The 138891-nt window shown below is 44.5% G+C and overlaps 1 protein-coding gene across 2 annotated transcripts; it reads right to left on the bottom strand.

The window, feature by feature from the left end:
• Window positions 1-68743: 68743 nt before the first annotated feature.
• Window positions 68744-136518, bottom strand: KLKB1 (kallikrein B1). 2 transcript variants are annotated; one of them, XM_083169289.1, is made up of 16 exons: window positions 136424-136518; window positions 136217-136275; window positions 132951-133110; window positions 129802-129908; window positions 117880-118039; window positions 116322-116431; window positions 106306-106465; window positions 104070-104179; window positions 103803-103962; window positions 103611-103723; window positions 99533-99713; window positions 84456-84631; window positions 82420-82515; window positions 80577-80719; window positions 79548-79702; window positions 68744-69155 (listed from the first exon to the last, which is right to left on the bottom strand). In XM_083169289.1, the coding sequence occupies exons 2-16, from the start codon at window positions 136272-136274 to the stop codon at window positions 69146-69148; spliced, it is 1899 nt and encodes a 632-aa protein (XP_083025415.1). In that variant the 5' UTR covers window position 136275; window positions 136424-136518; the 3' UTR covers window positions 68744-69145. The 2 variants fall into 2 exon arrangements, with proteins under 2 accessions (XP_083025415.1, XP_083025425.1); XM_083169299.1 differs by having other exon boundaries at window positions 80577-80716.
• Between the last annotated feature and the right edge of the window lie 2373 nt (window positions 136519-138891).

Below are 138891 nucleotides of genomic sequence, written 5' to 3'. Positions count from 1 at the left end.
TCTCTGTCCGGCTTGAGCCCCCATGTCCGGCCCGCTCGCCGCCCGGCTCCGAGCTGATTAGCCTGGCGGCACATTGTGACTGCGCACTCACTGCACAGTCACATCATGCATCCTACAGTCGCCGGGACTCGGCAGCGGCGTAACGTCATGACGTCAACCCAAGAGCAGCGCAGCAGCACAGTCACAAGACTGCTGCATGCTACGTGTCCCGGTGTCCGTGATATGGAGAGAGAGAAGAACTGCCAGACCCAGTCCCCGGCCTTAAGAACAGGTACCAAAAGTTAACTAAAAGTGCCCGGGGTGGGGGGGAATATGCGTGCCCAGTGTGTGTGAGGCAGCACAGGTGGCAGCGGTAACTGAAGGGGGGGGGGGGGGCGGACTAGAAATCTGTCCCGGCCCCGTAATTTCTAGTGGCAGCCCTGAGCTGCAGCTCCAGGCCTCAACATAGAAATAGAAAATAGGCCCAGCACCATCACAGAATGATGAGCACCAGACAGACACCAGCTGCCAGATGGTTGGCGATAAATCGTAAGTATCAAATTGCATTTTTATTTTACACATTTATGCAATTTTTGTACTTTTTTATATTTAGGGAGGCGTCAGGGTGTTTAAGGTTTGGGTTTTAGTACATGCCTATATGGCATTGGCCTCACCTCATCCACTTCTTTTAATAGGCTCTTGAACATTTTTAGCTCCAGGTCCATGAGGCCCTTAATCCGGCCCTGGCTCTGCTCCTGGCATTGAGGGCGCTATAGGAAGCATCCCAAAGGCATGTTGGCCATGTTTTCTGGGTGTGCCAAAGCCAATGGCTGCATGTTTAGATGCAGCATCACTGGCCCATGAAGTGTGATATCAATAGACATTTTCAGTATGTGAATTAATCTGAGATGTCCGATATTCACGAGGATGATCTGATGCTGCATCTTCAGATACAGCAGCAGAACAGAGTAGCAGGTAGGAAGGTTCTATTTACACAAGTCACCTGCATATTGTCACACAGTCAAAGACATGGGAATAGTGCCCACCTCTGAATCAGCCCCACAGGCCGATATTGGATTTGTTACTTGTTCATTTGTTATTCAGAAAATTTGATAAAACAGAAAGAAAAACTGTTGTTGCTTTGTAGTCATACACACATGCATGATCTACTGTGTTTCTCCACAATTACTATTTTGAACTGTACTAGAAAGTTTAATATAGAAAATAATGGGTAGACGGGAAACAGACTGAGGGTTTTATGTGTTTTATTTAGTTTTAAACCTTATAGAAAAAAAATGCTGTCCAAAAAATGGTAACTGACAGCCACTCGGATCAAAAGATGCCACCTAGTTGCCTACCTTCCCGGATCCTGCATGCAGAGCTGTCTTTTCCATTGGGCTCAATGGGCAGTTGCCCAAGGGCCCCAGGATTCCAAGGGCCCATGACCAACACAACTCCTTGGCAGGTTAGTTACCTGCCAGGGAGCACCCGGGGTTGCAGCGGGGCAAGGGGTGTCAGTGCAGGGCTGAAACTGGGGTGTAGGGGGAGGTCATTGCTCCCCAGCTGCACTTCTTTGTGTCTCCCCTTCTCATGCACAGGGGGGAGTGCTCCGCCCGGTCTCTCCCCCCTCCCCAGCTTCTGGCTGCCTGCCGTGGGAGGAGCTGTGCTGGCCGAACAGCGATGTGGGTGCCGGGCGGCATGGGCATGCTGCTGCTGTGCGAGCACCCGGCTGTGTACACGGTGGGGATCCGACAGTCCTCGTACCTGGCGGCAGAGAAGTCCAGGCTCGGTGAGCTGGGAGCGGACTTCCAGTGTGCACTGACCCAGCGGCAGTCTCATCACCTTCCACAGGCTCAGCCAGCTGCTGTGTTACCCGGTGCTGGAGCTTGCGCCATCGATGAGGACATGGGGGAAGGGGGAGGTGTGTAATACTGTATGTACTGCAGCTATGGGAACTTTAAGTCCCAGCAGCATACACTGCTTAACAAGAGATAAATGCAAGGATGATAAGGAGAGATAAACATCCAGCCAATCACCTGCTAACTGCCATGTTACAGGCTGTGTTTGAAAAAAGTCAGTAAGGTTCTGATTGGCTGGACATTTATCTCTCCTTATCATCCTTCCATTTATCTCTTGTTAAGGCTTAATACATCTGCCCCAATGTGTGGGGTCCAGTGAATTGTTTTGCACGGGGGCCTTCTCAGCTGTTGAGAAGGCCCTGCCTGCAAGATAAGTTGTTATCTCCTGTTGCCCTGCATTATAAATCTCTTAGGTTGTTTAATGCATATAGGGCACCACCGAGAAATCTGCAAGGACAGTGATTTGCTGCAGTCACTATGACTGCTGTCTGAGCACAGTAATCGCTGTCAACTCTCAGCAACCTCCTTTTATACCGCTTTTTCCCTGACAAAAAAATTCCGAGTTTTTGCACATGAACACGCACACCAACCCACGATTTGTTTCAGGGAAAACTGCTACAAGTCAAGAATCCCGGGTAAAGTGACCCTTGATTTTTACCCGGGAAACAAGCAGGGTTTTAAGCGGGTAGGCTGATGTGGAAACAGCTTTTACCCGGTTTTTTAGACCCGGGATTTGACAAAATCCGCTGATTTGTCCCTCCTGGACATTGGCTGCGGATGTCATTGCCCAGGTACCAGAGCATATGCTGTAGCGGCTTCTGCTGTTCAGAGACCAGGGAGCTGGCACAGTGGTGATATAGGTGGGCACACACAGGCCGCTGGGCAGAAGCACATTCTGGAGAGGCTGCTTCTCACTGTTTGGAGGGCTGGGAGCTGGCACAGTGGTGGACAGAGCTGAGCACTCACACAGGCCACTGGGTAGAGCACATGCTGTAGAGGTAGAGAGGCTGTCACAACTGTTTGCTGAGCTGGACAGACAGACTACACAGTGACAGAGCACAGAGTGAGAAGTCTGTGAGTGAGTGGCTACCAAGTGGTCTGATGAGGGGGTCCAGGAGCTATTGGACATCCGAGATGAGGAGGAAATAATGCGCCAAATGACAGGTACAGTCATGGATGCAACTGTGTATCATAATATCACAAAGATACTTGCCAGTCCCGGAATTAAAAGGTCCCAGGAACAAGTACTGTAATTAACAAGTTACATGCATACGAGTGGAAGTTTTATGAGGCATGCTCCAACATTTTTGGCAATTCTGCCATAACAATCCTGGGAGTCTGTCATCATCTTTAAGTGCTGAAAGATACGAGGCGTGGAGATGGTGAAAGCCATGTCTACACATTTGGTGGGCCAGCTCTGTGAGATGCAGGCTCATGAGGATGCCCGCCAAGAATGCTTCATAGCCGCAGAAAAGGAAATACAGCAATCCTTTGTCAATCAGATAATGTCTATGCAAGAGCGCCTTACCAGGGAATCTCAAAACCTCCACTTGCATTCCTTGAATGCTTAATAAAGAGAAACACCTCACAACCAGGTTACCAAAGACTAGCGCAGGAGCAGCCTTATCCCCAATATAGTAGAGCCCATAGTTTTTATGACCCTGCTGCCACACCATCTACATCACCGATTTCTCTATCTAGTATGGCAAAAAAAGTTATAGTTTTAATAATTGTATATAAACATATTAACAGTATTTTCATATTAGTGTAGGTCACAAAATACCTCTCTTTTTCAAATGTGCCACTTTTAGTAGTAATACTTTTATAAGGTGCTTTTCATCTTAAAAATTTAGGCTATGGGAAGCCTCTTTTTCAGTTATTATAATTGTGGTGTTCAGCAAGTGGCAGTATCCTGCTTAATATCCTGATTCGTGGGTGTGCTCCTTGTGATATGTGACACGTCAATCTACCACAGGTACTGTAGATAAGTGGTAAAGATTTTAAACAATTTTTTCAATATAACCTCCCCACCTATCAGGATACTCATGCCATTGTATACACTATTATATCTGCACTTATTGTAACCTTGAAGTTACAATCCACTTGTGTGTCAGATATAATGTGAAAAAGTTTGATTGTCTTATACGTACATCTCAGCTAAGGGCAGTAATACCGTACATCTCAGCTAATGGCAGCAATACCGTACATCTCAGCTAATGGCAGCAATACTGTACATCTCAGCTAATGGCTGCAATACCATAAATCTCAGCTAATGGCAGTAATACCATAAATCTCAGCTAATGGCAGTAATACTGTACATATCAGCTAATTGCAGCAATACCATACATCTCAGCTAATGGCAGCAATACCGTACATATCAGCTAATGGCAGTAATACCGTACATCTCAGCTAATTGCGGCAATACCGTACATATCAGCTAATGGCAGTAATACCATACATCTCAGCTAATGGCAGCAATACCGTACATCTCAGCTAATGGCAGTAATACTGTACATCTCAGCTAATGGCAGTAATACCGTACATCACAGCTAATGGCAGCAATACCGTACATCTCAGCTAATTGCAGCAATACCATACATCTCAGCTAATGGCAGTAATACTGTACATATCAGCTAATGGCAGTAATACCGTACATCACAGCTAATGGCAGCAATACTGTATATCTCAGTTAATGGCAGCAATACCAAACATCTCAGCTAAGGGCAGTAATACCGTACATCTCAGCTAATGGCAGTAATACCGTACATCTCAGCTAATGGCAGTAATACCATTCATCTCAGCTAATGGCAGCAATACCGTACATCTCAGCTAATGGCAGTAATACCATACATCTCAGCTAATGGCAGCAATACCGTACATCTCAGCTAATGGCAGCAATACCGTACATCTCAGCTAGTGGCAGCAATACCGTACATCCAGGGCCGGTGCAAGCTCCCCACCCGCCCCAGGCAAAAGCCCCCCCGCACCACCCGTCGCCCGTCGGGGGGGGGGGTGCGGACAGTAATGCTGTAGGGGGGGGGAGGCGATGCGGCGATGCGGCACGGGGGGAGGGTGCGGGGGGCAGCGTTGATTAACGGGAGGGATGGGGGTCGGGGAGAGGGAGGATTACAGACTCACCTGCTCCCCGCTCTCTGCTTTCTGGTACCTCTCTATGGTACCTCGGCGGCTCAGTACCGCCCTCCAGGTGCCGGCGCCCTAGGCAAATGCCTAGTCCTGCCTAATGGTGGCGCCGGCCCTGCGTACATCTCAGTTAATGGCAGCAATACCGTACATCTCAGCTAATGGCAGCAATACCGTACATCTCAGCTAATGGCAGCAATACCATACATTTCAGCTAATGTCAGCAATACCGTACATCTCAGTTAATGGCAGCAATACCATACATCTCAGCTAAGGGCAGTAATACCGTACATCTCAGCTAATGGCAGTAATACCATACATCTCAGCTAATGGCAGCAATACCGTACATCTCAGCTAATGGCAGCAATACCGTACATCTCAGCTAGTGGCAGCAATACCGTACATCTCAGCTAATGGCAGCAATACCGTACATCTCAGCTAGTGGCAGCAATACCGTACATCCAGGGCGGTGCAAGCTCCCCGCTCCCACCCCAGGCAAAAGCCCCCCCGCACCGCCCGTCGCCCGTCGGGGGGGGGGAGTGCGGACGATAATGCTGTAGGGGGGGGGGGGCGTTGGTGCGATGCGGCACGGGGGGGGGGAGGGTGCGGGGGGCAGCGTTGATTAACGGGAGGGATGGGGGTCGGGGAGAGGGAGGATTACAGACTCACCTGCTCCCCGCTCCCTGCTTTCTGGTACCTCTCTATGGTACCTCGGCGGCTCAGTACCGCCCTCCAGGTGCCGGCGCCCTAGGCAAATGCCTAGTCCTGCCTAATGGTGGCGCCGGCCCTGCGTACATCTCAGTTAATGGCAGCAATACCGTACATCTCAGCTAATGGCAGCAATACCGTACATCTCAGCTAATGGCAGCAATACCATACATTTCAGCTAATGTCAGCAATACCGTACATCTCAGTTAATGGCAGCAATACCATACATCTCAGCTAAGGGCAGTAATACCGTACATCTCAGCTAATGGCAGTAATACCATACATCTCAGCTAATGGCAGCAATACCGTACATCTCAGCTAATGGCAGCAATACCGTACATCTCAGCTAGTGGCAGCAATACCGTACATCTCAGCTAATGGCAGCAATACCGTACATCTCAGCTAGTGGCAGCAATACCGTACATCCAGGGCGGTGCAAGCTCCCCGCTCCCACCCCAGGCAAAAGCCCCCCCGCACCGCCCGTCGCCCGTCGGGGGGGGGGGGGGAGTGCGGACGATAATGCTGTAGGGGGGGGCGTTGGTGCGATGCGGCGATGCGGCACGGGGGGGAGGGTGCGGGGGGCAGCGTTGATTAACGGGAGGGATGGGGGTCGGGGAGAGGGAGGATTACAGACTCACCTGCTCCCCGCTCCCTGCTTTCTGGTACCTCTCTATGGTACCTCGGCGGCTCAGTACCGCCCTCCAATGGCCGGTGCCCTAGGCAAATGCCTAGTCCTGCCTAGTGGTGGCGCCGGCCCTGCGTACATCTCAGTTAATGGCAGCAATACCGTACATCTCAGCTAATGGCAGCAATACCGTACATCTCAGCTAATGGCAGCAATACCATACATCTCAGCTAATGTCAGCAATACCGTACACCTCAGTTAATGGCAGCAATACCATACATCTCAGCTAAGGGCAGTAATACCGTACATCTCACCTAATGGCAGTAATACCGTACATCTCAGCTAATGGCAGTAATACCATTCATCTCAGCTAATGGCAGCAATACCGTACATCTCAGCTAATGGCAGCAATACCGTACATCTCAGCTAATGGCAGCAATACCGTACATCTCAGCTAATGGCAGTAATACCGTACATCTCAGCTAATGGCAGTAATACCGTTCATCTCAGCTAATGGCAGTAATACCGTACATCTCAGCTAATGGCAGTAATACCGTACATATCAGCTAATGGCAGTAATACCGTACATATCAGCTAATGGCAGTAATACCGTACATCTCAGCTAATGGCAGTAATACTGTACATCTCAGCCAATGGCAGCAATACTGTACATCTCAGCTAATGGCAGTAATACTGTACATCTCAGCCAATGGCAGTAATACCGTACATCTCAGCTAATGGCAGTAATACCATTCATCTCAGCTAATGGCAGTAATACCGTACATCTCAGCTAATGGCAGTAATACCGTACATATCAGCTAATGGCAGTAATACCATACATCTCAGCTAATGGCAGTAATACCATACATCTCAGCTAATGGCAGTAATACCATACATCTCAGCTAATGGCAGTAATACCGTACATCTCAGCTAATGGCAGTAATACCGTACATCTCAGCTAATGGCAGTAATACCGTACATCTCAGCTAATGGCAGTAATACCATACATCTCAGCTAATGGCAGTAATACCGTACATATCAGCTAATGGCAGTAATACCGTACATCTCAGCTAATGGCAGTAATACCATAAGTCTCAGCTAATGGCAGCAATACCATACATCTCAGCGAATGGCAGTAATACTGTACATCTCAGCTAATGGCAGTAATACCGTACATCTCAGCTAATGACAGTAATACCATACATATCAGCTAATGGCAGTAATACCGTACATCTCAGCTAATGGCAGTAATACCGTACATCTCAGCTAATGGCAGTAATACCGTACATCTCAGCTAATGGCAGTAATACCGTACATCTCAGCTAATGGCAGTAATACCATTCATCTCAGCTAATGGCAGTAATACCGTACATCTCAGCTAATGGCAGTAATACCGTACATATCAGCTAATGGCAGTAATACCGCACATCTCAGCTAATGACAGTAATACCATACATCTCAGCTAATGGCAGTAATACCGTACATCTCAGCTAATGGCAGTAATACCGTACATTTCAGCTAATGGCAGCAATACCGTACATCTCAGCTAAAGGCAGCAATACCGTACATCTCAGCTAATGGCAGCAATACCGTACATCTCAGCTAAAGGCAGCAATACCGTACATCTCAGCTAATGGCAGCTATACCATAAGTCTCAGCTAATGTCAGCAATACCGTACACCTCAGTTAATGGCAGCAATACCATACATCTCAGCTAAGGGCAGTAATACCGTACATCTCAGCTAATGGCAGCAATACCGTACATCTCAGCTAAAGGCAGCAATACCGTACATCTCAGCTAATGGCAGCAATACCGTACATCTCAGCTAAAGGCAGCAATACCGTACATCTCAGCTAATGGCAGCAATACCATACATCTCAGCTAATGTCAGCAATACCGTACACCTCAGTTAATGGCAGCAATACCATACATCTCAGCTAAGGGCAGTAATACCGTACATCTCAGCTAATGGCAGTAATACCGTACATCTCAGCTAATGGCAGTAATACCATTCATCTCAGCTAATGGCAGCAATACCGTACATCTCAGCTAATGGCAGCAATACCGTACATCTCAGCTAATGGCAGCAATACCGTACATCTCAGCTAATGGCAGTAATACCGTACATCTCAGCTAATGGCAGTAATACCATTCATCTCAGCTAATGGCAGTAATACCGTACATCTCAGCTAATGGCAGTAATACCATACATATCAGCTAATGGCAGTAATACCGTACATATCAGCTAATGGCAGTAATACCGTACATCTCAGCTAATGGCAGTAATACCATACATCTCAGCTAATGGCAGCAATACCGTACATCTCAGCTAATGGCAGCAATACCGTACATCTCAGCTAGTGGCAGCAATACCGTACATCTCAGCTAATGGCAGCAATACCGTACATCTCAGCTAGTGGCAGCAATACCGTACATCCAGGGCGGTGCAAGCTCCCCGCTCCCACCCCAGGCAAAAGCCCCCCCGCACCGCCCGTCGCCCGTCGGGGGGGGGGGGGAGTGCGGACGATAATGCTGTAGGGGGGGGCGTTGGTGCGATGCGGCGATGCGGCACGGGGGGGGAGGGTGCGGGGGGCAGCGTTGATTAACGGGAGGGATGGGGGTCGGGGAGAGGGAGGATTACAGACTCACCTGCTCCCCGCTCCCTGCTTTCTGGTACCTCTCTATGGTACCTCGGCGGCTCAGTACCGCCCTCCAATGGCCGGTGCCCTAGGCAAATGCCTAGTCCTGCCTAGTGGTGGCGCCGGCCCTGCGTACATCTCAGTTAATGGCAGCAATACCGTACATCTCAGCTAATGGCAGCAATACCGTACATCTCAGCTAATGGCAGCAATACCATACATCTCAGCTAATGTCAGCAATACCGTACACCTCAGTTAATGGCAGCAATACCATACATCTCAGCTAAGGGCAGTAATACCGTACATCTCACCTAATGGCAGTAATACCGTACATCTCAGCTAATGGCAGTAATACCATTCATCTCAGCTAATGGCAGCAATACCGTACATCTCAGCTAATGGCAGCAATACCGTACATCTCAGCTAATGGCAGCAATACCGTACATCTTAGCTAATGGCAGTAATACCGTACATCTCAGCTAATGGCAGTAATACCGTTCATCTCAGCTAATGGCAGTAATACCGTATATCTCAGCTAATGGCAGTAATACCGTACATATCAGCTAATGGCAGTAATACCGTACATATCAGCTAATGGCAGTAATACCGTACATCTCAGCTAATGGCAGTAATACTGTACATCTCAGCCAATGGCAGCAATACTGTACATCTCAGCTAATGGCAGTAATACTGTACATCTCAGCCAATGGCAGTAATACCGTACATCTCAGCTAATGGCAGTAATACCATTCATCTCAGCTAATGGCAGTAATACCGTACATCTCAGCTAATGGCAGTAATACCGTACATATCAGCTAATGGCAGTAATACCATACATCTCAGCTAATGGCAGTAATACCATACATCTCAGCTAATGGCAGTAATACCATACATCTCAGCTAATGGCAGTAATACCGTACATCTCAGCTAATGGCAGTAATACCGTACATCTCAGCTAATGGCAGTAATACCGTACATCTCAGCTAATGGCAGTAATACCATACATCTCAGCTAATGGCAGTAATACCGTACATATCAGCTAATGGCAGTAATACCGTACATCTCAGCTAATGGCAGTAATACCATAAGTCTCAGCTAATGGCAGCAATACCATACATCTCAGCGAATGGCAGTAATACTGTACATCTCAGCTAATGGCAGTAATACCGTACATCTCAGCTAATGACAGTAATACCATACATATCAGCTAATGGCAGTAATACCGTACATCTCAGCTAATGGCAGTAATACCGTACATCTCAGCTAATGGCAGTAATACCGTACATCTCAGCTAATGGCAGTAATACCGTACATCTCAGCTAATGGCAGTAATACCATTCATCTCAGCTAATGGCAGTAATACCGTACATCTCAGCTAATGGCAGTAATACCGTACATATCAGCTAATGGCAGTAATACCGCACATCTCAGCTAATGACAGTAATACCATACATCTCAGCTAATGGCAGTAATACCGTACATCTCAGCTAATGGCAGTAATACCGTACATTTCAGCTAATGGCAGCAATACCGTACATCTCAGCTAAAGGCAGCAATACCGTACATCTCAGCTAATGGCAGCAATACCGTACATCTCAGCTAAAGGCAGCAATACCGTACATCTCAGCTAATGGCAGCTATACCATAAGTCTCAGCTAATGTCAGCAATACCGTACACCTCAGTTAATGGCAGCAATACCATACATCTCAGCTAAGGGCAGTAATACCGTACATCTCAGCTAATGGCAGCAATACCGTACATCTCAGCTAAAGGCAGCAATACCGTACATCTCAGCTAATGGCAGCAATACCGTACATCTCAGCTAAAGGCAGCAATACCGTACATCTCAGCTAATGGCAGCAATACCATACATCTCAGCTAATGTCAGCAATACCGTACACCTCAGTTAATGGCAGCAATACCATACATCTCAGCTAAGGGCAGTAATACCGTACATCTCAGCTAATGGCAGTAATACCGTACATCTCAGCTAATGGCAGTAATACCATTCATCTCAGCTAATGGCAGCAATACCGTACATCTCAGCTAATGGCAGCAATACCGTACATCTCAGCTAATGGCAGCAATACCGTACATCTCAGCTAATGGCAGTAATACCGTACATCTCAGCTAATGGCAGTAATACCATTCATCTCAGCTAATGGCAGTAATACCGTACATCTCAGCTAATGGCAGTAATACCATACATATCAGCTAATGGCAGTAATACCGTACATATCAGCTAATGGCAGTAATACCGTACATCTCAGCTAATGGCAGTAATACTGTACATCTCAGCCAATGGCAGCAATACTGTACATCTCAGCTAATGGCAGTAATACTGTACATCTCAGCCAATGGCAGTAATACCGTACATCTCAGCTAATGGCAGTAATACCATTTATCTCAGCTAATGGCAGTAATACCGTACATCTCAGCTAATGGCAGTAATACCATACATCTCAGCTAATGGCAGTAATACCATACATCTCAGCTAATGGCAGTAATACTATACATCTCAGCTAATTGCAGTAATACCATACATCTCAGCTAATGGCAGTAATACCGTACATCTCAGCTAATGGCAGTAATACTGTACATCTCAGCTAATGGCAGTAATACCGTACATCTCAGCTAATGGCAGTAATACCGTACATATCAGCTGATGGCAGTAATACCGTACATATCAGCTGATGGCAGTAATACCGTACATCTCAGCTAATGGCAGTAATACCGTACATCTCAGCTAATGGCAGTAATACCGTACATCTCAGCTAATGGCAGTAATACCGTACATCTCAGCTAATGGCAGTAATACCGTACATCTCAGCTAATGGCAGTAATACCATTCATCTCAGCTAATGGCAGTAATACCGTACATCTCAGCTAATGGCAGTAATACCGTACATATCAGCTAATGGCAGTAATACCGTACATCTCAGCTAATGACAGTAATACCATACATCTCAGCTAATGGCAGTAATACTGTACATCTCAGCTAAAGGCAGCAATACCGTACATCTCAGCTAATGGCAGCAATACCGTACATCTCAGCTAAAGGCAGCAATACCGTACATCTCAGCTAATGGCAGTAATACCATACATCTCAGCTAATGGCAGTAATACCGTACATCTCAGCTAATGGCAGTAATACCATACATCTCAGCTAATGGCAGTAATACCGTACATCTCAGCTAATGGCAGTAATACCGTACATCTCAGCTAATGGCAGTAATACCATACATCTCAGCTAATGGCAGTAATACCGTACATATCAGCTAATGGCAGTAATACCGTACATCTCAGCTAATGGCAGTAATACCGTACATCTCAGCTAATGGCAGTAATACCGTACATCTCAGCTAATGGCAGTAATACCATTCATCTCAGCTAATGGCAGTAATACTGTACATCTCAGCTAATGGCAGTAATACCGTACATATCAGCTAATGGCAGTAATACCGTACATCTCAGCTAATGGCAGTAATACCATACATCTCAGCTAATGGCAGTAATACTGTACATCTCAGCTAAAGGCAGCAATACCGTACATCTCAGCTAATGGCAGCAATACCGTACATCTCAGCTAAAGGCAGCAATACCGTACATCTCAGCTAATGGCAGCTATACCATAAGTCTCAGCTAATGGCAGCAATACCGTACATCTCAGCTAAAGGCAGCAATACCGTACATCTCAGCTAATGGCAGCTATACTGTACATCTCAGCTAATGGCAGTAATACCGTACATCTCAGCTAATGGCAGCAATACTGTACATCTCAGCTAATGGCAGTAATACCGTACATCTCAGCTAATGGCAGTAATACCGTACATCTCAGATAATGGCAGTAATAGCATGCACTATCAGATTTATTTATTTATTAAGTTTCTTATATAGCGCAGCATATTCCTTTGTGCTTTACAAAGGAGACAGTGATACAACAAACTGGATATTTACAGACAGTCAAAGGTATGAGGGCCCTGCTCGCAAGCTTACAATCTATAGATGCACTTATTGACCCATTTGTGTGTGTGTGTGTGTGTGTGTGTGTGTGTTAAGGGGCATACACGCGGAGTTATTTTGTACTCTTTTCTAAGCGATCTGAATAGACATACAATAGGTCAACAGTATGAAAAGGTCAACATAGGAAATGTCGACATGGGAGAGTTCAATAGGGTTAAAAGGCCAACATGAAAAAGGTAGATGCATAAAAAGGTCATCGTCATTTGTTGACATGGACCCCCAATAAGTGTAACGCATACCCTTCCATGGCTCGATTCGCTCGCGACACTCAGCACACACATTCTTCCTCTATGCCGACATAGATAAATAAAATCATGTCGACCTTGTCATGTGTCTACCTTTCCCATGTCGATCCTATCGATCTCTTGCATGTCGACCTTTTTCATTTTGACCCTGTCAACCTATTGCATATCGACTTTTTGACTGTTTGTCTAGACACTGTCTATCTAGAGTATCTATCAACCGGTACCAAGTGTTTAGACACCTATGGACACCTATTAAGGGCATGAATTTTTCATTCAGCAGCTGTGATAATAACAATGTCATTCATGTAACTGAAGCTTCCTGGGCCTCAGTACAACACGTGTTATGGGGTCCTTGTAAACGCTTTTATGGCTGCAGAGCGCAGTATAGACATAATGGTGCACTGTATCATTATTCCTGCACAGCCAACCCTAGTTCTAAAAATAAATGTCCATCAACGCACTTGAATAAAGGAATGACAGTAAAAGTTACAAGCTACAGTTCATGTTTTTGCAGACTCACAAATACTGTATCTCTCATATTATTATATAAATTGTAAAGTTAGTATTAAAGAAACAATGCTCCCATGTAAGAATAGAGTATGCAATGAGGCACACTACATAAAATGCAAACTGCTTTATGGGCCTAATTCAGATTTGTATATATAATCCCAGTGGTTTACGTATAAATCCGAAGATTAAGGGTGTCTGTGCAGGTACAAGACCCATTTTGGGATGCGGTCATCTATTAGAATGAACTTAGGTCTACAGTCATTAGATTGACCCCACTAGGTCGACTGGCAGGAAGGTCGACCTGACTTAAGGTCGACACGGGCCAAGGTCGACATGACTTAAGGTCGAATTTGCATAAAGGTCGGCATTAGGAAGGTCGACTGGTCATAAGGTCGACATGGGGTTTTTCACTGTTTTTTGAGCCGACATGTGCCGACAGGTTGTATTTCATGCCCTACCATCCACTAGGGCATGGAGGAGGTTATTAAAGCTGTGGCGAGCGAAGCGAGCCACCGTGCCCGAAGCATTGCGAGCGAAGCAAGCTATGCGAGGGTCCGATTCTCATTGCCAACTGTGTCCATGTCGACTGTGTCGACATTCGGATAAAAAACAGTGAAAAACCCATGTCGACCGTATGACCAGTCGACCTTCCTCATGTCGACCTTTATGCAAATTCGACCTTAAGTCATGTCGACATTGGCCCATGTCGACCTTAAGTCAGGTCGACCTTCCTGCCAGTCGACCTAGTGGGGTTGACCTAATGACTGTAGACCTAAGTTCATTCTGACAGATGTACCGATTCCCCCATTTTACACATACTGTATCTCTTTGAGCCCCGTGTCTGCCACAGCATGACTGACATGCTAAGCTCCTTTTGGGGCTAAGTGTGGGCAGCAACCAGCACTGTTCTATACATCGGGAGAGTGTTGGCCTTGTTTTCTCTGTGCCATTAACCCACAGCCAGTCTATGTATGCTTCAGACTCAACATTGCAACAACCATTGCAACCACCGCTATTTTCAATGAAGTCTCCCACTGGACCACTAGTCAATAGGCGCTTGCAGTCTAGCAGCCAATTAGAAGCAGCATTGGTGGCTGCTGGGCCTATTGGCTAGTGCTCCAGCGGGAGACTTCATTGAAAATAGTGGTGGACAGGGCAGCTCAGCCGGGCACAGCGGGGACTGGGCGGGGGGTGGACTGCATTCCTCCTTAGCAATGAGCTATTTAGTCCCCCTTGGCAACAAGCTATTTAGTCCCCCTTGGCAACATACAGTAGTATGTAATGGGCATCATATGCGGCCTTATGTGTAATTGGCATTAAGGCATGCGGCTTTATGTGTAATGGGTATTACGGTTTGTTATATAGTATGTAATGTGGGCATTATGGTTTGTGATATAGGGACATATTCTCTAAGCTTCAAAAGTGATAAAATGGAGAGTGATAAACAACCAGCCAATCAGCTCCTGTCTGACATTTTTCAAACACAGTCTGTGACATGTCAGGTAGGAACTGATTGGCTGGCTGTTTATCACTCTCCATTTTATTACTTTTGAAGCTTAGAGAATCTAGCCCACTGTATGTAATGGTAATCATGTGTGGCCTTATGTGTAATTGGCATTACGGCATGTGGCTTTATGTGTAATGGGTATTACGAAGTTCGCTAAAATGTGCAATGGGCATTACTGTGTGGTATAATGTTAGGCAGCACCCCCTTTTTGTCGCACAAGAGCCCCACCTACTACAAATTGGTGGGGGGGGGGGGACACGCCCTTGCTCCAGGCACCGTGGCACCTATCTACACCACTGCTAAAAAACGATGCAATCTAGTCTGCTGCACTGACTTTGGATTCTATTCTGGTTGAATTCGCAGCCTTGCGAGTCCACCCAACCCTGCCTGAGGAATTTTTAATCAGGTCTCCTCTTAAAAGCCAATGTTCTTCATAGTCCAGTGACTCGAACCCTTAATCAATTTAGTTGCCCTTCTCTTAACCATTTCAAGTTCTACAATATCTCTTTTAAGGTGTATAACTACTGTAGACATTTAATTCCAGGTGGGGCCTTACTATTGCTTTTTATAGTGGTAATATAATTTTGCAGGCAAGTATCCTCTTTGCCTTGGCTGCTGCCACTTGACAGTGACTACAATTGTACAGCTAAGTTTATTGTCAATTTGTACCCCTAGGTCAGGGGTGGGCAATTATTTTAGCTGAGGACCACTTAACGCTTCCAGTAAATATTAGAGGGCCAGATCTAACTCTCTCTGCACATGTTATATCTGCCCCACCTGCAGTGCACATGGCTTTGTCCATTTGAGAAGGAATTTGCCTCGAAGAGTGAACTAGAATAAGGCCCTATATACCCTTTATATACATTAAGCAATAGTAGACCCACTTATACTTGCCCCTTTCACATTATGCCACACGGAATGAGCCAAAATTCACACAGAAGGAGTCAAAATTCACGTAATGCCACACTGAATGCTCCTAAATTCACATTTTGCCACCCCGATTGAGCCAAAATTGACATTATGCCACACAGTATGAGCTAAAATTCACATATATAAATATAGTCCAGTAATAAAAAAAACAGTGAGGCAAAAAAACAACATCCAGTATCATGCTGTTATCAGTCATATTTGCAACTCCTCTTTCTTTCTGGGCACAAATACAGTACCAGTTCCCCTCCCTACTCTTTCCCCTGGACCAAGATAGCCCAGTTTTAAGCTTTTCTTTCCTCCCCCGGCAGTTTTTACCCCTCTCTGGGCACAGATAGCAGCCTTATCCCCATACAGGGCACCCAAGCAACTTGTCAGGCAGGTCATGCTGGTACCACGCCTGTAGCATTTACCTTTGTTCCTACTGTAGGTGCTATTTAACTTTTTTTAACCAGTTATGCAACACAGCTGAGGAAACCTCGCCCGAGTCACTGGGGCAGACGGCTGGGATTTCCTTTTTTACGTCAGACACCAGGGGTTGCCAAAGCATGAGAGTGAAGTTTAACTGGTGTGCCGCTGTGATCCACTCTCTTGCAGTGGCTCAGCCCCCACACGGCCCAGTATCTGACATCACAAAGGAAATGCCAGCCATCCGCCCCCATGATGGTAAAAAGGTTCCCTTAGTTATACAGTAGTTGTAGTTCCACATGCTGTAGTGCAGTAACAAGGAGCTCAGCCTTTCAGGGACACTTATTATTGCACTCTGGTGGTTGCAGCGGGCCAGATTTTTACCAGCCCTACCCCCTAGGTGCTTACCTGACTCTATACCATTTAGTTTATATGTAGCAAACTGGTTTATGTGCATGACCTTACATTTATCTACATTGAATCTAATTTTCCATTTACCAGCCCAAGTCTATAGCCTGCTTAAGTTCCTCTGTGAAGTGGTGACATCCTGGCCGGATTTTATAACCCTACATAGTTTACTTTAATCTGCAAAACTAGAAATTGTGCACCCCCTCCCCTCCGTACATTATCTATAATAAACCACCAACCAATCAGCTACTACCTGTCATTTTTCAAACACAGATTGTGACATGACAGGTTGGAGCTGATTGGCTGCTGGTTTATCACTCTCCATTTTATCACTTTTCAAGCTTAGTACATCTGGCCCAATGACTCAACAGGCAGACACAACAGAAATATACCAGTCTATATATAACAACATGACACAATTAACAGACAAAACAGGAACATAACAGTTTACCGTTATCTCGATAACACAAAAGACAGACAGTACAGAAACATCCCAGACTTTTTATATCACAGTGACAAAACAGGTAGACAGTACAAAACATACCAGTATTTTAATGTCACAATGATAAAAAACAGGCAGACAGCACAGAAACATAGCAAACTTTCTGATTTTTTTTTCCAGCTTGACAGAGAAGAATTTGTGTACGCTACTGTAGAATTGACAGTAGCGTACACAAATATTTCATGAAAAGCAACTGATATAAAAAACCCTGTTTCCATAATTTGGGGAAATGAATGTTAATAGTAAACAGAAACTGATTGTAATCCTAGCCTGGAAAATTACTTGAGGTTGCAAAGAATTGAATGGATTGAAAATCAAAAAGATACCAACCTTCAATACATTTAAGATGGATTTCATTACACAGGGGAATTACAATAATATCCAAATGTTCTTTGAACGAAATGAAGCCAATTAACAAGCAGAAGAAACAAGGCAGGTTGAACCTGGATATTAAAATTCTTGACTTACAACAAAACTTAGTTAAATCTAAAGATGATATTGCATTTATAGAAGGTGAGAAAAGTCTCAGTGCTGGAGTGGGGAGAACAGAGAAGGAATTTATTGTGAGGAGACAAAAAATTCTAATTTAAGCGATAAGTACGACTTTGATAATAATGACATTTAGTCTGGAAATACTTAGAACTACACGAAAAACACAAAGAGAGCCTCGAAATCCACATTTAAAAATAAGGAAGGATTAATGAATTCATTAGATGCAGAAGCACCTATTTATTTGATCTTCTGTTTTATTGGGAACCGGGGCTAATGTTTACTTTAACATTACCTCTGCATTTGAGGTGTAGCAAGGGATCATCTGCAACACAGCTGGCTGCATGATTCATGCGATGATATAAGCCAGCAGCCACAGATATTACCAAGAGGCCATGAAATCTCCACGCTCCAACAGGGATTTGTTCCTCATTTTTTCCCAGCAATGGCTGACACACCTCCATTTTGGAAAATGGATCCTGTCTCCCCCCAAACAACAGCAAAATGTTTCAAACTTAGAGGTCTTGGACAGAGATAAAATACAAGCCAATCAGCTCCTACCTGCCATGCTACAGACTGCGTTTGAAAATGATCAAGTAGGAGCTGATTGGCTGGAAATTTATCTCCATCGACTTTATCTCCATCTATGTAAATTTACCAACTGTATAAGTCCTCAGTGGATACAGTATGTGATGTGTTGGCTCCTGTTACTCTTCATTGTTTTTATAAATTTATCACAGGATCTGGTTCCTGCTTTCTGCTTTGTACATTTTGCCACAAATTTATCAGGTAATTTAGCTGCAAATGTAGGGTACATTAATGTATCCATTGTAATAATATGTATTAGAAATAATTATTCATTTCTACTTTTCCTGTATCCCAGAGAGGAAGTGGCAAGCTACATTCTGTGGTAGAAGTTCTATGATAGGAGGATTCCAGATAGATAGGGGCAGGGGCGCCGATTTAATTTTTTTCCGGCGTGTGCTCTCTCCCCCTACCCCCCCAGACTCACCTCATCGCGTCGGGGATCATGGCAGCGGCAGCCGTCAGGAGCAGGTTCCCTGTGGAAGATGGGAACTAGCAGCGGTAAAACTCATTGTGTATGATAAATAGTGCTCCAGCCAATCAATTCACAACTGTAAGTTGACAGTTATGTCAGTTAGGGGATGAACACATGATAGAGGTGAAAATACGTATTAAATGGCAAAATGTGGGGTCTAGAAACTGCACACTCTATAAGCATCAATACAGTTAATGCTAATTATGTCACGGAAACATAAACAATAGGCATAAAAGAGAACAAGACAGATTAAACTATATAGCATTTACTACAAACAACCAGAGTTTATAAGTGGTAGATGTCTGCAGGTGCAATCCCATTGTGAAGATTTCTAGTGATGTCCGATGTTATAGAGGACTCTTACTAATTGGAGGTCTCTGAGTCCATTTACCCCCCAAAAAGTATATAGGGGGTCAATATGGTTGACACTCAGCTTTGCATATCATCTGTGCGCCGCCTGCACAAATGAACGACCACCCGCCCCCAGCACGCCGATTTCCCCGTACACATGCAAATAGATGTTTAGCATAAACATCCATTCGCAGCCTTGCATGCGGGGACAAAATCATTCGATGGTTGCCGACCATTAAATGATTTTCTCAATTTGGGAGGTATGGGAACAAAGCGCTGGTGTTATAGATAGGACATACGGTGACGTACAGGGATAGAATGGGGATAAGATGAGAGAGGTAGACGTTAAATAAAATCAAATAAAAAAAGGTATTTAAATAAATATAAGAATAAATAAAAAGAATAAAATGCAATAGAGAAAGAAAAATTAAATGAACAAATGAAAATAATGAATAAGCAAAATAAAAATAAAAATAAAAATAAAAAAATGCAATGAAACGATGTTTACACTCTTTTATGTGTTTTGTTTGAGAACCAAGTCCGGAGCTGTATTGTAATAGAAGTATTTGTCCGTGGTGGGTGCGAGGCACTGGGGGAGCTTGTGACCTAACTATCCCTTACTTGTAAGTGAGGTAGACGGTCTTCTTCTGCCGCAGTATGCACTCGCGGCTCTCCTCTCTCCACGTTATCGGTAACTTCCGGTATTCGGCTTTGCGCTTCCGGTCCTGGCTTCGTACGTATCCAACGCGTTTCGAGCAGGGCTCTTAATCATGGATGCTGGTACTGTCTCCAAGGACCTCCTTTTATCCTTGGTTTGTTAAAAAAACTTTTGAAAAACTTTATTTAAACAGCTAAAAACCGGACGATATTTCCGGAAGTGGGGGCTGATTTTGGCGGTAATCTCGTGGCTTCCATTATTCATGCATTGCAAATGAAAAAATAATAATAAAATAAAATAAAAATATAAATGAAAAAATAATAGATAAACACAAAAATAACTAATAACAAAAGAAAAATGAAATAAAATAAAGATAAAAAATAAATAAATAAAAATAAAAATAAAAAATTTATTAAAATAAAAATAATAATAAAAATAAAATAAAATTAATAAAAAATAAAACAATAGGAAGAAAATAAGGTATAAAGAATGAGGATGTGAATAAAAGAGAGAGAGAAAGGGTGGGATTGGGGAAACATAAATTAACGTATTTCTGACTATGAATAGTGGTTCATGTTTATAGAAAGCTTTTTAGATTGATATCTATATTTAATCCTGAGGGTGACAAGGTTTGTAGTTGGTATATCCACTTTGTTTCAGTCCGTAAAAGGTTCTCGATGTGGTCACCTCCTCTCCAATGTTTTTCTACTTTCTGGATAGCCATATATTTCAATCCTGACGGATCTTTATTGTGGTGGGTTGCAAAATGTTGTGACACACTGTGTGTCTCAAGTCCATGTCTGATATTGTACATATGTTCTCTTATACGTATTTTTAATTTTCTTTTTGTTTGCCCGACATACTGCATGGCACATGGGCATTCGAGGAGATAGATCACACTCTCTGTCTCGCATCCCAAGTGGTTTTTAACTTGATATTGTTTTTTTGTTTGGTTAGAGGAGAATTCTGTTATTGGTTTAGTTATTGTTTTTTTTGTGTCTTTGCATGGCATGCAGTTTAGGCAGTGGAAGAAACCTTTACTGTTTTTTGTTCTTTTTTGTTCTATTGGAATGTAACTGCTCGTGAGTACTTGTTTGAGGTTTTTTGCCTTCTTGTAAATCATTTTTGGTTTAGGGGGAATTATGTCTCTGAGGTTTTCATCCAGCTTCAAGATATGCCAATGTTTGTTTAGGATTTCTGACACTTTATTATGGTTATTGCTGTATTGTGTAATGAAGGCCAGTTGGAAATTTTCTGTATTGTTGTTTTTTGTATTGTATTTGATTAGATCTTCTCTTTTCATTTCTGCTATGTCTTTGATTTGTTGGTCTAGTTCATTTTCTGGGTAGCCCTTTTCTTTGAATTTGTTTTTCATTTCTTTGCTTGCTTCCAGGAAGGATTCTTTCTGTGTGCAGTTCCTTCGCAATCTCCTGAACTGCCCTTTGGGTATGTTTTTTAGCCAAGTGTTGTGGTGGTTGCTTTTTTTGGACAGTGCATTGTTTCCACTTACTGTTTTGGTGTGATTGCGGGTCTCCAGTTCGCCATTTTCTATAAATATTTCAAGGTCCAAGTAAATCACCAGTGATTTGCTGGTAGTTGACGTGAATTCTAGGCCGCAGTCATTGATGTTCATATATTCGAGGAAGGTCTGAAGTTCCTGTTCCGGGCCGTCCCAAATAAAAAACAGATCATCTATGTATCTTTTCCAACATATCAGATGTTCTTTGTGGGGGTTGTTGTTCCATATTTTTTGCTCCTCCCACCAGGCCACGAACAGGTTGGCATAACACGGTGCAAAGGATGTGCCCATTGCCGTCCCCTTTATTTGGTTATAAAATTTGTCTCCATACCAGAAATAGTTATGGGTAAGGATAAAATCTATCCCATCCATTATGAAGTTAATCTGTTCATTCTTTATGTCTGTCATCGTTGATAAAAAATGTCTCGTAGCTTCACAACCCTTATCATGACGAATGCATGTGTACAGAGACTTGATGTCACTTGTACACAGAATCATTGTTTCTTTCCACTTGACTGTTTCAATGTATTGTAAAATGTTCATTGTGTCCTTCACATAGCTCTTCTGTGAGGACACTATTTCTTGCAAGAAGGTATCAATATATTTCGATAAGTTTGTAGTTATTGAATCTATTCCGGAAACTATGGGGCGTCCGGGTGGGTTTTTATCGTCTTTGTGAAGTTTCGTTAGATGATAGAACGTTGGTATTTTGGGGTTTTCGTTTATCAGATACATAAATTCTTTTTCTTTTAAGATTCCCATTTCTCTTCCTTCCTCAAGTATTATGCGTAATTCCTGTTGGTATTTCTCTGTTGGATCTTTCTTCAGGATGATGTATGTTTCTTTGTCTTCGAGGAGTTTTTCTGCTTCTTGTTGGTATTGTTCAATGTCCATTACCACTAGCCCTCCTCCTTTATCAGCTGGTTTTATTATGCGGGTTCTGTCTTCTTTCAGTTGTTTGGCTGCTTCTTTCTCTCCTTTTGTTAGGTTGTAGTGGATTTTTTCTTTGTCTGGTAGGTTTCTGATGTCTTCCTCCACCAGGCATTGAAAGGTCTCTATGTGGGCTCCCTTGATATGTGCTGGGTAGAATATTGATTTAGGTTTGAATTGTGTGTGTTTGAACTCCTCTATTGGTTCTATTTTTTCTTGCTGTGTTGTTATGTTGAAGAATTTCTTTATGCAAAGTTTTCGTACAAATCTTTGTGTATCGATGTACAGATCGAATTTATTGATTTTTGAATGTGGGGCATATTTCAGGCCTTTCTGGAGGAGTGAAATCTGGTCTTTGCTTAGTTCTTTTTTGCTCAGGTTAAAAATGCCGATATCTTTCGGGTCTTCTCTGGTGGTTGGTTTTATGTTCTTTTTGTTCTTTTTTCCACTCCTGACACCCCTTCTCCTGGGCAGGGTTCTGTTCTCGATCTCTTCGTTGGAACTTCTGTCCAGTCTGGGGGTTCGTCTTCTTCCCATAGGTCTTCTAAAAAATCAGTTTCGTATTCATCATTTTCATTGTCAGTTTCCAATGTTCTTTTTCTTATTGGACGTTTTTCTGTTTCCTGCCCATGTTTTTTTCTTTCAATTATCTGCATCAAGTCTGAGTGTTCAGATCTTTCTTCCATGTTGGCTGCTGCCATTCCTTTTCTGAAGGATTCTCGTATGATCTTGTATGGATTATTTTCTCTGTGGATGAAGTTTTTAGAAATATAAGGTTTATATTCTCGTGTTTGTTGGATATATGTCGGATTTTGTTCTATTAATGGTTTTCTCTGGGTTCTTCTCTGCTGGTTTTGTTGTGTGCTTCTTCTTTGGAATTGTGTTTTTTTGTTGGGTTCCCCCTGGCTTAATTTTCTATTTCGATCTGATTTGCTGTGAAAAAGCGTATTACCATTTCTCCTTCTTTCTATTTTGGGTATCGTTTTCTTTTCTTCCAGATCTCTGTGAAATTTTCTCTGTTTTTGTTGTATTATGTCATCCTCTATTTTTTTCATTTTGACATTTGTCATCTCCATTAAGTTCTTATATTCCACCATATGTTGGAGGGGTATGAATTTTTCCTCGAAACTTTTTATGTTTCCATTTATTTTGTGCAATGATGCTTTTCTGTCATCGATGATTAGTTCGATTAATTTCCTGGAACAATTGTCCAGTGTTTCGTTCCATTTTATAAAGAAATCTTTCTGGTGTGGTTCAAAGGTCAGATTTTTGTTTAATCTTAGTCCCCTTGGAATTAGATCTTGTTTCAAATAGGTTTCTAGCGTACTGACCTCCCACCACTTTTTTATTTCTTGTACGTAATTTTTCTCTAATTTTAGGAACTGTTCACAAAAGTGTTCATCTTCCTCTGTTGGTGCTGGTGGTAGTCCATTTATAGAGAAGATGTCACTTAGGTTGTTTCTGCTATTATGGGTAATGTAATTGGTCATGGCGGCAATTTGCAATGTTACAACAATTTAGGCAAAAATAGAAAAAAAGTGCTCGTTGCGCCTGGGTAAGTATATAGCTGCTCTGTAAGAATATATTAATTTGGGAGGTATGGGAACAAAGCGCTGGTGTTATAGATAGGACATACGGTGACGTACAGGGATAGAATGGGGATAAGATGAGAGAGGTAGACGTTAAATAAAATCAAATAAAAAAAGGTATTTAAATAAATATAAGAATAAATAAAAAGAATAAAATGCAATAGAGAAAGAAAAATTAAATGAACAAATGAAAATAATGAATAAGCAAAATAAAAATAAAAATAAAAATAAAAAAATGCAATGCAACGATGTTTACACTCTTTTACGTGTTTTGTTTGAGAACCAAGTCCGGAGCTGTATTGTAATAGAAGTATTTGTCCGTGGTGGGTGCGAGGCACTGGGGGAGCTTGTGACCTAACTATCCCTTACTTGTAAGTGAGGTAGACGGTCTTCTTCTGCCGCAGTATGCACTCGCGGCTCTCCTCTCTCCACGTTATCGGTAACTTCCGGTATTCGGCTTTGCGCTTCCGGTCCTGGCTTCGTACGTATCCAACGCGTTTCGAGCAGGGCTCTTAATCATGGATGCTGGTACTGTCTCCAAGGACCTCCTTTTATCCTTGGTTTGTTAAAAAAACTTTTGAAAAACTTTATTTAAACAGCTAAAAACCGGACGATATTTCCGGAAGTGGGGGCTGATTTTGGCGGTAATCTCGTGGCTTCCATTATTCATGCATTGCAAATGAAAAAATAATAATAAAATAAAATAAAAATATAAATGAAAAAATAATAGATAAACACAAAAATAACTAATAACAAAAGAAAAATGAAATAAAATAAAGATAAAAAATAAATAAATAAAAATAAAAAATTTATTAAAATAAAAATAATAATAAAAATAAAATAAAATTAATAAAAAATAAAACAATAGGAAGAAAATAAGGTATAAAGAATGAGGATGTGAATAAAAGAGAGAGAGAAAGGGTGGGATTGGGGAAACATAAATTAACGTATTTCTGACTATGAATAGTGGTTCATGTTTATAGAAAGCTTTTTAGATTGATATCTATATTTAATCCTGAGGGTGACAAGGTTTGTAGTTGGTATATCCACTTTGTTTCAGTCCGTAAAAGGTTCTCGATGTGGTCACCTCCTCTCCAATGTTTTTCTACTTTCTGGATAGCCATATATTTCAATCCTGACGGATCTTTATTGTGGTGGGTTGCAAAATGTTGTGACACACTGTGTGTCTCAAGTCCATGTCTGATATTGTACATATGTTCTCTTATACGTATTTTTAATTTTCTTTTTGTTTGCCCGACATACTGCATGGCACATGGGCATTCGAGGAGATAGATCACACTCTCTGTCTCGCATCCCAAGTGGTTTTTAACTTGATATTGTTTTTTTGTTTGGTTAGAGGAGAATTCTGTTATTGGTTTAGTTATTGTTTTTTTTGTGTCTTTGCATGGCATGCAGTTTAGGCAGTGGAAGAAACCTTTACTGTTTTTTGTTCTTTTTTGTTCTATTGGAATGTAACTGCTCGTGAGTACTTGTTTGAGGTTTTTTGCCTTCTTGTAAATCATTTTTGGTTTAGGGGGAATTATGTCTCTGAGGTTTTCATCCAGCTTCAAGATATGCCAATGTTTGTTTAGGATTTCTGACACTTTATTATGGTTATTGCTGTATTGTGTAATGAAGGCCAGTTGGAAATTTTCTGTATTGTTGTTTTTTGTATTGTATTTGATTAGATCTTCTCTTTTCATTTCTGCTATGTCTTTGATTTGTTGGTCTAGTTCATTTTCTGGGTAGCCCTTTTCTTTGAATTTGTTTTTCATTTCTTTGCTTGCTTCCAGGAAGGATTCTTTCTGTGTGCAGTTCCTTCGCAATCTCCTGAACTGCCCTTTGGGTATGTTTTTTAGCCAAGTGTTGTGGTGGTTGCTTTTTTTGGACAGTGCATTGTTTCCACTTACTGTTTTGGTGTGATTGCGGGTCTCCAGTTCGCCATTTTCTATAAATATTTCAAGGTCCAAGTAAATCACCAGTGATTTGCTGGTAGTTGATGTGAATTCTAGGCCGCAGTCATTGATGTTCATATATTCGAGGAAGGTCTGAAGTTCCTGTTCCGGGCCGTCCCAAATAAAAAACAGATCATCTATGTATGGCTATCCAGAAGGTAGAAAAACATTGGAGAGGAGGTGACCACATCGAGAACCTTTTACGGACTGAGACAAAGTGGATATACCAACTACAAACCTTGTCACCCTCAGGATTAAATATAGATATCAATCTAAAAAGCTTTCTATAAACATGAACCACTATTCATAGTCAGAAATACGTTAATTTATGTTTCCCCAATCCCACCCTTTCTCTCTCTCTTTTATTCACATCCTCATTCTTTATACCTTATTTTCTTCCTATTGTTTTATTTTTTATTAATTTTATTTTATTTTTATTATTATTTTTATTTTAATAAATTTTTTATTTTTATTTTTATTTATTTATTTTTTATCTTTATTTTATTTCATTTTTCTTTTGTTATTAGTTATTTTTGTGTTTATCTATTATTTTTTCATTTATATTTTTATTTTATTTTATTATTATTTTTTCATTTGCAATGCATGAATAATGGAAGCCACGAGATTACCGCCAAAATCAGCCCCCACTTCCGGAAATATCGTCCGGTTTTTAGCTGTTTAAATAAAGTTTTTCAAAAGTTTTTTTAACAAACCAAGGATAAAAGGAGGTCCTTGGAGACAGTACCAGCATCCATGATTAAGAGCCCTGCTCGAAACGCGTTGGATACGTACGAAGCCAGGACCGGAAGCGCAAAGCCGAATACCGGAAGTTACCGATAACGTGGAGAGAGGAGAGCCGCGAGTGCATACTGCGGCAGAAGAAGACCGTCTACCTCACTTACAAGTAAGGGATAGTTAGGTCACAAGCTCCCCCAGTGCCTCGCACCCACCACGGACAAATACTTCTATTACAATACAGCTCCGGACTTGGTTCTCAAACAAAACACGTAAAAGAGTGTAAACATCGTTGCATTGCATTTTTTTATTTTTATTTTTATTTTTATTTTGCTTATTCATTATTTTCATTTGTTCATTTAATTTTTCTTTCTCTATTGCATTTTATTCTTTTTATTTATTCTTATATTTATTTAAATACCTTTTTTTATTTGATTTTATTTAACGTCTACCTCTCTCATCTTATCCCCATTCTATCCCTGTACGTCACCGTATGTCCTATCTATAACACCAGCGCTTTGTTCCCATACCTCCCAAATTAATATATTCTTACAGAGCAGCTATATACTTACCCAGGCGCAACGAGCACTTTTTTTCTATTTTTGCCTAAATTGTTGTAACATTGCAAATTGCCGCCATGACCAATTACATTACCCATAATAGCAGAAACAACCTAAGTGACATCTTCTCTATAAATGGACTACCACCAGCACCAACAGAGGAAGATGAACACTTTTGTGAACAGTTCCTAAAATTAGAGAAAAATTACGTACAAGAAATAAAAAAGTGGTGGGAGGTCAGTACGCTAGAAACCTATTTGAAACAAGATCTAATTCCAAGGGGACTAAGATTAAACAAAAATCTGACCTTTGAACCACACCAGAAAGATTTCTTTATAAAATGGAACGAAACACTGGACAATTGTTCCAGGAAATTAATCGAACTAATCATCGATGACAGAAAAGCATCATTGCACAAAATAAATGGAAACATAAAAAGTTTCGAGGAAAAATTCATACCCCTCCAACATATGGTGGAATATAAGAACTTAATGGAGATGACAAATGTCAAAATGAAAAAAATAGAGGATGACATAATACAACAAAAACAGAGAAAATTTCACAGAGATCTGGAAGAAAAGAAAACGATACCCAAAATAGAAAGAAGGAGAAATGGTAATACGCTTTTTCACAGCAAATCAGATCGAAATAGAAAATTAAGCCAGGGGGAACCCAACAAAAAAACACAATTCCAAAGAAGAAGCACACAACAAAACCAGCAGAGAAGAACCCAGAGAAAACCATTAATAGAACAAAATCCGACATATATCCAACAAACACGAGAATATAAACCTTATATTTCTAAAAACTTCATCCACAGAGAAAATAATCCATACAAGATCATACGAGAATCCTTCAGAAAAGGAATGGCAGCAGCCAACATGGAAGAAAGATCTGAACACTCAGACTTGATGCAGATAATTGAAAGAAAAAAACATGGGCAGGAAACAGAAAAACGTCCAATAAGAAAAAGAACATTGGAAACTGACAATGAAAATGATGAATACGAAACTGATTTTTTAGAAGACCTATGGGAAGAAGACGAACCCCCAGACTGGACAGAAGTTCCAACGAAGAGATCGAGAACAGAACCCTGCCCAGGAGAAGGGGTGTCAGGAGTGGAAAAAAGAACAAAAAGAACATAAAACCAACCACCAGAGAAGACCCGAAAGATATCGGCATTTTTAACCTGAGCAAAAAAGAACTAAGCAAAGACCAGATTTCACTCCTCCAGAAAGGCCTGAAATATGCCCCACATTCAAAAATCAATAAATTCGATCTGTACATCGATACACAAAGATTTGTACGAAAACTTTGCATAAAGAAATTCTTCAACATAACAACACAGCAAGAAAAAATAGAACCAATAGAGGAGTTCAAACACACACAATTCAAACCTAAATCAATATTCTACCCAGCACATATCAAGGGAGCCCACATAGAGACCTTTCAATGCCTGGTGGAGGAAGACATCAGAAACCTACCAGACAAAGAAAAAATCCACTACAACCTAACAAAAGGAGAGAAAGAAGCAGCCAAACAACTGAAAGAAGACAGAACCCGCATAATAAAACCAGCTGATAAAGGAGGAGGGCTAGTGGTAATGGACATTGAACAATACCAACAAGAAGCAGAAAAACTCCTCGAAGACAAAGAAACATACATCATCCTGAAGAAAGATCCAACAGAGAAATACCAACAGGAATTACGCATAATACTTGAGGAAGGAAGAGAAATGGGAATCTTAAAAGAAAAAGAATTTATGTATCTGATAAACGAAAACCCCAAAATACCAACGTTCTATCATCTAACGAAACTTCACAAAGACGATAAAAACCCACCCGGACGCCCCATAGTTTCCGGAATAGATTCAATAACTACAAACTTATCGAAATATATTGATACCTTCTTGCAAGAAATAGTGTCCTCACAGAAGAGCTATGTGAAGGACACAATGAACATTTTACAATACATTGAAACAGTCAAGTGGAAAGAAACAATGATTCTGTGTACAAGTGACATCAAGTCTCTGTACACATGCATTCGTCATGATAAGGGTTGTGAAGCTACGAGACATTTTTTATCAACGATGACAGACATAAAGAATGAACAGATTAACTTCATAATGGATGGGATAGATTTTATCCTTACCCATAACTATTTCTGGTATGGAGACAAATTTTATAACCAAATAAAGGGGACGGCAATGGGCACATCCTTTGCACCGTGTTATGCCAACCTGTTCGTGGCCTGGTGGGAGGAGCAAAAAATATGGAACAACAACCCCCACAAAGAACATCTGATATGTTGGAAAAGATACATAGATGATCTGTTTTTTATTTGGGACGGCCCGGAACAGGAACTTCAGACCTTCCTCGAATATATGAACATCAATGACTGCGGCCTAGAATTCACGTCAACTACCAGCAAATCACTGGTGATTTACTTGGACCTTGAAATATTTATAGAAAATGGCGAACTGGAGACCCGCAATCACACCAAAACAGTAAGTGGAAACAATGCACTGTCCAAAAAAAGCAACCACCACAACACTTGGCTAAAAAACATACCCAAAGGGCAGTTCAGGAGATTGCGAAGGAACTGCACACAGAAAGAATCCTTCCTGGAAGCAAGCAAAGAAATGAAAAACAAATTCAAAGAAAAGGGCTACCCAGAAAATGAACTAGACCAACAAATCAAAGACATAGCAGAAATGAAAAGAGAAGATCTAATCAAATACAATACAAAAAACAACAATACAGAAAATTTCCAACTGGCCTTCATTACACAATACAGCAATAACCATAATAAAGTGTCAGAAATCCTAAACAAACATTGGCATATCTTGAAGCTGGATGAAAACCTCAGAGACATAATTCCCCCTAAACCAAAAATGATTTACAAGAAGGCAAAAAACCTCAAACAAGTACTCACGAGCAGTTACATTCCAATAGAACAAAAAAGAACAAAAAACAGTAAAGGTTTCTTCCACTGCCTAAACTGCATGCCATGCAAAGACACAAAAAAAACAATAACTAAACCAATAACAGAATTCTCCTCTAACCAAACAAAAAAACAATATCAAGTTAAAAACCACTTGGGATGCGAGACAGAGAGTGTGATCTATCTCCTCGAATGCCCATGTGCCATGCAGTATGTCGGGCAAACAAAAAGAAAATTAAAAATACGTATAAGAGAACATATGTACAATATCAGACATGGACTTGAGACACACAGTGTGTCACAACATTTTGCAACCCACCACAATAAAGATCCGTCAGGATTGAAATATATGGCTATCCAGAAAGTAGAAAAACATTGGAGAGGAGGTGACCACATCGAGAACCTTTTACGGACTGAAACAAAGTGGATATACCAACTACAAACCTTGTCACCCTCAGGATTAAATATAGATATCAATCTAAAAAGCTTTCTATAAACATGAACCACTATTCATAGTCAGAAATACGTTAATTTATGTTTCCCCAATCCCACCCTTTCTCTCTCTCTTTTATTCACATCCTCATTCTTTATACCTTATTTTCTTCCTATTGTTTTATTTTTTATTAATTTTATTTTATTTTTATTATTATTTTTATTTTAATAAATTTTTTATTTTTATTTTTATTTATTTATTTTTTATCTTTATTTTATTTCATTTTTCTTTTGTTATTAGTTATTTTTGTGTTTATCTATTATTTTTTCATTTATATTTTTATTTTATTTTATTATTATTTTTTCATTTGCAATGCATGAATAATGGAAGCCACGAGATTACCGCCAAAATCAGCCCCCACTTCCGGAAATATCGTCCGGTTTTTAGCTGTTTAAATAAAGTTTTTCAAAAGTTTTTTTAACAAACCAAGGATAAAAGGAGGTCCTTGGAGACAGTACCAGCATCCATGATTAAGAGCCCTGCTCGAAACGCGTTGGATACGTACGAAGCCAGGACCGGAAGCGCAAAGCCGAATACCGGAAGTTACCGATAACGTGGAGAGAGGAGAGCCGCGAGTGCATACTGCGGCAGAAGAAGACCGTCTACCTCACTTACAAGTAAGGGATAGTTAGGTCACAAGCTCCCCCAGTGCCTCGCACCCACCACGGACAAATACTTCTATTACAATACAGCTCCGGACTTGGTTCTCAAACAAAACACGTAAAAGAGTGTAAACATCGTTGCATTGCATTTTTTTATTTTTATTTTTATTTTTATTTTGCTTATTCATTATTTTCATTTGTTCATTTAATTTTTCTTTCTCTATTGCATTTTATTCTTTTTATTTATTCTTATATTTATTTAAATACCTTTTTTTATTTGATTTTATTTAACGTCTACCTCTCTCATCTTATCCCCATTCTATCCCTGTACGTCACCGTATGTCCTATCTATAACACCAGCGCTTTGTTCCCATACCTCCCAAATTAATATATTCTTACAGAGCAGCTATATACTTACCCAGGCGCAACGAGCACTTTTTTTCTATTTTTGCCTAAATTGTTGTAACATTGCAAATTGCCGCCATGACCAATTACATTACCCATAATAGCAGAAACAACCTAAGTGACATCTTCTCTATAAATGGACTACCACCAGCACCAACAGAGGAAGATGAACACTTTTGTGAACAGTTCCTAAAATTAGAGAAAAATTACGTACAAGAAATAAAAAAGTGGTGGGAGGTCAGTACGCTAGAAACCTATTTGAAACAAGATCTAATTCCAAGGGGACTAAGATTAAACAAAAATCTGACCTTTGAACCACACCAGAAAGATTTCTTTATAAAATGGAACGAAACACTGGACAATTGTTCCAGGAAATTAATCGAACTAATCATCGATGACAGAAAAGCATCATTGCACAAAATAAATGGAAACATAAAAAGTTTCGAGGAAAAATTCATACCCCTCCAACATATGGTGGAATATAAGAACTTAATGGAGATGACAAATGTCAAAATGAAAAAAATAGAGGATGACATAATACAACAAAAACAGAGAAAATTTCACAGAGATCTGGAAGAAAAGAAAACGATACCCAAAATAGAAAGAAGGAGAAATGGTAATACGCTTTTTCACAGCAAATCAGATCGAAATAGAAAATTAAGCCAGGGGGAACCCAACAAAAAAACACAATTCCAAAGAAGAAGCACACAACAAAACCAGCAGAGAAGAACCCAGAGAAAACCATTAATAGAACAAAATCCGACATATATCCAACAAACACGAGAATATAAACCTTATATTTCTAAAAACTTCATCCACAGAGAAAATAATCCATACAAGATCATACGAGAATCCTTCAGAAAAGGAATGGCAGCAGCCAACATGGAAGAAAGATCTGAACACTCAGACTTGATGCAGATAATTGAAAGAAAAAAACATGGGCAGGAAACAGAAAAACGTCCAATAAGAAAAAGAACATTGGAAACTGACAATGAAAATGATGAATACGAAACTGATTTTTTAGAAGACCTATGGGAAGAAGACGAACCCCCAGACTGGACAGAAGTTCCAACGAAGAGATCGAGAACAGAACCCTGCCCAGGAGAAGGGGTGTCAGGGGTGGAAAAAAGAACAAAAAGAACATAAAACCAACCACCAGAGAAGACCCGAAAGATATCGGCATTTTTAACCTGAGCAAAAAAGAACTAAGCAAAGACCAGATTTCACTCCTCCAGAAAGGCCTGAAATATGCCCCACATTCAAAAATCAATAAATTCGATCTGTACATCGATACACAAAGATTTGTACGAAAACTTTGCATAAAGAAATTCTTCAACATAACAACACAGCAAGAAAAAATAGAACCAATAGAGGAGTTCAAACACACACAATTCAAACCTAAATCAATATTCTACCCAGCACATATCAAGGGAGCCCACATAGAGACCTTTCAATGCCTGGTGGAGGAAGACATCAGAAACCTACCAGACAAAGAAAAAATCCACTACAACCTAACAAAAGGAGAGAAAGAAGCAGCCAAACAACTGAAAGAAGACAGAACCCGCATAATAAAACCAGCTGATAAAGGAGGAGGGCTAGTGGTAATGGACATTGAACAATACCAACAAGAAGCAGAAAAACTCCTCGAAGACAAAGAAACATACATCATCCTGAAGAAAGATCCAACAGAGAAATACCAACAGGAATTACGCATAATACTTGAGGAAGGAAGAGAAATGGGAATCTTAAAAGAAAAAGAATTTATGTATCTGATAAACGAAAACCCCAAAATACCAACGTTCTATCATCTAACGAAACTTCACAAAGACGATAAAAACCCACCCGGACGCCCCATAGTTTCCGGAATAGATTCAATAACTACAAACTTATCGAAATATATTGATACCTTCTTGCAAGAAATAGTGTCCTCACAGAAGAGCTATGTGAAGGACACAATGAACATTTTACAATACATTGAAACAGTCAAGTGGAAAGAAACAATGATTCTGTGTACAAGTGACATCAAGTCTCTGTACACATGCATTCGTCATGATAAGGGTTGTGAAGCTACGAGACATTTTTTATCAACGATGACAGACATAAAGAATGAACAGATTAACTTCATAATGGATGGGATAGATTTTATCCTTACCCATAACTATTTCTGGTATGGAGACAAATTTTATAACCAAATAAAGGGGACGGCAATGGGCACATCCTTTGCACCGTGTTATGCCAACCTGTTCGTGGCCTGGTGGGAGGAGCAAAAAATATGGAACAACAACCCCCACAAAGAACATCTGATATGTTGGAAAAGATACATAGATGATCTGTTTTTTATTTGGGACGGCCCGGAACAGGAACTTCAGACCTTCCTCGAATATATGAACATCAATGACTGCGGCCTAGAATTCACGTCAACTACCAGCAAATCACTGGTGATTTACTTGGACCTTGAAATATTTATAGAAAATGGCGAACTGGAGACCCGCAATCACACCAAAACAGTAAGTGGAAACAATGCACTGTCCAAAAAAAGCAACCACCACAACACTTGGCTAAAAAACATACCCAAAGGGCAGTTCAGGAGATTGCGAAGGAACTGCACACAGAAAGAATCCTTCCTGGAAGCAAGCAAAGAAATGAAAAACAAATTCAAAGAAAAGGGCTACCCAGAAAATGAACTAGACCAACAAATCAAAGACATAGCAGAAATGAAAAGAGAAGATCTAATCAAATACAATACAAAAAACAACAATACAGAAAATTTCCAACTGGCCTTCATTACACAATACAGCAATAACCATAATAAAGTGTCAGAAATCCTAAACAAACATTGGCATATCTTGAAGCTGGATGAAAACCTCAGAGACATAATTCCCCCTAAACCAAAAATGATTTACAAGAAGGCAAAAAACCTCAAACAAGTACTCACGAGCAGTTACATTCCAATAGAACAAAAAAGAACAAAAAACAGTAAAGGTTTCTTCCACTGCCTAAACTGCATGCCATGCAAAGACACAAAAAAAACAATAACTAAACCAATAACAGAATTCTCCTCTAACCAAACAAAAAAACAATATCAAGTTAAAAACCACTTGGGATGCGAGACAGAGAGTGTGATCTATCTCCTCGAATGCCCATGTGCCATGCAGTATGTCGGGCAAACAAAAAGAAAATTAAAAATACGTATAAGAGAACATATGTACAATATCAGACATGGACTTGAGACACACAGTGTGTCACAACATTTTGCAACCCACCACAATAAAGATCCGTCAGGATTGAAATATATGGCTATCCAGAAAGTAGAAAAACATTGGAGAGGAGGTGACCACATCGAGAACCTTTTACGGACTGAAACAAAGTGGATATACCAACTACAAACCTTGTCACCCTCAGGATTAAATATAGATATCAATCTAAAAAGCTTTCTATAAACATGAACCACTATTCATAGTCAGAAATACGTTAATTTATGTTTCCCCAATCCCACCCTTTCTCTCTCTCTTTTATTCACATCCTCATTCTTTATACCTTATTTTCTTACTATTGTTTTATTTTTTATTAATTTTATTTTATTTTTATTATTATTTTTATTTTAATAAATTTTTTATTTTTATTTTTATTTATTTATTTTTTATCTTTATTTTATTTCATTTTTCTTTTGTTATTAGTTATTTTTGTGTTTATCTATTATTTTTTCATTTATATTTTTATTTTATTTTATTATTATTTTTTCATTTGCAATGCATGAATAATGGAAGCCACGAGATTACCGCCAAAATCAGCCCCCACTTCCGGAAATATCGTCCGGTTTTTAGCTGTTTAAATAAAGTTTTTCAAAAGTTTTTTTAACAAACCAAGGATAAAAGGAGGTCCTTGGAGACAGTACCAGCATCCATGATTAAGAGCCCTGCTCGAAACGCGTTGGATACGTACGAAGCCAGGACCGGAAGCGCAAAGCCGAATACCGGAAGTTACCGATAACGTGGAGAGAGGAGAGCCGCGAGTGCATACTGCGGCAGAAGAAGACCGTCTACCTCACTTACAAGTAAGGGATAGTTAGGTCACAAGCTCCCCCAGTGCCTCGCACCCACCACGGACAAATACTTCTATTACAATACAGCTCCGGACTTGGTTCTCAAACAAAACACGTAAAAGAGTGTAAACATCGTTGCATTGCATTTTTTTATTTTTATTTTTATTTTTATTTTGCTTATTCATTATTTTCATTTGTTCATTTAATTTTTCTTTCTCTATTGCATTTTATTCTTTTTATTTATTCTTATATTTATTTAAATACCTTTTTTTATTTGATTTTATTTAACGTCTACCTCTCTCATCTTATCCCCATTCTATCCCTGTACGTCACCGTATGTCCTATCTATAACACCAGCGCTTTGTTCCCATACCTCCCAAATTAATATATTCTTACAGAGCAGCTATATACTTACCCAGGCGCAACGAGCACTTTTTTTCTATTTTTGCCTAAATGATTTTCTCAAGCACTCGCAGATCTAAGACATCTCACTAGTGTCTTAGATCTGGGAGCACCCTGTACAGAAAGCGGGCTGGCAGCCCACCCCCCGCACCAGTGTCACAGGCGACTTTTAATGGGAATTCCCAGCATTTTCATGGGAACGGCCATGAAATACTGTCCATTCACATGGGCGGTGACAACGGCCCCCCGCCCACACTGCTAAGTTTGAATGGGCCGGCGATTAAGCAATTCCCCGCACCCACTCACACCAAGCAACTGCACATGCGCATACATGTGTATGCACAGTCCCAAACCATCGCTCCCCTGTGCGAACGCGCAGGGGAACGTATAGATTAGAATGACCCCATAGTGTACTAAGTTCCAAAATGGATTAATGTCAGGTATAGAATACAGCTTTCGGATCAAGGGAACACTGTATGTGTGTATAACTGGTTTGTCCTGTACTATACGTAGAGTGGTACGTACTGCACTTACACCTATTGGCACAATATCCTCATATAAAGGTATCTTTATATATAATCCACATGATTAAGGCTACAAGTTGAAGAACTGAAAGTATTCAGGTGATTATATTGTGAACATTATCTTTAAATATCGAAACATATAATGCAGATAAATACTGATGAGCATCATCTAACCGTAAATTATTCTTTGAAAAAGCCCTTCTGGAGGGCGAAACACATTAGAATTACCTCCCAGCGATTGGAAATACAATTACCATCAGCCCGACTATTCTGAATGACTGGTTGCACATTTGCAGAAGCCTGTGGATTCAACAGAAACCGGCTCCACCTACAGCTGTGTAGAGCCGCAAAGCTGGAAGTCACACCCTGGAGAACGCCAGCAGGAGTATCCGATACACGCTGGTGAGAGACATGCTGGGATGGGGGAAAGAGCCGACAGCGTAAGTGCGAGACAACCTGACCGCACTCCTTCGTCTAACACCCTGTCAAACTCCACATGGGGGGACACTCCGTAACTCACAGAGAAAAAGGACATTTCCACTTGGAGGTCTAGATGAGACACGCAAATACTATACACCCACCTCCACATTACCTGCATTGATATACATGTGAGGTATTTTGCCATTATAAAAGACTCCCCGCTGTGAAGTGCCATGGCCCGGCATCACTGCGGGTACAGCTTGGCTATCCTATATATATATATATATATATATATATGAACATTATTTCCACTTGGCAATTCATACCTACATCATCCATTTGTGGCATAAATTTGAAGATATATATAAAACAGCTATTATTATTATCAAAGCTCATTCATGTGTATGGTTTTAAATGTATGTGCATTACAATTATCTTTGATTTTATTAGTATAATTGATTTAAAATTGCTTATAGGTGGCCACCTATTAAATAAGAATTTATATATATGTAATAAATATTTTTGATATTTTTCTAAGACAGTCTTCATCTTGTTATTGCATATGTGTGTTCACTCCTGGTGTATTGATTCTTAAAGAGGTACCAACCAATTAGCGCAGCATTTCCAACCCTAGGGTTTCCCTGGCTCTTTCTGTGTGAAGTCCGGACCCGGAAATTCTGGCCCCTGACTTGAACATATAGAAAAGCTGCAGCTTATATACATTTTTTTAAAATTATTTAAATATATGTATCAGTAATTTCATAGACATATTAGCGCCCAATTTGGTCACCGAAATTCGGTGACCAACCATTTGTTTTGATCTAACCATAAATGAATGTCCAGGGGGTAAAAACATACCTGAAACAACACTTACTGTATAAACTACTTCCTCAGTTAGTTATTTTCAGACAATTTAGGAAGTTAAGCCAGGCAACAGAAAATGTGACCTTTTTAAAAAAAATAGAGGACTGGGCGTCTGAATTATACACAGGTCATCTGAAGGCGATCTGATTCAGGGGATGTACATACTGTACATATTGAAAGAATAAATCATTACATTTCCTTGGTTTACAGAACCTCTGATAATCAGGAAACATTCCACTGTCACATTCTGTGAATTGTTTTAGTGCTGCACATGCTAAAAGTCTGAAATAATGTTATTACTTTTAAACATAACATAATTTAGCTATTCCGGTTTGATTGATCTTATCTGTAATGTACAGTGCATCCGGAAAGTATTCACATCACTTTTTCCACATTTTGTTATGTTACAACCTTATTCCAAAATGGAATAAATTAATTTTCTCCCTCAAAATTCTACACACAATAGCCCTTATTCAGACCTGATTGCAATACAAATTTGTTCTCAAAATGTGCAAAACCATGTGCACTGCAGGTGGGCAGGGCCGGATTAAATGGGGGGCACAGGGGGTCAGTACCCCTGGGCCCTCCTCTATTTAGCCTGTGGTTGGCATGTATTTTTGTATTTATATATATATGTATATATATATATATATATATATATTTATTTTTTTAGCTAAAGGTTTTTTGCATGGGAGTGGGGTAGTGCTGCCAGTGTGACAATTATTAATGGCGCTGAGCATCAGGGGCCAGGCACACTGACTGCACAAGCGTGCAGTGCATTAGTGAGAGTTGGCTACGTCCCATGAGACTAGGAGGTCAGAGGCAGAGAGACTTGTGCTGAGTTCTGATTTGTGGAGCATACCACATGCTTCTCAGGCCAATGGAGGACAGCAGCAGCCTCATCATGGGAGGGTTTTTAGCAAGACGTTCGGTTTTTAGGCCAGAGAGGGCACTCTCGACTTGCGGTGATGATAGGATATATGGAGGTAAAGCGCGGCACTGCACAGACTGTTTAAAGTATAAAAATCCTTTATTGAGCCCAACGGCGTTTCGGGGTATATCCCCCCGTCTTCAGGGACTTGCAGATCAAATAACAGACATTGTGCATACATATATATAGACATGGACATAATTAAAAACGTAGCACCTCACCTGTCCGGCGTCACCGCCCGCTCCGGGTACTCACTCATTACTTCCGCCCGGCGTGTGTAATCCACAAGGGACGGTGGCGCCGCACAGTGACGTCACCACACTAACCCAGCTGCGTTGCCAGGAGACATGTATACAATCTGTAAATCAAAACAAACATGCCGCCATTAGTAATCACGCAGCTAAGGGTCACATTAAAAAACATATATAGTGAACATAGAATAAAAAACATGCCCGCAATAGAAATATGTCCACAAGAGGACGCGGCGGGCGCAACAATGGCGGAGGCAAGAGAGGCAGAAAATATCATCAATGAATAAGGCTGATCTGGTCTTCAATTTGTCCACAAAGCAACTGACAACAATGGAAATACAAGTACTCTCCCATGGTCTTTCCTTTGTGCCTACCACCCCAGCGGACCCATTTCAGCACAAGGTGGAAGCCTACAAACTACATAGAACCTTGAAACTCAAGGAATACTTTGGAAAAAAACCCCAACCACCAAGGAGTTTAGGGGAGGAAATACCACCACAGCTGAAAAAGATTTTGCCTAAATCTAAATTTGATCCGCTGAGCAACAATCCGACCATCAAGTCATTTATACGTATTCTGGAGGAACCGACATCCGCCAGACAACCATACAGCCCCAAGATGAACCACACCAACCTAAGTAAGGAAGAACGGGCGGCTCTCAAATCGCTAGCTGACAGGACTGATATAGTAATAAGAGGGGCAGATAAGGGCGGCTCAGTGGTGGTACAGGACATTGCAGATTATCATCAAGAATGCATAAGACAATTATCTGACCGTACCACATACCAGCCCATAACAGCAGACCCCACCAACATCTACAAAAGAGATCTTGATACAGTCCTTAACTCAGCTTGTGAACAGGGGCATATTACCAAAGAACTCTGCACAGCCTTAAAAGTGGACAGTCCCAGGGTGCCGTTGTTTTATACGGTACCTAAAGTCCATAAAACTTTGGACAAACCACCGGGGCGGCCGATAGTGTCGGCTGTGGAGTCATTATATCAGCCAGTATCTGTGTATTTGGACTCAGTACTAAATCCATGCATACAGCAGATACCTTCGTACATCAAGGACTCCACGGCTGTATTGCAGGCCTTGGACAAAATTAGTCCTGTACCTTCTGATACTTTGATGTGCAGTGCGGATGTCACAAGCCTCTACACCTGCATCCCACATGGTGCAGGTGTGGAGGCAGTTCGACGTCTCATTGTTGATAATGTTCACTATGTGGGTCCACCAATATTATTGTTTCTACAGTTGCTTAACATGGTCTTAACCCACAACTACTTCTTATATAACGGCAAGTTTTTCTTACAGGTAGCGGGGTGTGCGATGGGGTCCTCAGTGGCCCCATCGTACGCCAACGCATTCATGTATTCTATTGAGCAGGACCTATTTTATAGGAATGGGCACTTGATCCCAGAGGTGCGTCTATATTTACGCTTTATCGACGACCTCATAATTTTTTGGTTGGGCACAAAGGAAACCTTATGTTCTTTACTAGATGGGCATAACCAAACTGACAGTGTGGTAAAACTGACATATGATGTCAGTAATAACAACATACACTTCTTGGACATTAACATAGACATCAAGGATAACCACATTGCCACGTCTATCTTTGTTAAAACCACCGATAGGAACACAATATTAAAATCTAATAGCTTTCACCCAGTGTCATTCAAAAAGGGACTCCCCTATTCACAATTTCTTAGGGTTCGTAGAATTACATCCGACCCAGAAGAGACCATACAGGCATTGGACCGTATGGTAGAGAAATTTATAGAAAGGGGATATGACCGGGTTGAACTACAAAAGTTAAAAGCTAAGGTCCTCACAATCCCTAGAAACGATACCTTAATTTCTAGGCCCAAAAAAGATATGGGTAAAGTGATCCCGTGGGTCAACAAATATACAGTGGCCACGGATCCAGTGATCAAGAAGGCCAAACGGTGGTGGCCAATGATCACTTCGGATCAAGATTTGCCGACCCTTAAGGATAACCGACTCCTGCCCAGCTATACTAGGGGTGCTAATATACGTGATAGGGTTGTTAAATTAGATATTACCCCCCTTCTTAAAAAACAACATTCTCATTTCCTGACACAAAAGACAGGGTGTTACAGATGTCTGGGGTGCACCACCTGCAACACACTAACCCCAGGAAAGTCATTTAATCACCCTCATACAGGAAAACATATACCTATCACCCAAGCAGTCACCTGCACTAGCACGTACATTGTATACATGTTAACCTGTCCCTGCGGATTGTCATATGTGGGCAAAACACAGAGGCAATTCCGTGAACGTATGGCGCAGCACCGCAGCGCCATCAAACAAGCCTTAAGTAGTGGAACCAGTGAACAGCCTGTAGCCAGGCATTTTGCCATTAAGAAACATTCCATCCCGAGCATGAGGGCCATAATCATAGATCATGTCCCCCCCACATTGAGGGGTGGTGACAGAGCAAAAACCCTCCTGCGTAGGGAGAGCAAATGGATCTTTTCCCTGAACACTATTTCTCCCAGGGGACTTAATGAGGCAATGGGACTACAGTGTTTCCTCTAGAAAAGCGTAATGTGACCGATTTCTGTTTTATTCCTAATCAAGCAGGCCACAATCTGGTTAAAAATTGTCCATATAGTGAGCCTTTACATAATTGTTTATTCATTGATTATAATAGTAGTTTGATTGTAAATAGCTAGGATTTTTTCCTGCTACCCCGTAACATCACCTCAGCAAAGGAGCGGATGTTATAGCACAGAGTCATAGCCAGTTTTTTATTCTATGTTCACTATATATGTTTTTTAATGTGACCCTTAGCTGCATGATTACTAATGGCGGCATGTTTGTTTTGATTTACAGATTGTATACATGTCTCCTGGCAACGCAGCTGGGTTAGTGTGGTGACGTCACTGTGCGGCGCCACCGTCCCTTGTGGATTACACACGCCGGGCGGAAGTAATGAGTGAGTACCCGGAGCGGGCGGTGACGCCGGACAGGTGAGGTGCTACGTTTTTAATTATGTCCATGTCTATATATATGTATGCACAATGTCTGTTATTTGATCTGCAAGTCCCTGAAGATGGGGGGGTATACCCCGAAACGCCGTTGGGCTCAATAAAGGATTTTTATACTTTAAACAGTCTGTGCAGTGCCGCGCTTTACCTCCATATATATATATATATATATATATATATATATATATATATATATATATAATGAAGCCCGCCCCCCCTGCAGTTACCCATTGACCAAGTTTATACTGCCTTTACACTGTGTTTTGACCGTGTTATATTCTCCTATGCAGTTTGCACCCAGTAATGACAAGTGGGAGGGGCCCCCTGTCTAAAGTGCCCTGGGCCACCCAAAGGCTTAATCCAGCACTGCAGGTGGGGCAGATGTAACATGTGCAGAGAGAGTTAGATTTGTGTGAGTTATTTTGTTTCTGTGCAGGATAAATAATGGCTGCATTATTTTTACACTGCAATTTAGATTTCTGTTTCAACACACCCCACCCAAATTTAACTCTCTCAGCACATGATACATCTGCCCCACCTGCAGTGCACATGGTTTTGCCCATTTTGAGAACAAATTTGTGCTGCGATCAGATCTGAATAAGGGCCAATATCCCACAATGAATAAAACACTAAGAAATCACATGTACATAAGTATTCACACCCTTTGCTGAATACTTTGTTGATGCACCTTTAGCAGCAATTGCAGCCTCATTCCTTTTTTTAATATGATGCCACAAGCTTTGCACACCTATCTTTGGGCAGTTTTGCCAATTCCTCTTTGCAGCACATTTCAAGGTCCATCAAACTTGGATGGGAAGCAACGGTGCACAGTCATTTTCAGATCTATCCAGTTCCTGCCCAACCACCCCACCGCCCTGGCAACATGGGGACAGCCGTCCTATGCCCTGATGATCTCAGTCCTCCACTCAGCCACCTGGCCACTCAGCTCCTGCGCAGTCTCTGCTTCCCAGCCACTCAGCTCCCCCACACTGCTGCAGGGCCACTAGCCCAGGCAAACAATTGTTTTATTTTTTTCTCTTTAATACTGATATCATGTCAGTCTGCTTGTGTCCGTTGCCCCACTCCCGATGGGGTGAATCGTAAATGATGCACTTTCATGTAATCGTGTCCATATCCCTGCCCCCTCACCACAGAACCACGAATGCTGATTAAGCACTGAGTGAGCATAAACCCCTGATGGTTCCCCAGGTTACGCTGGAAGGTCAGCTGATATGTTAATAGGATGGGCACAAGGCCTATCAGAGCTGTGGGAGGAGTATAGACAGGGAAGAAAAGGAACATACTCACAGGAAGTTCTTCCTCTGTCTGAAAAAGCTGTAGCTGGATCAGGCAAGCGCTGCTTTGCAGCAATCAAAATTCTGTTTTTCTGTGCAAGCTTTCTTATCTTTACATTCTGCTCTTTCCTCTTCTGTCTCCTCTTCATAGATCTGTCCCTCTATTCTCAACTGTCCCTCTCTGACTGTTGGAACCATGGCCTACCGGCCGCGTAGGACGACCCGCCCGCCCGCCCGCCTTGCTGATGCTGGGGAGGCGGATTGGGAGGCTGCGGGGCCTAGCGGCGCGGTCCCTGGTGGTTCCAGTGGGGACCGGAGGGGATCGCGGCGGGGTCCTGCGGCTCCTGCGCCGCCCGCGCGTCATAGCGCGATGGTCGCGGCGCCGGCCGATGACGCGGCCCGGCGCCGGACCTCGCGTAGTGGAGACGCAGGCCGCGGCACGCGCGGCAGGGGTCGCGGCGGCCAGGGGGGGTCGGGCAGGGGTAGCGCCCGTGCAGCCAATACTCGTGCGAGAGGGCTAGGCCCCCGCACGCCCGGCACATCCATAAGGCCTGGATCGCGGTCTTCTGCCCGATCCAGCGCCAGAGGCGCGGTTGTACAGGCCGCACAGGCCATCCCACAACAAACACAGGGCGCCCATAGGCGCAGACAGGCACAGGTCACCCCTCTGCAGCCACATGGCGCCCATAGGCGCGGACAAGTGACCCGCTCCAGAGGCGCTGTGATGCAGGCTCAGGTCACCCCTCTGCACTCACAGGGCGCCAATAGGCGCAGTCAGGCTACTCGCCCCTCATCCATTCCCATCCTGGCATCTAGATTGCCGCAGATGGGCCTCACATCGGGGGTAACCACCCCCACCCCCAGCAGGTCGGGTAGGGGCCGCGGGAGGGCCAGAGGTGGGGGACAGGGGCCGGCTAGGGCCCAGTTAGTGCCACCAGCCCCCTTGGAGACACCAAGGGGAACGAGGCCAATAGGGATGAGATCCTCACTGCATATAGCAAGGCGGCAGATCCTTAGAAGGGCCAGATTGCTCCCCCTGCGCAGTACTCAGGCCTCTGCGCCTGCCGCACCAGTTACCATTGCAGCCCCCACACCACCTGCGGCCGCAGATGGGGGGATACAGCAGTTCCTGTCCCTACTTTCAGACTTTATGAGGCAGTCACCTGCTCCTGGGGGGGTTGCCCCGGTCCACAGTCAGGACCCTTCAGCACCCTCAGGGACCCCTCCCCCGGCCCTGGCAGCTAGGGCCTCCTCAGCGGCGATGGCGAGACCTACGGCCCCCCTCACTGCGAGGGATATCGTTGCTTCTGGAACCCTACCAGTGGGTTTGGTGGAGGATACCCCACAGATGAGCCTCGTACCAGTGGAGGGTACTTCAGGTGGGTCAGCGCCCAAGCGCAAGCGGCGCAAGCGTAGGGCGGCGCATACCTCCTCTTCCTCCGGCGGAACTGACTCAGGGTCGTCGGAGGAAGATGGGGGCAGAAAATCACGCAGGCGGCGCAGACACAGGCGCAAAAGGCATTCTAGCTCCAGTGGCAGCTCGGGGTCCCCGTTGTTCCCTAGGGGAAAAGTTGTCCAATGTGAGAACACAGCAGTGCTCAGAGGGCTTAGGCGCAGTGTCCAGGAACGCATTAACGACGGTAAATACGTTAGCTTCTTCACCATGACGGCTCAGGCGGAGAAAGAATATCGCGCGGCGAAGAGGCGAGGGGGTATTGGGGAGGAGGCCTACTGCACCTATCACCGGTGGCAGGCGGGCATGTTCATGTTCGCGGCTTGTTACCTAGAAACAAGACCGCAGGAACACATGAACATGGTGCGTTACATGCACATGATTCATCAGATGTTCCTGTCAGAGGCCGACTCCTCATGGCGCTCATATGATGAGAATTTTCGCCGCAAGCAGTCAGGGCTGGCCATTATGGCTTTAGGGTGCAAAGACGTGGAGATCTGGATGGGGCCAAAGCCGGCGGCTGCTCCTGCAGTTGCCGCTGCGGCCACGCCAGCCTCCATCCCCGCCCCTAGCAAGCAACAACAACCCTTTCGCGGTAGGGCGGGGGGGGCCCCTGCCGGGCGTTGCTTCGCATTTAACGGAGCTGGATGCGCCCTGGGAGCCTCTTGCAAGTTCAAGCACGCATGCTCAAAATGCTGGGGCAATCACCCATTTAGAGATTGCAGGAAGGCACCTCCCAGGCTTCCACAGCCGGGGGCACACCTCAGTAAGGCCCCTTCTCCTGTACGGGTTGACCGCTTGGCCGGCTGGCTGGGACGGTACCCGTGTAGGGAGGAGGCAAAATTCCTAGAGCAAGGCTTCCTCCTGGGCTTTCGCCTACCAATCCAGGGGGAGGTAGTAGCACGTGCCCCCCGTAATTTAAAATCCGCAATACAGATGCCCGGGATAGTGTTGGAAAAGGTAGACAAAGAGGTGAGCTTGGGGAGAATGGTGGGCCCTTTTACATCCCCACCTATAGAGAACCTGGTTCTCTCCCCGGTGGGCGTAGTCCCCAAAAAAGCTAGCGGCAAGTTTAGGCTTATCCAACACTTGTCCCACCCGCCGGGCGGCTCGGTTAATGACGCCATTCCTGAACACTTGTGTCGCGTGCGATACCAGTCGTTTGAACAGGCCCTTGATATAGTGCGCAGCCACGGACACGGGGCCCTGCTGGCCAAGGTGGACATTGAGTCAGCCTTCCGCCTTCTCCCGCTACATCCGGAATCATTCCGGTTCATGGGATTTCGCCTACCCACGGGTTTCTACGTGGACAGGTGCTTACCGATGGGCTGCTCGATTTTTGCGCCTACTTCGAGAGGTTTAGCAGCTTCTTGCATTGGTGCGTAGAGGCGGGTTCAGGCGAAACTAGCGTGGCCCACGACTTGGATGACTTCCTGTGTGTGGGCCCTGCCGATTCCCAGCGGTGCAAACTTCTGCTGACTTACCTGCAGAATCTGTTCAGGGAGTTTGGAGTCCCCATTGCGGAGGACAAGACAGAGGGCCCAGTGCAGCGCCTGTCCTTCTTGGGGATAGAAATAGACACAATAGCGGCCTGTTGCCGCCTCCCCCAGGACAAGCTGTCACGGCTACGCGGAGCCATTAGCCTCGCATTGGCCACGGGCAAACTTCAGTTGCGCCAGCTTCAGTCTCTCCTGGGACTGCTTCACTTTGCTTGCAGGGTCATACCCATGGGTAGAGTTTTTTGTAGAAAGTTGGAAAGATCCATGTCAGGCGTCAGGCACCCACTCCACTATGTACGTCTCTCTGCAGAGATAAAGAGGGATTTACGCACTTGGCTCTCCTTCCTGGAGCAGTTCAACGGTGTCCTGATTTGGCTTGCCAGCCCGCGCACCAATGCGCAGTTACAATTGTATACTGACGCAGCGGGCGGGGTGGGTTTCGGAGCCTTCCTGCACGGGTCATGGTGCGCTGCGCCATGGCCAGTGGAATGGGTAGCGGAAGGACTTACAAAGAACTTACTACTGTTGGAGCTGTTCCCCATTGTAGTGGCGCTGGAGCTATGGGCAGACAGGCTACGCGACTCCAGCATCATATTTTGGTGCGATAATTTGGGAGTGGTGCACTCCATCAACAGGCAGGGCTCAGCTTCCATGCCTGTGGTTCGCCTGCTTGCGCGGTTGGTGCTGCGATGCCTGCTGTTCAACATACAGTTTGTGGCACAACATGTTCCCGGAGTAGAGAACTCTGTGGCAGATGCATTGTCCAGGGCCGATTGGGAGAAGTTTCGGGCCCTGGCTCCCGAGGCATCGATGGTTGGTGAATGCTGTCCCTCTTATATTTGGCATATGATCAGGCCGGAATGGAAGGGCTAGCCATGCGGGCTATCGCACCACGGACGCTCCACTGCTATCAGGCTGGATGGCAGGAGTGTGAGCAGTTCAGACTGGCTGCTCCTCAAGCAGGTAAGACACCTGAGGAAGCCATGGTGGCTTTTGTTTGGAGTGCATACTCCAATGGTCGCTCTGTCGCCTCCGTGCGCAGGGTCTTGGCAGGGGTGTCGTTTTTCTCCGCATTGCAGGGTAGGGCGGACCTGTCCCGATCATTTCTGGTGTCTAGGGCGCTGCGTGGTTGGCGGCGGGCTACACCTGCCCCCACGGACTGTAGGCGTCCCATTGATATGTCATTACTTCCAGCACTGCTGGACGCTCTGGGGGACATCTACTGGCCTCACTATGAGGTACTCTTGTTCCGCACGGCGTACGTGATGGCGTACCACGGGGCCTTCAGGATTGGGGAACTGGTGGCACCGTCAAAACGAGCGCCCTCGCCTTTGATTGTGGACGACCTGGTGGTCCAAGCTGACTCGGTGCTATGTCACCTGCGACGATCCAAGACGGACCAGGCTGGGAGGGGCGGTGGCTGTCCTTGCTGCCGTGCACGGTGGAAAGGGCGTGCCCTGTGACGTTGGTCTCGGCCTTCGCCCAGGCGCGCCCGGACCTTCCAGGTGCATGGTTGATGCACGAGGATGGGTCACCGCTCACCAAATACCAATTTTGTCAAGTCTTGGGACGGGCGCTGGAGGCCACGGGTCTCGATCCTAAGGAATTTGGGTCTCATTCCTTCAGGATGGGGGCTGCTACCTCGGCGGCTGCGGAGGGCCGCTCCGACGCAGAGATTCAAGCTCTGGGTCGATGGCGCTCGGCAGCATTCCGGAGGTACATTCGGCCAGCTTTATCTGTCACTTTCAACCTTGGTCAACTGGACGCATAAGCGCTCGCCAACTTCCAGTGGGGGCCTTGAGGTGTGTTTTCGCATCCGTCTGGGGGCACAATTCGGCTATAATTACAATCTGGCATGGCGTACTTGTTAGTTTACTCCAGACGGTGTGTTTTGTGCCTCAAGAGCTGGTCGGCCTCGGCTTCTTCTCATTCCTCTCTCTAACAAGTGTGGTGAATGCTTGGTATGTAAGCTTGTCGACAGCCTTCTAACCTCTTTATAAATATTTCAGGTCGACAGGACGTTAAGTCCATTTGGATGATTGGACATTCTTTTGTCTATTGGGCTTCCAGGGCAAACATAGCATCTGATGTACGCGTGTTTAGTCAAGCTGGGGAGGTTAGGTGGCTGGGTGAGAGAGGTATGCTGTGGAAAGGGCTGCAGGCTGGGCTGATTCGAGCCCTGAGAAATTTTGGGGTCCCGAGGGTCATTATTTTCCACCTGGGTGGTAATGACTTAGGGCGGACGACTGCTCTCGAGCTACGCTCAGTGATTGTGCGGGACCTCTATTTTATTTCTTTGTATTTGCCTGCATGTAAGTTGGTGTGGTCCTCCATTACATCAAGGATAGTGTGGAGAAATGCGGTATCCTGCCCCCGCCTGGAGCGTTCACGGAAGACGGTGAACGCTGCAGTTGAGAAGTATCTGCTGACCAATGGCGGGGGTGTTATTCGCCATGACGCCATCAGCTTTCAGCGGAGTGCGCTGTATAGGAGCGATGGCGTTCATCTGAGCCCGGAGGGTGTGGCTCTGTTTTTGGGCGATGTTTTTAGTTGGTTAGATACACAGTGCTGAGCGTTTTCCTACTTGGTGGCGGTGCTGCGGCTTAGGGCCTAGCTTTGGCGGTAAAGAACGGTCATCCTTGTAAGATCTTCATGTGTGTGTGTAGATAGTGGGGTGTCGCTCTCTCCTGACATCGATGGTCATCGGCCATGCTCCCGCCCGGGGTGGTGGTCACCACTAGCACGAGTGGATGACCGGGGAGAGCGATCACCAGCGATGGTGTGTATGGTAACATCTTTAACCCCACTTTCCTATAATGACCGTTCTTTGGTGCCGCCACCATTATATATATAGTTAGTTTAATTGTCAAAATAAATTGACATTCATTTTGAAACGCCAGCACTTGTGTCTGTGTCTTTTTATTAGATAAGTTAGTGTTAAGGTTTAGGTTAATTTTATGGTGAGATGGAAAGGTGTGGACCTGGGGATACCTGATGGGGAGTTTAAGAACCACGAATGCTGATTAAGCACTGAGTGAGCATAAACCCCTGATGGTTCCCCAGGTTACGCTGGAAGGTCAGCTGATATGTTAATAGGATGGGCACAAGGCCTATCAGAGCTGTGGGAGGAGTATAGACAGGGAAGAAAAGGAACATACTCACAGGAAGTTCTTCCTCTGTCTGAAAAAGCCCCGCCCACCCTTCCCTATTTCTTTTCTCTTCGGCGGCGGTAAAGAACGGTCATCCTTGTAAGATCTTCATGTGTGTGTGTAGATAGTGGGGTGTCGCTCTCTCCTGACATCGATGGTCATCGGCCATGCTCCCGCCCGGGGTGGTGGTCACCACTAGCACGAGTGGATGACCGGGGAGAGCGATCACCAGCGATGGTGTGTATGGTAACATCTTTAACCCCACTTTCCTATAATGACCGTTCTTTGGTGCCGCCACCATTATATATATAGTTAGTTTAATTGTCAAAATAAATTGACATTCATTTTGAAACGCCAGCACTTGTGTCTGTGTCTTTTTATTAGATAAGTTAGTGTTAAGGTTTAGGTTAATTTTATGGTGAGATGGAAAGGTGTGGACCTGGGGATACCTGATGGGGAGTTTATGACCAGCAAATTGCTGGATTTTTAAGCCATGGGTCAGAGGCTTAAAGATGCAAAGAGCTGCTGCCCATACCTGGCATCAACAACAGCTGCTGTGGCATCCTTCTTCAAGATGTCAGTGTAAGTATGTGCACCACATGTATGTGTATATATCTGTTTTTTATGTGTTCTAAGTGTGTGTGTGAATGTATGCATGTCTGTGTATATATGTATGTATTCTATGTGTGTGTGTAATTGTATGTTTTCTGTGTGTACACTGTATGTATGTGTGCACCATAGTTTATGACATTAGGCCCGTTGACAGGGGCTTCAAAGGGGACAGCCATGCCTGGACCTGATAATCTGAGGAGCCCAAAGCAAACCCTCCTTTCCTGCCGCTCAGCCACCTGGCCCCCACCACTCAGAAGCCCAGCCTCACCACCACCCAGGCACCTGGAGCCCAACCACTCAGGCAACACATCCCCTCCCTCCGCCACTCAGATGTACAGTCGATGGAGAAGTGAACCCTGAGTCTGAGTGCTGCTGTTCAGCTGATGGGTGGGGGTATAATGAAGAGGTACTCTGCACTGGGTGCCAACATTATATGGCACACCTTGCCAGCACTACTCCCTTTCTTCTCCAAACCACAACTTCCACCATCCCTCCCAGCTCTGCAAAACAACTCCCTCCCTGCTCCGCACTATTACTCCCACCCTCCATATCTGCTCCACACCCATCCTCCCACCCTCCCTCCATTCTCCACAGCACTATCTGGCCTTCAACCCAGGTACATGGCTGTGTAGGCTGCCAGGGGTGTGTGTCACTGCGTAAAAGGTGAAACGTGAATATGGGTCACTACGTGAGGTGTTATGTAGCGTGAATATGGGTCACTACGTGAGGTGTGACGTGAATATAGGTCACTACGTGTTATGTAGCGTGAATATGGGTCACTACGTGTTATGTAGCGTGAATATGGGTCACTACGTGAGGTGTGACGTGAATATGGGTCACTATGTAAGGTGTGACGTGAATATGGGTCACTACGTGAGGTGTGACGTGAATATGGGTCACTACGTGAGGTGTGATGTGAATATAGGTCACTACGTGTTATGTAGTGTGAATATGGGTCACTACATGAGGTGTGACATGAATATGGGTCACTACATGAGGTGTTATGTGAATATAGGTCACTACGTGTTATGTAGCGTGAATATGGGTAACCAAGTGAGGTTAGCGTGAATAAGGGTCATTACGTGTGTTGTGTAATGTGAATAGGTTTGTTCTTCGCTATGGCATAGTTTGAACTTGGGGTACTATTGTGTGGCCATGCTATTTATTTAATAGCACACCGAAGGTACACCGAACACGTTAGTATCAACCCTGGCTCTGCCTGCTGGGAGGGGAGGGGGGGGGCGGCTAGTTGACATGGGAAGGACACCTTTCCCATCATGAACTGGAGCAATGCCATCATCTATTGGAAATATTAACCTGTGACGAGTTAAGCAAGCCACCATACCTGAAGCACAGTAAGCGAAGAAAGCTGTAAAGGGTACAGTGTTGCCTACATAACAAAAAAAAAAAACTCCAAAAAAACTACCTGCTATTTCTGCCTTCAAAACAAGTTATGCCCGGGTTCTTGCAGCAAAGGGAAACTAGGCTCAACCTTGACATAACTTCCTCGCCATGTGACCTCATCCACACAACCATGGGAGATCATAAAGTATGCAAGGGATCAGAGGAGCGAGGTGTACTCTGCAACACATGGTCTTTCTACTGCATTTGTGGGGGAAAAACATCTTATTTCATTAAAGCAAAGTCAGTAATGTTTAATTAGGTCCTGTACCAATATATAGCATCATAGATCACATTGAAAACAAATTGCCAAAGAGTTTGACAGGTGAAAATTTTTCTGCAGAAATACATTGGTCCTATGCCAGCCCTTCACCTTTTAAAAGCCGCAAAATCTGGTTATACAGTACCTCTCAGTATACTGTAGGTTGCCATGTTGGATATAAAGTTCTGTCTTCATCAAAACTGTAACCCATCAATTGCATTAGCTGCAGGGGTCAAGCTATACTTTTATTTTACATTTATACAGTATATGAAGGTGGTCCAATAAATAAGGAACAAGACCTCTCATTGCATAAATGTATTCAACTTGTGCATATGTGAATAATAATCATTATGGCCTTGGTACAGATTACATTTCCACACAATCCCCAGACTTGTTTTAGCATTTGTTCCATTGATGCGGCAAGGCATCTATTTCAGCATAGAAGAAATCAGTATCAACCACCTGTAACAAGGATATGACGGCTTGATGAACTTTCCACCCAGGTGCTTCTGCAATGATGCAAAGAGATGACAATCACTCAGTGCCGGGTCAGGGCTGTAGGGAGGAGGGTTAACTGTGGGGGGACCTGCTTGGCCGGATCGCTAGTCATCATGTACGTCTGTCCTGCTATTATCAAAGTCAGTGCACCAAACCGAAACCTGTTTGCGTAACATGACGTTATCATCATAAAACTCAATGGATTTCAGCTGCTGAAATCTGATCTAACTACGCACCTCAATGTGTGACCATGTTTCCTCCAGCCATGCCATCTTATAACTGATATTTGGAAAAGGTTGAGTGATATGAGGCACAGTCTAATGGCCATGATGGGAAGCAATGGTCTACCAGGTCTGGCCTGGTGGGAAATCAGAATGAACTAGAGAACCTTACATACATCAGAGGTCTGGATATATGACTTAATAAACCATTTTCTTACTATGATTAGAAACTGAAAATCCAGTTTCAAGCAACATAAGAAGTAGGGTCATCTCACACAAAAAAAAAAAATATATATATAAAGGGGTTTTTTGTTATCACGCATAGTTTAAAGTATAATTCAGTCCTACTTTGACATTCTCCTCTCCTGGAGATGCCCGGAGAGGAGAAGTAGATGGGAGGTGAAATGGGTGGGTGGGGTTAATTGTGGCATTAAGACCCACCCCTATGTGGGGAAAATTCAATGATTGGGCCACATTTGCATAGAGGTGGGTCTAGAATAATTAGTATAGAATCACATCATAAGGCCCCACCCCCAATTAGGACCCAGCTTGACTGCACATGGAACAGTGTTAGCTACCAAACACGGATCCCTCAGATGCCCCGGATTTCTTCTGTGGCACCATCAATACATTTGTATTAAAAAAAATGAATGTGGAATTCCTCAGAAATCAGTGGGGTTAGAAAATCACCTTTCACATCCTTTTATATGTTCAGTATATCAATTCATTTACTAGAATTGCCTCAGTTTTCAAACTGCAAGGGGTAATTACTTGTACATGACAAATTACACAACACGTTAATATTGGATGTGAAAGTAGAACCAAATCTTTAGTATCCTTTATGAAAATAATGTTTTTCATATAAAAAAAATACTGTAACATCTCAGAATTGAATAAAGAAAGTACAGAATAGATTAAAGGAAATTTAAGATTTTGATACATAATACAATTTAGCGATTGAACAAAATGACAACAGGTCCTGGAAATTGCTCATGTGATTGAAAATCATTGTTATGGTATATAACTGACAAAAATCCAGTGATGAATGTTTCACAGGTGGGGATGCAAGTTATGCAATACCGCCATCTGTTGGCCAGATTCAATATTACACAATAGACTTCATTAGAGCAGCTGCATCACTCATGGTTCAGGTTGTTACAGTATTCATATTGCATTTAGGTGCAAAATTAGCAATGACTATAAAATTAGCAATCATAATAAACAAATGTCGATGCAGGGCTGAATACTCAGCTCTGCAGAAGAATCTTAGGCCCGATTCTGGTTCACTCACAAAAGTAAATTCTCTCTCTAATTGACAAAACCATTTGCACTGCAGGGGGGGGGGGGGGGCTGATATAACATGTGTAGAGAGAGTTAGATTTGGGGGTTATTTTGTTTCTGTGCAGGGTAAATACTGTCTGCTTTATTGTTGAGTACAAACCTCACCCAAATTAACTTTCTCGGCACATTTTACATCTGCCCCACCTGCAGTGCACATGGTTTTGTCCATTAAAAAGAGAGTTTGCTTTTTACGAGTGGACCAAAATAGGGCATAGGCCAGGGGCGGATTGGCCATTAAAGTCACCGGGAGGTTTCCCGGGAGGCCGGCCGCCCCTGAGGCCGAAAGCTGTACTGCACGTGGCTGCCCCTCTTCCTGCTGCAGCTTCAAGCATATGCACAGCGTGAGCAGGAGGCCAGCCAGAACGAACACCAGCAGCAGCTCATCAGGTAGTGGAGCTGCTGCTGGGAAGACAGCGGGGATGCCACAGGGGGATTGGGCAAGTATCAAAGGAGCCCCTCTCCCCCCGTGACACACAGGACCCCCTTGCCTTTCCCCCTGCTGCTGTTGCACTCTGTGGCTGCCGCTGTCTGTCACAGTACAGGCAGCGGCGCCAGCAGCATCAAGCACAGCAGAGGCTGAGCTGAGACTAATTCCCAGCTCCCAAGTCACAAGTCCCAACCCCCTCAGCTACATTATAGTGTCACAGCAGGCAGCAAAGCCTGGACAGGGGGCGGAGCTACACGGCGCACGAGTGGGCGGGGCTACACGGACGAGGGGGCGGAGCTACACAGGAGAACACCAACAGGGCTGATGAAAGGAGAGGGTGAGCTGCCTGCCACACAGATTGCAAGGTAAAAAAAAAGTTTGTGAGAGAGAGTGTACTGTCATAATGGTGTGGGCATTATGTCCAGAAGGAGCCATTCTCATTGTACCTGTCCCCAGCGTGCCAATCGCCGCGGTGCGCTGAGGACTCTGACATGTGTTCGTCTCCAATGCCCGCCCCATTCCCGGCAATGGACATGTGAGTGTCTGAGACACTGGCATGTCCATGTATGCTGGTGGGCCACCTGCTTTTTTGGCGCATCTGGGGCGCCAGCAGCAACAATGACGCTACTACTGTCATCAACTGTTGTGGGCATAACATATAGGCAGCACTACTACTGTCAGCAACTGGTGTGGGCACTACGTATAGGCAGCACTACTACTGTCGGCAGCTGGTGTGGGCATTACTTATAGGCAGCACTACTACTGTCAGCAGCTGGTGTGGGCACTACGTATAGGCAGCACTACTACTGTAGGCAGCTGCTGTGGGGGCACAACGTATAGGCAGCGCTACTACTGTCTGCAACTGGCGTGGGAGTTAGGTATAAGAAGCGCTACTACTGTCTGCATCTGGTGTGGGTGTTACGCATCACTACTTCTATTGGCAACTGGTGGTAGCACTACGTATAGGCAGCACTACTACTGTCAGCAGCTGGTGTGGGCACTACGTATAGGCAGCACTACTACTGTCAGCAGCTGGTGTGGGCACTACGTATAGGCAGCACTACTACTGTCGGCAGCTGCTGTGGGGGCACTACGTATAGGCAGCGCTACTACTGTCTGCAACTGGCGTGGGAGTTAGGTAAAAGAAGCGGGATGCAGTGTAAATCCCGGCGGTCGGGATCCCGGCGTTCAGAATCCGGACGCTGGAATCCCGTTCGCCGAAATCCCGACACTTTCTCCCCCCGTGGGTGTCCACGACACCCCCGGAGGGAGAAAAAATTAGCGTGTCGAGCGCAGCGAGGCACCGGGCCTGCTGCGTAGCGAGCCCGCAAGGGGGGACGATCCACGTCTCCCCCTTGTCGGGATTTCGGCGATCGGGATTCCAGCGTCGGGATTCTGAACGCCGGGATCCCGACCGCCGGGATTTAATACTGAATCCTAAGAAGCACTACTACTGTCTGCGTCTGGTGTGGGTGTTACGTATCACTACTACTGTCGACAGCTGGTGTGGGCATAACATATAGGCAGCGCTACTACTGTCGGCATTACGTATAGGCAGCGCTACTACTGTAAGCAACTGGTGTGGGCATTACGTATAGGCAGCGCTACTACTGTTGGCAACTAGTGTAGGCATTATGTATAAGCAGTGCTACTACTGTCAGCAACTGGTGTGGGCATTTGGTATAAACAGCGCTACTACTGTCGGCAACTAGTGTGGGCATTAGGTAAATGCAGCGCTACTACTGTCGGCAACTAGTGTGGGCATTAGGTAAAAGCAGCGCTACTACTGTCTGCATCTGGTGTGGGCATTAGGTATACGCAGCGCTACTACTGCCGGCAACTAGTGTGGGCATTAGGTAAAAGCAGCGCTACTACTGTCAGCAACTGGTGTGGGCATTAGGTATAAGAAGCGCTACTACTGTCTGCATCTGGTGTGGGCATTAGGTATAAGAAGCGCTACTACTGTCAGCAACTGGTGTGGGCATTAGGTATAAGAAGCGCTACTACTGTCAGCATCTGGTGTGGGCATTTGGTATAAACAGCGCTACTACTGTCGGCAACTAGTGTGGGCATTAGGTAAAAGCAGCGCTACTACTGTCGGCAACTAGTGTGGGCATTAGGTAAAAGCAGCGCTACTACTGTCAGCAACTGGTGTGGGCATTAGGTATAAGAAGCGCTATTACTGTCTGCATCTGGTGTGGGCATTAGGTATAAGAAGCGCTACTACTGTCAGCAACTGGTGTGGGCATTGGGTATAAGAAGCGCTACTACTGTCAGCATCTGGTGTGGGCATTTGGTATAAACAGCGCTACTACTGTCGGCAACTAGTGTGGGCATTAGGTAAAAGCAGCGCTACTACTGTCGGCAACTAGTGTGGGCATTAGGTAAAAGCAGCGCTACTAATGTCAGCAACTGGGGTGGGCATTAGGTATAAGCAGCACTACTACTGTCAGCAACTGGTGTGGGTGCATGTATAATCAGTGCTAAAGACTTTTGGCAACTGGTGTGGGTGTTAAATATTTAGTGCTACTACTGAGGGCAACAGTGGACATTAAGGGGGGAATTTACTAAAGGAAATTTGTAAAAAATAGGTGTATTTGTATCCAGAAATACACTTATTTTTGACATTTACTTTCCCGAAAATACGACAATTCATATTCGTATTGATAGCACATCAATACGAATACGAATTGCCCAGTGTCCCGTATCAGTCCAGGGGTGCCCACATGTGTGCCGTATAATTCCATGTCTGCCGCTATGTGTGCCTTATCAGTCCAGGGGTGCCGCCATCTGTGCCATATAATTCCAAGTGTGCTCTATCAGATCAGGGGTGCTCGCATGTGTGACGCATAATTCTTGGGGTGAGCAAAGTGTGTCATATAATTCATGGGTTGTTGCCAAGTCGGTTGTATAATTCATGGGGTGCTGCTAAGTGTGTCGTATCAGTCCATGGGGTGCCTGCATGTGTGTCGTATAATTCCTGGGGTGAGCCAAGTCTGACGTATAATTCATGGGGTGCTGCCAAGTGTGCCATATCAGTCCAGGGGTAAGCCAAGTGTGCTGTATAATTAATGGGATGCAGCTAAGTGTGCCTTTTCAATCTAGGGGTGCTGCAATTTTTCATTAATATAATAAAACAGTTTTTTTTCTTTTTACTGCAGGAGTGTCACCATGTGTGCTGTATCAGTCCACGGGTTCCGCCATATGTGCTGTATAATACCATGTGTGCCGCCATGTGTGCTGTATCAGGTCAGGGGTGCCACCATCTTTGCCGTATTATTCCTGGGATAAGGCAAATCTGCCGTATAATTCATGGGGTGCTGCCAAGTGTGCTGTATTAGTCCAGTGGTGATGCTAAGTGTACCATATCAGTCCAGGAGTGAGCCAAGTCTGCCAAATAATTCCTGGGGTGAGCCAAGTCTGCCAAATAATTCCTGGGGTGAGCCAAGTCTGCCGTATAATTCATGGGGTGCTGCTAAATCTGCTGTATTAGTCCAGGGGTGATGCTAAGTGTGCCGTATAAGTCCAGGGGTGGTGCCAAGTGTGCTGTATTAGTCCAGGGGTGGTGCTAAGTGTGCCGTATCAGTTCAGGGGTGATGCTAAGTGTGCTGTATTAGTCATGGGGTGATGCCAAGTGTGCTGTATTAGTCCAGGGGTGATGCTTAGTGTGCCGTATCAGTCCAGTGTTTGTGCCGCCCACTTGTGTCGCTTATCATAGTCATCCAGCTACCTTGGTGCAACCTTTTGTCCTAAAAACCATATTGTGAGGTGTTCAGAATAGACTGGAAATGAGTGGAAATGAATTCTGCGATTTTAGCAGTTTTTATGCTTTTTTGAAAAAAAAAATCTGCGATTTTAGCAGTTTTTATGCTTTAAAAAAAAAAAAAAAACCTGAGGGTAATCAGAACCCAAAACATGAAAAGTGGTCGGTGTACACCCCTATATATAAGCAAAGCTACTACTGTGGACATTTTGTTTAATTGGCACTACTGTGAAGAGTAATGTGAATAAGGGGCACTAGTTGCTGTGCAGGGCAATAACTAGGAGTGTGCCAGTAGTGCCTTGCTTAGGACTGTCCAGTAGTGCCTTGCTTAGGACTGTCCAGTAGTGCCTTGCTTAGGACTGTCCAGTAGTGCCTTGCTTAGGACTGTCCAGTAGTGCCTTGCTTAGGACTGTCCAGTAGTGCCTTGCTTAGGACTGTCCAGTAGTGCCTTGCTCAGGACTGGACATGACTGGATTACACAGTGAGCAGTACTGAAGGCATACTGTAATAGGCACTTCTCTGGGCATTGTGTGTATAAGCAGGAGTACTTCGGGCATTACGCATAGCATAATGTCATATGGGCATTAAAGTGTGCAACATATTGTGTAAGGGGAATTACGGTGTGTGGCAGAATGTGTAAGTGCATCACAATGTGTGTCATAATGTGAAATAGGCAGTACTGTGTGGCATTACCGTGTGTGTCATAATGTGTAATGGGCATTACTGTGTTATTGGTACTGTTATGTTGCCACACCCCTTCCCCATGAAGCCTAGGTGGAAAAGCATGCATCTTTCAGCTTCAAGTTTGGCAGCCATACTGATGTAGTAACCCTGCCTACTGCTGTGCTGGCCCCGCCCATTTTGTTTTGGTGCCGCCCACATGAGGCCGCTTCCTGAGATTTTCCAGGGCCACTTTTGGTCCCCAATCCGCCCCTGGCATAGGCCCTTTGTGCGGTTCCACACAATGCATTATCCACATCCCAGTCTACAAATCTACAGGTGATTCAGAGAAATAGGCAAAGCAATCATATCTCTGCTGTTGACTGAAAGGGTGTAAGTGGGTAGCAATGGGGTGTTTGTACACTGGCCGGATTCAGATCTGATCACTTGGCTGAGAATCTTTAGAGCCCAGCGATCAGGTGACCGCTGCCCTGACAGATTCTCTCCCTGCCCCTGTGCAGGACTGCAAATGCATTAGTAGCTGTGCGAAGAGGGGGAAATTCATTCACAATCACCCACCATCGAATGGATGTGTGCCACGGCCACGTAGGTCAATACTTACACTGCAGCTGCGATGATCCTGGGGTCTTCAGGTCCGGAGCTAACGTCAAAGGTCCTCCCCTGCAAAAGCCAGGTCCGCCTGCGTTTCTTCCATCATGTCCTTAAAATGGCTGTCAATTATTTTGAGAATGGCCAGCAAGAAAATACCATCACTGGCTTCATTCGCAGGGAGACCTTTCCCATGCGCACAGCATATCGTGCGCATGCGTGGTCTATCGAAAATTGCCAGGGCCGCAATTTACTCAGAATCGGATCAAGAGTGTGTCATGAGGATTACTTTAAGAAACCACGTACCGTGATTGGGGCAGTGCAATGGAATAGGGGTCTGATTCAGACTTGACTTGTTTTTGTTGGTGTAACGCCGGCATTTTCTGGGAGTGTCCTGGAAAACAGAGGCGTTCCTCGGCACCAGCAGCGTTAGCAGCGGCCTCCTTCTTCCCACAGCCTTCGCTGCAACAAGTGAGCCTAGAAGTGCTCAGCCCTGTGAGCAGGGGGATAATCATCAGATGGTCAGTGATTATCCCCACTGTGTGCACGGCTGCAAACACATTTGGGGCAGGAGGAGGGAGCTCAGCGGGGCAGAGTTTACAAGTGACATATCTACTAAGGTTCTATCCTGAATAGGGTTGGTGATGAGCTGTAGCAGCCTTGAGGAATTTCTCTTTAAAAGGAAGTAGTCAGTCATAGGGGTAAATATACTAAGATGGGAGTTCTATTGAAGATGGGATGTTGCCCATAGCAACCAATCAGATGATATAATGGATAGGAATTGTTGGGCTTTCGCGCTTTCTAGGATAGGTGCAGCTAGTAACCTGTGATAATCACCCACTACCACAAAATCAGAATGCAAAAATAAAATAATGGAACCAGCACGCCTGGTTGGGAATAACATAAACCACAGTAATCATCCTTAATATTTATAATGTCTTTACTCAAGACCTCAAGATTCACCCTGGTCCCAAGATGGACCTCTCCTAGGCCTGGATCAGTCAGTGAGATGTGTTTGTATTCCGATGATTTATCGTCAGAGTGTCTCCTTATTTGTGTATATTCAATGGTTTATTTCTCCCAAAAGATAACATTAAAGAACACTCATAGTGCATTACCAATGTAAAATATTTTGTACATGGAGAGAACCCAAATAAATGGGGAAGCGTTCATCTATTAGAATGAACTTAGGTCTACAGTCATTAGGTCGACCCCACTAGGTCGACTGGCAGGAAGGTCGACCTGATTTAAGGTCGACATGGGCCAAGGACCACATGATTTAAGGTCGGATTTGAATAAAGGTCGACATGAGGAAGGTCGACTGGTCATAAAGTCGACATGGGGTTTTTCACTGTTTTTTGAGCCGACATGTGCCGACAGGCGGTATTTCATGCCCTACCATCCACTAGGGCGTGGAGGAGGTTATTAAAGCTGTGGCGAGCGAAGCGAGCCACCATGCCCGAAGCATTGCGAGCGAAGCGAGCGATGCGAGGGTCCGATTCTCATTGCCAACTGTGTCCATGTCGACTGTGTCGACATTCGGATAAAAAATAGCGAAAGACCCATGTCGACCTTATGACCAGTCGACCTTCCTCATGTCGACCTTTATGCAAATTCGACCTTAAGTCATGTCGACCTTGGCCCATGTCGACCTTAAATCAGGTCGACCTTCCTGCCAGTCAACCTAGTGGGGTCGACCTAATGACTGTAGACCTAAGTTCATTCTGACAGATGTACCGATTCCAATAAATGTAACTGGGTACCGGAAGGGGGCGTCTCCTAGGCCTGGTTTGATCATGTTAGACAAGAAACAAGCAAAAACTTCGTCCTTATTTGGCGAGAGGTGACACAACCGATGTTGTGTGGGGGGCATGTGCTGATGCCCCCATTGTTGGGTGCGTTCACCTAGTGAACAGTTTGTTTGCTGTGGCCACACGCACCCTGGGTCTGCACATGCACAGAAATGCATCTGCGCATGCGCAGATGCAAAACATCGGCCCGTGAGAGCAGAAAAATAAACCGCATAACCCGGCCCATCGTGAACAGTAAGAAGCGCTGAATGTATACATTCAGCGCTTCTCACTCCGAATGCCACTATTGTCCCGCCTAGCAGTCAATCAGGAGCCGCTAGGCCGCAAGTCGGCCAAAAGCGGCATTCGGGAGGAGGAGCCACAGGATATGAACAAACATCCTGCGTCTACTCCTGTCAATTGTTTGCGGTTTATTTTTTTGCCAAGTCCCCCTGGATGCCTACATGGAACGAAGAGGAGTATGTAAGTATAGTTTGCCTCCACAGGTACCCTTAATGGATTTCTCCTGGACAAGAGGACCGATCTTCAATCAACATAGGTAAGTATGTATGAATGGGCTGTGTATGTAATAAAGTTTTATTTTTTCATGTGTCAGTGTGTTTATTTAACTATTGGTTTTGCTGTGGAACTAAGAGTCCCAGCAAGCCCATTAATGGGCAAAACCCAATGGTCTTTTCTATTTTTTACACTTGAATCTGCCCGGTACCCACAGCCCAGAGGTACCGGGGACAGGACCAGGCTTCAGCCTGGGCAGGTAAGTTCTGGAGGGGGGGGGCTTCATTGGGTGGGTCCCCACTCCCCCAGGACCCCTGCCCAGGCTGAATGGTCAGTAGGGGTGAATGCTTTGGCTGGGGGGACTTGTATAAAAAGTCATCCCCCCGGCTCTGGCATTACCCTGCTTGCTGGTTGGGCCTGGGGTTGGTTTACAAATACGGGGGACCCCTACTCGTTTTGTTCCCTCTATTTTGGGAACCAGGACCGGCCCTGGGGCATGGGGCTGGTTTTAAAAAACCAGCAGAGCCCTATTTAAATGGTTTACTGATTTTTTAAAACCAGGCCCGGCTCTTTGAGCCTGGGGCTGGTTATGCCCGTGGGGGGAGGGGGGATGACCCCACGCCGTTTTTTAAATTATTTATTTATTTTTACATTGTTTTTACACTGCAGCCTGCACGGATCTAACTGACCCGTGCAGGCTAAAAACAATACGAATTTGTATTTTAAAATACGAATTTGTATCAGAAAAAATATGAATCAATACGTCATTGGATAATATGAATCAGTCAAATACGACTAATTAGTAAATTATCCTCCGGAATACGAATGAAAATACGACTACACCAGTCATATTCATTCGTATTCATTTGTATTAAGAATATGAATACGATTTTTCGTATTCTTAGTAAATTTCCCCCAAAGTATTCAAGGGAATGATAGAGAAATGATCTTCAGCAAAATCCATTACAGTATCAATAAACTGCAAAGCTATGACTAAATGAATGACTAAAATTAGACGAAAATGTTTGTCAATATCCACTGACTCAAACTTTACTAAGATGAAATTTAAAAAAATTACTAAAATGTGACATTTCATTTTGTAAAATTTTATGAAAGTGACTAAAGGCCCCCTTACATTAGAACGATTTTGCCCGATTTTGCCCAATTCCACGGTGTGACATTGTTTGTTTTTTCCATCCAATCCGATGTGCAGTCCGATGAGAGTCAGATGGGAGCCTATCGGTTGGTCGGACCGCATCTGTGATTTGTCGGAATCAGATGTAATTGGATGGAAAAAGGAGTGCTTTTTTGTTCCCGCGATATATCGCCTGTGCTGGGTTGTCTGACATTTCCTGGACACACCTCTTGGTGGGAGCAGCAGCAGCAGCACAAGGCAGCACGCGGCAGCAGGAGAAGGGAACAGCAGATTAATCCGATTGTGGCTCAAAAGTATGTATTTTTCACACACAACCTGCACATTTACACTGGCAGACACTGGCAACCAATGCATACACTGGTCACCAATGCATACACTGGCCACCAATGTATACACTGGCCACCAATGCATACACTTTCCACCAATGCATACACTGGCCACCAATGTATACACTGGCCACCAATGCATACACTGGCCATCAATGCATACACTGGCCACCAATGCATACACTGGCCACCAATGCATACACTGGCCACCAATGCATACACTGGCCACCAATGTATACCCTGGCCACCAATGCATACACTGGCCACCAATGTATACACTGGCCACCAATGCATACACTGGCCACATCACCTTACAGAGTGAAAGTTTGGAAATGGAGATTTCACCTATCCCGGACCTCAGCCTTACAGCTGACTCCACCACTGGCTCCCAGAATTCACGGGCCCCTTTGACCCCTCGATACCTGCTGGGTCTGATTTGCTTGACAGCTCGGCAGCAACCACTACACCAACTTCCTGAGTATCCGGCAAAAAAAAACGAAAACAAAGAAATATCACGCAGGAGGAAGAGGAAGACATGCTTTTTAATGAAATCAAGCAAAAACTGTCCCAACCACCGATCATTTCAGCAAATTTGGAGAGTTTATGGCCTGTGCATTGCACATCCTGCCAGATGATCAGAATGATCACATCAGTTTTGAGCTTGTGGCCAAGACACGCCAAGGAAAATAAAATTCCAATTTTTATAATTGTGAGGGCATTTCTGGCAGTGATCCTCCTACTCCTCAGCCTATACTGGCCACCCAACCCCAGCCTATACGGCCAACCCAAACCCAAGCCTATACGGCCAACCCAACCCGAGTCTACACCCACCTTGTCCTCAGGGAAATATTCCGCTATGCTGGAGGCTACTGGCTTGGATGATGTGAGCGGTAAAAACACCTTCTTGAAATTTATTGGATTCAGTGCTGGTTTTGTCCATGAGGAGGAGCAATCCCTTTGTGGATGTACACTGTATGTATATATATATATATATATATATATATATATATATATAATGCCGGCACTCCCTTGCTGCCAAGTAAAGTATGCCTGGTGCCCTCCTGAAGACCCACCTTTGCCAGTGGGTTGTATATGCAGATACCAGGTTGGTGGCACTCATGGGCGGTTTTGTCAAAACCTGGTATCTCCATATATATATATATATATATATATATATATATATATATATATATATTTGGCCCAGCCCTCTAGTGCCCTGATCCAGCACATCAAATTCACATGCAATTTGGCCAGATAAATCTCATACAATTTATTGGACCAAATTGCATACACAAAATGACACCAAAGTACTAAATTGGATGTAATCACTCCCAGGAAGGTCCAGGGGGATTTGAAGGGAAATTGCATCCAATTTCAGCATCAGATATATCGTTCTAATGTAAGGGGACCTTAATACTAAACTTAAATTGAAAATCCCTGACGAGATTATGGGGCCCGTAGGAAAAATCTGCAGCTGCCTGTTATCTTTAATTGGGTATTCCTACTGGTGCGGGATCTTGTGACCCCCCTTTGGTGAGAGGGATGAGATCCCAATGTGCATGGTGCCTTTTTATTGTGCATGTGCAGCTGGAGTATAGGATAAAGAATAACTAAATGAATCATGTTTTTTACATGATCTGAAATGTATCCAATGTTAACAATTGTAATAGTAAACGCTTCACTTTATTTGTGATGCATTTTATTATTTGATTCCAACGTTTTTCTTACAGAGAATGTCCTTGCTCTAAGAACATACATGACATCATTTATCTTTTTTTCCAGATCCAGTCATTCCTTCAGTTCCTTTAAAAATGCACAATCTATATTCCATATTCTGTGGCAGATATATCAAGCCTTTAGAGAGAGAGAGAAAGCAGAGAAGGGGCCCATGGCAGCCAGCCGATGGCTGTCATTTATTTAGCTCAGTCTTTGAAATGACAGAAGTCGATTGGTCGCTTTCCGTGCTCCCCATATGGTTTGGATTGTGTTCCAACAATTTACTGTAGCGCCAACTACACTAATTGCCAGAAACACCTCACCAATTCCACACATCCATCACTTTCTTGCAAATCCCCTGCGACCACTGCTACTGTATGAAGCAAATCTCTGGGTCCCCTGTAGCTCTTCATTGTTTTCAGTAATCTGATTTATTGTACTTTCATAGTTTTGGCATATATTGTTTGTTACGCCTGCTTTCTGCATATATACTGAATGTATAATATGCTCTATTGTTCATTACAAGAAATGAATGACAGTAGCAGGTTATAGTTGGGAAACCTAATTTATGTTTTATTAAGTAACACATTCTGTCTAACAATGAGCTGTGGAGGGGGGAAGCAAAAGGGAGACGGGGGTTTTAATTTCCCGGGCCCAAGTCTGAGGGGGAGAGGCCCAGTGGGGACTCTGGTCCTCCCCCTATTAACTGGAAGCAGGAATTGCAGCATCTCTTCTCCGCTGCTGTGCGCTTGGGTGCAGTTTGGCCAGGAAGACGCTTAAAACTTTGAGTGCCAAGTGAATTTGTCAAAATTGGCATGAAAAGTGGCAAGCAAACATTTTTTTCATCATAATGACCTGTAATGTTTACCTAATACCGAAAATATAATCTTTTTTTCACAACTTTTTTTCATTTGAATTTATATAACAAACGTGAGCGACACTGGCATTTTTAGCGGATATTTTGCACATCTCTCACAGAGCAGGGGTGGGGGGGTCTGAGTGCCGTGGTAGATCAAAAGGATGACATCATGTAAATGCAGCTGAGGCTCATCATAGAAGTGATTTTAATTCTCTTATATTGACCCTGTTGTAGCCCCTCAAAAGTGGCTACACAGGAATATCTGACCTTAGAGTCAAATACACCTGATGATCACCCTACTGAAGCAATAATACATTTCTATATATTTGCTAGAAAGATGGAGCGACTCTTGTTCAGCGGGGGTCTGGCGGTCGGATCGACCAGCCGCCGGAAGGGGACGCACTCGCACGTCCCCTTCCAACGGAGCTCCCCGACGGTCCCCGCCACCTCCTCAATGGTCCCTGCCACCTCCCCTCACACACACCCCTAACCCTTCCTGTCTCCCTAAAGCAGAGACAGGCAGGGTTCCCATCCCCTGCTGCCGAAAAATTGGGAGATGCTCGTGCGTCCCAAACAGATGAAGCGCCTCTCCGCCGGCGATTGCCAGCGGGGACATTATGGCGATCCCCGGCGCTGAACGAGAGGTGCTTCATCTATATGTATTTTCTGCAGAAAAAGGCAAATTAGTGTAATGGGTCATACCATTGCATATAGGACAGTATACATAAAAATTACATTTCACATAACCGCTAACATTTTAGTATATTTATGCTGCTAAAAAATCATATTACAGTATATTGTTTGATAATTAAAAAGCAGTACATTTATGTTGCATTGATTTTGCGTAAACATTGAACATACATGGAAGCTGTTGAAAACCAATAAATATATTGGAACATGAGTCACATGTAACAAGAGTCACGCAATATGTGTAACATGAGAATTGTCTTCCATAAAATGAAACATTTTATACACAGTTAATCAAGATGCCTACATTGATTACACCCGTACATTCGTATGTATCATGAGTCACATGTCAAAGTATAGCTTGGTTAACATTCAGATTTTGACGGTTATATTAGGTTGGATAAGTCATATAATTGCTAGATATGCTGACGACATTTGCCTTGTTATCTAATATTAGATGTTTTAAAAATGGAGGCTTCTTTTTAGTTCATATCATAGTAATGTAGTATACTGTATATATAAATATAGGCAGTAAATAATACAATCAATGCAAATAATAATAATAATAGAAGATTTATGGCCCATATACACTAGTATGATATGGCCCTTTTTCACTAAATTTTGTGTGAAAGGTGCCAAATCATATGTGACTAACCTTCAATCAGTCTCCCACAGACATGATACGATACAAGGACCTGGTGGGCAGTTGCCGAGGTATTGTATGGGATTTATCATTATATATCATTGCCAAATTTGCCTCCCTGAGGCTTTGAATATCACAGATAGGTAATGTACAAAATTGTCAGTACTCTGTCAGTATCAGTGAGGCATCACAGAGGCAGGGTTACCTACCCTCCCGAAATGGCCGTGAGGCTCCCGATAATTGGGTCCGGAAGAAAGGGGGCAAGTCCCCTGCAAACCCCCCCCCCCCCTCTTCGGCAGGGGGTCTGTGGGTCCATGTGTGCAATGCCTGTATTACCGGTGTTGACCGTCGGGGGGCATGGCCACGATGACATGATTGCGCTGGTCATGCCACCAAACAATGCGTTACCTTCATAGCTCTTACCTCACCCGCCCCTTTTTCCATCAGCAGGGCCCCCCTGCCTCAAGAACTTGGCTGCCCTCTCCCGGACAGGGCAGCCAGAAAGTAAGCAAACCTGTACAGAGGTGGGCAGTCATCTGAGCTTTAACCACTATGAGCTAGTTCTGCAGAGATCACTAAACAGCTTGCCTTGCCAAGTACACCAAGAGGAAGGAGCAGGTACTAACTACAAAGACTTTTTTTTAAATTTTGGACCAGGCACCCATGATTTGGCCATGTTTTTGCCATGCCTAGGCCTTCCACTGCTCTCTGCATCCTTGTGTATCCTTGTGCCTCATCAAGTGCAAAAGCCACTGGGATTCAGGATTGAAAAACTGTAAATCCTGGGATTTCCGGGATCCCACAAATGGCCTCCTAACATGGTGCCACACTGGAAACTGCTTAGAAGCAGTCCTTCAGCAGGTGGGCAGAGAGGGAGGCTGGGACAAGCGCCACAGAGAGTGCAGGCAGACGCGCGGTGGAGAGTGCAGGCAGATGCGTGGCAATGAGTGCTGGCAAATGGGAGGGCAGGGTCAGATGCAACAGAGAGGGCACCCAGGGGTAGACAGAGGTGGTGGTGGGGGCGGCTGGTGTGTGGCTGTGCAGCATGAACTCTAACATCATGCCGGGCAGACGCATGTGTTTTCAAGGAAGCGCCTGAGCCGAGCTTGGTTTGTGCTCAGCGCTGACCAGTAGAAAGGGATGAAATGCACATGCATATTTCAATCCCGACATTCCGGCAAACATTGGCCCAAATCCCGGGATCCCGCTGATCCTGATCCCAGGACTGGCATCCCTAATCTAGATTCCACAAGGGCACATGGCAAAAATAGCAAGTGGGCAGCATTTTCAAAAAACACTGTGCACACACAATGGGATTAATAAAACACATTGGGGTTGGTCGTTTTTGGTGATCATTCAATACATTTAGGGGGTGATTTGTAATATGATACTTAGTGAGCCCTCTAGCTCTGCCTGCTGGGTATGCGAATGTGCGCCCCCCAGCTGGCGCTGCGAATGAATGTTTTTCATATACATATTTTCGCTGGGGACCGAACAGAATCATTTATGTCATCTATTTTGCTCCTTTATGTTACACAGTGGCTGAGAAGTCACACCCCAGTCAATTTAATAATAAAATAATAATAATAATAAAAATAATAATAAAATAATAATTACAATAATAAGGACATTGGTAATAGCAGACTATTTATTGAAAAGGTTGGTACTAAAGTGAATCAAGGTTGGACTTATGATATTTGTCATCTCATTATACGCCGCATAGTGTACATATATACATATAATATATAAGACTTGTAGTAATAACAGTAACCATGTGATAAATAGAGGGTACAGTAATTCCTTTAAACAATAATTAAATGAAATACACTCTTCATACAACAGCAGCCCCAGGAAGTTGGTCTATGAAACCTTTCATTGCTAAATAATTAAATTCTGGCAAATGAATGCTAACATTTCTCGTTGAGTAGCATTTGCTGCATACAGCATAGAAATGGACTCAATCACGATTCCCAGTGTGCACCATACTTCAGGAATAAAGGGAAATCTCGGTATGTAGATGGCCGGTGGGTTTTTGTTCAAATAACTCTGCAAGAGAGAATTCAGTAACAGGCATTAGACTGTGTGAGATTTTCAATTCAAGAAAATACATATAGAGGAAATATTGTTTATTGTAGTCAATGAAGCACCGGGGCATAAAAGAGACAATTGTGTGAAAGTGGGAATACACACTGCCAGATGTGTAAGGAGTTTAAAGCATACCAAACAATAAAACTTTGCATCAATTAATAACAATTAAATTGTGGATACATGCAAGATAATAAATGTAGGATTATATTCCCAGTTGTTCTACAGTATACAATGGTGACTGCTATGAATAAAAACAACACCTTTACAAATCCAAACAGGTAAGAAAACTTTGATTATTGCACTCTTAGGCCCCTATGCGATTTGGGCCCGATTTCAACTGATTCTGGTAGATCGGGCTGATAAATTAGGTGAAATCGGCCCAAATAGCATGTGTGTGGCAGTCCGTGCACTTCAGATCCGAACCGGAGATCATATGTGCTGCACACAAGATCCCCTCCCGGCTGCAGGAAACGGGGATCGAATGTGATACATTGCATGCAGAACAACCGAATGGGATGTATCACATGCGATCCTGCCCCCCGGGAAGGGGGATTGGATGCGACACCTTAACTCATACTTCCGCCTTACGTGTTTCAGCGATTATTATTTATATATTAACAGTTTCTTATATAGCGCAGCATATTCCGTTGCGCTTTACAAAGGAGACAGTGATACAACAAACTGGGTATTTACAGATAGTCAAAGGTATGAGGGCCCTGCAGTGATGCACATGCCACTTTCATCAGGGACACTGAATGCTATATCGGCAAAAATGAATCCATCTAAATGACACCTTTTTAGAATCATCTTATACAGTAGGAGGCCGCTTCATCTAGCGGGGGGGGGGGGGTCTGGCAGTCGGATCGCCAACCGCCAGCTGCCAGAAGGGGACGCGTATGCCCCTTTCCAACAGAGCTCCTCACCGGTTCCCGCCGCCTTGTCGCCGGTCCCCAATGCACGAGCCCACCTCCCCGCTCCCCCCTTACCCTGCCCGTCTCCCTGAAGTTGAGATGGGCAGGGTTCGCGTAACCCACCGCCTGGTAACCGGGACGCGCGTGCGTGTGGGACGCTCGCAAGTACCAGTCAGATAGAGTGCCATCTCGCCAGCGGGGGCAATCTGGCTGAGAGTCGCTCCATCTGTATGAACATCCTATAAATGTGACTTATAGAAAGGTAACAGCTCTGGGATTCATGCCTCATTACAAGGATATCATTACAGCATTGCAGCAGAAGAATAGAGGCTGTGAACTTGTGCATGAGTATGAAAAATACTATCTGGTCAACAGGATGGCACCAGGATTACATTTGAATAGGTTGGACTACAGTATATGAACCACCTATTGCAGTTCCATTGAGCTAGACATACCTCCCAACTTTGTCTGAATGGGAAGAGAGATCAATCTGCACATCAAATGTGCATGCTGGAAATTATGAGGTGTGATCAGAGGCATGGCCTGGTAATGAGTATGTAACTCATTTGAGAAGGAATTTGCCTCTGAGAGTGAACCAGAATAAGGCCCAAAGATCAGGGTGTGTGAGCAGCTACTACTAGACACCATCTGTATGAATGAACTTTTATGAAGTTGCTTTTATAATTTTTTATAATCATTAACAAATGATGTTAAAAAGAATAATTTTTCCATCACTGACTTGTATTGGCTGGCATTAAGAAGCCCAGAGGAATGATACACACACTCTCCCCTAACCTGCAATACACGATGTGTACTAATTACCCACTACATGTGGTACACCCATCAAGAAACGGGTGTCCCCATATTTAATACACAGTGAAGGACTATTCCCTTTTACCATCTGAAATGAAAGCTTACTGTTTATTGGATATTTACTGTCTCTTTATTTACACCTCTCCCTGAGTATCTGATACATCATCTCCCACAAAAAAAGGCCAACACAGGAGAACCCACATAGAAACCATTATATGCTTCATAAACACAACAATTACCATGAGTGGGTTTGCCTTATCGTTAAGTATGTCTTGTGTGAGTGAGGATAATGATAACTTTATATGCTTCCTCGACCCTCTAATTCAGCAGTTCTCAAACTGTGGGTCCTGATCATGGGGTCGCGACAGTCAGGCTGATGACTGAAAATTCTGTTGAATTGTCTGTTATGTTAGACTCCTCCCATCACTTTGTGCCTCCACAATGCTGCCATGTATGTGCTGTCTGCTGACTACACATGTGATGTGATGACCTTCTGCAGGAACTTGCTGGGGTCCTGTCATTATTTTTATTGTCTGATGGGAGCCCAGAGCAAAGTAGTTTGAGGACCAGTGCTCTAACTGAAGTCAGCAAGGTACGCAATACTTGGTCAAATATAATAAATATTGGGAGACAGACTAACTATCCTTTTTTCACTTTTATTCACCATAACTTTCTGATGAAAATCATTGTTCGTGTGTCATAAATGATTTGACTCTTTTTTTTCTTTTCATTTCTCTACTTTTGTCCACACAATGACTGAGTCCAATTTGCTTACGGACAAATCTCCACCATGCAATGGAACATTATAGGATCGATTGAAGATCTTCACTTAATGGAATAAGAATTTAGTATATGTTTGGTTGGATGTGGTGTTTTCGTTTACCATTGCGCCTACAGCAGTTAATTTCTACACCCTTTTGTTACACTTTGCATGCAGAAATTATTATCTGTCTTATTAAATTGTCCATGTAGGAACATCATTATATGGTTAATAGTATGGTTTTTATATAATGTATTTTCTTGGCAGGATAATAAGAGAAGAGGCCATAAGGAAAGGAAGATAGGAGGAAGATACTGTAGGAGACACTGTACCTGCTAAGCTTATCAGCCTTGGTTTGCTGTTCAAACATAATTGAGCAAAGGCTGCGTGTTTACCAGGTACTATACTGAGCTACAGCACGGTGCAGAAACTGGTTAGAACTTGCTTTAAAGCGGGGTATAAGAGTGACACATGTTAAATTGAGCATTTTATTTGGACAATATTGACATTGTTCCCAAGACCATTTATAATTATGCAGCAGAGGGCAGATGTGCTCTCTTACTGACTGAGATTAGAGGCCTGGTATCTATAGCTTATTGTCACACGCAGCCGCGGCGGTGCGCGGCGGGCTTACTACTCACCCGTTCGCGCCCGCCGTCGGCTAGCGTGTAGTGGTCTCCAGGTCAGCGGCAGCAGGCAGCGGCAGTCTGGTGGGCAGCAGGCAGCGTGGGACGCCAGCAAGTGTAGTGGTATGTGCTGTAGGGGCGCCGGGAGGCCGGCGCCGCCATCTTGATTAAGGGCAAATAGCAGATTGGTCCTTGTCTGAGGTTTCCGCCCATACTGACCTGACAGCCAATGGCAGCCGCCCTCTAGGGATATAGGGGATCTGCCTAGGCCTGTTCAGTGTCAGTACAAAGAGTCTCCAGAGGCGTTCACAGCTCCCAGCTGACTCCGGCTCTCTGACTCACCTCTCCTGACTTGGTGCCTTGCTTCAGTGCTCTGTGTTGGTCTCGATTCAGCTTAACCCTATCGCTGCCAGATCTCTCCACAGTCTGGTCTCTGCCTGCATCCCTGAGCTTCCTGGCCTAAGTTCTTCAAGTCGTCTGCTTCCAAGCAACTTCCCATTCTTCTGTCATCATCCGTCTTCTTTCAGTCTTCAAGGATCCCTCATTACCATCAAGTACATTCTCTTTCCGGATTTCTTCATTTCCCAAGACCCCAGCCTGCAGTCCGCAGTGCTTGAACTGTCATTGTTTAAATGAACTTTTTCTTCTTTACAAAGTGCCGTGCCGGCTCAATTCTTATTACTGCTAAACTGCCACTTGACAAAGTATTCAAGCGTGTATTGTTCTATTTATGAATTCTATTATTAAACCTGCACGATTTAATCCTTCCCCCTCTGGTCCGTCTCCGGTTGCTACACACCACACGACTTCATCCAGCCCTTCAGTTGTGACAGTTTGTACTGACCCGATGGAGTCGGGTGAAGAACAGGCTTCCATGGCGGACGCACTTCACAGCATCATGGCTCGTCTGGAGCAAGTGGAGGCTACCCAACGTCAAGTGGCTCAATTCCTTCAGGTCTTGGCTTCGCCCCCGGCGGCTCCCTCAGTTTCTGTGGCTCCAGCTCCAGAGGTTCCAGTCCCTGTTCCTACACCTGGACCAATAGTTCCTCATCACATGCAATTACCAACCCCCAGCAAATATGATGGTTCTCCGAAAGGATGCCGTGGGTTTCTGAACCAATGCGATGTGCATTTCACCTTACAGTCTTCTCACTTTCCTACTTCCAAGGCAAAGGTGGCTTATATTGTGTCTCTCCTAGCAGGGTCAGCTTTGGACTGGGTGTCCCCTCTCTGGGAACGTGCTGATTCCCTGCTCGATGACTATGAAGCTTTTATTACCTCTTTCCGTCACATCTTCGACGAACCTGGCAGAGTGTCGTCTGCCGCTACTGAGATCCTGAGAATTCGCCAGGGTAGTCGCTCAGTGGGACAATATGCTGTGCAGTTCCAGACTCTGGCTTCGGAACTAAAGTGGAACGAAGAGGCTCTCGTCTCCGCCTTCTGGAATGGGCTGGCAGGTCGTATCAAGGACGAATTAACTACCCATGACTCTCCTGCTACTTTGGCTGAACTCATCTCCTTGTGCAACAAAGTAGATCTACGGATGCAGGAGCGTCAACTAGAGAGAAGTCGCTCCGACCGTCTCCGCCCTCGTCTCACCACCAACGCTGTTCCTGTTCCTAGACCTGGGTCCTCCACAACCACACCACCAGACGAACCCATGCAGATCAACCGCTCTCGGCTTTCCTTTGAAGAAAAATCCCGTAGACGTCGTGAGAATCTTTGCATGTACTGCGGTTCTTCCGCTCATCTGTTGTCTTCCTGCCCACTGCGTCCGGGAAACGACCGCTCCTAACCTCCCCGAGGGAGGCCAGGTTAGGAGTTCTGCTTTCATCTCCCTCTTCAACTGTGCCCACCATTCCTGTTACTCTTGTGTGCCCTCAGGGAAAAATCAAGGTCCAGGCTCTACTAGATTCCGGAGCAGCCGGGAACTTCCTTTCTTCCTCTTTCGTTCTTCAACATTCCTTGACGGTGCAACCTTTGGCCCATCCGTTGGCTCTCACTGCAGTAGATGGGAGTCGCATCAGCAGCGGGCAAATCACCCTTCAAACCGATCCAGTGACAGTTCTCGTCGGTGCCTTACATCAAGAGACTCTAGAATTTTTTGTCCTTCCTCAGTCCTCACACCAGGTAGTCCTGGGCCTACCATGGCTTACTAAGCACAACCCTCATATTGATTGGACCAGTATGGAGATCACAGCCTGGGGTACGAACTGCCTAACTACTTGCATGCCTCGTGTCATTCCACTCCATCAAACTAATCCTCAAGAAGTAGGAGGTTCCAGTCTTTCATCTTCACCAGCTCCACCCTTGTCGTTACCCACACCATATCTTTCTTTTTCTGACGTCTTCAGCAAAGGAGGTGCCGATACCCTGCCGCCTCATCGTTCCTGGGACTGTCCGATAGAGTTGATACCTGGGAAGTTCCCACCGCGGGGCCGCATCTACCCCTTGTCTCTGCCAGAGACCAAAGTCATGTCTGACTACATTCGAGAGAACTTGGATAAGGGGTTCATTCGCCCGTCCACTTCGCCAGCCGGAGCGGGGTTTTTCTTTGTGAAAAAAAAAGATGGAACCCTCCGCCCGTGTATCGACTACAGGGGCCTGAACGATATCACGATCAAGAACCGCTATCCTTTGCCTCTGATCACCGAATTATTCGATAAAATCCGAGGGGCTTCCATCTTTACTAAACTGGATTTAAGAGGGGCGTACAACTTGATCCGTATACGATCTGGAGATGAGTGGAAGACGGCGTTCAACACCCGAGACGGCCACTATGAATACCTGGTGATGCCCTTTGGCCTTTGCAACGCTCCAGCCGTCTTCCAACAATTTGTAAATGATATATTTCGAGATTTGTTGTATCATTCCATTGTGGTGTATCTCGATGACATTCTCATCTTCTCATCGAACCTCCATCTCCATCGGCAAACAGTAGCTGAGGTCTTGCGGCGCCTTCGCCAAAATAAATTATTCTGCAAGCTAGACAAGTGCGTCTTTGAGGTTACCTCCATTCCATTCCTTGGCCACATCCTCTCCAGCACTGGGATAGAGATGGATCCAGAGAAAGTAAGAGCCATCTTAGACTGGACAGCGCCCACCACGCTCAAAGGCATCCAGAGGTTCCTGGGCTTTTCAAATTACTATCGTCGTTTCATCCGGAACTTCTCCACCCTTGCTGCACCTCTTACTGCTCTAACCCGTAAGGGCTCTGATCCAACTCAGTGGTCACCTGAAGCCTCTCAAGCCTTCCAACAACTAAAGGATGCTTTTGTCTCCGCCCCAATCCTTCTCCAGCCAAACCTCGACAAACCCTTTATTCTTGAGGTGGACGCATCCTCAGAGGGGGTAGGGGCAATCTTGTCACAGAGAGGGGAGGACCAGGTGCTTCATCCCTGTGCCTTCTTTTCCAAGAAGTTTCTTCCAGCGGAGAAGAATTACCCCATTGGAGAGCAGGAGTTACTGGCAGTCAAATCAGCGTTAGAGGAGTGGCGGTACCTCCTGGAGGGGGCACGACATAAAATTACGGTGTACTCCGATCATAAGAACCTCTCATTCCTCAAGCAGGCCCAATGTCTTACAGCTCGTCAAGCCCGCTGGGCCATGTTCTTCGAACGCTTTGATTTTCAAATCAAATTCAGACCCGGGACGATGAATGCCAAAGCCGATGCCCTTTCACGCTCTTTTGAAACTTCCGCTGATCTTGAGACTCCTCCTCGACCCATTCTCGATCCTCTGGTCTTTGCTCAAGTAACAGTCCAGCCTTCACCTCCACCAGGCAAGACCTTCGTTCCTCTCAATCTCCGGAAGAGAGTGCTGTCCTGGGCACACGCTTCCCGTTTCGCAGGGCATACTGGGGCACAGAAGACCTTAATGTTCCTATTGCGGTCATACTGGTGGCCTACCATCCGTCGTGATGTAAACTCCTTTGTCGCTTCCTGTGTAAAGTGCACTCAGCATAAGTCCTCCAGAACGTCTCCTGTCGGTCCTCTTCTACCTCTAGCCATACCAACAGAACCATGGTCCCACCTGTCTATGGACTTTATCTGCGAACTTCCTCCCTCCAAAGGGCATACAGTAATTTGGGTGGTGGTCGACCGCTTTTCAAAGATGGTGCACTTCTTCCCATTGAAAGGTCTTCCATCTGCTCCAGTGTTGGCTCAGCTCTTCATTTCCACCATCTTCAAACTCCATGGGTTGCCCAAAGAGATTATTTCGGACCGTGGCGTGCAGTTCGTCGCAAAGTTTTGGAGGGCCCTCTGTTCTGCTGTACAAGTCAAGCTCAAGTTCTCCACTGCTTTCCACCCACAAACCAACGGGCAGACAGAACGAGTCAACCAAGACTTGGAGGCCTTCATTCGTTTGTTCGTCTCTTCCTCTCAAGACGACTGGGTAGACCTTCTGCCTTGGGCGGAATTTGCGCACAACAATTCTTATCATTCTTCCTCCGGCACCACTCCCTTTTTCACTGTCTTTGGCAAGCATCCCCGATCTCCGGAGTTCTCAGATCTATCATTGTCCGAAGTCCCTGCAGCTGCTTCTTCCCTACAACGGTTTGCAAAGATCTGGTCAGACGTCCATACAGCTCTCCTCAAAGCATCCGCTCGATATAAAAGGATGGCGGACAGGAAAAGAAGAGCAGCTCCTAAGTTAAAGGTTGGAGATCGAGTATGGCTGTCTACCCGCCATATACGCCTTCGGTTACCGTCCATGAAGCTGGCTCCTCGGTTCATCGGGCCGTACCCGATCACTCAGGTGATTAATCCGGTGGCCTACAGACTACAGCTCCCTCCTTCCTTAAGAATATCAAATTCGTTCCATGTGTCTCTTCTGAAACCTTTGCGTTTGAACTTATATCAGAAGAAGGTGCCTAAACCGCCCAAAATTGGCTCGGAAAGAGAAACAGAGTTCGAGGTGAGGCGCATTATCGACTCACGTTGCCGCAATACCCATCTTCAGTATCTGGTAGAGTGGCTTGGATTCGGTCCTGAAGAGAATTCCTGGGTTGATGCTGCAGATCTTCATGCTCCTCGTCTGGTGAGACAGTTCTTTCAAAGAAATCCACACAAGGTGCGTAGGTGCCCTGGGGTCACCCAGAAGGGGAGGGGTACTGTCACACGCAGCCGCGGCGGTGCGCGGCGGGCTTACTACTCACCCGTTCGCGCCCGCCGTCGGCTAGCGTGTAGTGGTCTCCAGGTCAGCGGCAGCAGGCAGCGGCAGTCTGGTGGGCAGCAGGCAGCGTGGGACGCCAGCAAGTGTAGTGGTATGTGCTGTAGGGGCGCCGGGAGGCCGGCGCCGCCATCTTGATTAAGGGCAAATAGCAGATTGGTCCTTGTCTGAGGTTTCCGCCCATACTGACCTGACAGCCAATGGCAGCCGCCCTCTAGGGATATAGGGAATCTGCCTAGGCCTGTTCAGTGTCAGTACAAAGAGTCTCCAGAGGCGTTCACAGCTCCCAGCTGACTCCGGCTCTCTGACTCACCTCTCCTGACTTGGTGCCTTGCTTCAGTGCTCTGTGTTGGTCTCGATTCAGCTTAACCCTATCGCTGCCAGATCTCTCCACAGTCTGGTCTCTGCCTGCATCCCTGAGCTTCCTGGCCTAAGTTCTTCAAGTCGTCTGCTTCCAAGCAACTTCCCATTCTTCTGTCATCATCCGTCTTCTTTCAGTCTTCAAGGATCCCTCATTACCATCAAGTACATTCTCTTTCCGGATTTCTTCATTTCCCAAGACCCCAGCCTGCAGTCCGCAGTGCTTGAACTGTCATTGTTTAAATGAACTTTTTCTTCTTTACAAAGTGCCGTGCCGGCTCAATTCTTATTACTGCTAAACTGCCACTTGACAAAGTATTCAAGCGTGTATTGTTCTATTTATGAATTCTATTATTAAACCTGCACGATTTAATCCTTCCCCCTCTGGTCCGTCTCCGGTTGCTACACACCACACGACTTCATCCAGCCCTTCAGTTGTGACACTTATATAATATAACATATTCAATAAATAGCTATAATGTTTCACAATCCTGGTTGTTGGGATGTCACTTTTTATTGATGTGCACAGAGAGAGGTCTCAGCCAATCAATGGCTTCCTATTTGTTTGTATGGGCCTTTTCTTTTTTAAGTGCTCTGCTCCCGCCGCTGGCTCTGCCCGGCAGCATCTTCCCCTGCGCAGCCTACACTGCTCCCTCCGCCCGGCTCTCTGGTAGCCGGCATCCCCTGCCCCCTGCCGTCCCCCGCCTGGCCCGATTTCTCCGAATCGGTGAAATCGTGCCCAAATCGCATAGCCAAGATAGAGAAATAGGCACAGTCAGTAAGCATACGTGGGCAAGATAAAGACTGGCACAGAAATATCCAGAGTGGAAAGATCAATTCATTTGGCCTATTTTTGTAAAGCAGGTTGACCTGGTGTTAAAATACAGGAAACTGTCGTTTAAAGTTTGCGCTGACCAGATACATACTTTGACAGTTTAGTGTACAAGAGCATTAAGCTGGGTACACATATTTACAATTTCATTTTTCTTGCGACCGTTCGATCGACCGAATACACATTCGGCCGTCCAAAACATACGACCGTTCTGCGCGTACACATATGTACAATTTTACTTGCGACGTCCGATGTACTCCCGTCCAAACAATCGCAAGAAGAAGTATATGAGAGACCCTGTAACCCTTTGCCTGCTGTTTTAACTAATGTGTGTTTAATGCCTCACTGCCCAACACTTTAGAGGCATCACTTTAAGACATTAATCAATGTTGAAGTTTTAATAGTGTGTTATGGTGCCCTGCAAAGAGCTTCCAGCACACTCTATTAAAACTTCAACATTGATTAATGTTTTAAAGTGATGCCTCTAAAGTGTTGGGTAGTGAGGCATTATACACACATTAGTTAAAACAGCAGGCAAAGGGTTACAGGGTCTCTCATAATGCAGCATACCACCGTGCTTTGTCAAACTGTCAAGCATATCGATCGAACATGCGTACACACTTCACTTTTGTTCCGATATGGAGCCGTCCTGTCGGATGAAATATTAAGTAGCAAAGAACCTTCGACCGACCGACCGTGGACGGCCAAGAGCGTTTTTGGCCGTTTATCGATCGCACAGCAGCAATTGGGACAGCGTACACACCTATACAATCGAACGGCCGTTTGCCCCCAGATTGGAAGAACGGCCCGACGATTGTATATATGTGTACCTAGCTTTAGACAGTGATAGTGATTTGAGAGGAAAGTGCAGCTTACATTTTAGTATGTTGTACAATCCAGTCTGTAAATTCGGTGACTTTTGTGTAGACCCCAGGCTTGTCTGGCTGGGCACAACCTTCTCCCCAACTTGTAATACCAATTAAATACCATGTCTTGTCAACTTCACAGGACAGTGGGCCTCCGGAATCCCCCTGTAATTAAAATATAAATATTCAAATGATATCTGCATGTCAGTGTCAAAGACAGAGAATAAGGTCTGGATAGCCAATAAATATAGATAGAATAACTGTACGGAAGTTCTTTCATTAATCATTTACATGGATATACTGTACATATCACAAGAAAAGCAAACAATACCTATGCCCCATATTATTCTATTAAAATTATATATATTTTGGGCCTTGTTTGACACTCATTTCTAAGAATTTTTATACTAAAGGTGCCCATACACGTACCAATTACCCGGTACTTTTTGTGCTAAAATAGCATCGTTGTACATGCGTTGTGCATGCGATGCGATGCTATTTTAGCACAAAAAGTATCGGGTACAAAAAGTACCGGGTAATTGGTGTATGGGCACCTTTAGTAAGGTCGCGGGTCTGAATCTAGTGGCGATTAATAACCTGCATGCAGATTATTAATTGGTTAGGGAAAGTGTTCTCAATGGAGAACACTGCCCCTGACACCTTGCTCAGCACACAGTGCTGTGCAGCTGGTCGTGAGCATAACAGCATTGCTCAGAACGCTCTCCCTACACACGTTGGTATGTGTGTAGGGCCCTTAAGGAGCACAGTAACATTGGCAGCATTCACAACTGCCCTACTGTATACTGTATAGGTATTTCTGTAATCCCTGATCGTCAATCTGACTCCCTTTTTATTAAGTAGTTCTGCTTTTGAAATAGATAGGGATTACAAATAACTGTTGTCTTACATTTCCATTGTTGTTATTATTATTGTTATCATCATCATTATTTCCTTTAAGAAGAAAATGGGGTCTAGATTGTCTGTAACTGCAGCATTAAGAGCGTCTTCCAGGTATTTAGGATGCAGGTCCTTAATTTACCTTACATGAGTCAATCTGGCCTTGTTTGTATCCTGCACACAGAACTTTATCGTTTAGCTTTTCCTTCGCGTAGCTTTCTTGGCATTCTTTACTTGACTTTGGCGGTACCTCTGCTTTCTGGAGTACATCCGCAGTACTGCCTGCTGGTTAGTTGGAATGACGTTTACAAATTAATATTTGACATATTTAGCAACTACTGTAGTATCTGCATAGGTGTGCGCAGCACATTTTCTTAGGGGGGTTCACCTTCAAAAGGCTGTGTCTAGCACCAATTATTGGGCATGTCTAACACCACCCATTGGGTTTGTCTAACACCACCAATCAGCCGTGTCTACCATTATCTATTGTCACTTGCTACAATATAAAATGTCTCTCATCCACACCATAACCTTCTGCCTAGTACAGTTTTAGCCTTCTAATTAGTCTGTGTAACAGTACATGCAAATAAAGTCACAAACAATACAGTATATGGATGATGCAGGTATATAGTGATATGACAATGGTCTAGTACAAATAATAATGCAAAAATACACATACTTGATTGATAGGCGCTTCTTTTAATGTAATACAGTTCTAAAAAACAAAAGTCTTTGGTACAAGGTATTGCTAGTATAGCTAGCGGAAGGCAGTTGCGTAACAATAGCCCCACACACCCCGCGGTTGCAGGGAAGCGCTGAATGAGTGTGGGCGCTGGGGGTCTGCAGGGCTATCGATGCGCTGCACATCTGCCGGGGCCTAGGACCAACCCTTCTGCTCACCGCCACCGGGTCCCGTGGATCTTTTTGTCTGCGGTCCCGGCTCTCTTCCTGGCAGGCTCCTGTTAATGAAAGAAAGCCCACACAAATTATCCACCCCCATAGAGCAGACATTTTTTAAGGATGCTGTTGAGGGCAGCCATTTTGTTAAGGTCATTTTCATTAGCAGGAACCAGCCAAGAGGAGAGCCGGGACCGCAGACAAATAGATCTGTGGGTCTTTGTGGTGGCGGGCAGAGGGGTAAGCAGCTGAGTAAGGCAGGGTTGGGGGTTGGAGGCATACGGCGAGCTTTATTTTAATGGGGGCTGCTGAAATTTCCGACAGGGGGTGCTTAATTTAGAGTTACGAACATTCAATGTACGCACACCTATGAGTATCTGCATTCTACCCTAAAAAGTACCATCAACCAATGACACAAACACACCACACAATGGAATGAATTGACTGCCCAGCTTGTCTCAGAGTCTATGCATTCTACAGGAAGACCAATAGTACTTAACCTACAGTATCTGCAAAATACAATGTTTTTAGGATATTTTGCTTGGAGCTCTCTCATATAAAAGTCTATGGGCCTGATGCTGATATGAACACATTATTAATGATGACATGGTCACTGTCATCCAAATATAGTGATCCCTATATACTAATTGCATATTACCTAGTACATAGATACCACCCACATTTTCCTTTCCCCAGATCAGAACCCTTGCCTGCCAAAGCTGTGTGACCCAGAAAGGGGGTGTGGCCTTGGGTGGGAGCAGCATGGCCTGTGATTGGTGGGTGTGACCTCATGACCCAACACTGTTTCCAGCAATGTAGAGGCATGCCCCGTGGTTCCAAAGCAGCTGAGCACCCCATCCCTGTACTGGATAGATACTGTACGCATATGCACGGCATCTAATCATGGATCACTTGCTGCTTTGCTGAGCAGATCAGCATGTTATCATATGAATATTTTAACTGTAGTTATGGAATTAAGAGGATTCAAACAAATGTAATCGGCATGGTCTCCCTCCTGAATAGTTTATATTAATTTACTGGTAATATTTTGCATTAGGGCAGAGACAGTGAATACTATACATAAATACCAAATTCTTCTGTGTATCCCCATCCTGTGATCCAGCACATTTTAGGAGTTACAAATGAGTCTTGAGGTGGTGGAAGGCAGATGGCTTGTTGATCATCTAAAATAAAATAAATAAATGTATCAACTTTGTCGGATTAGCTGGAGTGACTGCAACTGCAAGATCCCTAGGTCACACACTGGACATGAAACAAGAAAGGCCACCTTGAATAGTGCAGATGGTGTAATGGTTAGCATTACTGCCTCACAGCAATGAGGTCATAGGTTCAATTCCCACCATGGCTCTAACTGTGCGGAGTTTGTATATTCTCCCCGTGCTTGCGTGGGTTTCCACGGGGTACTCCGGTTTCCTCCCACAATCCAAAAATATACTGATAGGTTAATTGGCTTCCAACAAAATTAACCCTACAATGTCTGGGATGCAGTCAAAATCCCAACGGTCAAAATCCCAACAGGGTCAAAAAAAAACCATGTCGACCTCGCAATCTGTCGACCCAAAGTCATGTTGACAGTTTCACTTGCACATTCTATATGTCGTATTTTGACCATGTCGGTATTTTGTCCTTGTCGGTATTTTAAATGTCGGGATTTTGTCCTTGTCGGTATTATGACCTATTCGGGATTTTGACCCTGTCGGGATTTTAACCGTCGGGGTTGCATGGTCTGGCTTCCTCAAGTGTCCATGGAGGCTCTTCTCAGTTCCAGCTGAGATCTGCCTCGTCTACTCTCTATATGTAGGTCATCTGTCCACTCCTCAACATCGATAGCCAACATCACTTTCCTATATTGACTACCGAAATCGATTGCCATAATCAATTGCTCACATCGATTGTCAAACATCGATTGCCAATAATCAATTACTAAACATCTGTCTTCACCATCGAACGCTAGCTACAGCTACACTGATCCCTAGCGCCAATTCCTAACATCGATCCTCAGCACTGGTGACATAGATTGTTTATCTTTGTTTGCATCACCTATTTTATTCTACATTGCTGAGGTCCTGCACTACAGTAGTTCATCCTCATAAGTACCATCTCCTTCTCAGACACCTCTCAGAGAGTTAACACTGATACCAACTACTATTAGTGTCCCGCATTGGTAACCATCATCATCAGGTGTATCCCACTCTGTGTTTGCGGTATTGGTAATCCAAGTGTCCGTTTTTCCAAGTGTCTTTCTAGATACTTACCTTTTAACATTCCAGCAATGGTAACCATCGGACAATGGCTCCCGCTTATTCCATTCCCTACAGGTTCTCCACCGGTAAGAGACTTTACACGGTCATACCCGAGTCAAATCTTTATCAGCTATTATTGATTTCTTCCTGCTAAGTCATAGACTTCTCAACAGTAATTTACATTGTTTATTTAATGTTCAATAAAACTACAAACTTAATTGTACTTCCTCCATCATTGGTCACGCCTTCAGGAACAGGACTGAGGTTATCCCCTACTGTGGACAAAGTTCCTAGGAGAACCTACTGTATCTTCCAGTTTACCCGAGTTGATAAACAAACAAACACCTCAGACGTGACAATTTTATAGCTATTATTCTCTTTTATAACATATTAAAGTCACACCAATTACACCTTCATGTCACATTCTAATATTGTGAAAAATAGCCCCATTTGGTGCACCGCAGACATTGCCATAGAGTATCATACCTCCCAACAGGACCCATTCCAGGAGGGATAAAATGCTCTGTTTTTGGACTTCCTTGTCAGGTGCAATTGCCGAGCTGGGGCGGCATCACCATTTCAACTAGGGGAGCCACACCAACTGGCAGTAAGTACCGGACTGTGGTGTTTGGCATTGTTTGGAATGGCAGTTGGTGTGACTCACTTATTAGAATTTTGGACTGTGCAGTATGCAGCCCCTCCTCTGGAGCCTCCGTTGGCTAGGAAGTCCAGGAACAGAGCATTTTGTCCCTTCAGGATGGTCATGTTGGAAGGTATGAAGTATGTCACAAAAAGGCTAGGACTATGAGCATACGTATTCCCCATACAATACACATGAGAATACCTTTAAAATCACTTACCATTGTATGTGATGGGTGATTTTAGTTTAAGTAGTGCGATATCACTTCCATTTTCTACTCCAGTATACTCAGGATGAATTATAATTTGCTCAACTTCAGACACTGGGATAGTTGAATTTATATCCGACAGCTTTGCAATGCCACTATAAATATTCCATAATTTAGGTAGGCGCCATCTGTGCCAAAAATATAAAGTATAGAGTTTTTTTTAGATATGAAACATTATATTATTGTATACCCTAACCACCAGGGTGATACCGACATTGCTATAGATTCTTACGGCCAGATATATCAAGCTTCAAAAAGTGATAAAGTGTAGACATGGCAGGTAGGAGCTGATTGGCTGGTTATTTTTCACTCTCCACTTTATCACTATTTGAAGCTTGATACATCTGTCCTTTAGGTTAAGTAGTGTATACTGTATATTTTCAAAGTCTGTTCTAATTCATAATATTGGCTGAAAAATTACGAGTGGCAAAACATACACCTCTTTGGTGATACCCTTGCAGAAATACAGCCCCTGCATCTGGCGGGGAGCCTGGAATAACACTCTTCAGCCAGTAGTACAGCTTCAGTGCTGCTCGGAGCATCCAAAGGAGCATGCTGCATTGTGTAGTGCCAGCTTAGGTATCCGGGAAGCTCTTAACACTTCTCCTGCCAGTGGCCCCTTCCCCTAACTTGACATCAAAGGATCGTGGGCTTGGCAAAGGTGGTGCATTTGTGCATAGCTTCTGCTGGTATGGTATAGTTACAATGGAAAGATAATTGAAGTAGGAGACAGGATATTAAAATATGTCAGAATTGCTGTCACTAGGGATGGTGATTGGATCACAGGCTCATATAAATGCAGATGCATTTTTTTATAAATGCAGATGCATATTGGGGCTCTGGTGGCTCAAAGCTGAGGGATCAGTGGTACTGAGGAAACTGTTAGGTAGCAGAATACTATTCACATGCAATATGATGTTATCCAATTCCAGGTGATGTTCTAAATCCCAGTCCCACCACCAGCGGATAGCTATGGAGCATTTCCTGACTCATAAAGTATGACATAGCCTGAATATGCCATAAAGATAGGGATGTTATGTAAATGTGATGCCTTTTGGGAATTCACATATATGCAGCATTTCAAAGCCAAAACAGCAAACTGTACCAAAATGTTTCTGCAATGAAGTTAAAGTATATACAAAGGCCAGTTACATTTGTTTACAGGGTATGACTAAATGAGGTAAGTACACATCCCAAGTTTCATCCGCCTAATAAAACGCTGCTCATTATATCAGAAACCATTTAAGTCTATTTTCTGTTAAATTCTCTGTCTTTATTAGTAATTAGTACTGCAAACCCATACATCAGGGTTGCCAACCCTCCCGGAAAGGCCGGGAGGGTCCCGGAAATCGGGTCCTCCTCCCGGCCCCTCGGAAAAGGGGGGCAACCCTCCCGCATTTCCATCCATCACCCGTGACCCCCCACCCGGCGGGTCAAATGACGCGATCGTGTCATTTTAGCCACGCCCCCCGCAGTGCAATGACTGAAATACCGAAATTGCACTGCCGGGGGCGGGGCTAAAATGACGAGTTTGCTATAGCCACACTCCCAATAGAGCAGCCCGTCTGTTGCTCCGCCCCTGGACCGCCCCTTTCCCCTCCCGATGATGGCCACGCCCCCCTACTTCAGTGAGCTGGCTGCCCTCTCCCGAAGAGGGCAGCATAGAAGTCGGCAAGTATGCCATACATGTATTTCAGAGATGCGCTTCGAGGGGTTTTGCAGGCACCGGGAGAACACTAAGGGAGGTTTCCAGGCATCCGCAAAGCCCTCAGGGGGGTTTCCAACAACCTAGAAATACATCAATATCACGGATTTAATCAGCAGCCAAATTGTGGACATGCTCTGCTTAGACCAGGCTCTATCTAGTACTACTGGCAACTTATAGCAGTGAAAATAACATTTAATTCAATACCAAGATTGATTAAAGTTACTTCAAAAGCCGTAGATTGCCTCATAGCGTACATGCTGTTTGTCCACCTCTAACCAATACAGGACATGTCTGCCCCTCTAATCAATACAAGTGCAGGCCCCGGAAGATACACTTGGTGGAGGCCTATTGGAGCATTCAGGACACGTTCTCTCCCCTGCAGTCATGGATACATGAAGGAAGTGAAGGTGGGGGAAGAACAATCTCAATTTAATGGAAGCCGGGTAATTAATTTAATATGGGATGAAGATCAAACTATATGGTGTGGTGGGGATTTATATGATGTAATGGGGGTGGGGAACTAGGAAATTAACTTCTTCCCTGCAACTGCGCAATACTGAAGAATTCTGAACCACACCCTGAATATTAGAGGATTCAATCATTGGTAGGCTGCCCATGTTTCATGCACCTCTCCTCTTTTCCCAAGGTTACAACATGTCAGGCGCTCAACCCCTCTTGAGAAATTCTACCCATGTCAATACATGTAATATACATATAAATCCATACATTTCTATATCTGTCACCAGACACTTATCATACATTTGACATATTCAGTTTTTAATCTTTACTTCACGAGTTTTAGATTTATTCTGGTTGATTCACAAGGCTGTAAATTCACAGCCTTGCGAGCCCACCAAACCCCACACGGCGAATGCAAGGTGCATGTATACATAGGTATCAACTAAACTTTCGGTACTTGTTTCCTAGAATGGCCTCCATCGGGGGTAATCGTGTACCTTAACTTAAGGTACACGATTACCCCCACTGGACTCGATTTCCTTTGAAATCAGGTCCATTTTGCCGGCAAAGGCAAAATCGGGTCCATCACGTCGGTCGGGTGCATTAACATGGCACGCGACGCGACCGTCGCGATGCACCCGATATTTTTAACATTGTAATCGGGAAAAAATGTGTATTTCATTGTATATGCCCCCCCCCCATTGTGAACGTCACCCCACGATTGACGCCAACCCGAAGCATGGCGAGCGTAGAGCAAGCCCGCGAGGGGCGGCGGTACGCGTCCTCCGACCTTTTCATACCCCTACTATCCACGTCGGCGTGGAGTTGAGAATATAAAGTTTGGCGAGCCCAGCGAGACACCGAGCCCGAAGCGTGGCGAGCGCAGCGAGCCCCGCGAGGGGACGCGTATACCTGTGAAGTTATACACGTCCCCTCGCGGGGCTCGCTGCGCTCGCCACACTTCGGGCTCGGTGGCTCGCTGCGCTCCCCACACTTTATATTCTCGACTGCACGCCGACGTGGATAGTAGGGGTATGAAACGGTCGGAGGACGCGTACCGCCGCCCCTCGCGGGCTCGCCACGCTTCGGGTTGGCGGCAATCGTGGGGTGCCGTTGAGGGGGTTAAAATTGGGGTCTGGGGAGACTTTTACATTGAATCCAATGTAAAATAGGGTCGCAGGGACCCTATTCACATTTCAATCAATGTAAAAATCGGGACCATCGATGCGATGCGACCGACCCGATCAACATCGGTGTGGCCGTTCTAGGAAACAAGTACCAAACTTTCTCCCTCAAATTACATTGAACAGTTGCTTTTTAAGAGGAACCCTGTCCGACTGATTTGATTGGGAATTACACAAAATCAGAGCTGCTGGGAAACATTCTCTACCGGCCTACAACCAAACAGTTACTGGCTGTAAGCTGCTAATTGCTGGATGGCTGATAGCAGGTGGAGACACCGCAGGAAATAGGATTTTTTTAAATTAAGTAGGGGCCCCAGTGCTTTGCTTTGCCTATGGCCCACAATGCTGTTAAGAAGTTTTGGGCACATGTATGACAGAGGTATGGTCGGCTCCGAAATCTAAACAAAACACATTTTATAGGGGTAATTAAGAGCTGGTATCCCAAATTCCATCAAAATCAGTATGGGCCCATCTGTGAAATAAATGTGCACAATCTGTAAACTTTCATAAACCTGGCCATACATATTTCTCTGTTTAAATGCAGCTTATTGCTAGTTGACCCAATTAACTAAGCCACATATGATCTCATTTCTTTCCATGTCTCCAGTACAGTCCCAACATTGATTTCTAAAATAGAGAACTTTCTATATTAATCCATAAAATATGGTCAGTGAAGGACATGAAGTGAATCATCAATTATTGGAGTAGCTTTTACATTAGTAAATGTACACTGGCGCGTATTCCAGATTACTCAGTGAAAGGCAAGGGCAGAGTCCTCTTGAAGGTGACCTCCATATGATGTCTGAGGCTTTCCAGGACAGCTCCTTTCATGTATTTAGGGTGTACCAAAACTTTGTCCGTAAGGATGAGTTTTATGACATTTTGCAACAATTTCTCCATAAAAGACAATACTACAACATTCTTCATAAAACAAACTTGTAGTTTAACTATGTATATTTGTTTATCAACTTTTGAAATATAACATTAAAAAAATGCCAATATTGCATAATTGTGAATACAAATGGCACCTGAAACCAAGGCAATATGGCTACTCATCTTATTATAAAACTGATCGTGTGAAATAATTCTTACAACATAATTTCAATATCAATCTCTCTAAAAAGTTTATAGACATGCATTCAGTTATCAAGAATCTGTTATATTACGCAATAAACCTGGGAAATAAGGTGACTTCTTAAACAGATGCACCATGCTCCCTTAATCATATTCAAATGCAGGGTAGGGGGGGTTCTGGTTGCTTGGAAACCCCCCTCCTCTTGGCAAGTGACTTAAATTATGACAATAGCACTGGTATATACTGTAATATGATCAATAGAGCTGCCACCACATCATGCAGTGTAAAGGACAGGGCAGAGCTGCTGCACATGCCCAGTGTACCAGCTTCTTCTACCACATTTACTGTGTGTGTGGATCTGAGCCCTGAAACATAGCAATGGACTAGAGAGCAGCTGCAAGGAGGAAGAGACAGGAGCCTTACCATGAAGTGGGAGAATGTGAGCTTAGAAAGTGCAGTACTGGTTCTATTTTGTTTGTGTATTTTAATTATTATATGTTTAAACATTTCCTGATGACTTTAATTGTTTGAAACAGCCTATACTATAGACCATCTGTACTGTTACATATTAATTCTGTATTCCATACTGTATCCAGTGTATAAAAAGACCAATTTTCAGGGCTGTTACCGCAATTTTCAGGGCTGTTACCGCTCCCCCAGACTCCCGTACGTACTCCAATGCCCTGCAGAATGGGAGATTGTGGATTACATCTGGAAACACCCCCCCCCCCCCCCCTAAAAATCCTGCATTTGCCACTGTTATTAGATGCACAACAATGTATTGTAATGTATACTGACACACTTGTGTTTTACCCTTTCAGTGACTTGGCATGTACACTACATCAGAAGCAACTTTTACTGATCTTAAATCTGAAAAAAATAATTTGTTCATAAACAGCAGTGTTAAATGCTTAGCAAAATGAAGTGTGTTTTACTGTAGTTTGACTCCAATTTTAGTAAGTTATTTTAACTGCATCAGTGTATATTATGTAGTACTGTATTGGTTTCTCTAGTGTTTGACCAATAACGTTTGCTTTAAATAAAAGCAATTTAAGATTACATGGAAGAAGAACAGGACCAGGTCAAACCACAGATTATTATTATTATTATTATTATAATTTTATTTATAAGGCGCCACAAGTGTTTCGCAGCGCCGTACAAAGAAACAATACAGGGAAACAAAACTTGGCATAACATTGAATAAATAACAAAAATACAGTACAAATAAAGAGCGCCACAGATCAATACACATTACAGCTTGGATATAAGTAGTGAGGACTCAATCAACATACAACTAGAGGCTTGAGGCCAATGATGGAGAGGAGTATGCAGACGAAGATGGTCACTGAGTGTTGGAGTAAAGGAGAGCTGTGAGTGAAATGTGAAGAGAAGTGGGCTTTGACAACAGGAGGGAAGAGGGCCCTACTCGGAGGAGCTTACAATCTAGTAGGAAGGGGAGACAGACAGATTACAAGAGGTGCAAGCGAGGGGGTGGTGGTTAGATAGCAGGATGTAAACAGGCAAGGGGTCGGAGAACCAGCTGGTTTATGCAGTGGAAGGGTACGCTTTGATGAATAGGTAAGTTTTCAGTGCCCGTTTGAAGCTTTGCAAGGTCGGGGAGAGTCTAATGGAGCGAGGGAGTACGTTCCACTGAAGGGGTGCAGCACGGGCAAAGTCCTGTACTCTAGCATGGGAAGCAGTGATCAGGGTGGAGGAGAGACGACAGTCGTCAGCTGACCGTAGAGGGCGGGAGGGTGTATGAATGGAGATGAGGTTAGAGATATATGGAGCAATGGAATTAGAGATGGCCCTGTATGTGAGTGTGAGGTGTTTGAAGAGGATTCTGTAGGGGAATGGAAGCCAGTGCAGATTTTGTTGAAGGGGAGTAGCAGAGTTAGAGCGGCGGGAGAGGAAGATAAGCCTGGCTGCAGCATTGAGGACAGATTGGAGAGGAGCTAGTTGGGATTGAGCAAGGCCGGTGAGAAGAGCATTACAGTAGTCAAGCCGTGAGATGACCAATGAGTGGATGATCAGCTTAGTTGCACTCTGTGAGAGAAAGGGCCTGATGCGAGCAATGTTGCGTAACTGGAACCGGCAAGAATGGGCCAGCGTTTGGATGTGGGGTGCAAAGGAGAGGGAGGAGTCAAGAGTGACACCCAGGCAGCGGAGTTGGGGAACAGGGGAGATGATGGTGTTGTTAACAGTGATAGAGATATTAGTAGGGGGCATAGCTCTGGGTGGGGGAAAGATAATAAGTTCGGTTTTGTCCATATTCAGCTTCTGAAATCGCTCAGACATCCAGGTAGAGATGGCAGCGAGGCAGTTGGAAACTTGAGAGAAAACAGTGGGGGACAGATCAGGAGAGGAGAGGTAGATTTGGGTGTCATCTGCATAGAGGTGATATTGGAAGCCAAAGGAGTTAATGAGTGCACCCAGAGAGGAGGTGTACAGAGAGAACAGAATGGGGCCAAGGACGGAACCCTGAGGGACCCCGACAGGAAGGATAGAAGGTGGTGAGGTAGAGCCAGAGGCAGAGACTGAGAAGGAACGGTTGAAGAGGTAAGAGGAAAACCAGTTGAAGACTGTGCCAGAGAGGCCAATGTTTTGGAGTGTGTGGAGGAGGAGAGGGTGATCCACAGTGTCAAAGGCAGCAGATAGGTCCAAAAGGATAAGCAGGGAGAAGTGACCCTTGGATTTGGCTGACAGCAGGTCATTGGTGACTTTCACTAGGGCAGTCTCAGTGGAATGAAGTGGGCGAAAGCCAGATTGAAGGGGATCTAGGATGGAGTGGTCAGACAGGTAGCTGGTGAGACGCCTGTAAACCAGCCGTTCTAGTATTTTAGAGGCAAATGGGAGAAGAGAGATAGGGCGGTAGCTTGTGGGAGATAAAGGGTCCAGGTTAGGTTTTTTAAGAATAGGCGAGACCAGAGCGTGTTTGAAGAGTGAGGGAAAGATGCCAGTAGAAAGAGATCGGTTAAAGAGGTGAGCAAGGTGGGAGCAGCCAGTGGGGGAGAGGGAACTGAGGAGACGGGAGGGGAGAGGGTCCAAGGGACAGGTAGAGGGGGGAGAGGATGAGATGAGGGAGTGGACTTCCTCAGCTGTAGTAGGGCAGAAGGATGACAGAGTGGGGTAGTTGGTAGGGGAGGATGATTGGGGTGGGTGGGCAGCAGAGGGGGTATGGAAGGAGATATCATGTCGGATTACCTCAATTTTAGAGAGGAAGAAGGAGGCAAATTGTTACATTTATCTCCATTGAATTTCTTTAAAGAATGTTCGTCATAGGTCAAAAATGTCATATGAAAGTAAAAAAAAATAGGCTGAACATAGACTGTACATTTTAGATTCATGCCTCCAGGCTGAAATCAAAGATACCAAAAATAACATAAATCGCAAGGGAAAATCTGCCCCATTAAATAACCTTAAAAAGTAAAAAGAAAGGAAGACAATACAGCCACTCCTAGTACATAGCCTGTTGCAGAATTGGCTTCTATGTTCAAGCATCAAAAACAGTTTGTGGATTAAATACTGCTGTGATCTGCACACTTATACATTCATAACAGGACCAACAAGAGGATTCTGGAAGAGACAGAAAAGAGCCTGATGTACTTTACTCCAACACCCCTTCTTATAGTGTGTATACACGGTGATACTATTGCTTCGATTTTGACTATATAGTTCAAATTGATTCAACAACAAATGGACATCAAGGGCGAAATGTAATAGGGTGCGATTTTTTAGACATGTGCGATTTTTGGTCAAAAACGGCCGAAATCGCACATTTTCCGAAAATCGCACATTTAATAGGTTGAAAATCGCGGTAAAAAATCGCACTTTTTACCGCGAAATCGCACTTTTAGAAGTGCGATTTTTAGTCATATTTCAATTCGCATCCAGATGTTTTCCCATTATAAAGTATACAACTCGCAAATGTAATAGGGTGCGATTTTTGGTAAATGTTACCAAAAATCGCAAAAAAAATAGACCAGGTTCTGACAGGCGAATTTGACAGAACCATGCACAGATCATTGAGATCTGTGCATGGTTCTGTTAATAAAAATGTGTAAAAGTGTTTTTATCAAAAAAAAACGGCGTGGGGTCCCCCCTCCTAAGCATAACCAGCCCCGGGCTCATTGAGCCGGACCTGGTTCCAAAAATACGGGGGGACAAAAAGCATAGGGGTCCCCCGTATTTCTGAAACCAGCCCCGGACTCTTGGACCGGTCCTGGTTCCAAAAATACGGGGGACAAAAAATCTGGGGGTCCCCCGTATTTTGAAACCAGCACCGGGCTCCAACAGCCCGCGGTGTCATGCCACAGCCGGGGGACACTTTTTATACAAGGTCCCCCGGCCAAAACATGAGCACCGTGGCTGGTCAGCCTTGGACGGGGTACCTGGAGGAGTGGGGACCCCCCCAATAAAGGGGTCCCCCCCCCCAGGCTTCACCCGTCCAGGGCTGAAGCCCGGGGCTGTCACCGGCGTCCGTAGCCAGTAGACGCCGGCCTGATAGGGTTAAATCCATCATACATATCATTACATTGCTTTTTACCGGCGAACTACAAGTGCCAGCAGACCTCCCCCGCATGCTGGGACTTGGAGAACCACAAGTCCCAGCATGCGGGGCATTAATGGGCCCGCTGGGACTTGTAGTCCACCTGTAAAAAGAATGTTTATAAAAAACACACACACAGAGAAGTAAAAGTTTATTACACACACACACCTCATTTTACACCAGCGTTACTTACCATTCCTGGATCCAGCGCTGGTCTGGCTGCTTTACAGCCGGCTCCCCCCGAACTGACAGGCAGCGGGGAGAACCGGCTTTCTCCGTTGCTTCTAACAGCTTCTGTAGCGCTGTCCGAGTGCTACAGAGGCTGAGAGCGTGATTGGCTGAGCTACAGTATGCGTCTCCATGGAGACGCATAGCTCAGCCAATCAGGACTGAGCTATGCGTCTCCATGGAGACGCATACTATAGCTCAGCCAATCACGCTCTCAGCCTCTGTAGCACTCGGACAGCGCTACAGAAGCTGTTGGAAGCAACGGAGAAAGCCGGTTCTACCCGCTGCCTGTCAGTGCGGGGGGAGCCGGCTGTAAAGCAGCCAGACCAGCGCTGGATCCAGGAATGGTAAGTAAAGCTGGTGTAAAAGTGAGGTGTGTGTGTGTAATAAACTTTTACTTCTCTGTGTGTGTGTTTTTTATAAACATTCTTTTTACAGGTGGACTACAAGTCCCAGCGGGCCCATTAATGCCCCGCATGCTGGGACTTGTGGTTCTCCAAGTCCCAGCATGCGGGGGAGGTCTGCTGGCACTTGTAGTTCGCCGGTAAAAAGCAATGTAATGATATGTATGATGGATTTAACCCTATCAGGCCGGCGTCCACTGGCCACGGACGCCGGTGACAGCCCCGGGCTTCAGCCCTGGACGGGTGAAGCCTGGGGGGGGGGGACTACTTTATTGGGGGGGTCCCCACTCCTCCAGGTACCCCGTCCAAGGCTGACCAGCCACGGTGCTCATGTTTTGGCCGGGGGACCTTGTATAAAAAGTGTCCCCCGGCTGTGGCATGACACCGCGGGCTGTTGGAGCCCGGTGCTGGTTTCAAAATACGGGGGACCCCCAGATTTTTTGTCCCCCGTATTTTTGGAACCAGGACCGGTCCAAGAGTCCGGGGCTGGTTTCAGAAATACGGGGGACCCCTATGCTTTTTGTCCCCCCGTATTTTTGGAACCAGGTCCGGCTCAATGAGCCCGGGGCTGGTTATGCTTAGGAGGGGGGACCCCACGCCGTTTTTTTTTTTACTTTTTTTTTTTTCCACAAAATCGCATTTATGAAAATGCGCACATTTTCATGACTGAAAATGCGCACATTTTCATGACTAAAAATCGCGGCAAATCGCGGCAAATCGCATTTTTTGCCGCTAATTCGCATCTCATTACATATGCGAATTCGCGGCAAAAAACGCGATTTTTAAAGGTGCGATTTCTGGCGAGTTTGGAACTCGTCCAAAAATCGCACCCTATTACATTTCGCCCCAAATGTTTTTTGCAACATTCGATGTAGATTCCATATCGATGCACGCTACCATGTAGTGTAAATGAAATAGCAAAGAAGACTTGCCAAGCAAGACTAAATAGTAATCTAATGTCAAAAAGTGAAAATCAGTAGAGAAGTCGAATAGTACAAATCGAATAAAAAAAACAGGTCTCACGAAGTGTACACACCATAAGAAGCTAACGCTTAAGCTGGGTATACATATTATATATATATATAATATATGCAGTTAATTAACTGACCACTCACTGTGCCGAGAAAGAAGAGCAGAAGCTCGAAATGCGTCGGCAGTGACTGGTATCCCACAACCTGACCCAGGACCCAGCCCCAGTGCAAAGGTATTTGGAGCCACAAGCAGGGTGCACACTCCGGACTGCATCCTGCCCCATTCCATCCTTGCTGGCTCCAAATACCCTTAGGGGTAAGAAGAATTCACATGTTTTTTTTTTACACGTTTTTTTTTAAATGTCTTTTTAATGCTGTTTATATATGAATAAATCTTGTTTAACTTTTTAACTCCTTGGCGCCCATACCTTTTGTCACACCCATTTATCCACATCCCAGTAAGTTTTAAGGTCTGAGGGTGACCTTTAGTGACCTTTAGGCAGCTGGGAGAGGATCGCAGGACCAAGTTCCTCCAAAACCCACAAACTTATAATCAGCTAATTGACCCGATAGTTGCATGGGTTTATGTGTAGGAGCACTAGCCAAATAAAAGGCTTTAAACACTTACGCAACAATCAGCAAGATAACAACATGAAAATCGTTAAATACTTTATTTGGAAACTATTAAGCTGTGTACACATGGGCCCTTATACGCTAATTCATATGCTCCCCTGCACGTTCATGTGCAACCTCTTTGTGCGAGTGGGCGCAGTGTGCGAACGGTAGGGCGTGGGGCGGCGGACATGGGTTGCGCCCAAGGCTGGGTGTTCCCATGGTGATTTGCTGATGACTCAGGTGCCGGGGGTGGGCAGCTGATGTCACTAGATGCCAGTTGCCCGCCCTCTTCCCATAAAAGGAAGCTGCAAATCTGAGACACCAGACAGTGTCTTAGATTTGTGAGCACCTTAGAAATAATTTCATGGTCGGCGACCATTGAATGATTTCGTACCCTCACGCAAGCTGCGAATGGTTGTTTATGCAAAACATCCATTCGCATGTGTGAAAATTTTGCAGCTTTGTAAGTCAATCAGAATGAACTCCGTGGTGCAATTCTGGCTCATGGCTGTCTTGACCATACCATTTTCACTATCCAAATTTGGCTAACTGCACTTTAGATTTAGACTATCTTGCTATTTGTCCCTAGGCATTCTACATGCAAGATAGTCAAGATAGACTTGCCTGCATACTGTAGTCTATTGTTCTATGTGATACTGACTAAATGGGCATGCATCAGCATTGCATCGTCATTGAATGTAGCTGAACACTGTGCACAGGGCCGGCGCTACCCGCTCAGCAGAGCCTGCAAAGCAGGTGGGCGCCGGCCCCTGAAGGCGCTACCTCCCCTCCTTCCATACTGTAGCTGCCAGCTGCCCCAGCATGTGCCTGTCAAAGTATATGACAGGCCGCGGTGCGGGTAGCAGGGCAGCACCAGGCGCTGTACATGAGGTACATTTAGATACATTTGGCCAGCGGCCGCGGCACGCTCAGACACCCGCTGTGCGCTGTCCGCCGCTCAATGCACACTGACTGCCCCGCTGAATGACGCTGCCCGACGTCATCACAATGGCCCGGTGCATACGTGCCATGTAGAGAGAAGAGCCAGCCGACTGCCGCGCTGTTGGGCGGCTGGATTTTAGCGACAGCAGGTTGACTCAGCGCTGGATGGATGAAATGCAGGAGCCTGGGCAGAAGGCCACGCTGGCAGGTACATTAGGTGAGAGGCAACATCTATATACTGAGGTGGCAGTGGCACTCACAGGATTAATAAGAATTGGTTGAGATAGAGAAGTGTCTATGAGTGTTTATTCTGTGAGTGCCACTGCCACCTCTGTGTTATATACTGTATATGTCCCTATGCACAAACATAGTTCTTCAGACAGTGCTTGCTTAAAAGTGTTTTGTATATTTTTCAAAGTGAATCCAAAACTGCATGCATGGACCGGTATAAACATGTAGATAAGATGATAACACATCTAGCATAGCCATTTCTCCAAATGCTGGATGTGTTATCATTTTATCTACATGTTTATACCGGTCCATGCATGCAGTTTTGGATTCACTTTGAAAAATATACAAAGCACTTTTAATCAAGCTCTGCCTGAAGAACAATGTTTGTGCATAGGGGACTATTTTGTAAATGGACTCAGATCACGTAGTCATTTAAGAATATTAAGTGAGTGACGGTTTTCTGGAGGTATAATATATAACACATATGTATGTTTAGGAAGAGGCGTCACTCCAGGACCCACAAATATAAGTCTACTTATATTTGCGAAGGCAGGAGAAATCATTTGATGGTCAGCAACCATCAAATGATTTCTCCTGCTGTGGGCAAATGTGAGGGGATGTGTCTTTGTGACACATCCCCTCGCATGGTTGCTAGGGGATACGGTGGCGGTGATTTGGCGGGGTGGCGAGGCAGCAGGCACTCTCTAGAAGCGCATTTTATAAGGTATGGGAGGGCGCAAATTTAGAGTTTGCAGGGAGGCGCCGAACACCCTAGCACCGGCCCTGACTGTGCATTTCTGATGGTAAAACCTATCAAGTTCATATCAGAATCAACAAAAAAAACATTCCAAATGAAAGTATGACACATGGGGAAGAATATAATGCCGCCCGAGTTTAGCGGCAGTGCGAGATGTCAGCGAACTTGAGCATTTCATTAACTTACAAGGCATGGTGGTCGGAATCCCGGCGTTCAAAATCCCGTTGCCGGAATCCCAACCGCCGGAATCCCGACAAGGGTGGGACGTGGATCACCCCCCCCCCCCCTTGCGGACTGGTAAAGAGGCACAAATACTATAAATGTCGCTATGGATGCTATACAGTATGTACTTGCTGCATTTGAAACAAGAATACTGTTACAGAAAACTCTTATTAAGTGACAATCTCCATGACAACACTGATGTAATCAAAATGTTAATGTTTCATTTGGAAAAGACTGCCTCTGAAGTGGGCCAATAGGAGAACTATGCATATTAAGAGAGAAGCAGTTTACAACACATTAGAATGTCCCTGATGAGTCTGTCCCGATTGGTCAAACGAAAAGCTTTGACCCACACACCTTTTCTCCCAGCCAAGAGAGAAGGACTTATCATAGACTGATTACCCTTCCGAAGCAGATTCCTGGAGGCAACTGTAAAGTAGCCTCACTAGAGCAACCAACTTTTCGACTCATAAGGAGGGTTATACTGGTCGCCCATATAACCCTCTCTGATGTTAAACAACAGAAACTGCCATCACACAAAACTGCTGGAAACAACAAAGAAAGGCAGCACATGTACCACTGAATAAACTGAAAAAAAGGGGAACAAGAATAAACGCCCATATAACCAACTTTAGCAACTTTGGCATCTATGCAGTATCATTGCTTTGGACTTGGAGTCAATTCCTTGCAGCACAGCATCCAGAAGTAGTACAGTATAAGCAGATAGGGGATGTTCTCCTGTCCTCTATTAAAACTTGACTGCAGTTATATATGTTTTAAAAATGTCTCAATAGATAGGTCAAAACCCATGATTTACAGGTATGCAGAAGATAATAAACATAAATATATTGTCTCCTTTAACTCATTGTTTCTATTATGCTGTTGGTTTTGTATAAAAAAAAAGCAATTTATAAGATTTACAAATTTTAAAAAATCTGCGTTATAATAAAATGATCACCAAAAAAACCCCCCAAAAAACTGAAATCCATTTGGTGCATAAAAGATGCAGCCAGCATAAGACCCTGTTGTGGTTCCCCCACACCCCTCAAACAATATTGTTATAAAAAAAAAACTTTAAAGCTCAAAGTCACAGGACTAGGCTGTAGGTTGAGATGATGAAGTGCAGATACCTGTAATGTAGGGGAAGTGGGATGGGAAGGGTGTTTTCCATTTTCCATTCAATGTGTTCTAATAGAAATTATTAAACTTTTATCAATGCGGTACTATTGATGGTGCAAAATAATGGTTCGCATGTAATCTACTGTATAGATATATTATTTTTATCATAGTCCATGTTGTACTCAGGGCCGCCGAGAGGGGGAGAGCAGGTACTAATTACCTGGGCCCGGGCTTGCTGAAGGGGCCCAGCGGGTGCCCTGGTCCACCCCCCACCCACCCCCCTTTCCCCCTCTGTCCCTCCAGGGCAGCAGCACACACACTGACAGTGTGAGAGCTCATGCTGAGTCTACTGTCAGCGCAGCACATGCTGTAGGTGTGTTTGGGGGCCTAAATGTTTTGGGGGCCTGGTCTAACACGCCTCCAAAAAAAATGTGCCGGGGCCCGGCATACCTCTCGGCTGCCCTGGTTGTACTGTATACCATTACCATGATGCCATCATAATCTATTCTGCATGGCAAGTCATTTGTAATCAATCATTGATATACTTTAAGCAAACCATACTTACAGTTCCACACAGTGGGCTGCTGTTACTATCCATTGGTTGCTGATAATTGATCCACCACATACATGCCTGTTGTTACTAGCTGATAATTTAAGATGCAAGCTCACTTGCCAAGGCCATTCTCCCAATAAGCTGTTTCTGCCACCTACAATTCTACTTTCTACATCGACAGGCTGTCCACATCCTGAAAGAGAGCAGGAAAAGTTTGTAACATTTCTATTAGTTGTATTTTGTGATTGAACAGTGTATACATCACTACATGACCCTGTAGTCCCTGCATCTGTTTAGAAAGTGTGCTTCTGAATCGATGTTCTTATGCCCCCATTATATGGCTTCCGCTAGTCATAAATAGTTTACCCTCAGTCTACTACTCTTTTGTCATAAAGACCTTGCAAACCTTATACAACATGTAGGAAGTCTGCAGGAAAAGTGCTTGATGGCAGGTATGTGCCACTGAGATTGCTGATGTTAGTGGTATAAATCCCAGATAGGGCTGAAATGAGTGGTACATTCCTATAACACACACCAGGTTAATCAACTCCTGAACTGGCAGTTCAGGTGCAGTTCTGGAATTGATTAATAGGGGAAGCTGCCTGTGAGCAGGGTTGGGACCGTGTGTGGTGAAGAAAGCAAGCCAGAGAAAGAGATAGGGCTGCTAGGGTCTGTCTGGGACCTGCTAATACAGAGACAGGGTGAGTGCCTTGGTCTATGCCTGTCTGTTCTGAAGCTAAAAGAACAGAGACAAAGGGCGGTATTCAATGTGAATACCGGCGAGGTGCAGCGAATCCTGTTTAGGATTCGCTGCACATTCGCCACGTTCCGGAGCCTCGCCGGCTCCGGTATTCAACGAGTCAGGGGCTCGCTGCCCCTGACCGGCGAATATGAGCTCCTGCGGCGAACGCCGCAGGGAGCCTGAGGACGGTGGCGGGCAGGGAGATGGAAGTCTCTCTGCCTGCCCCAGACCGTATGTGAGGGGGAGGTGGGCTCCCCGGGTGCCAGGCAGCATAGGCTGCCCCCCGGGGGTGCCAGCAGGGGACCGGGTATATTCACTACACCCGATCGTGCATATGTAACGATCGGGTGCAGTGAATATATGAATATCTAATGAGCGGCTCAGCTCCGGCGCCCCCTGCTGGCTGCTGTGTAAAAAAAAATATATATATATTTTTTTTACAATTAAATATATATTCATGTGCTTACAGCACATGAATAAAAATAGCATGCCCCTCCTCAGAATAAAATTCCTGATTTTTTGACACCAAATGTAAAAAACAAAACACTTTATTTTAAAAGTTCACATTCCACTTCTCCATAAAAAGATAGCGATTGCTACTCGGTGAATCATGGCGAAAAAAACCTTCAAATGTATTCGCCATCTGGTCATTGAATAGGGTGATTCACCGTTTTAGTCAAAAATTCGCCAAACAGCACAAATTCGCCATAAAAACATGGCGAATCAGGCTCATTGAATACCGCCCTTTGTGTTCTAATTGAATGGAAAAAAGTTTACCTATTGCTGCTGAAGAAAAGCTGGTTTTGTTTTTGACTTAATGTGCTGCTGATAAGCCTCCTGTTAATTTGCTTAGTAATAAAACCCTGTCTTGTTGCAACCTACAGTATTTCGTTTGAGTCTACCTGTCTTGGAGCCAAGGTCTCACAAACAGTATACATACAGTAATTGTGGTCTGAACAAAAAATATACATATGGTGGAAGAGTATATACATGCATATACTGTGCATATAGCTATGGTTACCCCTGAGGAAGTCTAAAGCAGATAAAGGATGAAATGCGCAGGATGTATACTTCTCAATGACCTCTGATTCGGGTAGGCTAGATTTTTGCATTTATAATGTAGATAGACCTTAGGTTGTTTGTATGGGTAACAGAACATTATGTTTGAACGTACCACACATTTGTGAAATCCTTTTTACTTTGAGATTATTCGTGGTGGTTGCAGGGATACAAAAAATGTGGATGATATGTGCGCCATTTAATGTGGGTGACTATCCACAGCACATCTGGCATGCAGATTTGATTTTGCATATTATTTGGGTACACATATATTACTAATACACTATGGCCCTGATTCTAATTTTGCACGAAGGACCAATGTCGAAGCTCGGCGCATGCGCACATTCTCAAATGCACATGTGCAGGGCTCCTGTGCGGGCACCTTTGCCAACCTGCACAGTCCGCGTGGCACTCGGACAAAGGGGGGCATGGGGGGTCGGGGCAGTGCCGGTGCTGGGACATGGGAACATCCAGTGTTTCATGGACATCCCCATGCAAATGCCAGGCGTTCCCATGTAAATGTGGTCGTGACACAGTGTGCCGGGGGCGGGCGGCTGACGTCAAATGATGTCAGCTGCCCACCCCTGTCTTCGTTCCGGAGCCTGCAAATATAAGTCAGTCTCCACTGACACATATTTCCTAGCCCTGGAGAAATCATTAGATAGTCAGGGACCATCGAAGGATTTCTCCTGCTGCGGACACATGCGAGGGGGTGTGTTTTCATAGCACACCCCCTTACATGGCTGCGGGGGGATACGGCAGCGGGGGGTGGGGGGATGGCGGTTTTCCGATGGGGGTGGGCACTCTGGGACTCAGTAAGCTGCAAGATCCTCCCAACGGCCGATATCCTATTATCCGCACTTGCTCAGGGCTATCTAATTAGCCCTGAGAAGGCCGCAATGTGCTAGTGGATCCCCCTAAAGGTTATTTTATCCATGTGTCATTATTTTTTAACATGTTTGTAGTTTTGAAGTTAGATTTGGGCACTTCTCTATATATGTGGCAATACTGCACTTTAATGAATTGTTATGTAGTATTACTCTACACATTTTATATATTTCTATTGGTTATCCCTGCAACAATGGAACACAGGAGGACAGGATCAAAAATATAAGCAGGTAGACGTAAATTATATTCTGGTACATGCACTATGAGGGGCATGTTGTATTCTACAGAGATATTTTGTGTTAGGTGTAGCGCTTTTTGACACTATTTTTCTAATATACTGTGTGCCATATTTAAATACACAAATTTTACTCACGGCTCAATAACTGGAACTGCCCCCAATGCTTTCACAATATAATAAGAAATGCTACACTTTGCCTTTTTAATACATATATACATGGCAATATGTGCTGCTAAAAACCCTTCCGTTTTAGTTCATATCTTTTTTTCAACCATAACACAGCAAGACATTAATGACATCTTAGTAAATGATTTATTTATTGAGACATGTAGCGAGGACCGATCAGAGCCTGCACAAAAGACAGCAAATGCTTTAGCACTCAAGGCCAGATGTATCAAGCTTCAAAAAGTGATAAATTGGAGAGTGATAAACAGCTAGCCAATCATCTCCTACCTGCCATGTTATATGCTGAGTTTTAAAAAATGACAGGTAGGAGCTGATTGGCTGGTTTATCACTCCCCATTTGATCACTTGTTAAAGCTTGATACATATAACCCTCTGTCTTTGCTGTGGTCTCCGTCTGTTTCATACTTCACAAGGGATCAGCAGAAATATGGCACAGGCAGCAAACAATCTGAATCAGAAACAATCAGAATTAAGAAATACAGGAGCAGAATAATATGGGCAGATGACAGAGAAGGGAAGCACAATTGAAGCTAAAGCAATCATCGGCAATAAAGCCAGTCCAGGATTCCGTTTATAAGCTGCAGTGTTCTAATAACTGTCTAGTTTTATGGTATTGTTATTATTATTATAATTGTATTTATAAGGCGCCACAAGTGTTTCCCAGTGCCGTACAAAGTACAAATAAAGAGCGCCACAGTTCAATACACATTACAGTTTAAATATAAGTAGTGAGAAGAACTCAATCAACATACAACTAGAGGCTTGAGGCCAATGATGAAGATGAGTATGCAGACGAAGATGGTCACTGAGTTATTGAGTATAGGAGAGCTGTGAGTGACATGTGAAGAGAAGTGGGCTTTGACAACAGGAGGGAAGAGGGCCCTGCTCGGAGGAGCTTACAATCTAGTAGGGGAATAAAGTGCTGAACAAGATGTCCTCTTTCATTCATATCTTCTCATGAAACATACTCACTTTACCTCCTATTGTTCTGGTTTTACACAGTCTTAATGAGAACCCTGAAATCCATCCTTTTCCATGTACTATGGCAGTTGGTAGCCCATTGGCAGACATCTTTAAGTGGCATTTACACCTTAGGGAAACACATACATGGATATAAGGCAGTTTCTGCACAAAGCAATGATATTGTCTATATTTATCTAATAATTTACTTATTTTGAGGGCACTCTGGTTGAGGTGATTTGAAGGTGTAGAATTGGCATCTGATGTTGTTTGTACAGCGCTGCTGGCAATCCTTGTCTCTGCTGGCATCTTCTACATCCAGGTCAGTACCATGAAACTCTGCATCACGGGTTACCGACAGTGGGCATACTACAGACAGCAAAATTACAATGATGATGTTAAAAAGAATTCTGATGATAACAAAAATAATCATTTCCAGATTGCTTTTTTTTAAAGTAATATCATTATTGTTTCACCTGAAGGGCTCGTCTGACAGGGTAGGAGAGTAAATCCTGATATAACGTTCTCTGTATATGTCACTGCAGTCGGTGTTCCACTCTTTGATGTCTTTATATAGCAACGATTTCTACCAAAACAAAAATAATTCACATACAGTATGTGTGCAGAGTCTATTGTTGGTCCCCTTAGTATCTACATCATTATAAAAATGGCACGCTGTAATACCGGTTTGGTGCATTCTTATACACCACCATTGATTATGAAGTATACTGCTGTGCCTACTCCTTAGTAGTTCTTCCAGGGAAGCTTAATTCACTAAGAAAGATGGTCTCAGAGGATAGTACTACACACACATGCAGTGCAATCTTGGTACTGTGTAGAGTCACATGGTGGGAGATGCAAATCCCCCCCTTAGCCCCGACACCTGCCTGCATTAATTGAGTGACTGCTGTTCAGTATCTGCATCGGTGCTTACTGCTCCGGCTGGTGACTGCTAAAACCCTGCTCTGTTATCTGCATAACCAATGTATGCATATCACAATGAGTATGGCGGTACAATATCCTATCTTCAATAAATATGCCTAACTGGGCTGCTTCAGTGTCGGGATAATTCCATAGCTCCTGATATACCTCTGTACTTTATTCCCCCAACAGTCGCAATATCGAAAATAGCACCAGGAAATGCAGTGTGTGCCTCCATCTGACCATAGTGTTGTATGTGTGCAACTGTATGTACTGTATGGAAATGAAGCAGGTTGCATTGACACACCCACATCAATCCCTTAATACGCCCACTATATGGACCATTATTGCGTGCACTTCTAGCCACCTACCAGTCACCACCCATAAATGCCCACCCCTTTATTGCCACCTTTATTATATCTCTGATCACAGCAGCACCTTTGTGTGTACACTCTGTGTGCATGGAATTTTGGGGGCGGTGTGTATACCAACCCTCAAATCGCTGGCTTTCTGTCCGTCAAATTATGAGGGGATTGCGATTAGATATTTTTGCTATTTCTGATGCTGTTTGGGTTTCCGCTCCGATCCGTGTGCATGAAATAGATTTTCAATTCGCACATCAACGATCAACTCTGAATCGGGTCTAGTATTAAAGGCAATATCAGGCCTAGTAACTTCAATAAAGGAAAGTTCTTATAAAAATACTAAATGGGGCCTGTCCAAACAAAAAGGGAGTATGCATAAAATTAGTTTAATAGCCGTTCACACCATTGTATAAATAAGACACCTGTAATTTGCCACAGATTTTCCTTTGTATCAAATGCAAGTATGATGAAATTGTAGTAAAAATCTAATTTTGCTAGTGAAAAATATCATTTAGCAGAGGTGCCATGTTTCAGAAATACACTGAATCATCAAGTGAAACGTCTGCCTATCTAGTTTGTAGGGTAAAAATGCAATGCTACTGTACATATAGTTTTAGAATTTTTTTTTTTTTAATGTTCTCACCTCTAGTATTTGTCTTGACGGTGAGAGGGCCATCTCAACAGCATTGTAGGCCTGGGGAAAGCAATGCGCTGGGGCCATTACACATTTAAGAGAACCAATAAAAGTAATACTAATGCCCCCCATACACGGTCCGTTTTTGCGGTCCATTCTGTACTTTTAAAGTACACACCGTATCGGATCGCATCCCTTGTGCATGCATTGTGCATGCACTGCGATCCGAAACGATGTGTACCTAGTACAAAAAGTATGTGCAGCACATACTTTTTGTACCGTATTATGTGATGCGCGGGAGCGCGCATCGCATAGTACAGAATGGAGCCGGCAAAAACGGAGCGTCTATGGGCTCCTTAACACTCATGTGCCATCTTTCCCTAGAGTCAGAACTACGATTGGTGGATTGCTCTTGCCAATATACCAATCAGCATGCTGACAGCCATTCACACTCATGTGCCATCTTTCCATAGAGTCAGAACTACGATTGGTGGATAGCTCTTGCCATCCACCAATCGGCATGCTGACAGCCGTTCACTGTCTGGCTGCAAGCTGGAAGTTAGGTAGAGAACACTGCTTTGCCGCCCTTATTGTGTGACCACCAGCCACCTCTGCTCGAAGGCCTCCACAATTGTGGGGCCCTGGGCAGCTGCTGCTCAGTGTGCTTAAATATTAAGTTGGCCCTGTATATTGAGGCATACTGTAAAATTGTTATTACTTTACCTGTTGGGTTAATCTGTAAGTTCGTCATTCTCAGTAAGTAGGCTGCGGGGGACAGTTACTGCAACTCACCTTAGCAATGGATCGTTTGTTTCTTTTGTTATATAGGTAAAGAATAAACAGTTGGGATAGAATGTGCAAATCTTCTGACATGTATTCACATCGGGGGCAATAATGCTTGCCAGGCTCTCCCCGGAAAATTCCATTGTCTGAAAGAGATCTCTTTGGCAACCTATAGAATATAATAGAGCAAACAAAATTGTTACATTTCTCAAGACATTTTTCCATGTCTTGACTTACCTACGATTGTATGTAGCCAGACTTATTTAATTAGGTATCTATTTTATTAACATTATTTTTACTAAAATAATGTGGAATTGGTGGTTTTACTATACACCCATTCGTTTACTATAACCTAAATGTATTTTTGCAACAAAACCTTTAATTCACATTTTTTTTTAGCAACCAGATCACATTTCCCATACTTAGAATGGGAATTGAGATTTGGATACATTTACTTTCAGGTGGCGAATCACAGGACTCACCTGCAAATGGGGGGTTCTGCACAGCTTTCTCTGTCTGTTCTCTGAACGTACTGTAGTGCAGGGATGTGGCAGTATTATCAGCTATGTGTATTTGATGGGGAAAAAAGTCATACTCACTCCCCAGGGTCCGGTGATTTTGGGGTATCCTGCTGCTCTGTGACCCCAGGTGCAGTAAAGTGAGGCTGCACAGCACCAGCTCCCATTTCAGCACTGAAGCACATAAGAATGAAGCCCTGAAGACCATCAGCACTAATAGCGTGCATGGGTCATCCCAATGGGGAGGGAGTGCCGACAGCGGTAGCGGTGATGTCGATGGTGGTGACAAATGCACTATACAGCTTTGGGGTACTTTTAATGAAAATAACTCTGATAGTGCCAGAGAGACCCATCGCAGGGACAGAGCTTGATTTCAATGTAGGCCAATGTAGAGCCGCTACCATTGCGCTTCTCTCCTCTCAGGCTGATCTCACGTTGTTGGAGCCTGAGAGGAGAGAAGCACAATGGTAGCAGCTTTCTATTGGGGGCGGTGACACAGATATCTCCTGTGCGGCAGCAAGTTAAGGGAATAAAGGCCATAGTTATCACAGAACAGCAAAGTCACTGTAAAGAATAACTGAAAGCTAGTGTGTAAATAATGCTGACAACGTCATTCACTGCAAAAGGTACAAGACTTAGGTGTGCACAAATGTATTCATTATAGAGGCACAAATGCTGATTGTCAGGGAAACGAGATGTAGATAAATTGCCCTTGACCAGTCAATGTCCAGGGCAGACTAATCATGCAAATGTCTGTCTGTGTCCTTGCAAGGATTCCTCATGTCAACTCACTTTCTACAAGCTCTGATCCAGGATTCACAGCTCCTGTGACCAGTGTAACAACACAGAGAAGGTGAAACCTATATTTGTGACTTAGGGGCAGATTTATTAACTTTTTCTTTTTACTAAAATAATGTGAAATAAGGGGTTTTCACATACTTTTAACACTATTTTAGTATCACCTAAATGCATTAAAGGTCCCTGCATGCAATAATAGATACTGTACATCCATGCGATATAATGAATTATCACATTGCAGAATAGGCCAATATTATCACATTACATCTGCATCCTCAGATGCGGGTGGTGATAAATCGGCACCTTAATATTGATTTATTGATCTCATCTAGTACTGTAAGGGGGGGGGGGGCATATGTAATACTGATATCTCCGTAAATGTTGACAACTCGACAATCTACCCTGCCCCACTAGCTCGTTGCCTAGGGGTCATCCTCAGCTCTGAACTGTCCTTTGTTACCCACATTCAATGGCATGTATTCAATGCCGGTGCGAGCGGCCGGCGAGGGGGTTAAACTGCAAGGATCACAGAAAACCAGTGATCCTCGCAGTTTAACCCCCGCGCCAGCCGCTCGCACTATGCAACGTTCCGGGGGAATCCTCGCAGTCACAGAACGGCGAGGATTCCCCTAAACTGCGAGAGCCGAGGCTAGTGCAGCAAACTCACTGTAATTAGCCTCGATTCTCGCAGCTTTTGGAGGCACATACGCAAATTCCCCCTCGCTCAAAAAACGTATGAGGGGGGTCAGTTGAATACTGACAGGGTGAGCGGTGACTGCAAGCAAAAAGTCCTGCTCGCAGTCACCGCTCGCCCACGGCATTGAATATATGCCAATCTGTCTCCAAATCATGCATCTAAAAAAACATATCCAAAACACGACCCTCTCTCACACTGCTGCTAGGCTTATCTTCCTAAGCAAAACGCTCGTCTGCTGATCCGCTCTGCAAGTCCCTCCATTGGTTGCCTGTATTTTACTGTATTCAATATAAAATACTATATAAATATTAAGCATACTACTCCAATGTAAATCTCTTTACTTATCTCTAAATATTTTCCAAATCTACCACTCTGCTTTGCACAAGATCTGCGTCTCTCTTCTGCACGGATTACTAGCTCCCATTCACTATTACAGGTCTTTAATGGGGCTGCACAGTGGCGGAACTCCCGGAGGCAATGGAGTCATCTGCCGCCGGGCGCTAGGCTTAAAGGGGGCACTGGCTCCATTGCCTCCGATGTGCCGCTGCCTATGTTATGCAGCACAGTGCGGGCCCTGTGTGTGCCCCTCCCCGGTACCCTTGTGTGAAGAGGTGCGTGTGGCCCCCCTCCCCTGTAGCTTTGTGCGGTGTGCAGTGGTGAGGGCGAGCGACCTGTGAAGTGGTGAGGGCGGGCGACCTGTGAAGTGGTTAGGGGGGCAACCCCCCCCCCTTCCCGGCGGGCGACCCCCCCTCCCCCGTACCCGTGTGTGCAAAGGTGTGGGCGGCCCCACCTCCTCCGTAGCCTTGTGTGTACAAGCCGCGGCTGCGTCACCGCTCCTGGCAGGCCTGGCAGCGCGGCGGAAGTTGGCCTGAGGCTAAGGAAACACCACTTCACACAGCCAGTGTGCTGTGACTGTCAGTGAAGCTGGCGAAATAGAGCCGGGAGCTAGGTGGGAGACGCTGCAGCACCGGAGGGTGAGTCTATTAAAGCCTCTCTCTCCATGACATCTCTCTTTCTCTCTGACAATCTTGTTTCTCTCTTTCTACATAATTCATTAATTCGCTCTCTCTCTCTCTCCCCCCCCCTCTCTCTAGCTATGGGGGGGGGGGCACCAACTTTTGGCTTGCCTCCGGGCTACTTAAACAAACTTACGCCACTGGGGCTGCACTCACCCTATGGAATGCCCTTCCAAGCACAATAAGACTCTCCAGTACCCTTTTAAATTGCTGCCGCTTTTAAAAATCCAACATCGGCTGGACACCTGCATCTTCTGCAAAATATGACCCTATTACATATGCCCCTATATAATACAATAATAAAATACTATAAGCATCTATAGCAGGAGCACCCAATCTTACTTGAATCACGGCACCCTAGAGTATCAGAATTTTTTCGCGCCACCCCTAGGCCAAAAACAAATAAGTAGATTGTGTTTATATGTGATTCTTAGGGTCAGTTATGTGGTGAAGAGCAGGATTTCATTCTGTTTGAACACATTTTATGACTAGCAGCCAACAGCACTGGGTTTGCTCATAAATAATTAACCATTAATAATTCGAGTTGGTTCTGGACCACCAACCCAGGACACCCCTGCAAGTGTCTCAAGGCACCGCAGGGAGCCACGGCACACAGTTTGCCAAACTCTGATCTATAGTATTATTTATGGCATTATTTTTTAATATTGTATTATAGAATTTGCAATAAACAGCATAAAAAATTCCTTAAAATTCCCTGGATTTCTAATCTTCATCTAATCACAAGAATAGACAAGCATGGACGGCTTAAAGTAACAATTTACAAGCAATTATACATTATGATGTCTTTTTTTATATTGCTCTTTGTAAACAATCACAGTGCAGGGTGAAAAAAATGATGTAAACCCTTGGATTTAATGACTGGGTGACCCTGTTTGGTAGAAATAGCTCAACCAAACATTTCCTGTAGCTTAGGATCATAGTTGCACAACACTTTCATACAGCAATATACATTTTCTGAGCTTGTTATACAGCCAGATAGAGGAAACAAGAAAACAACTGACCCAGCTGCTCCAAACCTTGTTTCTCGGAAAGCAAGAGATGTCTCCTGCTTTATAGACTTGTTAAATATTGGTGATGTTTAGGGATGCTTTCAGCATGCAGAAACAGTAGTTTACACACATTTTAAGGACAGAATTACTTTGATAAATAAATAGGCCTCTTAAGCTGGCCATATACTAATGCCCTTATTCTGGTTCACTCGCACGCAAAGGCAAATTCCTTCTCAAATGGACAAAACCATGTGCACTGCAGGTGGGGCAGATGTAACTTGTGCAGACAGAATTAGATCTTACTCTCTCTGCAAATGTTACATCTGCCCCACCTGCAGCGCACATGGTTTTGTCCATTTGAGAAGGAATTTGCATTTGCGAGTGAACCAGAATAAGGGCCTTACTGTATATGATTTGGCCCCTTTTCACCCAATTCCAAAAGATCGGGATGAGAAATCAGGTGAAAAGTGCCCAAATTGGATTTGCCTAACCTCTGATTCTGATCTGAGGGGGTCCCCTATAATATATTTTATGCAGAAGTATTGCCATCGTATTCCCCTACGCTGAACCATCTCCAGTTTAATTATGTCTTTTTGGTAGTGAGGAGCCCAGAACTGTACTACAAACTGGTTTTTCCGTTCACCATAAACAATTTTTAATTGGTCCAGGACCACCAACCCAAATCTTAAACTCGATCTCCGACCCTGGTCTTTTAAGATCCGGATCGACCCTTTAACACAGAAAAAGGAACCGGCGGGCCAAATGAAATAGGGTGAGAGATTCAGAAAGTGAGAGATTTTGGGAGAGTTTCCCCATGTTTTTTAAAGCAGCAATCAATTACATGGCAAAATCAACCTGGTTTTGCAGTGTAATTGATTGCTGCTTTAAAAAAAACTCTCCCAAAATCTCTCACTTTCTGAATACTCTCACCCTATTACATTTGGCCCCGTGTATTTAATGAAATTCCCGGGTGGAACTGCTTCACCAGGAATTTTCATTTTCTGTGTGAAAGGGGTATCAGAAGATCATCCCAGTGCTGAAAGTAATATCAATCATTTCTATGGTCTTAAATGGTACTTGCATATAGTATTGTAGTGGTCATTTGAAGCATGCACCTATGTAGTATTGTGCTTCAATACATCTCAACATCTTAGTATTTGGTGAAATGCCAACATTTTTAAGATTTCTGGATACTGCATATGAGACATTGTAGAGCCCAGTGGGAAAAAAAAACTGTGTACCTGCTAGATGTTTTGAAAGATATTTATCTATTTATTTGGTTATAATTTAAATCCGAGATCTCTGTAAGCTCCATAGAACCTTCTTCCCCCTTGTCATATGCTAACCATAAGCTCGTTAAGTGAATTATTAAATTTCCTAGAGAGAAATCTCTATTTTAAAATAAGACAGGCTTTATCATCACTTAAAACTCTCGTCAATAAAATCTTGTTTGTTAAGTGTCACCACACAACCTCCCATGTCTGCCTCTCGAATAGTAATGAGGTGATTTTTCTTAAGCTGGTGTCCTGCTAAAACCTTTGCTTTTCTCAAGTTCATATAGTATAGTATACAGTACAGTATTGTAGCGTTACTATTAGCATGACTAAAGGCATACCCCTAATATTAGACGTATAGTAAGCCGGACATTTTGCGCACCGGAGGAGCGGCCCGAAATTTTGAATGGACCTAGTGGCAAGGGGAGTGGCCTATACTCGTTCCCACTGTGGGGGCATGGCCAGCAGCTATGTGACCTGCTGGCCATGCCCCCAGCCCCTCTGGCTGCAGAAATAGACACTGTGCGCATGCGCACAGCATATATTCACCGGTGACAGGAGGGAACTCCCAACTGCCCATCCCCACCATGGAACACTGCCGGCCCTGGGTGGGACGTGGGAACATAAAAAAAACGGAACCACGAATAGCGGGACAGTTGGGAGGTATGCTAAAGGTGCATACACAAGGGGTGAGATTTAATAGAATGAGAGATTCACAAAGGGGTTTATTCTAGTTCATTCTTTCTGACAAAATCCTTCTTAGATGGACAAAACCATGTGCACTGCAGGGGGGCAGATGTAACATGTGCAGATAGAATTAGATTTGGGTGAGTTATTTTGTTTCTGTGCAGGGAAAATACTGACTGCTTTATTTTACACTGCAATATAGATCTCACTTTGAAGAAAAACCCCACCCAAATCTAATTCTCTCTGCACAAGTTACATCTGCCCCACCCGCAGTGCACATGGTTTTGTCCATCTAAGAAGGATTTTGTCAGAAAGAATGAACTAGAATAACCCCCAAAGTGAGAGATTTGGGAAGAAATCTCCATTTATTTTTTTTAAAGCGGCAATCATTTACACTGCAAAATCAAACTGGTTTTGCAGTGTAAATGATTGCCGCTTTAAAAAAAACCTGGAGATTTCTCACCAAATCTCTCACTTTCTGAAACTCTCATCCTATTAAATCTCACCCAAGGTGTGATTTTGGCTGTGGACGATTTTGACTATACTAGACTGCACAATCTATTTTTTTCTTGTGATGTCGATCCTGTGGGCCAACACACAGTGGTGCAGAGGGGGGTACTTTTTACCTGGATCCGGGTCAGATGGATTGTCCCAGGTACTGCTCCCCCTTCCCCTGCTGCAACTAGCCAGGCAGTGTGAGTAGAGAGGACAAGCAGCCGTTGCTGCAGCACAGCCTCTCCATAGGCCAGCACAGCCTTTGGCCTCTCTCCTGTGGCCACCACACACTGCTCAGTGCTGTGCTGATCAGGGGAGTCCTCTCTCTCTCCATGACAGGTTGACCAACCCCCGGTCGGCTGGGCCCCAGCTACTAAGGTTCTTTTTTTTTTTTTAACAGGGGTGTGGCCTTTTTTCTCGGGCCCAGCGGTGCTGTCGGCGCCCCTGCCTGTTCATCAACATCGCAAACTGTATACATGCAGTGCGATATTTGTTAACTTTAATGTCCGTACTGACTATTGGATAAAGGACTACTAATGCTCTTGAGGCTTGCTTCCGGTAAGAAGCACAACGGTTAATATTCAATGAACTCAATTAAAATGATTTTGAACACATTTAAGTCATTTGTTGAGAAGGCTATCCTCTGTGATGCCAACACATGTAAGTAAATATTTTCTATTAGGTAATGTTCTGCTTTGCCAATACTTATTTATTTATTAACATTTACTTATCTAGCGCTAGCGTATTGTGCTACACTTCTCATTACTTTCTCCTTAGTATGGGAAATCCCCTGTCCCCTACACTCGCCTCTTTCTCCCTTCTAATCAGTGTTTAATAATGCACGTCATGGATTTGGGAAAAAATTGATCAAGTGTCCGAGCCAATTATGTATTTTTTATTCAGTTAAACATTTTTTGAAAGAAAAATTATTATTCAAGTTCTTTGAAGCTTAGAAAAATCATAATAGGTCACTGTGGGATAAAAAAAATCAATGCTTTACAATGCAAGAACATCAAAGTATACTGTAAATCAACTAATCTATTTGTTAGACAATCAAAGTATATAAAAACAATCCCAATGACCTAAAAAGAACTTTGGATTTTATACTATACCAGCCCGGGGATCCTTAGAAGTTTAAGAATTTCAGTAGCGATGTTGATTATATGAACTTGAGAGGAGGCTTTATGTCAGCTTAAGAACAATTACCTCATTACTATTCGAGATGCAGGCAAGCAAGGTAGATTGGTGACACTTAATAACCTAAAGCACTCGTCTATATAACCTTGTTTATGACATGAGGATAAAACCTATCCTAAATGAAATAGAGATTCCACTGGGGGATTCAATATTTCATCTTATATTCTCTGCATATAAAAGGAGAGTTACACACAAGGTGGTTATATATTATATATATATATATATATATATATATATATATATATATATATTGAAGTAGTTCAAAACGGCACTCAGGTACATGTAGGAAAGAGTGGTGCAAGGTCCACAATGGATAATGATAAACAGCACTTACCTATCCTGGGAACCAGGGTAGGAAACAGACCAGCACTCACGAAGTTTGAAGTGAAGAAAAAGGTGTATTGAATAATTCAAAGCATTATACAAAGTACAGTGCAGCAGGGCTGACCCAACAGCCGTTTCAACTGGATGCCTTCCACCCCTGACGAAAACTGGAAGGCATCCAGTTGAAACGGCTGTTGGGTCAGCCCTGCTGCACTGTACTTTGTATAATGCTTTGAATTATTCAATACACCTTTTTCTTCACTTCAAACTTCGTGAGTGCTGGTCTGTTTCCTACCCTGGTTCCCAGGATAGGTAAGTGCTGTTTATATATATATATATATATATATATATATATATATATATATATATATATATTACTGTGCAAAGGTTTTTATGCTGTTATGGAAAACATGCTGCAAAAAGTAATGGGGCCTACAGATGTTGCGATGTTGCGATCTGAGTGATGTTAGATCGCTGAGTAAGATCACTCAGCACACAGCGCTGCACAGCAATGTGTCAGCAATGTGTGCTGAGCGATCTGTCAGGGCCAGTGTTCTCCGGTAAGAACACCGGCAATCTGACTAAATTTAAAATGCATGAAGTGATCTAGTCAAATAAAGTCAGCTCGCTAATAAAATGACACAAAATCGCTATGTGTGTAGGCGCCATTGGAATGGATTTGAAAATAGAAATGTTAATAACATTATACAATGCTATTTGATAAATATATTCTAATCAGTAGTATTGGGCAGTATGGATGGTGTAATGGTTAGCATTACTGCCTCACAGCACTGAGGTCATGGGTTCAATACCCACCATGGCCCTAACTGTGCGGAGTTTGTATATTCTCCCTGTACTTGCGTGGGTTTCCTCCGGGTACTCCGGTTTCCTCCCACATTCCAAAAATATACTGGTAGGTTAATTGGCTCCCAAAAAATTAACCCTAGAATGTCTGTTTGTGCATGTATATGTAGTAGGGAATATAGATTGTAAGCTCCACTGGGGCAGGGACTGATGTGAATGTTCAAATTTTCTCTGTGTAAAGCGCTGCGGAATATGTGTGCGCTATACAAGAAACTGCTAATAAATAATAAATAAAAATCAGTAAAAACAAAGAACACATAAAGACTGTGCTGGAGATAATCTATAGAATAGTTAGTTTTTATTGTACATAAATTGTAAATCACTGGCCAGTGTTTAAAAAGTGACAAACATAATTTACAAATACATCAATTTAAAATAAAATTGATTCATTTTATAGACTAAATTGATTAGTTGTATTAGCAGCTTATTGATGTTAACAATCCTCTTTTTTAGAGATCAGGATATTTTGACTTGATTTCTTGAGGGACATTATTAGTAGTGATTAGTGGGGAAAAAAACAAGAAATAAAATAGGAATAAAAAGATAAAAATAGATAAATCGCAGTCTTTTCCTTTTGGTCTGGCCAGACCAGTGGATTTCCACTATGGTGCCCAATTAGGCGGAACTTCCCAAATGGGATCCGGTACAAGAGTCCTGAATATCCTGTATGTCAATTTTTTTACTATATATAATATCCTGAAAATCTTTGTGCGCTGAGGTAGCAGAACCTTGAGGAGTTTGTGTATTGGGTGGACTTGCAAAATTCATCAACATTACACATTTATTATTAAGATGATACTGTAGTTAGTTTTCATATATAAAGTCAATGGTTATTTAACAGTTTCAATTAGTTTGCAATTTGTGTGCATTTGTGTGTGTGTTGTATATTACACTTTATCAGTATACAGATAGACAATTTATCTTTTATTTATATGTAAGTAACCAAGGACAAACCGGATCTAACACGGTATCACAAGCCATGTAATTTGTTGTCTATATGGTATTAACATTTCTTTGTCTTCCATAAAACAAGCTTCCTATTCATTAAGGAATATATGTCTGGTTACTGTTGTTTCTGAATGCAGCCACCCCCATAGTTACCGCCAGTAAAATACAAGATTGCCCACATAAAACATAATGCTTACCTAGAGAAGATTTTCCGCAAGACTTTAATGAGAAGCCGGAAATTACATTGGCCAGCTTCCTTATCTTTGTGGGCATTCCTTTGCCGGAGTATTTGAAGTAGCACATGTTTCTAGAGGGATAATGTCAAACAATGCTTGCATTAATAGCAGAGAAAGGAAGAGGAGCAGACCTATTCCTAATTACAATATTCGTTACTTGTTTCCTAGCAAGGCGCCAGCGATAAAATTTTTATCCATCGGGACCCCCCGAAATCGCGTTGATCGCATCGCATGCAACCAAATCGCATGCGATGGACGCGATTTTTACATTGGAATCAATGTAAAATGGTCCCTGAGACCAGATTTTACATTGGCCCCAATGTTAAATGGCCCCCAGACCCCAATTTTTATTGTTTCCTAACCCTGATGGGTCAAATGCCCCCCCATTGTTAACGCCACCCCACGATCAAAGCCAACCCGAAGTGTGGCAAGTACAGTGAGCCCGCGAGGGGCGGCGGTACGCGTCCTCCGACCTTTTCATACCCCCACTATCCACGTCAGCGTGGAGTTGATATTATATAGTGTGACGAGCGCAGCGAGCCACCAAGCCCGAAGCGTGGTGAGCGCAGCGAGCCCCGCATTACTTCACAGGTATTACGCGTCCCCTCGCGGGCTCGCTGCGCTTGCCACGCTTCAGATTGCCGTTCATCGTGGGGTGGTGTTAACAATGGGGGGAGGGGGGCATTTGTCATGTAAAATACCCATAAGGGTGGGTATACAATGAAAAATCAGATCCAGTGGCCCATTTAATATTGTTCCCTATGTAAAATCGCATCCATCGAATCGGTCATTAACTTAAGGTATACGATGGACGCGATTTTTTAATTGTCGGGGAAAAGGCTAAAAATAGCCCTGAAATCGCGTCGGTCGCGTCCATCGCATGCCTTAACTTAAGGTATGCGATCACCTACGACGGGCGCCGTGCTAGGAAACAAGTACCCAATATTCAATATAAACCAACACCCAAGAAAACTATTCACTAGTTTCCAACATCCATTTAAACGGAAAAAGAAAAAAGAGCTTTGTCATCCCTTTCTATAATGGAGGCCACGGATTTCTGTGCCGCTGTGTGCGGCCAGCCCTCCCGCTGAGTGATGTAAGACCTGAGACTGGCTGCAACCATCTTTGTTTTGGGCACAGTGCTGCGGCCATGGCTTCTAACTGTGGGGATGGCGGTCCACGGTTCAGCCAGCCGGGTGACCAGCCACTTCCTAGCTGTAATATGCTGGCCCACCGGAAAATGCCCCAGTTTCCCACCGGGCCAATCCGCCCCTGATGGTATAACATGCTGTGTAGTCATGGCAGCATCATACTAAATGGCAGAGTTTCTATACCGCAAAGATGGAATAACAGAATGAATAAGGGTGAATACAGTTTAATTAGTTTGGTGGGCTGTCTGTCATGCAGGGCCACATGTTAGCAACAAAACAGGCTTCATAGGTATGTAAGCCCATCGGAAATCTTACCATTGAACCCTAAGGCCAATCCACCTCTGCAATATTTACTGTAGCATACTTACCGCAGCTGTACGCTGTGGAACTTCTCTGTGGTATAGGTGAAGAATTGACAGTGTTCTTCGTTGGTGCATCGCTGCCTGCATTCTTCCACATTAGCAATTTTAGAAATGTTATAGTTTGTTCCCATCATGTCAAGTCCAGGATAAATCTTATCCCTGCAGGCTATAGCAATAGAGGAAACATTTTTCACTATATAGTTCCAGGAAAACATATATTCATGAAAAGATTTATCATGTTCTGTACAGGCAGAAAGGGCATGATACAGTAACTGCCAATCTTGGTAGGGAACTCTCTTGGTAGGGGTCTCGTGTGTTAAACTTCTAGTAAATTGTGAAGCAAAACAATGAAATAAGCAGCAATAATAGCTCTGTCCAATCAGCATAAACTTGCTGGAAACTAATGGGCTCCATACATCAGCAATCACAATTAATTGCTGATGTACAGTATGGGGCCCATTACGCAAAGATGTTTGATATTGACATGCTACTTGTTATTAACGGCAACACCCTAGGCAAAACTTCTGCCAGGCTACAGAATGAAGGAGGTGCCTAACCCGACACTTGCAGAGACGGGCTGTGCCGGGTGGGATTGCAGTGTGCCAGGTGCCACCCAGTGAATCTTATTTTCAATAACTTGGGCTGGCCGCTAGTGCTTTTAGTTGGGCCTCTGTGCTATTCCCAGATGCCATGCCGGTCCAGCTTAGCACCATAGACCTAAAGACATGCCCTCCTCCCCTTCCCTGATTGCTGTCTGACTCTCTCTGACTGCTTTTTAAGCCACCCATTAGCGGCAGCCTGCTCTCTTCGGCTCTCCTGAAACTTTAATTATGGGACAGTACCTGCCCAGCAAGCAGCAATACCACCATCTACACCTGGCCCTCCCTCAGATAGCAGCGTGCCACCTCCTCGGGGCTGGACAGTACTTGCTTTCTCCCTGTCAGGAGGAAATCCTCAGCAGCTGCTGCTGGACTTTTGCTCTACCCCCTCCTTCCCGATGGGTATGTGCAGATGCACTAGATTGGCATGCACACCACAGGCCCCATGAGAGGACTGGAGAGTCAGGCCCTGGCTAAGAAGAATAGTTTCCAAATTTTTCCACAAGGCAGCCACTGTATTCCTCGGCCAGCATTTTGGAACCTGGCGTCCATAGACAGCTGCCTAAAGGTAGCGCCGGCCTTGGGCAGGACAAGAGGCGTTACTGTTCTGATGCAGATGGCATTTCCTAAATTGGCACTGAGAGGGGAGTAGTGGGTACTCTTAATCTGGGGCTGGAACTGTTGGAGGGGCCTGGGAGTAGAAGGCCCCCCAGTAGGGGGCAGCAGGCTCCATGGGGACATTGGCAGTAGGGAGAGAGAGGACACAGCATTATCTTGTGGTTTTAGCTGTCCTTTGCGATGAAAGGACTTCCGGGTTTGTGACCCGGAGTCCTATATGTGCATGCGTCCAGTAATGTTGGGAAAGATTCACAGCAGGGTGGCACAATTGCCCCTGAATAAAATGAGATTATGTATATATAGATATATATATATATATATATATATATATATATATATATATAGATATATATATATCGTAGTGCGGCCCGGCACTCACTCCCTGAGGTCATCCGCCCTGGTGCCTGTCCTGGTGTAGGTGTAGCAGGTAAAGAAAGACTGCCACTCCTGGGTCTTGGTGCAATAGTATGTTTCCATGCTTTAAATATACTATTGCACCAAGACCCAGGAGTGCCAGTCTTTCTTTACCTGCTATATATATATATATATATATAAGAATAGGGGAAGGTCCGGCACTCTGTCAGTATAGTCAGCAACAACCACGGTGCCTGGTGCCTGTATAATCCTCCTCAGGACGTAATATAGCTGCAGATACGGCACTCGCTGGATTTTCAATGTAGCAAGTAAATGAACTGGACTCACACCAGGCTGGTGTGAGTCCAGTTCATTTACTTGCTACATTGAAAATCCAGCGAGTGCCGTATCTGCAGCTATATATATATATATATATATATATATATAACAAAGATATTGCGAGCGGCACTCAGAGACTGGATACACGAAGTAACACTACGTGTTTAATGCAAACTTCAACGTTTCGGGGCGCTGGTCCCCTTCGTCAGGATGTATATATATATATCCCCTTCCCGCCGCAGCCTGTTTTTGCCTTCCTGACAGAGCCCTTTTTTTCAAATCTGACATGTATCACTTAAGTGGGAATAACTTTTTTTTGCTTTTACTTATCCCAGTGATTTTGAGATTGTTTTCTCGTGACACATTGTACTTCAAGTTAGTGGTAAATTTTCGTCGATACAGTCTGTGTTTTTTTGTGAAAAATACCAAAATGTCGTAAAAAAATGGAAAATTTTGCAATTTTCAAAATGTTAAATTTTCTGCTTGTGAGACAAATAATCATACCACTCAAAATAGTTAATAACTAACATAGACCATATGTCTACTTTATGTTGCCATCATTATTTCAACCTCCTTTTAATTTTTTTGGACACTAGGAGGCTTAAAATATGAATAGCAAATTCTCAAATTTTCAAGAAAATTTCAAACACTGATTTTTTTAGGGACCAGTTCAGTTCTGATGTGACTTTGAGGGACTTGTATGTGAGACACCCCCATAAATGATGCCATTTCAAAAACTGCACCCCTCACAGTATTCAAAACAGCATTTTGGAAGTTTGTTAACCCTTTTGGTGTTTCACAGGAATTAAAACAAAGTGTAGGTGAAATTTCAAAATTTCATTTTTTTTGCAGATTTTCAATTTTAATACATTTTTCTAAGGAACACAGTACATTTTACTAGAAAAATGTGACTAAAAATTTATTCCCCCAATTCTTTTGTTTTCATAAATATCCTATATGTGGCCCTAGTGTGCACGTTGACCAAACCACAGGCTTCATAATAGAAGGAGCATCTACTTGATTTTGGAGCCTCCTTTTTATGAGATTATTTTTTAGGCACCATGTAGGTTTCTAGGCACCATAAGATGCTAAAAGTTAGGAACCCCACCACAAGTGACCCCATTTTGCAAACTACACCCCTCAGGGAATTCATCTAGGGGTATAATGTACATTTCAAACCCCCAGGGGTTTCACCAATTGTGGTACAACTGGGCAGTGAAAATGAAAAATTAAATTTTTTACACAAAAATGCAGTTCTGGCTCAAAATTTTTCATTTTCACAAGGAATGAAGGAGACAAAGCACCCCAAAATCTGTGCCCCAATTTCTCCCGAGTACGGCAATGCCTCACATGTGACCAAAAAATACCATTTGGGTGCATGGCAGGACTCAGAAGGGAAGGAGTGATTTTTGTATTTTGCAACTCAGATTCTGGTGGAATTTTGGTGGGTGCTATGTCGCATTAGCAAGACCCCCAAAGCACCAATACAGTGGAAGCCCCCCACAAGTGACCCCATTTTGCAAACTACACCCCTCAGGGAATTTATCTAGGGGTATAGTGTACATTTCAAACCCCCAGGGGTTTCACCAATTTTGATACAACTGGGCTGTGCAAATGAAAAATTACATTTTTTTACACAAAAATGCAGTTCTGGCTCAAAATTTTTCATTTTCACAAGGAATGAAGGAGACAAAGCACCCCAAAATCTGTGCCCCAATTTCTCCCGAGTACGGCAATGCCTCATATGTGACCAAAAAATACCATTTGGGTGCATGGCAGGACTCAGAAGGGAAGGAGTGATTTTTGGATTTTGCAGCACAGATTCTGGTGGAATTTTGGTGGGTGCTATGTCGCATTAGCAAGACCCCCAAAGCACCAATACAGTGGAAGCCCCCCACAAGTGACCCCATTTTGCAAACTACACCCCTCAGGGAATTCATCTAGGGGTATAGTGTACATTTCACACCCCCAGGGGTTTCACCAATTTTGATACAACTGGGCTGTGCAAATGAAAAATTACATTTTTTTACACAAAAATGCAGTTCTGGCTCAAAATTTTTCATTTTCATAAGGTATGAAGGAGAAAAAGCACCCCAAAATCTGTGCCCCAATTTCTCCCGAGTACGGCAATGCCTCACATGTGACCAAAAAATACCATTTGGGTGCATGGCAGGACTCAGAAGGGAAGGAGTGATTTTTGTATTTTGCAGCTCAGATTCTGGTGGAATTTTGGTGGGTGCTATGTCGCATTAGCAAGACCCCCGAAGCACCAATACAGTGGAAGCCCCCCACAAGTGACCCCATTTTGCAAACTACACCCCTCAGGGAATTCATCTAGGGGTATAATGTACATTTCAAACCCCCCGGGGTTTCACCAATTGTGGTACAACTGGGCAGTGAAAATGAAAAATTAAATTTTTTACACAAAAATGCAGTTCTGGCTCAAAATTTTTCATTTTCACAAGGAATGAAGGAGACAAAGCACCCCAAAATCTGTGCCCCAATTTCTCCCGAGTACGGCAATGCCTCATATGTGACCAAAAAATACCATTTGGGTGCATGGCAGGACTCAGCAGGGAAGGAGTGATTTTTGTATTTTGCAGCTCAGATTCTGGTGGAATTTTGGTGGGTGCTATGTCGCATTAGCAAGACCCCCAAAGCACCAATACAGTGGAAGCCCCCCACAAGTGACCCCATTTTGCAAACTACACCCCTCAGGGAATTCATCTAGGGGTATAATGTACATTTCAAACCCCCCGGGGTTTCACCAATTGTGGTACAACTGGGCAGTGAAAATGAAAAATTAAATTTTTTACACAAAAATGCAGTTCTGGCTCAAAATTTTTCATTTTCACAAGGAATGAAGGAGACAAAGCACCCCAAAATCTGTGCCCCAATTTCTCCCGAGTACGGCAATGCCTCATATGTGACCAAAAAATACCATTTGGGTGCATGGCAGGACTCAGCAGGGAAGGAGTGATTTTTGTATTTTGCAGCTCAGATTCTGGTGGAATTTTGGTGGGTGCTATGTCGCATTAGCAAGACCCCCAAAGCACCAATACAGTGGAAGCCCCCCACAAGTGACCCCATTTTGCAAACTACACCCCTCAGGGAATTCATCTAGGGGTATAGTGTACATTTCAAACCCCCAGGGGTTTCACCAATTTTGATACAACTGGGCTGTGCAAATGAAAAATTACATTTTTTTACACAAAAATGCAGTTCTGGCTCAAAATTTTTCATTTTCATAAGGTATGAAGGAGAAAAAGCACCCCAAAATCTGTGCCCCAATTTCTCCCGAGTACGGCAATGCCTCACATGTGACCAAAAAATACCATTTGGGTGCATGGCAGGACTCAGAAGGGAAGGAGTGATTTTTGTATTTTGCAGCTCAGATTCTGGTGGAATTTTGGTGGGTGCTATGTCGCATTAGCAAGACCCCCAAAGCACCAATACAGTGGAAGCCCCCCACAAGTGACCCCATTTTGCAAACTACACCCCTCAGGGAATTCATCTAGGGGTATAGTGTACATTTCAAACCCCCAGGGGTTTCACCAATTTTGATACAACTGGGCTGTGCAAATGAAAAATTACATTTTTTTACACAAAAATGCAGTTCTGGCTCAAAATTTTTCATTTTCATAAGGTATGAAGGAGAAAAAGCACCCCAAAATCTGTGCCCCAATTTCTCCCGAGTACTGCAATGCCTCACATGTGACCAAAAAATACCATTTGGGTGCATGGCAGGACTCAGAAGGGAAGGAGTGATTTTTGTATTTTGCAGCTCAGATTCTGGTGGAATTTTGGTGGGTGCTATGTCGCATTAGCAAGACCCCCGAAGCACCAATACAGTGGAAGCCCCCCACAAGTGACCCCATTTTGCAAACTACACCCCTCAGGGAATTCATCTAGGGGTATAATGTACATTTCAAACCCCCCGGGGTTTCACCAATTGTGGTACAACTGGGCAGTGAAAATGAAAAATTAAATTTTTTACACAAAAATGCAGTTCTGGCTCAAAATTTTTCATTTTCACAAGGAATGAAGGAGACAAAGCACCCCAAAATCTGTGCCCCAATTTCTCCCGAGTACGGCAATGCCTCATATGTGACCAAAAAATACCATTTGGGTGCATGGCAGGACTCAGAAAGGAAGGAGCAGGGCCGGCGCTACCCACTCAGCAGCTCCTGCGAAGCAGGGAGGCGCCATGCTGAAAAGGCGCTGTCTCCCTCCCTGCTCTGCTAAAGCTGCCTCAGCCGTCACTGTCACTGCCTCCTGCACGCCGCCCGCAACGCCTGTCTGACAGCAGGTGGCAGTATGGAGAGGCTGAGCAGCTCCGTGCACCGCGCACACTGCCCTCCTCCTGTGACCTGCCACCTCTTTCTCACGGACACTTGTGTTGAGGCATGTAGCGCTGTCCGTGAATGCCTGGATGACATGTCATCTCCGGATCCACCCCCTACCCATTGCTCCCTGCGCCTGTCAGCTGTCAATTAAATGACGAACAGGCAGCAGCGCCGCCTCCCCTTTCTTACTCTTCTCAGTGTGCTGTGTCAGTGCCGCTGCCAGTCCTCAACACTCCGCCCCCTCTATCTCCTCCCCTCTTCTTCCATCTCCTCCTTCTCTCCCCTCCTTTCCCCCTCAGTCACGAGTGCTGCACATACTTTTTGTACTGCTTTCGGATCGCATCGCACACACATTGAATGCATGCCGTGCGATGCGATCTAGCCCATAACGTATGTGATTCTCGCAGCGTGTATGGGCACCTTTAGTGCCTGCAACATTTTGTGGACACAGCACTGAGATGAGGTATGCATACATGTAGATCCTCCATAGGATCGCATGTTGCATACGCTCCCACAATCGGGCTGCAGCTTGTTGCAATGGCAATGTGAAAGGGTGCAAAATGTATGGTTTGCAGGAGGGCGCCGGACACCCTAGCACCGGCCCTGGGAAGGAGTGATTTTTGTATTTTGCAGCTCAGATTCTGGTGGAATTTTGGTGGGTGCTATGTCGCATTAGCAAGACCCCCAAAGCACCAATACAGTGGAAGCCCCCCACAAGTGACCCCATTTTGCAAACTACACCCCTCAGGGAATTCATCTAGGGGTATAGTGTACATTTCAAACCCCCAGGGGTTTCACCAATTTTGATACAACTGGGCTGTGCAAATGAAAAATTACATTTTTTTACACAAAAATGCAGTTCTGGCTCAAAATTTTTCATTTTCATAAGGTATGAAGGAGAAAAAGCACCCCAAAATCTGTGCCCCAATTTCTCCCGAGTACGGCAATGCCTCACATGTGACCAAAAAATACCATTTGGGTGCATGGCAGGACTCAGAAGGGAAGGAGTGATTTTTGTATTTTGCAGCTCAGATTCTGGTGGAATTTTGGTGGGTGCTATGTCGCATTAGCAAGACCCCCGAAGCACCAATACAGTGGAAGCCCCCCACAAGTGACCCCATTTTGCAAACTACACCCCTCAGGGAATTCATCTAGGGGTATAATGTACATTTCAAACCCCCCGGGGTTTCACCAATTGTGGTACAACTGGGCAGTGAAAATGAAAAATTAAATTTTTTACACAAAAATGCAGTTCTGGCTCAAAATTTTTCATTTTCACAAGGAATGAAGGAGACAAAGCACCCCAAAATCTGTGCCCCAATTTCTCCTGAGTACGGCAATGCCTCATATGTGACCAAAAAATACCATTTGGGTGCATGGCAGGACTCAGAAGGGAAGGAGTGATATTTGGATTTTGCAGCACAGATTCTGGTGGAATGTTGGTGGGTGCTATGTCGCATTAGCAAGACCCCCAAAGCACCAATACAGTGGAACCCCCCCACAAGTGACCCCATTTTGCAAACTACACCCCTCAGGGAATTCATCTAGGGGTATAGTGTACATTTCAAACCCCCAGGGGTTTCACCAATTTTGATACAACTGGGCTGTGCAAATGAAAAATTACATTTTTTTACACAAAAATGCAGTTCTGGCTCAAAATTTTTCATTTTCATAAGGTATGAAGGAGAAAAAGCACCCCAAAATCTGTGCCCCAATTTCTCCCGAGTACGGCAATGCCTCACATGTGACCAAAAAATACCAGTTGGGTGCATGGCAGGACTCAGAAGGGAAGGAGTGATTTTTGGATTTTGTGGCTCAGATTCTGGTGGAATGAATGGTGGGCGCTATGTGGCATTAGCAAGACCCCCGAAGCACGGTGAAATGATGAACCTAATAATCCATAGATGTGTGGTATATTTTAAAACACTCCTTTATACATAGGCCGGGTTTGTCGGGGCAAGTGTCACACTGGAAAATAGTTTGCTTTCTTATTCCCTTTTTATAGCAAACTTTGCACCTTTTTTGTGTCCTGCCCTTTTTTCCAGTGGAGGGGATTTCATCAGGAAAATGCTGCCCTGGTACAATACGGGGGCCAGTACTAGAAGTACTGGGGCCCTCTGCCTGCTGGTTCCCAAATATTAGGCCCTTTATGACTTCCTCTTGAAAGTGCATAAATGTCCCCCTCTGGCTGGTAGAACGGAATAGCACGTAAGCGTTATACAGTGCCATCTGGATGATATACACGGCCAGCTTCTTGTACCAGATTTTTGTTTTCCGCAGGGCACTGTACGGCTTCAGTACCTGAACTGAAAGATCCACTCCGCCCATGTACTTATTGTAATCCAGGATACAATTAGGTTTTGAGGTGTGGGTACTGGTACCTCGTACAGGGACGGAGGTGGTACTGTCTCCATGAATTGTTGTCAGTATAAGGACATCCCTCTTGTCCTTATATTTGACCAACAACATATTTTCGGTGGATTGTGCCCTGCTTTCACCCCTTCTCATTACTTGGGCAATGTGCGTTTTTGGGAGGCCTCTTTGGTTCTTGCGCACAGTACCGCAAGCTGCTGTACCTCTTGAACCAAGGGCCTTAAACAGGGGGATGCTAGTGTAAAAGTTATCCACATAGAGGTGATAACCTTTATCCAGGAAGGGGTGCACTAAATCCCAGACAATTTTTCCACTAACACCTACGAGGGAGGGGGGGCATTCTGGCGGTTCAATTCTTGAATCCTTCCCTTCATATACCCTAAACCTGTGGGTGTACCCTGAGGTGCTTTCACACAGCTTATACATTTTTATGCCATACCTTGCCCTCTTATTGGGAAGGTACTGGCGGAATTTAACCCTTCCTTTAAAATGTATAAGGGACTCGTCTATGCAAATGAATTTATCTGGGATGTACATCTCTGCAAATTTGGCACTGAAATGATCAATGACCGGCCTGACTTTGAATAGCCGGTCAAAGGTGGGATCATCTCTGGGTGGGCACTGTGCATTATCGTTGTAATGCAAAAATTTAAGGATTAACTCAAAACGAGTCCGGGTCATGGCCATACGGTAAAGTGGGGTGCTGTACAGAACATCTGTACTCCAATATTGCCTAATTTCTGGCTTTTTTACTATGCCCATATGAAACACCAGACCCCAAAACGTCATCATCTCTACTGCATCTACAGGGGTCCACCTAGCAAATGATGACGTGGGGTTTTGAGCAATAAACTGCTGGGCATATAAATTAGTTTGGTCCACCATTAAATTTATAAAATCATCAGAGAAAAATAATTTGAAAAAGTCAATTTCTCTGAGACCTGTGGAATCAAATTGGATTCCTGGGATGGCCAAAAACTCAGGAACCTGGGGCTCAAAATTGTCTGGTGGTGGGGTCCATACGAGATCAATTATTGGGGGGGGGGTCTCAGCTGCTCTACGGGGGCGTCTTTGAGGGGGTCCCTCATCACTAGAGGAGGAAGAGGAGCTTAAGATGAATCCTTCAAATTCCCCGCTTGCATCACTGGCTGTGTCAGAGTCAGAGGCAAGCATGGCATATGCCTCCTCCGCTGAATACATTCTTCTGGATGACTGGGATGACATTTGGGATGACATTTGGGATGCCATTTTTATTTTTGTGTTTCTGGTAGTGAAATGTTTCAACACGTGTATAGTGTAGGGGGGGTACAAACTTTATTTCAACCCGGGGGGGTATGTAGTGTGTAGTGTGTATGTAGTGCAAAAAAAAAAAAAGGTCCTGCGCCAAAAATTGAGCACAGATGTTGGTCAGTAACGTCCGTCACTGAACAGCGCTCAAAGGCAACAGGAATTTGATCAAAAAAAAAAAATAGATCAACCCTGTGCCGAAAAAGCTGATCAGTGATGTACGTCACTGATCAGCGCACAGTGGCCACAGGGCACCCACAAAATCACAGTGTGTGTAAAAAAAAAATTAAAAAAAGACCCCACAGCACCCTCAAAAAAAAAAAAGGTGATCACTGATGCGACACTGATTACCAGTGAGGGGCAGCAGGTGCACAACCTTTGGTGCAACTGACAGTGCAACTGGCAGCAACTGACAGGTATATATATTAAAAAAAAAACCCTGCACCCCCAAAAAGTTGCTGATCAGCACAGATATACTGATCAGCACAAAAGGGGGGGGGGGCAGCAGACACAAAATATAGCACTCTCTATCACTCTCTGTCACTATCTCTCTCTATCTCTCTATCTCTCACTATCTATCACTCTATGACACTGCAGCAGCAGCAGCACTGACAGGTATATATATTAAAAAAAGACTCTGCACCCCCAAAAAGTTGCTGATCAGCACAGATATACTGATCAGCACAAAAGGGGGGGCAGCAGACACAAAATATAGCACTCTCTATCACTCTCTGTCACTATCTCTCTCTATCTCTCTATCTCTCACTATCTATCACTCTATGACACTGCAGCAGCAGCACTGACAGGTATATATATAAAAAAAAACTCTGCACCCCCAAAAAGTTGCTGATCAGTTAATTTATACTGATCAACACAAAAGGGGGGGGCAGCAGTCAGTTGCACACGCAGCACAGCTGTATATATATAAAAAAAACAGCACCCCCAAAAAGTTGCTGATCAGCACAGATATACTGATCAGAACAACAGGGGGGGGGGGGCAGCAGACACAAAATATAGCACTCTCTGTCACTATCTCTCTCTATCTCTCTCTATCTCTCTATCTATAACTATCACACTGCAGCAGCACAACACAGGAAGTCACAAGATCCAGGAAGCATCCAGCACGCTACAAGCAGTGATCAGGTAAGTATTTGCAAGGATCAGGTCAGTATATCACGGCAGATAGGCACGGTGACCGCACTGCACGCAATTCCAGACCGGAATGGCGTCTGCAGTGCAGTCACCGTTAGTTTAAATCACCCTCCATGGCTGTGATTGGTCCGTCGGTCCGACGAACCAATCACGGCCTTTGGGGGCGGGTGGGGTGAGGTGGGGTGACACCAGTGTCACCCTTACACCCCGTGGTGATTGGTGCTGTACTTTACAGCACCAATCACCACCGATCCCTGTGTCACCGGCGAACGTTATTCGCCGGTACACAGAAAACGCTGTAATTGGCTGTTCACATTTGAACAGCCAATCACAGCGATCGCCGACGGGGGGGAGGCATCGCCGCCCCCCCTGGACATGCTGGGACATGTCTGCTGTCAGGGACAGCAGACATCTCCAAACTGTCACCGCGTCTATAGATGCGGTGACAGTTTAAATCCATGACGTACATTTATGCCATGCGTCGGGAAGTACATCCCGGCCATGACGTAAATGTACGTCAAATGTCGGGAAGGGGATATTCATTCACAGGAGCTATGTATTGAGTAATTGAGATATTTTTATGTATTTACCAACTAATAGATCATCATCGTACAATGCGTTTGAGTCTGTATTGACTATGATTTGTTTTATAGACCCATCAGTCTTTTTTTTTACCATTTTTGAAAATCCTGATAAATTATATGCCATCCAATATCCTCATCCTCTCCTTCCGTGTTCCCAATGTATAATTGTAATGCATTGTAGTATGAATAATGTATATATGCTTGAGACGCCTGTTTTTATCTCCAATAGACACCCCTTAAGAAGTCCGCAAGATTAAAAAATCTTAAAGTTCTTACTAGATATTTTCTTTGTGCAGTGTTTTAGGGAATGTCCTGAAATCGCTCCCGGCAATGGCATTTTTGGTAGTGTCAGTGTAGTACTGTCCTTTAGAAAGCATGCAAATCTGTAGCATTAAAGAGAGAACCAATGTTAATTGTATGCAATCAGCAGAAATAATAACATAGATAATAAGTGGGCTGATGCTAAGTTGCAATCAGCCCCGTCCATGTCTGCATCTTTTTCCATAGTCACACCTATGACATTTATGCTGGTGCCACTATAAAGCTCTTCACTGGCTTAAGCAGTGGGTATGAGACTCCCACAGTGAACATCTTAAACTGCTCAAACACCCCTTGGTGTATCATTTTATGCCCCCGTCTGGGACACCATCCTTTTATGTCTGAGTACTCCCTCCAATGTGAGCGATGCCTGAGTATGTCCTCCAGTGTGAGCGATGTCTGAGTGTCCCTCCAATGTAATTAACGTCTGATTACTCCCTCCAATGTGAGCAATGTCTGAGTATGTCCTCCAGTGTGAGCGATGTCTAAATATACCCTCCAATGTGATTAACGTCTGAGTGTTCCTCCAATTTGATAAACGTCTGAGTGTCCCTCCAATGTGATTAATATCCAATTACTCCCTCCAATACGAGCGATGCCTGAGTACATCATCCAGTGTGAGCGATGTCTGAGTATACCCTCCAATGTGAGAAATGTTTGAGTGTCCCTCCAATGTGATTAATGTCTGAGTATGCTCTCCAATATGAGCGATGCCTAAGTACGTCCTCCAGTATGAGCGATGTCTGAGTACGCCTTCAAATGTGAGTTATGTCTGAGTATTCCTCCAATGTGAGCAATATCTGACTACAGCCTCCAATGTGACTAATATCAGTATGCCCTCCAATGGGGTGTATTTACTAAGATGGGAGTTCTGTTGGCATGTTGCCCATAACAACCAAACAGAATCTATTTATTTATTTACCACCTTTTAAAAGATAATATATAGAATCTGATTGGTAGCGCATCCTATCGTCAATAGAGCTCCTATCTTAGTAAATAAAACCCAATGTGAGTACACCCTTAAATGTGAGCGATGTCTGAGTATGTACTCCAGTGTGAGAGATGTATGGGTATGTCATCAATGTAAACAATGGATGTGCTCCAATATGAGAGATGTACAGTATGAATGAGTATTTACTCCAGTGTAAGCAATGTCTTCGTGTGCCCTCCAATGTGAGTGATGCCCTCTAATGTGAGTGATGTCCGAGTTATGCCCTCTAATGTGAGAGATGAAACATGTCCACAAAACTCTCATCACACTCCCATAAGATGACTGTCCACAGGCGGGATGTACCAAGCAACGGTACTAACATATGCGATGAGCAACGCAAAAGGCAGCTCTCCCTATAAGAGCTACCCTTTACAATCCCCGCCATTGCCTGGACTTCCTTGTTTCTAGTGGGGAAGTCCATCTGCGCATGCGTACAGAAGCGGGCGGCCACGGGGCATGCTGGGAGAGATCCGTGTTGGGCCCCTCACACAGCAGCACCCACGAAGAGAAACCCATAGGCTTCTATGAGGTTAGGCCAGCTCTAGCGTAACCCCTGCAGCAAAGCCCCAACGGGAGGGGCTTTAGTGAATTAGAAAATATGGTAAAAACCCAGAAAACTGTCTTTTAAACACTTTTTTTTGTACATAAAACCCCATTTATCTGGTTAGCCACCTTACAGGTTAGCTAAGGAATGCAAAACATTGCCCATGGCATCTGATAATGGTAGTGCATAGGATTCAGAAACAGGCTATTAGTACCAGACCGCACAATCTCTTTATTGACTGTACAAATAATCTGTCTATAAGGTATTGAGGCACATTTTTAATCATGCTATATTCGAATATTACAGAACTAGATAACATTGGTTCCAAAATTACTTTAGGACCTCCCACATATCTTTCGATCAACTGTACTGTAGCTATGCTTTGATGTGAGTATGTGTCAATTAATATACCTCTCACCAGACACATGAGTGTGGCCTGTTATAGGCAGCCAGGGCTGGATTATGATGGAGGCACAAGGGGTCAGTGCCCGTGGGCCCCCCATTAGCTAGGGTCCCCCTGTGTTTTTTTTTTTTTTTTAGCTAAAGGTTTTGTGCATGGGAGTGGGGTAGTGCTGCAGCTTCACCTATCTGCCAATGTGACAATGATTAATGGTGCTGAGCATCGGGAGCCAAGGCACACTGACTGCACAAGTGTGCCGTGCATTACTGGGAGTTGACTAAGTCCCATGATACTTTAAACCAGAGGGCAGAGGCTGAGAGGTTTGTGCTAAGCTCTAATTGGTGGAGCTCATTACATGCCCATGGAGAACAGCAGCAGCAGCTTAGGGGGGTATTCAATGTCAGGGTCACGGCAGTTGAGCTTGCTCGACCGCCATGACCCAGTCCCGTTCTCGGTCAGCTCGACCGAGAACATGCAGGCGGGATTCAATGTCCCGCCTGCTGGGGAGCGAAAAGGGGGAGTGGCCGCGAGTTGCGGCCGGCAGCTCGTCACTTCCCGGCTGTTTACGGCAGAACGAGCCCGACAGCTAGTGATGTTGGGCTCGTTCTGCCGAGATACCCTGCTCAATGCTGTCGGGGAAGACAGCATTGAATATCCCCCTTCGTCATGGGAGGGTTTTTAATCAAAGGCAGCACTAGGACTGTGAGGTCTCCTACAGAGTAAGGTGCAGAGGGACAAACACAGGCTTTTCATATGGTATGTATTTATGTATGTGTGTGTGTGTGTGTGTGTGTGTGTGTGTGTGTGTGTGTGTATATATATATATATGTATATCCCCTGCAGTTACCCATTGACCAAGTTTAAACTGCCTTTACTCTGTGTTTTGACAGTGTAATATTCTCCCATGCAGTGTGCGGCCAGTAATCACAAGTGGTGGAAGGGGGCCCCCCTGGCTAAAGTACCCCGGGCCCCCCGAAGGCTTAATCTGGCACTGTAGGCAGCATCACAGTTCTTCCATATTTCCAATATTTTTTATTCTAAACTTGTGTGCTTTGGGGTACATTCAGTGCTCTGTTTGGAAATGCACTGACTTCCTGTGGGAGCTCACAGAGGCAGGTGTAGTTAGTTGGACTCGGGTGTGTCTGATTTGTATGCATGTGATATTGCTATACCTTTCATTTTCTTTTGGCCAGCTGGCTGGTAGGTAAGAGAACATCAAGCACTGTGGGCTGAAGGTGCAGGCCACCTGGCAATATTCAACATCTGGAGCAAAGACGGAACCATGGTCTCCTCCTTGAAAGTAGACATCTTGCTCCATTCCGGGAATACAGTCTTACAAAAGTAAACACATCCAGTATGTTTATTATATATCTATATTTATGTTAGAGATATACCAGTAAATCACGTTTTAAGAACAATGTTAACCATTATATATATATATATATAATATATAAGGTAATTTGTATCATTAGGGGAAAGGTAAATTAAAGGTAAAGGGCTTTAGCTGCTGAAAGTGCTATTCAGCGGTTTCTGCACTTCTGGTCACGTGCACGTGGCAAACGCACACGTGCAAGCACTTATTCTGCAGCAGCATTCGGAAAAATGCAACCGCAGTCTAAGGGTTGGTGACAGGGCGGCATTGCAAGGGTTTCTACATGAAGTTGCGGGGGGTGTCCAGACTATTTGCGTGGCTGCTGCATGACAACACACACAGCCGCTGTGACCCAAAAGATGGGGTTTAGCGACTGGCTTTGCAGCTCGGCTGCGCAGTCAGGGGATTACCATTAACGTGCAAGCACTTGGCTGTATAGTGAAGCACTCGCATAATAGCGATGCCATTGCAAGCATGTGCAATAGCATTACAGGTGGGACCCCTCATGGGAGTTGCAGTTTTGCGATTGTTCGCAACACTATGGGGGTTATTCTAGTCCATTCTTTCTGACAAAATCCTTCTTAGATGGACAACACCATGTGCACATCAGGTGGGGCAGATGTTACTTGTGCAGATAGAATTAGATTTGGGTGGGGTTTTTCTTCAAAGTGAGATCTATATTGAAGTGTAAAATCATGCAGTCAGTATTTTCCCTGCACAGAAACAAAATAACTCACCCAAATATAATTCTCTCTGCACATGTTACATCTGCCCCCCTGCAGTGCACATGGTTTTGTCCATCTAAGAAGGATTTTGTCAGAAAGAATGAACTAGAATAAACCCCTAAAACTCAATATGAATTAGGCCCTATAGCTTAATGAAATAGGTTTTTACCTCACTTTATCATACTGTATTTAGATTATCTCCTTTCACTAAGGGCCTGATTCTGAAGTGGACGCAGTGTCGATGTTGGATGCAATCATCTGATGTTTGTACACAAAGTAGCGAACTAGCACCGCAGCCAGTGTGTGTTTCAGTAGGAAGCCTATGGCTGCATTAGTACAGGCTGCGCAACAAGGAGCAGTCCCTGCTGTACCTCTGTATAGAGCCCTACATTTCTGCAGTGCTTATCTGCACAGCTACATAAAGGTTTACAGTATCTTTGCCCCTTTTTTCAAAAATGTAAGGAAACACAATTCTTCACTTTTCAGACACATTGGGCCCCATTTAATAATGAATGATAAGCAGTCACTGCATGGCAAGGTAGTGCTAAATACAAGCAACAGTTACCTATATAGCTTGTTAGGGATACGGTTATATTGTCTACAACAACTAGGTCAACAAGCATTGGGTCGACATGGGTTTAGGTCGACACAAGCATTAGGTCGACATGGGCAAGGTCGACAGTCAAAATGTCGACATGGGGTTTTTCATTGTTTTTTTTTCTGTCGACATGTGCCGACAAGCGGTATTTCATGCCCTACCATCCACCAAGGCATGGTGGGCAAATAAAATAGTCTGCCGAGCATAGTGAGGACCCGTGCCCGAAGCATTGCGAGCGATGCGAGGGGATGCGGTGCACTTTAAAATGTGTCCATGTCGACAGCGTCGACATTTGGTTTAAAAAAAAACAGTGAAAACCCCATGTCGACCTTTTGACTGTCAACCTTGTCCATGTCGACCTAATGCTTATGTCGACCTATTGACCCATGTCGACATAGACCCATGTCTACCTTGCTGCATGTCGACATAGTGGTGTCGACCCAGTTGCTGTAGACCTGGGGTAGCCAACCCTAGTCCTCGAGAGCTACCAACAGTACATGTTTTGCAGGTCTCCTCACAGAATCACAAGTGAGCTAATTAGCTCCATCTGTGTATCTTTTAAAATGTGTCAGTGATTAATGAGTGCAGCTGTGCAGCAGCTAGGTTGTCTGGAAAATGTGAACTGTTGGTAGCTCTCGAGGGCTAGGGTTGGCCACCACTGCTGTAGACAATATGATCCACACCCGCTTGTTAAAAGGGTTGCTGGTAAGCAGAAAACCACTTCACATTCATTATGTCATATGACTCCTGTTATTATGATTCCAACACATTTAGTTTAATACATAAAGCAAGCAAACATTCAACATTGTAGGCCAATGGTTTCCAAACTGTGTGACACTTGCAGGGGTCCCTTGGGTTGGTGGGTCCAGGACCAAATCAAATTATATTCTGTATTGTCAAAGTTATAGGCAAAATCAGTGCTGGCTGCTGCCAATAATAGAACATGTGAACAACATACCCTCCAACATGACCCATTCCATTAGGTACAAAATGCACTGTTTCTGGACTTCCCTTTTAATTGATAATTGCAGTCACCTGTGTTAAACTAGTTCATTGATGATAATGATGTTCCAGCAAAGATGAAGGCAATCCTAAATTAAGGAAGAAGTCCAGAAGCAGAGCATTTTGTACCTAATGGAATGGGTCATGTTGGAGGGTATGGAACAATAGAAAGCACAAGTGTACATCACCACATAACTAACCCTAAGGATCAGTGGTGGAACAAGAAAGTGGTGGACCCAGTTGCAACAATATGCATCCCCCCCCCCCATATTCCAAATAGGAACAATGCACTCCAAAAAATTGGGTCATGGTCTCATTGACAAGGGTGTGGCCACCACACACTAGTACCAACAAATAAAACTATGCCACACATTAGTGAAGCCTTATGCACATTACACTGAACAGTAGTACTCCTTTTAAACATTATGCCACACAGTAAAGATCCTCATACACATTATGCGACACCGTAAAGCTCTTTATACACCTTATACCACTCATTAAAGCTCCTTATACATGTTACACCACACAGTACATGCAGAACAGATAATCCGGAATCTGTGTGCCACCCCACTCCTGCACTCACAATCTCCTTACTGAGTACTGAATGTGTAATTTAAATAACTGATGTCTCCATTTTTTTGGCACATAGTTTCTCTAACAATTTTATTATTAAAAATATAGAATCATTATGTACTTGTAGGTAAATCATGCCAATAAAAAGTAATCTGAAATGTTACTTACCTCCACAAATCAATGTAAAGAACAAGAAGCAGCATAGCAGAGTACAATACAAATTCATCCTAATAAAAAATATACAGTATATATTGAAACACAGAGATATGTACATATCATGTTTATTGTAGATTGACAGCTATACTCTTATTTAATACAGTCTATTTAAAAAATGGTATCTATGTATTTATTAAATTTAAAAGCAGATTATCTTACCTGTGTTATTTGTGCTGATTTGTTTCCTGGGACACCTTCAGTTCTCTTTCTGTAGTGTGCAAGCTTTTAATTTTTTTTTTAACTTTACCAAAAAGGGGCATGTTTACATTGCATCACAACACTGTGTTTGTTTAGCTGAGTATGGTGTAACTTAGTATTTGGTTTTGTAACAGAGCCACTAGAGCTCAAATTCAGAGAGGATTTTATTGTAATGTGTGGCTGGTAGGAGGATCACAAATTAGGCAGCCTGGAAAAAATGCATTAATCCTTCCAAAGAGTGGAGAAGATGTAACGAGGGCTGCATAGGCTCGAGTGTAATTAAGAGCCTGTGAATTTGCAGTAGTTAAATAAAGTTGTGAATGTCAAGATAAGGCCTGAGGCAAATAATGAGTGGCAGGTAGATCTGCCCTATGGGGTAGCTGGGGGGCGTCAGCTTAGAGAGGGGTACTTATAGGCAAGCAGGCAGGAAGGACTTCCTCTTTGAGTCTGGATTTCTGCTGAGACAATCCTGTGTGACCAAGCGCAAGGACAAACGAAGCTAAGTATTTCTACTTTCTCTGTTCTGCAGCTAGTTGCTTTACTTAAAGATGTCAGGGCGTCCCAAGCGCAGCGCTCCCCCCCCCCGTTGGTTGGCAGACGCCGCTCGCCCCCTGATCACTGTAGCAGGGCGTGGGGGTGGTAAAACACCAGCCGTGGCCCAGTACTCTGAGGCCACAGAGCGCCAGCGCGAGGCTGCGCGCCCTCTCTCCCCGGCGCTGCAGCGCGGAATTGTTCCCCTGTCAGCAGTCAGTCCCAGCAGCGGAGCTCAAGTCGCGGGGATCGCGCGGTCCCCGGCGGCTGCCGGGGCACAGCGTCAGACCGCGTCTAGCGAGGCGGGTAGCACGCCAACGCGCGGGGGCATGCCAGGCACCTCGGCCGAGGCGCTGGCTGCCCACACTAGGTCACCAGGCGCTAGGGTACACAGAGTGCAGGTCCACCGCGAGGAGGGACAAGGGGGGATGAGCACACCTCCCCCAGATCCTGGGGCCCCCGTGTACGCGCTGCCTTATGGGGACAGAGGGGGGCCATCTACCCCACACACAACTAGTTCCAGCCCCATGCAGGTGATTACAGGGGGCCCAGCAAGGCTACCTGCGTTGCTAAGGGGGCCACCATTGGTCACGCTGCAGGCCTCCCTGGCACACACTGGGGAGCCCATACTGCCTGGCAGTTTTGTCCCGCAGACGGGAGTTTTTTCTGGGGGGCCACCAGCATTAACCCGGGGCAGCGGGGATAGCACGGGGCCTACCACGGCTCAGTTTTACCAGGGGCAGCAGGCAGCGTGGCACCAGGGCCCTGGGCAGAACCAGGCGCCACAGGGCATGTTCCCTCACTCAGCTCCTTTGCAGCATGGACACCAGGGTTTAGGTCAAACAGCATTTTACCCAGGTTTCCAGCAGTTTCACCAGCCCGCGGGCACCGCACACCAGCAGGGGGCCTGGCCTTTCCCGACGGCGGTATCCACCGGCCACACAGGGTATGCACCAGTGCAGCAACCGATGTCACACCAGCCTACCTGGGGACAGCAGCCATCTTTCCCATATTTCCACCAACAAGGTGGGGCGGGGCAGGGGCCTTATGGGGAGGCTTGGCCATCATTCCAGCAGCAGCCCACCCCTAGCTGGGCATCAGGGTGGCAGCATCCCTATCAGAGTGGGGTCCAGCCACACCCTTACGGGCAGCAGCCAAATTTTACCCCTACGCGCCCTCACTATACACCTGCAGGGAGTGCAGAAAGGGGTAGGGCACCCGGGGGAGAGGCTGTTTTGTCTGCAACCTCAGGCTCTGGGGGTAATACATTGCATTTGTCTCCCGACATGTCTACAGGTTCAGACCGGGCCGGGAGGGCCTCGAGCTCGGCACAGGGAGCCACGCAAGGAATCCTGCAAGTTTCCGGGTCGGGTCAAAGGTCATCTACCCCGGTCGCCATGGCGGTTACAGGCGACAGGGACGCCGGGGGCGCCTCCGGTGATGAAGGGCAGTCTGGCGGATCAGCAAGGCCCAGGCCTTCAGAGAAGCCGGCCCCAGAAGCAGGGCCTGAACCCGAGGACGGGGCCGAATCCACGGATGGTGAGAACACTGACAATTCGTTATGTGAATCATCATCTTACCACTCCACAGCTAGTAGTGGGGATGAGGGGCAGTCTGGGCGCCCGCGCAAGCTTGCAAAGTTGGTTGCGCGAGCCGTGGCTAAGAGGGTCAAAGGCACAAAGCGCAAACAAAGGGAGGCGCCACCCCCCCCCGTTACAGATACGGCTGGGGATAAGGTCCACTGCTCTAATACAGCTATAGCCAGGGGGCTCCGTAGGGGAGTTAAAGAGAGGATCAAGAGGGGGAAGTTTGTGGATTTCTTCACCTTGACGGCCGATATGAAAAAGGAATTTGACAAGGCCAAGAAATCCTCAGCCAATGGGGAGCTCGCATTCAAG

Source organism: Crinia signifera, chromosome 1 (assembly GCF_055691185.1).
Source record: "Crinia signifera chromosome 1, ASM5569118v1, whole genome shotgun sequence".
NCBI lineage: Eukaryota > Metazoa > Chordata > Amphibia > Anura > Myobatrachidae > Crinia > Crinia signifera.
Note: the sequence above shows the minus strand (reverse complement) of the source record. Positions and strands in the feature narration are given on the sequence as shown.

Coding starts and splice junctions, on each gene's coding strand:
- KLKB1 (XM_083169289.1), bottom strand. CDS start 136,274: ATGAATTTGTATTGTACTCTGCTATGCTGCTTCTTGTTCTTTACATTG. Junction 103,963..104,069: donor CTGTCAGACGAGCCCTTCAG/GTGAAACAATAA, acceptor TGCTGTCTGTAG/TATGCCCACTGTCGGTAACC. Junction 79,703..80,576: donor GCCAGATTGACTCATGTAAG/GTAAATTAAGGA, acceptor TTTTAATTACAG/GGGGATTCCGGAGGCCCACT.